The sequence below is a fragment of the Neovison vison genome, chromosome 10 (genome assembly GCF_020171115.1).
Source record: "Neovison vison isolate M4711 chromosome 10, ASM_NN_V1, whole genome shotgun sequence".
Classification (NCBI taxonomy): domain Eukaryota; kingdom Metazoa; phylum Chordata; class Mammalia; order Carnivora; family Mustelidae; genus Neogale; species Neogale vison.
The window spans coordinates 3,953,930-4,096,961 of NC_058100.1; the positions used below are offsets into that span (position 1 = coordinate 3,953,930).

The 143,032-nt window shown below is 50.1% G+C and overlaps 2 protein-coding genes, 2 long non-coding RNA genes and 1 other non-coding gene across 6 annotated transcripts; 3 read left to right on the top strand and 2 right to left on the bottom strand.

Moving 5' to 3' along the window:
• Positions 1-21,238: 21,238 nt before the first annotated feature.
• Positions 21,239-42,875, bottom strand: LOC122918332. Its single transcript, XR_006386585.1, has 5 exons — positions 42,834-42,875; positions 40,955-41,133; positions 40,448-40,584; positions 23,300-23,571; positions 21,239-21,688 (listed from the first exon to the last, which is right to left on the bottom strand). It is a non-coding gene; the product is annotated as an uncharacterized LOC122918332 (long non-coding RNA).
• Positions 40,835-40,908, bottom strand: TRNAR-UCU. Its single transcript has one exon. It is a non-coding gene; the product is annotated as a tRNA-Arg (tRNA).
• Positions 41,314-48,345, top strand: LOC122918333. Its single transcript, XR_006386586.1, has 2 exons — positions 41,314-41,572; positions 44,469-48,345. It is a non-coding gene; the product is annotated as an uncharacterized LOC122918333 (long non-coding RNA).
• A 15,394-nt stretch (positions 48,346-63,739) lies between these two features.
• CADM3 (cell adhesion molecule 3) lies at positions 63,740-92,690 on the top strand. Of its 2 annotated transcripts, none has more exons than XM_044266656.1 (9): positions 63,740-63,838; positions 83,054-83,194; positions 83,693-83,845; positions 84,492-84,629; positions 84,954-85,124; positions 87,266-87,356; positions 87,775-87,944; positions 90,409-90,534; positions 91,644-92,690. In XM_044266656.1, the coding sequence occupies exons 1-9, from the start codon at positions 63,757-63,759 to the stop codon at positions 91,760-91,762; spliced, it is 1,191 nt and encodes a 396-aa protein (XP_044122591.1). In that variant the 5' UTR covers positions 63,740-63,756; the 3' UTR covers positions 91,763-92,690. The 2 variants fall into 2 exon arrangements, with proteins under 2 accessions (XP_044122591.1, XP_044122590.1); XM_044266655.1 differs by lacking the exon at positions 63,740-63,838 and adding an exon at positions 80,951-81,086.
• Positions 92,691-93,582: 892 nt separating this feature from the next.
• ACKR1 (atypical chemokine receptor 1 (Duffy blood group)) lies at positions 93,583-96,821 on the top strand. The gene is made up of 2 exons (XM_044266657.1): positions 93,583-95,397; positions 95,800-96,821. Exons 1-2 carry the CDS (start codon positions 95,374-95,376, stop codon positions 96,769-96,771), a joined length of 996 nt encoding a protein of 331 aa, XP_044122592.1. The 5' UTR covers positions 93,583-95,373; the 3' UTR covers positions 96,772-96,821.
• Positions 96,822-143,032: the final 46,211 nt, after the last annotated feature.

A 143,032-nucleotide genomic window follows, 5' to 3' on the forward strand; every position in this document is an offset into this window, starting at 1 on the left:
CCCGCTCACCTGGCTGGGGCAACTGCACGCCCCCTGACTCCAGAGACCCCGGAAGATGGGGTGAGGCCCACCGCCCCTTACGTCCACCTTCGCCCTTTGCCCGGTCTGCCCCGTCCCCGGGCGCTTTCGGGGGCTCCCGAGCGCACCCTCCCAGAGCGACCCCGCAGGCCAATCTCGTCTGTTTCTTGGGGGGCAACCTGAGACAACACTCAGCCCCCACACCGGGCGTGTGACAAACGCTGCCCCTTTCTGTGGAGCCCAGGGGCCCCGGGGAAGGTCTTTATCAGAAGGGCACCTGCCTGAGGTAGAAAGAACTCGTGAACCGGAAGTCAGGCAAGGAGCCCTGCCCCTGCCTTGCCCCACCGGAGGGGGCCCTGGCCTCACGTTTCAGCACTTTGTGCCCCTTGAGCCCCCTGACCTCCAGGCGTCTCATCTCTAGCGTGGTTAGATATTCTCTATGCGCACTCTAGGCGGAGTCCAAAACTTCATCTTAAATCTTCCTAATGAAACCTCTGTCTTTCCTACAAGGTCGTATGAAGGTTACTTTGGTTTCGTTTTTGCCCTGAGCTGAGCATCTGATGCTCTCCGGTGTGACACGGGTCTGGGGTCTTTCCGCCAGCGTCAGCATCGGATGTGGGTAAGGCGTGGAGCGGCTCGAGGAAACCTCTGAGCCAGCGAGTCTTGATCCCCTTCTGGGGTAAAGCTCTCTTTTCAGGGGATGCTGAAGAAGTTCACTAGGAAACGCTCTGCCCAACCACGTGAGCCGGAAGGGTCTTGGCCACAAAGACTCCAGCTCTTCTGGGGCAACTTCCCACCGACCTTCCTTCCCTGAGCTGCTTCTTCAAATGGAAACGCAGCTGGAACGGTCGGAAGACGAATCAGCTGAGTGAGAAATTTCAGTCCGAAGCCTTACAGAACTCCGCTCGTGAGGTCTCTTCTGCCCTAGGAGAGCAGGGGGAAAAAAAAAAAAAAAAACAACTCAGGAAAAGATAAAGTAATGTAAGTAATATAGTTGAAAAAATTTGCGAGATAAATTTTCCTCACAAGCATGGAGGACAGGACTTCAATGGGATGATAACCACGCGTGCTTGGAAGGCCCCTGAAAGCAGCGGGGCTGAGTCAGTGCACAGTGACACACGTGCCACACGGGCCTGGGGGACCCTGTCTTTCCATTTTCATTTTATAGGTTGGGTTCCTTCCCGTGTGCCCTCTGGGGAAGGAGAGGAGGAACCCCCGTGATCCCTGAAGACTCACAAGTCGCGGGACCACCTTGTATGTTTGAGAGCAGACAGCGTGTCGCCGAGGACAATGAACAACGCTGCACCCATGGAAGATACCGGCGTCACGTGTGTCCTCCTCATCTCTGTCGTGGGAGCAGCCTGGAGGATAGCGTGAATCAAGGCAACCAGCTCAAGGGTTTCCTCTCTGGGTACCTTTTTCACTCGGGAGGGCTGCAAGGCAAATGAAGTGTTACCACATGCCGTGTGTGTGTGTGTGTGTGTGTGTGTGTGTGTGAGTTCTCATCAAAATGCCTGCAATTTCCAAACCAAAAGAAGTGTCTTTGTCCCTCTCCATTGGAAAACCCGTCGTAAAGGGGTGGATATCTAAACCCATCTCATCTACAAAGACGTTCTGTCACGAAGGGGGCTTCAAGGGCACACGGGACACAGAGAACAAGAGGCGAATGGTGTCCTTGGAGTTTCTCAAGGTAACGGGGGCAGAGGAGACAAAGAGGGTGTTTTGTCCAAAGACACACACCCTCTCAAGAGAGCCTTGTTTCTGCTCACAAACGAAGGAAGGACACGACCGACATGAAGTCCTTAGATTTGCCGGGACCTTACGGTGACTTAAAGATGCCGGAAAAGACAGAGCAAGCGTCCTAACGCAGCAACGCCCTTGCCGGCACATCACCGAGGAAGAACGTGAGTGAACTCCGACCTAACGTAAGTGACAACTCATCCTAACCCAAGCTCAACGGTAAAACCTGAAAACGCGACCTGCAGAACTGGGAGTCCAGCCACCAAACGGTCATTGAAGAGGAACGTGACACAGGGACCCGTGTCCTGTGTGGTCGGAAAACAGGAAGTCACTCGGTGCCGTACACAAGATGGCCTACGTTCCAGGCATATATATGCTGCAAGCGCTTGACGGCACGTAGTAGTCTCCACCCTAACTGGGCAGAAATTAAACTCTACGAACATGCCCCACCATTACACAGATTAGCAACTCGCCAGCCCCACAGCATCAGACGGAACAGGCCGAGGTTCTCTTCTGCGGGGCGGGGGTGGGGAGCACGTGGGGTCTGGGGACACAGACAGCCGATGTGGGGAAGCTGAGAGGGAGAAGGGGCATCCTCCTGACTTTTTGGGGTTTCTCCAGGCCCAGCCACAGCCCTGCGGTTGGGAACAATTCTGGTGTCTGTCGTTCAGCCAGAGAAACGAAGGGTGAGGGGGGTAGGTTACCTGCCCAAGGTCACAAGGACATAGTAGACGAGTCAGAATTTGATTCCAGGAAGTTTTTCTCCAGAGCCTAAAATCTTAACCAAATACCAATCTGTTTCTGCATAAATAAAAAAAATACGACAGAGATGCTCACACACACACACACACACACACACACCCCTCCGTGACATTTACAAATAGAGAAAGTACTGGCGGCAGCACGCGTAACTCCCACGGCCTGCGGGTTCCCTCAGCTCTCCTCCCTGGCTCTGCGAATAGTCAAAGACATCTGGAATTCCTGCAGGCTGGAGGAGGGATGTAGCCAGGCACGTGCGATGCAGGGGGGAAAACTGGATTTAATCTCTACAACAGATTCAGTTAATCTCTACAACAGATAACCTAGAAAAATATATATATATTGATACTGATTAGTGCCTCTGCAGGTGCTTGGAAATGTGCACATCTAGAATTCTGATTTGTAGATAGAATTCAGCCTAGAGAAACACTCTATGTGTGTGGTGGGGGGTACCAGGATTCTGTTGTGATCTAGCTGTTGATCATTCCTTCAGAGCCACGGAGAACCCTGGGCAGGTGTCTTGAAAACCCAGAGACGGAAGTGGACGCTTACGGATATTTTGGTCGACACCACAGAGAACTCAGATAACCTAAAAGCACCAGAAAATTCATACACCAAAAATTGACAGAATTAGTTTTCATCAAGTTAAGTTATGGAACAGAAAAAAAAAATGTATCCGTGCATATTTGACCAGGAAGAACTGTGTTAATCGTACGTTGCGTATTTCCATATGAAATAAAAAGGAAATGATACCCATAAATCCATTTCAATCGATTGAAAACCGAGGAGAGAAAGACAAAATCATAACACTTTTAGGTGAAAACGTAAAACAAGAGCTTCACGTCCGTGGAGGGGTACAGGATCCAGGATGGAAACCAGAGGGAAAGAAGTTGATAAATTATATTACATTATAATAGAGACCCCCGTTAATTAAAATAAATCAGAGAAAGTGTAAAGAACATGCCAGACACGGGGAGAAGGTGCGTGCAGACCCATAACTGAATGACCATCCGTGTGCAGAACACACGGAGCGGTAAGTCTGCGAGGCGGACGAAAGCCCGCAGCAGACAAACGAGCCACGGTCGGGGGTGGCCCTCGGCACAGACGAACACGGCAGAGGCCGCTGACACTCCTCCCGGGGCATCCAGGAAATGCGCGCAGCAACCGCGGTGAGACCGAGCTTCACGATCCGCAGGGAAGCACGTGCAGGTCTGACCCATCCAAACCCTGGCGGGCGTGAGGCCAAACAGGAAATCCTACCCCTGCAGGCAGAAGCCTGGGGGGGGGGCACAGTGTTCGGAGCGGAATGTGGCGTTACCTGTAAACAGCAGGTTTTTTTTTTTTCCCCCAATTTATTTATTTTCAGAAAAACAATATTCATTATTTTTTCACCACACCCAGTGCTCCATGCAAGCCGTGCCCTCTATAATACCCACCACCTGGTACCCCAACCTCCAGCAGTTTTTGAGACACGATTGACCTACGAGTGTAACGTCCACCACGATGATTGAACATCTGTATGCATCGTGAGAGGATCACCAGGGTAAACCCAGCTAACGTTCACCCACACCCAGAGTCACAGTCCTTTCCCCAGTGACGAGAACGTTTCAGACCTACTCTCTTCGCTGTGACACGGCATTGTCACCTGCAGTCACTGTGCGGGACGCCACATCCTCAGAATGTTTTTATCTTACACGTGTGTACCTTCTGACCCCCTTTGCCCGAGTCCCCCAGCCCGACTCCCCGCCCAGCAACCATAAACCTGACCTCTGCTGGTGTGAGTTTGACTTTTTCTCAGTTCCACCTGGAAGTGAGGGCACGTAGTATTTGTCTTTCTTTGACTTGGCACAATGCTTTCCAGGTACATCTCGGAGAGAACGCCCTCTCGTGCGGCTGGACGACACCACTGCAGATACACTGCGTCTCCGTCTGCCGATGGACACTGGCGTCGTTTTCCTGTCTCAGCTACGGTGAGCAAAGCCGCAGCGAGCGCAGGGGTGCCCGGACCTGCCCAGGACAGTGATTTTGTTTCCTTCGGAGTTATACCCAGAAGCAGAATCGCTGGTTCGGGTGTGGTTCTATTTTTAATTTTTTGAGGAACCTCCCTACTGTTTCCACAGTGGCTGCGCCAGTCTGCATTCCTGCCAACAGTGCGTAAGGGTTCTCCTTCCTCCGTGTCCCTGCCAACACCTGTTATTTCTTGTCTTCTTGAGGATGGTCCTTCTAACAGGGGTGAGGTGATATCTTACCATGGTTTTAATTTGCATTTTCCTAATAGTGTGATGTTGAGCATCTGTCCGTGTACCTGTTGGCTACCTGAGTATCTTCTTAGGAAAAGTCTCAGTTCAGGTTCTTTGCCCATTTTGAAATTGGAGAATTTGTGGGGGGTTTTGCTATTGAGTTGTATATGAACTTCTTATTTATTTTGGATATTAACCCTTATCAGATGTGCAGTTTACAAATCCACACTGCTTACTAATTTTACAGATACACCTATCCTGGGCCGCCTGGGTGGCTCAGTCGTTAAGCGTCTGCCTTCGGCTCAGGTCATGATCCCAGGGTCCCGGGATTGAGCCCCGAATTGGGCTCCCTGCTGGCTGGGAAGCCTGCTTCTCCCTCTTCCACTCCCGGACCTGCTGGTGTTCCCTCTCTAACTGTGTCACTCTGCCAAATAAATAACTAAAATCTTAAAATATATATAAACACCTATCCTATGACACAGCACTCCAAGTCCTAGAGGATTTTTAGAAGCAGTTTGTTAAAGTGGAAAAAAAAAAAAAATTAACCAACTCCCAAGTGAACAGATAAATTGTGGGATATTCATAGATTCGTGTACTGGGGTGTCACACAACTGAACTGTGGCAACAGTCCTGATAATAACACAAATCCGTCTTACCGAGCTGCAGAAGAATCGCACAATATGATTCAATTTATTTGACACATAAAAGTGAACGTATCAAATAATAAACTGCTTGTTGATGCAAAACTTGAAAGAAAAGGAGAAAGATAAAGACCCACAAAGTTCAGGATTGTAGTTATTTCAGGGGAGCGAGAAGCGGCTGGGGCTGGAGAGCAGCGGGGAGTTCCAGAAATGACAGGAATGCTGTATTTTGTGCGTTGGGAGACTGGTGTGAAGGAATCCCTTCTGCTGTGTCATACTATTTGCATCTGAAACAGGGGCTGTGTTTATCTACGCTGTATTTAATAATTTTGAAGAGTCAAATGTTCTCAATGTTTTTTTTAAGTCTTGGCAGCTAGGCACAGCACAAAACTCTTCTGCAACTGTTTATAAAGATTTTCATTTTTAAAATTATTTTTTCCAAAGTTCAGGATTTTGTTCCACCTTTCTGTTTCATATGTTCAACTTATTTTCAGCCAGTTGTTCCTGTTCTAGGCGTCGATGCGAGCAAAAAAAGTAAAACAAGGAATATGAAAATACCTATTTTACTTTTCCTTTCATTAAGCTCATGCTGTTTTCTTTTTGTTGTTGCTACAAAAGCAATGGAAATCATGACTGAAAACCAGAAAATGTAGCCAAACAAATGCAGAAAAAAGGCAACACTCATACTCCACCGTCTAGAGAGACAGGATCCCCGACCCTTCTGGGATGAGCCTTTCAGACCACTTTCCTCACTGGCTACGAGTCAGTGTAGTTAAAGGAAGAGAAGTGTTTTGTGGCACATGTTTTATAACCTCACATAATACGATCTACCACAATATAATCTCACATAATCTAATTCGAAGTGTAGACACATCTGCGTTGTCCACTCTCTTTCTCCTCTGCATCCTAAGGGACTCCATCTTCTCCCCAGGGCGGGACGCGCCAGAGTCAGGATGGAGAGTAGTTTGCGCCGTTAGTGTGGACGCGAGTCAGCCCACAGCGCTTGCCTGGGTTCTGTTTTGACTCACTGGATAGGGATGCAGCTGAGCCTCAGGCTCTGGGCTCCGTCTGTGCCCAGGGCAGGAGAAGCAGGACAAGGGAGCTCAGCCGAGTCTGCAGCCCTCTGTTCACACCAGCGCTCCCTCTGCTGTCTCTGTCTTCTCCCAAGCTCCGTGCTCTAGAAGACTCTCCAGTCTAAACAAGGGGAGGCGATGCTTCTCACCTCTTCTCACCCTTGTTTATTTCCTACGTCACAGCCTGTATTGAAAGGAACCTAGGGCGCCTGGGCGGCTCAGTGGGTTAAAGCCTCTGCCTTCAGATCGGGTCATGATCTCAGAGTCCTGGGATCAAGCCCCGCATCGGGCTCTCTTCGCGATAGCGAGCCTGCTTCCTCTCTCTCTCTGCCTGCCTCTCTGAGTATTTGTGATCTCTGCCTGTCAAATAAATAAATAAAATCTTAAAAAAAAAAAAAGAAAGAAAGGAGCCTAGTTCGTCTAATAGCCCAAGTGTCTGTAACGTGAGCTCTCTAAGTACCACACTTGACTTGAGGTGGAAAGACCCACTCTTGAAGCATCATCATGGATGCCTGGAAATCCGCAGTGGTCAGAAACACTTAAAATTTTAATAACCTAACTGGCAACACTGTACATTGTATACTAGCAAGAATTCCCCAAGGAGGAGGTAAGAACACTGAAAAGAAAACATCGCAGCCTGGATTTGTCCTTTGTACTGATGAGTATAGAAGTTTCTGTTCAAGTCAAGGCCACCCCGGTGATAGGAGGAGCCAGCCAGAGAAGGGACTGTGGACAGTATGGACTTGGACCAGGGTTTCACACATTAAATCTCAACGAAACTGGAGCCATCACATCACACCCGTGCATTTTCATAAAATCTCCCGGGTACCATAAACCAGACTGTAACTCATCTCGGTGGAACAGGTCTTGGCTCTAAGAAGGGTCTACCACCAAAGGAGAAGGTGCTGGTTCCTGGAATTCGGTGCACCGCCCCTGCTGTGCACCCACAGTGTCACTGCACGCTGGGGACACCCCCTTTAGCTCGTCACCCAAGACGTCTCACTTGGGACTCAAGGCTGGCGCGCCAGTGCAGGGACAGGAGCAGGGTCCGTACAACGTCAACATACCTGCACATCCTCAGGCACCATCGCTGGCCTTCGGGCGTATGGCGGAGCCTCTCTGAGTCTTACCGGAAAAGAAAGACGTCGCATCCACCTTGCAGGAATGTTGTAAAGAGGAACAGGTCAACGTGCCACCATCACCCAGCCCCCCAGGCTAGCTCAGTGGTTGCTGGCTGGGCCATGCATGGAAAGCCAGCGAAGAATCACCTAGGATTTAACAAATCAATTTTGCCATTTATTTTCACTGCGAGCATTTTATGGATTCCGAAGCTGTTAATCCATCACTTCCTTTTCCAGCTTTCAGAGACATCTTGAAGTTATTGCTTTGCTGGGCAGCCGTTCCACATTTTGCGTCATGCCCGTGGCCTTCCGGCTCTCCCGTGAGGGGTGAGCACAACCAGAACAGCAGGTGGTACTTTCAGGGAGACACATGCAGGGCTCCTCGCTGAGGTCAGAGCCGGAGCCGGCCACCAGGAAGGCTGGGAGCCTCGGGATGGACGCAGCCATGAGCGCACCGGCCATATACGGGGACTGTGGGTGACTCCTCTCCTGGAAGGGGCTGGCCTGGCCTTTACTGACATAAGCAGAGATCTCATCCTTTAACCTATTCTGTGCTTATGATCTGGGTTACCTCCCAGACATTTGGTTCCTCTGATATTTAAGGCGACTCTAAGACACAGAAAATCTGAAATTGCAATAAAGACCTCAGGCCTCTCTTTCACGTTAGAGGAAGATGAATCCTTGAACTGCAGGGTATAGAAAGGTCATAATTCCCCCCAAATCTTCGGTAACTCCCTAAGTCCTGTAATGGTGTCATCTCTGAGCTCTGGCACTGCTTAACGGCCGATGGACCCGCATTTTAGGATCTTCACTATGCATCCTACTTCGTGCTTTATAAAGTCCTTCTACCCACATGTTTTATGTAATTTTGAAAACCAAATGAAATAAGTAACATTTCCCAAAACTTCATCAGTAAGAAACCAAAGGCTTTAATTCCAAGGTGAATTTTTTTCCCTCCAAACTGTGTGCCACCCCATGCCTTAGTCATTCAGCCCCTGTCCTGCCAGTCTGGACACGAAACCACCGAGTTTGGGAAGCTCACCCCACAGGCGCACACACGATGCCACAGCCCACGGCACACCTGCGGTAGGAAAGATGAGCACGGTGAAGGCGAACTACTGATTGTCAAGGCAACACAGCGAGAGCAGAGCCTCAGTGCTGGCGTTCAAACCCGTTCCTGCATTTCACTGACTCAGCACAGTGACCGCAAGCAAGGCACATGTCCCAGGTTTTAACTTCCTTATCTGTAAAGTGGAGAGAATGTGGAACTCGAGGGTCGTGTAAATTAATGTGCATAAGTCGCTTGGATGGACACTCGTCATAGGGATCAAATCTTGTTCGCTCACATCACTAAGAGGTAGTAGTCCATGCCCGGCGGGGAGAGCCTTCATTTTTCTTATTTTGGAGACCTTCAGACAACTCATGAACACGCATTTTAAAGAATGCGCCATACAGTTCAGAGCAGAGGCAGAAGCAGCATTTCTGTCAGGAACTCCCCTTCTGGAGCCTCGCACATCTGCACGCCTTCTGCATGCACGGTAGAAACTTCAGTCTCTTGAGCTCCTTAGCACAGACCCCCAAGCCCTGTGAAGCAGAATTTCTTCACAGTTAGCCTCCATCTCAGCCCTGTAGGGATCAGTCCGTAAGAGTCACACTGTCTACAGTTTTCCTGGGAACCTGTGCGGGAACTGGGACAGAAGAGGGACCATAGTCCCTGGCCTCGCAGAGCCCGTGTGCCCTCCAACAGCCATGCCCCCACCACACGTGGCTCTTTAAATTTAAAACTGAGTAACACCAAATAAAAGCAAATGTTCTATCGGTTCCATTGGCCACACTGCAGGAGCTGGGCAGATCTCTCCTCTCATCTGCCCTGTTGGCTGCAGAGGAGACAAGAACTTCCTCCCCAAGTGCAGGTTGGAAGCAGGGAAGGGAATTCTAGGGGGAGCGAGTTCCCTCTCTTTAGTGTCTTACCAATCCTCTCCCTCTCCCAAGTTCACCCACACCAACTCAAGGGGGATGTGCAGGGCTTTTGGCGGAAATCAAAGGACTGATTCCAGAGCCTCATTAAGCAAAGGCTCTGGCCTGCAATCTAATCTGGCTATTACCTCCACCCCAGATGGCTAAGAGATAATCCAATCTCCCTGGAATTCTCTTGTATGTTAAGCAGAGCTAGTAAGGAAAACCCACATAGTTCTTTATTAGTTTTATGACATTGTTTACATTTCTCCAAGCATGATGTGGGACCTGTGTATTTCAGGACATTGGACGTTAATGCTAAAGATGAAGACAGGAATTATGGGCTGAATGTCTGAGGATCCAGAAAACTCAGGAGAAGAGGGTCATCAGAACACTCAGGAATGGGGCAAATGGGGCCAAGCCAAAATGGCAGGGGGCCGCTCCCAGAAACCAGAGCGGTCTGGCGTCACGGGCATGGACCTGGCCTTCAGAGCCCCCTGCACAGCAGCCAACAGCCACAAGGCACTCTGGGCACTCAGAACGTACCAGAGAGGGTCTGAATTTTACACTGTATTTAATTTGAATTTAAAAACTCATACTCGGGGGTGCCTGGGTGGCTCTGTTGTTAAGCGTCTGCCTTCGGCTCAGATCATGATCCCAGGGTTCTGGGATTGAGTCCTGCATCGGGCTCCCTGCTGGGTGGGAAGTCTGCTTCTCCCTCTCCCACTCCCCTGCTGTGTTCCCCCCTCACTGTCTCTCTCTGTCAAATAAATAAAATCTTTAAAAAAAAAACTCATACAGTTCAGTTACTAGAAAACTTTAGATATGGTTGAAATAATTTTGAGTATGGAAATCTGCTTTTTCAACTCTATGCATTTAATGAAATCTCAATATAGATTAAGTATTTCCGATTAAAATTTAGAATCCAAATTGAGATGTGCTCAAAGAATAAAATGCACACCGCACTTAGAAGACTTACTACCAAACTGTGAACTATTATATTAATAATTTTTATAAGGTTGCATATTGAAGAATTCAAGTTTTGATATATTAGGTTACAACTGAACACATCTTTAAAATTCACTTCATTTGTTTCTTTTTACATTTGTTTTTTATTGAACTATAGCTGATGCCCAATGCTACATTAGTCTCGGGTTTACAACATAGTGATTGCACACCTCTGCACCTCTGTACCTTATGGTCTTCTCATCACGAACGTAGCTGCCGTCTGTCCCAAGACGATGGCATTACAGTACCATTATTGACTATGTTCTCTATGCTGTGCCTTTCATCCCTAGGAATTACTCATTCCATAACTAGAAGCCTGTACCTCCCACTCCCCTTCACCTGTTTTGTCCCTCTTCCCACTCCCCCACCGCTGGGGTAACCACCAGTTTGCCCTTTGTATTGATGGGTTTGTTTCTGCCTTTGTTTTTGCTTTTTAGGTTCCACATATAAGTGAAATCATATTTGTCTTTTGTATTTGTCATATCATATTTGTCTTTCTCCATCTGACTTACTTCACATAGCATAATACCCTCAAGATTACATGGATGTTTCTTTTCACTTTTTTTTTAAAGATTTAATTTATTTATTTGACACAGAAAGAGATCACAAGTAAATAGAGCAGCATGCAGAGAGAGAGGGGGAAACAAGCTCCCTGTTGAGCAGAGAGCCTGATTTGGGATTTGATCCCAAGACCCTGAGATAAGGACCTGAGCAGAAGGCAGACGCTTAACCCACTGAGCCACCCAGGCGCCCCATCTTTTCACTTTTTAATGTAACTACTGGAAGATTAAAAACCACATGGGGCTTATATTTCTATTGGACAGCACTTTTCTGGAGCACTTTTCTGGGCCACGTGGGTTCAAATTCCCTTTCTTCCAATCTCTAACTGTGAGATGGGCTCAAATGTGCTTTTAGGGCCTTTGCGGACATGGGCAAATAATAATGTCTGCTATGGAGAGCTGATGTGAGATGTAAGTGAATTACCCACGCACTTAGAATAGTTCACAACACGCAGTGTGCTTAGTACAAGGTAACGATTATCACTATTTCTGTGTGTACAGTTGTCTTGGTTGTAAGAGTAGAGGGACACTGGGAGAGGACTGTGAAATATCATAAGAAAGAGATTTTTTTTTCTGTTTCTTATGAAAGCCTTTCATGAAGTGTCCAGTTGGATCTGGATGGAAAATGCCCCTGGCCTTGCTCCTTTAGTGTCCATTCAGCTGTGTCTTGGGACAGGGATGGCATCCTGTCATGTGCTGTGGGTCACGACATTCTGTCTCCTGCATGCTTTCCACAAAGACCCCAGAAGGCACGACTAATGAAAGGGTGTCCTGATGTAATTAGAAAGGGACATCAGACATAGTGAAGCACTAAACCAGGCATCAGAAGTCACTTTGCCACTTAAACACTCTGCTTAAACATAACTAGCCATATATCTTGCAGGAAGTCATTATTCTCTCTGGGTTATGGTTCCTCATAAACTGAAGAGGGATAATACAACGTGCTATTATAAGGATTAAATAAGACAGTGGGATTGGAGAGCTCCATAAACCACATAGCGTGATGCCAACATTGATACTTTTTTACTTTTAGAACCATTTCTGCTGGTTTAGCCTATCTTTTAGATAAAATAAAGAGATGCTTCTGTGGGATTATTTCAGGGATTCTAAACACTTGCCTCTTTTCCAGGTTTCCCTTAAACTGGTCTGTGACAAAATGGTCAAGTCCAATGCTGTAAAATGTTCCAGTACTCCTCTGGGAAATAAAAATAAAAAAGATATGCAGTTGAGGGAAACACTAGGAAGCCATCACCAGCTAGTAACCCCTCGGATCTTTACAGCTAGACAGTCACCTGGCAGGTCTTTGGGGAAAATAGAACTTGAGTTTTCATTCATTCTTTCATGCATTCATTCAACAAGTGTTTACCGAGGTTTACTGTGGGAGGCGTTCGGGGGCTTTTCTGATACACGAGGGAACAGAAACAAGGCCTACGGCTCGCTGAGAAGGTAAAATTTAAGCAAAGACTCGAAGGAATTGATTATGCAGATAAGCCATGGAAGAGTGTTCCAGAAATAGAAACAGCTCCTGCGAAGACGCTGGGGGCAGGAGCACAGCCATGGGCTCAAGAACAGTGGGGGGCTGAGGACGGCTACAGCAAGCGAGAAGGGAAATAATAGGACAGAGAAATAACATCGGAGGGGGTGGGGGCGGGGGATGGAGGGCCTTAGAGGAGGAAGAGACATACGCATTGTCCAAACTGGACCCACTTCAGAGTAAAAATGGGGCATTAATAATTATGTTGGGACAATAGCCACAAACCAGGCAAACCGGGACAATGGGTGACCCTACGGAACAAACCTCTGGCTTTTACTTTAAAGCAAATGGGAAGTCACATGCAGAGCAACATCTCCCTGTTCTCAGAAACCATTCCAGTGTCAGAAGGGTCCTTGGGAAGGGTACGTGCAGACCTTGTGCCAAGTTCCTGGAGGCATGGGCGGGACAGATTCTGGCTCCGCAGAGCAAGTGCCCACAGGACCACCAACGTCCCAGAAGAGAGTCCTCTTCTGTCCTTTGGAAAAGGAGCAGGATGGGTTGGCCGTGGGCAGACGCAGGGAGGCTTGGCCGATAGCTCGCTCAGTGAGCTCCACGCTGCTGCCCTTTGCTCCACTCAAACAGCTTCCTTAATGCGACAAATATTGTTTTTTTCATTATTGATTTATTTTGCTGTGCACTCACCAATGGCAATACGGTTCAGAATATATTTTAGTGGGAGAAACAAAAAAAAATGCGTCAGGTGACAAGAAAATCAATGAAAAGAAATAAATGAAATAAAATGACTGAACTCATAAATTAAACTCAGGTCATTGGAGCTGCCGCTCCTCTGAGTTCCCGTCCACTTACCTCAGAGAGACCTCCGGATACTCTCAGCTGCTGGAGAGCCCCACGGCCAAGGAGGAAGGGGAGTCCATCACAGAAGCTGTGAAGAAGAGAGAATTTCCAGACCCCGTCGTGTGTGTTATCCCAGGCGGTCATGACCTTGCTGAGTCACGGGACACAGCTGTGCAGTGACCGGCCCACAGAACAGAGGCCTCGGCGGTGACAGGACAAGACAGCTTCAGTCTCTTCCTGAGGTCTGAGCAGGTGGCTGAGACCAAGACCGTGGCCTTTCCTCCACAGGAAGGAGGCCTTCTCCAGTGAAGGCTTTGGGAACAAGAGTCTGAGCTGCCAAAAACATTCAGGCACAAAACGCCCCAACACTACAATCTTCCGGACCCTTCCATTGTGCCCTCGGTACCAGGGTCTACGGGCCTCAAGTATCATTAAAACCAACAACAACAACAACAACTATGCAAAGCTCCTGACACAGCTGTCCCCCACTTTCCGGTGAAAGAGAAAGACCCCAGCGCACAGCCCTTACACCACCAGCAGCCCTTTGCCGGGTGTGGGCGCCTCCCTGAAACACTCGCTGACAGCAGTCTGAAGCCCCAGTGGACCCCACCACCCCCGTCACCTACAGGCAAAACGTGTGGAAGACATTTTTTCCCTCCCCCAATTCCTGCCCCGTCAGGTTCCAGAAGTGGGGTCTGCACCACACCGGAGACTGAAGTCAGACCCTTCCCTGCATGTGGGTCGAAGTTTTAGTGGCCAAGGTGTCACCCATTTTCGTCCTCCTCCTTTGCCCGTACGCTCAGGACTTACCGTGTCTGGAAGGCAAGGGGAGACTGCGGGGCAAGGGTGAGGGCACCGGGCCCTGGCAGCTCCCATCCCGTGTGTGGGGATCACACACTTTCTCCCTAATGCACACAGGTCGGGGGGAGCCCATCAGCCTCCAACCACACCCCTCGCTGGACGCCTTCCTGGGACCCAGCGGTCAGTGTCTGTAATAAACACACATCTGAAACCAGTGCCGTGTTATATGTCCGTCACAGCTCAGTTTTAAAAATTACAGAATCAGGCAGGGGCGCCTGGGTGGCTCAGTGGGTTACGCATCTACCTTTGTCTTGGGTCATGATCCCAGGGCCCTGGGACTGAGCCCCACATCAGGCTCTCTGCTCAGCAGACAGTCTGCTTCTCCCTCTCTCTGTCTCTCTGTCTTTCTCTGTCCCTCTCATATAAATAAATAAAATCTTTAAAAAAAAATAAAGTCAGTAGGACAAGACTCAGTTAGAAGAAGGTGCACTTGCTGACACTAGCTCAGAACGTGTCATATTTTGGAACTAGACAGAGGTGACAGCTGTACATTATGGATATACAACATGCTGTAGAATTACTCACTTTAAAATGGTTAATTTTAGAGTCTGTGAATTTCACCCCGATTTACAAACGAGAAACAACTTGTTGCTAGATATTCAGACAAAAAGGCTGCCTCAGGAAACAACTTGCTTGAACTTTAAGAAAATGGCGTGTCGCCACAGACGCAGCAGACAGGGTTCGAGGGAGATGTATGACTGTCGGTCCTAGGAAAGAATTTTAAAAAGAAGGATGCGAACCTAGACCGGAAAGTAGAATATGAAAACAAATAGTAACACCAAGTCCAGAGGTGTCAGTCCCTCCCCTACACATAACTGAACTCGCGGACGGAGGGTGTCAGAGTGGATTGCGACGTAACACAGCTCTGGGGCTGTTTGCCAAAACACACACTCAATGCACGAAAGCACCAAACCGTCGGGAGGCAAAGATGGAGAGGAGATACTTCTGCCCCATGTCAACCGGAAACAGCCAGTCTGGCCACGGTAACGTCAGCCGCAGAAGACGCTGAGGCAAACAGCGTCATTCAAGAGAGTTTCTGCGGCTGATTCAAGCTACCAAAGCCATGCAACCCTTCTCAACACGGACGCGTGTGACGAAGGAGACTCGGGGTCCACACGGCAAGTGACGGACTTGCAGGCATGATCTGATAAATCGCCGTGACCGTGGGAGCCACAGCAGGCTGCTCGCCGTAAATCAGACCTCAAGCAGCCACCAACATGCCGCCGAGAGAGAAGAGTCAAACGGCACGATTAAAACTTCCATCCGAGGGCACGATTAGAAAGATTTATTATATTTTCCATAAGGCTTTAAAGATGTCTTAGCAAGTTTTAAAGGGAAGTAATCACATGACATGAATTTGTTCCTCAAAGTCTGGGAATTCAGCTGTGACTGTGTGCAAAAGGGGGTCCGATCTCAAATGGGCTGAAGTAAAATTTCTGCCATCAAACAGACTACAAAAAATGGAAATGAAAATGTGGAATAGAAAGCATTTAAAAAGACATCCTTCTCGGGCTCCTGGCTCAACAGGGAGTCTGCTTGTCCTGGGCCCCTCCCCTCCTGTTTGCGTTCTCTCTCTCTCTCTCTCTCAAATAAATAAAACCTTCAAAACAATATAAAAAAACAAAAGGACATTCTTCTTGCCTATCTGAGTTTGTGGAGTGGGAGTTCATCTGCGAGGCACTTCTTTCTTAATTACAGGAATACTGTAGAACGCAGTTTTGTGCTCGGATGTCAACCTGATAATAATTTTGTCACACCGTTGTTCTTGCCTTTTCCCTGGGAACTGCTCCCCGGCTCTTAAGCTTCCCCCTCCTTCAGCCAGAAATCAAAAGCCTCCGAAAACAAATGCGTGTCAATAAGACACCCGCCGACCAGCACCCCCAGAGAAATCAGAATTCCTTTTAGACTCCATCTGGGTCAACCTCCTGCGCAACATATCCTAACTCCCACCTCAGCCAAATGCATTTCCGTTGTTAAGGTCCCCGTTGTGGTAAAATAAAAGGTGACATCTACCCCCTCCCCGTCCCCTGAAGGTTTAAATTCAGACAACCCACGGCCTTTCCTTTTCTGGAATAGCGTCAGTAGCTGCTCTTCCTCCCACGGCAGAAACCGGTAACTAATGTTCTGATCAGCAACTGGCTCCCCAGAGCTTCTTCCAGAAAACTCCACCCAGGCCTTACCTGGCTTGGCCCTGGCTCCTCAACAGACTAGTCCTTGAGCCAAAGGCTTCGGGGGGACTGTTTGTCCAGGTGGAAAGACATGCTCGGCTAAGCTCTGCGTTTATTAGCAATGGGACATGATAAAAAGAAGGTTTTGAAAGACAAGGACAAGGCGCTGCCTGCTTGCTTCTACTTGCAAACTGGGCCGGCTCCTGTGGGGTCACTGGGTGCTGAGCCCCAGAAGAAAGGGTCTGCTTATGGCAGGGCTGTAGAGCCCCTCCTTCAAGTTCTTAGCCTTCTGTTCCCTTTTTCACTCAAGCCTGAACTGCTTTTCTCCTAACCACTTGAGACTCAGCCAAAGACGTTTCAGGTGCAGGGAAACGAAAGCAAAGAGCTCTTGCTTCATCTCCTCTCCCTGGTGTCAAGGGGGTTCGTGCTTAGGGTTAGTGGTTTTCAAAGTGTGGTCCCTGGGCCAGCAAGGTCAGCGTCACCTGGAAACTTAGTAGACACAGAACACCCAGATCTAATAAATCTAAAGTTCTTGGTCCCCAGCAAGCTGTCGCCGTGGGTAAAGTTCTGAAACCACCGCTCAGAACATGCCTCTTGGGTTAGGTTTATTCCTAGGTGTCTTATGGTTTGGGTGCAATTGTAAATGGGGTCGATGCCTTAATTTCTCCTTCTTCTGTCTTGCTGTTGGTGTATAGAGATGCAACTGCTTTCGGAGAATTGATTTTATATCCTGACACATCACTGAACTCCTGTATGAGTTCTAGCAGTTTTGGGGTGAAATCTTTTGGGTTTTCCACATAAAGTATCATATCTGCAAAGAGTGAGAGTTTGACTTCTTCCTTGTTGATTTAGATGCTTTTTTTTTTTTTTTTGGTCTGATCGCTGAGGCTAGGACTTCCAGTACTGTGCAGAATAGCCGGGGTGATAGTGGACTGTTCTTGTAGCTCTTATATTTCTGCTGGACATCAGCCTGGTCAGCTACTGACTTGAATTTGCTGTTTCTAATACGGTCTGTCCAATCATCTTGTACCTTGTGTTTGAGCTGACACCATGCTGAACATTACCATATGCAGAACCCACCTCTGGGGTGGGGGTGCTTCCAGGAGAATCTAGGCATGACTTTACGTGCCCCTGCCTCGGGGCTGGGAGAGTATCTCTATCTCCTAGTGGACCTGCCTACGCCAGCTCGAAGACCTCGGCGTCGGACCAGCGTGGTAACTGGTGTTACCAGCCGCCTCACTGCCCCGTTTCTCTGGTGGGGTTTGCCAGCTCACTCGCTGCTCTGCCTGGCTACGAGGGTAACCATGACTGCAGCCTGGACCTCACTCGAAGCTCCAAGAATGTATCAGCACAGAGAGATCCAAACAGGATCGTCTGAGGCACACAAAGCCGTACTGAGATTGAAAATTCTTGTCTACACATCCCAGAACAGGGATAACCCCGTTCTTCTGGTTGCAAGACGGAAACCCCAGTGTCATGACGGGCGCAGTCTCATCTGGGAGCAGCTCGGCTGCTGGTCTGAGACCCTCCCCCATCCTGGCTGCACACGTAGTTGTCACCCGGAATCAGGGAGGATGCGTGGGGAGGCTGCCGTGGCGGCAGGCAGGGCCGTGACAATGGTCATGTAGCAGACAGCACCTGGAGGTCAGCTGTGCTCACTGCTCCGGGACAGAACTGCTTCCTTGCACTGCACGAAGCAAACTCCGGCATCTTCTCTCTCCGCCCCTTCTCCCCGCCTCCCCCATACATATGGATCTATAACATAGATTAACCCTTCCCATGGGTTAGGTCGTACACAATACATGCTGCAGTTTATACGGATTATGTGCGATCACATGACACATGATTTTGAGCTTGTATTGATGTTAAACTTAAATTTCTTTGCTTCTGTATTTTCTCTTTTCTCATATAATGAAAACCTTGAGCAATGCACCTGATGGTCTGCAGATCTGTCTCTTGCTTCAACAGTGTTTGGATGGAACAGACCCAAGGATGCCCCTTACCAGCCTCCGACCATCTCCGACCTTTCTGCCAGTCCTAACCTTCAGAGCCCTCTCCTTGGCCACCCTCTGTCTCCAGGGCCAGCCAACACCCTATTTTGAGCTTTGCTCCTTATTAATGATCAACTGTGAGCTCCCAGATTTGACAGAATTATTCCACAGACGTTGAAGCCTCTGTCCACTCCTGACCACCCTCCATCTGTGGGCCTCCTACACCGGCCTCTCTCTGAGCTTCTGTTTCCACCAGGAGGGTGTGGAGCGGGAGGGTGCCGGCCATTTCTGCAAGCCCACTGAGAAGTGTGAGGCTGCTGAGTGTCCCTCAAAGACGCAAATCCCTCGCCGCAGCCACACCCCCTTGGCACGCTTGCACACAAGCCACCCTAAGAGGAGTGGGGTGAAACCTCCCTGATCTAGAGGAGGAGCCTGACCAGACCGGTGTGGATCCGTATGGCTCAGGTTCTGCCCACGCAGGCCCCATCTCTGTGCCTTCTCTAGCCACTTCCCAGACGAGGACTGAAATTCACCGAGATGGCGCGTGACTTCCTGACTGGCCTCTGCCGCCTGCCTGGCCCCTAGGCGGAGCTGGGCAAGCATCTCTGCAGAAGGCTCATCCCCAAGGGTGACTAGGAGCCTCTGGAGCCCAGCAGCCTCCGAGGGGTCCCCCGGCTTCCCTCTGGTGCCAAGGTTTGTGCCTGAGTTTCTCCCTACGGCCGTGAGGCAGCTTTTTAACTCCCCTGAGCCCTTTCCCAAGCTGTGGGCAAAATGGAAACAATAAAGCTTTTTTCAGGAAAAAAAAAATGTGTGTATATATGAAAAGAAAATATTGCATTCTAATATCACCAACAGCTTTTACTTATTTGGTTTATTCTACAACACACATACAATAATCTCAAAATTATAACATCTACAATGAAACAACTCATTTCCCTGAGTCCTTTTTATACTTAGAAAACATGCCCCCAAAAGATGTTCGGAGTCCTGTGTGCAAAAGACACTTGAAATCACTCCTTTTCCGAGGCAGTCACATGTTACCTACCATACAGGCCACCCAGCCAGCTTGCTGCAGCCTCTAGGAGCCTGGCTCGCAGGAACTCACGGGAGCCTGGAGGACCAGGCACATACGGTCTGTCTTGCACAAGGAGCCGTGGGCCGCTTGCCAGTCCCCTTTCTAAAGACCCATGGTATTGTCACAGCTGTTGTTCTGTCATTTGTTCCTAGACTTAATGTCGGCTGCCACAGAGCCGTGGAAACTCGAGGTAGTCCATACCCCTACACCAACTTCAAAATCTCCCCCACTGTTATAACTCTTTAATAACTGAATATTTGCCTACATTGAGAATGATAACCACAAGAAATCTGGTTGACATCCATCACACAGTTACAAATATTTTTTCTCGTGATGAAAACTTTGTAGAGTTAATCTCTGAGCACTTTCCCTTCTGCTGGAGTCCGTACCTGGTGTGCCTTGTTAGAGTTCTTGAGCCAGACCTCCAGGCTTGGACGTGCATGTGTGTAATGGCCAGCAGGGTGGGGCCAGGATTCCAGGGAAGACGGGGGGAATCCATGGAGAGAAGGGGCAGAGCTGCCCGCGGGAGAAAAGCCTTGCGCCTGACCGTGCTGCTGGAAGGGAAAGCCTAGGTACGCCTGGCATGACGCACAGACTGGTCGAGTCACCATGTCGCATACCCAAAGCTGGCGTAGCGCACCGTGTCAGCTGTGTTCACATGGAGGCAAGAGTCCGAGGGCGCAATCAGCTGTGTTCCCTTCCAACAAAAGCCCAAAAAGGAGGAAATGCATTTAACCCACAACAGAAAAACAATAGCGACGGCCGATTGTGACTGAGCCGTTACCGTTAGAATGATACACATCTATTAGCTCGTTCAATCCCTCTGGCAACTCTCTGTGGTAGGTCATACCATTATTCCCATGAGTGATGGGGAAACTGAGGTAATTTGCCCCAAGTCCCAGAGACAGTAAGTGGCAGCGTCAGGCTTCCAACCAGAGTCCCGTCAGAATCCAGCTCATCACGCTCTGTCCCCAGGAACCACGTGTTTGGGGACGGAAAAGTTAAAGGCTGATTCAAGACGGATGGGATTCCCTAGTTCCCCTAGGAACGAGCATTAGGAGCTGCGGAGGGAGCCCTCACACCCCATTCCCCGTTCCGGTTAAGCCGCTTAATCACTCACGGGACTGGGGAGGGATTTCCTTGCTTAGAAACCAGGCTTACCAAACTCGGCTGCTCAAGGGACAGACGCCCTGAGTACAAACTACTTGACACTGTGAGTACCCGTGAACACACGCCCCTAAGTGGGAAAATTATGGGATCTCAGGGACTAGTCTGGGGTGCTTTTGTAAGAGCCTATTTTTGTTTGGTTTTCTTTCCTAGGTTTTTATTAATTAGCCGAGTATGGGTGACTTTAGCTTTCGGCTTCTCTTCTATCCAAGTATTTAAACCTGGGCTCTGGGCACCGAGCACGATCTTAGGTGGGAACAATGGTCTGGTCTTCCGGGGTCAACCTGATAAACCAGGTAACGACCATAGGGTGCTCCACCGACAGATCCTACATTTCAAGGGCACACTGCCAAATAGAACATAAGAAATGCAGAAGAAACAAACCCCCTAGGTGTAAAGTGGTGGCAAACACTTTTCCGCTAGGCTCGCAACATGGAGTCCCATCAAGGGAACTGATGGACTTTCCCGCCACCCAGAACAGGAGCTTAGACCAGGTGCCCACCAACATCCGTCCCTGGTCCCCATCCAACTCCTGGGCTGTGGCCATGCTGCCCAGTCATGTAGAGGGAAAGAAGTGAACGGGTGAAGAAAAGACTTCATGAGTGAAACAATCATTGTTCTGTTCCCTCTGCTCTTTGTTTCTGCCATTATTCATCTGACGACACGCCAGCGGGGAGGGTAGAAAGGATCCGGAGAGAGGAGGGAGAGGACAAGCTCAACAGAAACGTCTAGTTGATCCCACATACAGAGAACAGAACAGTCTGAGAAGGTTTGAGAAGATCAGAGACCATATTAATCCATGTCCCAATAGCTGATGCCCCAGAATACCCCAAATCCCACTGGAACACCGACTTGTTGCTCACATTCCAGTCCCGTGAAAGTGTCCTCAACCGGGCAGCTCTCCTTCAAGCAGTGACCCGGATGCCCTGTTTCCTTCCATCTGGGGACCATTTCATCTTCAAGACTTGGTGTCATCAATAACTAGTAAGCAGCAGACAAGAAAAAGAAAGCAGACAAAAGGCTTTTGAATCACGTCGGCTGTAAGAGACACACATCAATCCACTCACGTGCCTTGGCATCCAGCCCCATCCAGACACAAGGCAGCCCTTGGAAGGGGAGCGTGAATTTTTGGTGGAAACTTATCAGTCTGCATCATCATAGCTTCAAGAGGCTTTGTCAAGAGCTGTTCTAAGAATATGTGTTTGGGGAAACACAGCCCCAAGAAGGAAGTCAAAGGAGGAAAGGTCACCAGCTGTCATCTCTCAAACACCCTACACCTGGGCAGAACAAACCAGCCTCCATCACAATTGTGCAGCCCGGTGCCCAAGACCTTTGCTCTCTTCCTGAATGCCTTGTTCCCACCCAGTGTTCTTCTGACAGGCATCTGCTGCTTTCGTGGTGACCCCAAGCTCTCCCGACCCCTCCGGGGCAACTCTGCTGCTTTCCCTGAAGACACGGCCAGGGGACCAGCTAATCAGGAGCGAGGATGCCCACGAGTGAATCAGGTCCCGTCCTTGATACATTTGGTTTTAATGTTTCTTATTTTCATAACCTGAGGACTCTAGAGACTTCAGATCCCTGGAAATGATTTAACCACATTGTCACAGTCCAATTCTGCAGAAATCTGACAGGCAGTTTGTCCCTGGGAAACCCATCCATCCCAGGACACAGCCGGCGGTGTACCAGGAAGGTCAGCCAACTACTGAAACACTAATAAGTAAGAATAAAATCCTGAAACTAATAATATCCCTGCCATAATCATAGTTCTTAATACTCTACAAAGTGCTTTTGTGCCCATGTGCAAATCCAAACAGTGGAATGAAATAGAAAAAAACAAACAACAACAACAACCCTATTATCTCCATCTCACCGACGAGGAAACAGACTCAGCTGAGCTAACCGGCTGGCGGCCTCGGCTGGGAAGGAGCCGGCTAAAGACCAAAGCCAAGATACTTCAGATCTCAGTTCAGGGCTCTTCCGGAATTCTGGGGAAATGGGTCTTTCTTGGGATGGCCCCTGTTTCTAGGGTATTTAAAAATCTGTCTTTCAAATTATCTTCTAGTGAGGGGTAGCCCGTTCCCCTGTGTTCCCACTTGGCTTAGCATGGGAGCGTCCTTCCTCCTTTGCTCCTGGGCACCTGTTACCTCTCAGCTCCTGCTTGGATTTTCCCCCTTCTCTGCCTTGAACAATTTCTGATGATCTGGGCGTGAAGATGGCTTGTGTTTTGATGAGAGTTACACGGCTGGTATTCCTGCATTTACTTCGCGATCCACAGCTCCTGCTGTCTCCTACCCACCGCGGCCTTCGGACGCCCCACAGCAACGATTCCTTCCCTCCCCCCGGCCCTCCCTCTCTCTCTTTGGTCCTGAGACTGATGGAAAGAGCATAAACCAGCCGGAGAGCGGCAGGAAGGGGAGTGAAGGGCCGTGACGGGACATGGTTGAAAGAGGACGGGACGGCAGCTGCGCCCACAGAAGGGAGCGAATTCCCGCTCATGTCCCCACGCAAATCCGGTCGCCCACAGCAGGGCGCGCGTCTGCCGGCTTCGGAGAGAGACTCTGCCTCGCTCCCTCCGCTTCGCCGGAATCTCACCTGTGCTCCGGACGCTCGGAGCTTCCTCTCCCTTCCCTCGTCCGTTCTGTTCTCCAGAAACTGCTTCCCGAGTCGTCACGCTGGATCCGCTCTCTCTGCTCACGGCTCCTCTCAGAAGTGACGCATTCAGATTCCCGCGGCGCCTCCTCTGATATCCCGGGGCTCTCGAGTGGAGGGTGTCCTCATAGGGCTGGGGTTGGCAAGCGACAGGCCCCGTCAGCCTGTGGCCCAGCTTTGTAGGGATCCCACGCTACGAACGGTGTCTGTAGTTTCTACAGGATTGTAAATCCACACAAAGGTTTATGTTCCACAGGACAGACGGGCCCACAAAACCTGAAACATTTCCTACCTGACCCTCGGCCGAAAACACGGCCAGCCCCTGTTCTAGACCCTGCAAAGCCTCAGGAGTCTTATCTATTGCCATTCTCAGAAAACTTGATAGATTCTCTCCCCAGTTTGAAAGCAGAGGATCCAGGTTCCAGCAACCAGCTGCCAGAGGAACTGAAGCCAAAGGCCCCCGTATTTGCCTTCCCGGGCATGACCATCATGAGAAGAGTTTAGGATTCTTTCCACTCCATCGTCCTGTCTTGGGGTTGGTCATAGAGAACAACGCCTCAGACCATGGCCTGGACATTCCCGACGCCCACAGGGTCCGCTGGAGAATGAGGTGAAGTGGCCCCAGCGTGGGAGGCAGCAGGACGGTGTGCGGGGGGAAGGGCTGAGCCACTTCTCCTCCTGGTTCACCCCATGTGGCGACTGGACATCCCAAGCCTACAAGAAGGAGACAAATGTTCCTATTTTCCCTACATTTGAGTGATATGGCCTCGCTCTGGCCCTGCCCCGTCAGCAGGCTGAGGTGTTCTCAGACAAGTGAAGGGCCTGGGAGGCTGTGACGGCCGCGTCCCCAGGGACCGGGACACCGGCACGCTGGGTGTGCTGTCAAGTCTGACTGCTTCTCGGAGACAATCGTCGGAGACAGGGGCAGGGGAGTGTGTGCGTTTGCACGTCCCAGGAAAGCCTCCACTAAGAGCCCCGAGCATTAGGAGGGGGATATGATCTCGGCCAGCAAAACAGGGCGTGAGCAAAATAACACACGACCCCCAAGACACCGAAGCCAGCCTGAGAGCCAAGACCGACCGGACGGAGGCACACGGGAGCGGCAGGCTAACCCCGCAGGCAGTGCGCGCCGACCTCGGAGACAGACACAAAGACCAGGAGCATAACAAGGTCAGGGAGAAGGACCCTGCGGGGTCCGGAACGCGGCTCTTACTAGCACGGACGGGGCCTCATGGTGATTTTCACTGTTACACAAGGGGTTACGGGAAGAGCTACTTTTTCGTCTAACGCCCTTGTTGAGGCCACAGGGCGACGAAGGACCAGACGACAGAAGAGCGGGGGCAGATTCCACCGGTGAAATTAGACAATGGGGAGGCACTGCTTTGGCCACCTCCAAACAAGTCCTCGTCCCCCCCACCCGAACCTCTGTTTTCTCATCCCCGAAGTTAGCACGGTCCCCACTCTTCCCGGGTCTTGTGAAGATTAGACTCTTTCTCTGACGTGACTGGCTCAGGGCTGAGCCTCCAGGGAAAAGGAGGGTGCGCAGGGGCCCGGCCCGGCGTTCCAGGAAACGCGGTGGCCCGAGCGCCAGGACGGCGTGACTTCCGTCAGTGATCCCACACTTCTGTGTCCGTTCGGGATAAGAGACTCTCGCAGCAGCCCCACAAGGACTATGGAGGCCCCAGCTGCAGAATCCCTCCACTCTGGTCCAGGAGTTACGGCCAAATGTGGGCCACTCAGCTTCCTCCCACCCAGGGCCCGACAGGCCTTCCAGACTCCCCAGCGCCCTCTGCCTTTTCTGCCTCTGACCTCTCACACCTCCTGCTTTCAGACATTCTCAGCCTCCGGGTTGCCTCCAAACACCCCCACGTGGTCAGAGATACTCCTGTCTGAGAACGGGAGTTAGTGAAGGAAGAAACGGCAGGAGGAAGATGTGCGGCCAGAGCTCTCTGGCCTGCCGTGTCCCCCATTTCCTGCAGTGCAGCAGTCTCCGTGACGTGACCGGGCGGGAGCTCTGCCTCCACATTTGCAAAGTCTCTGGGATTATCAGTAATGGAATTGCGATCCAAAATTGGGAGAATCGCTGTAAAAGCAATGACACACGTGCCGGTAACAGGAGCCTAGCCTACGACGGAGCAATCTCACTCCCGAGCGTGGAATCTGCGCAGTCTACCCCTGGAGATACAAGACTATCCCAGCAGCACTGCTTATAAACGAGAAAGCGTGGAAACAGACCACGTGTCCACCAAAGGCAGGGTATGTTAGTGAATTGGGGTATCTTCCTGCCATGGAGCCGTGTGCATCGATGAAAGCAAGTTAACTGTTTTGCCTCTAAAAGCCAGGATAAATCTCAGAAAACATAATCACTAGCGAACCGAGAGAACGTATCTCCATGTATAAGAAGTTTAAAAATAAGCAGAACCAGGAAACAGCATTTCGGGATCGCTACGTTTGAGGTCTAACCATGCAGAAAGCTAAGGGGATGGGTGAGGGTTGTGCACGGGGGCTGAGGGCAAAAACCCACGAGCGGTCCAGGGAACGGGCAGTGGTGTCATTCCCTGCCGACGAGCTGGGACTTGAGTATTTTATGATTGAAATCACATGTTTTCAACGGTGTCTGTATTTTATAGTCGTCATTGGGTAGGAATAATTTATTTCACAATGACGAATGAATGGAGCCCAGATGAGCACGGGCCCCTTGGGCAGGCCCCACTCTCGTGCACGCTGTCCTGTGTCCAGCAAGGGCACCGGAGCAGCCTCCAGAGTCGTGGCGACTGGACTAAGTCTGCGGAGGGTGGAAACGAGGGTCACTTTCTGTGCGGCAGGTGGCGAAACTGGGCCTTTGCCTCACGCACCTCCATCTGCCTCCACGCACCTCCGTCCCTCTTCTTCTCTACGATGCTTGCAGGTGGTCCTTCTCCAACAGCCGTCTCCTCCGAACCTTCGAGAAGCCCCTCTGTCAGCCCTGGTGCATTCTTCTCCCACTTCACAAGGCCCACCGCCCTGCCGGCTGTTGCCCGCAAAGTACGATATGCTGCCCCAGGCGCCGACACAGAATTTTAAATCTCATCAAAAAAAAAAAAAAAAAAAAAAGCAAAAACAAAACAAAACAAAAAACGTAACAACAAACAGCAACAAAAAACCCAAATAGAAACTACCACAACCAACAACTTTCAGAAAACAAAAAGCACAGGTGAACAGGAATCCAGTCGTGGCCAAAAGCAGCAGAAATCCAAGACGGGCTGACAGACGGGCGTTGATGATCTCTAACCAGCGAGTTAGCGTCACGGGGAGAATGGACGCTCCCTCGGGGAAGGACGTCACCTCATTGCTCGGTGAGAAAGTAGAACCGCTGGGTGCACAGTCCGCCCCCCCCACCTAAAACCCACTTCCGAAGCCTCTCTTCTTCCAGATCTCCCCAGATCAGTGCACGGCCACCCGTTACCTGCCCCCTGTTTTGTCGTCGGCGCCCGTGATCTGATCACACACATCGGCAAATCTAAATCAACGCTTATCTTTAGAACACCTCAGACCTACAACCTTGTGTCTTTCCTGCCATTACTCCCCGGACGGTACCGTCCCCTCCACTGTGATGCTCCTGCTGTGCCTCCCCTCCCCGCAGTACACCCTGGACAGGGACCAGCCCAGGTCCCTGCACAGCCCCGTGCGCCTCCCGGGGAGGGCAGGGGGTGGGGCCAGCCCTTTCCTCTGTCCCAAGCCGCCACTGGAAGATTCCCCAGTTTCCTCCCATGTCACCCACTGACCAAGACGTCGAGTTCCTCTTCACCAAAGTAAGGCCACCGTCCTCTCTTACTTATTCCCGTCACGACGAACTCATTCAAAGGGCAGCCACTCTGCTTCCTGCTTCCGGCGGCTTCCCCTCCATCTGGTCAGTCTCTGCGACTGGCACCCTGGCCTCGCGAGGGTCGGGACCCTGTGCGTCATGTTTCTCATCACTCTCCCAGCTCCCGGCACCGTGACCTGCATCGAAGAGCTGCTCCATGTGGCCACAAGCGAGAGAAGGACAGACTCATCCTAAGCCCACAATAAAATGACATCAGTCTCGAAGAAGTCACCCCATCTCCGGTGTTAGTCACGGTGTGGGGGGGGACAGAAATAAAGGACGAGCAATCCCTCACAGACAGAGCCATGGCAGGAGCACTGGCGATGTGATGGCAGCAGGGGCCCCGGTCCCCAGGGCGGGGGTGGGGAGGGAAGTCAAGAAAGGCCCCAGGGAGGAGCGCATTCCCTGAGGGCAAGTCCGCTTCCTGAACCTGCAGGACGAGCTCACCCGAGAGGGCACGGCTCCAGCACCACAAATGCACAGGGAAAGCAGAACCTCTGCAACCAGAGCTGGGACCCGCCATCCAGGAACCTTCCGGAACTGTGTGTTAACGAGAGGCTCCTAGAGCAGCCGTGTTGAAGGTGCACTTTTAAAAAAAGAAAATTATTTATTTGTCAGAGAGAAAGGGAGAGAGAGAAAGAGCACAAGCAGGGGGAGAGGCAGGCAGAGGGAGAAGCAGGCTCCACACAGAGCAAGGAGCCCAGTGCGGGACTCGATCCCAGGACCCTGGGACCATGACCTTAGCCAAAGGCAGAAGCTTCACCAACTGAGCCACCCAGGTGTTCCAGTTGAAAGTGTTCTATCAAAACCTTTATAACTGGGGGGGTTGGGGAGGAGGCAGGTAAGGAGAGAGTGACAGTCAGACCCTGAGTGTAATCACCAGTTTCTAAGATCTGCGGATTCGCAGGTGCCGTTTCTGAATTATACTCCATTAAAAAGATGTTTCCACACCAAGAACTTGGAATTTTGCTTTAAAACACAAAAGTTATAATTAGAAGGACCTTGAGAAATAATCTTGTTCACCCTTCATTTTATAATTGAGGAGAGTAAGACCAATATATTGAGATGATACGTGCAATCAAGGCAGTTGTGATGGTTAATTTTATGGGTCAACTTGACTGAGTCACGGGGGCCCGGACAGTTAGTCTAACACCGTTCTGCTGTGTGAACGGGTGGGCTGAGTCAAGCAGACTGCCCTCCCCAGTGTGGCTGAGCCTCCGCCGGTCAGTCCAAGGTCTCCGTGGAATTAAAGGCAGAATAAGGCAGAAGTATTCTCTGCCCGGCTGTCTTTGAGTCGAGACATCAGTGTCCTGCCTTTTGAACGAGTACTTGGACTGGAACTTACATCACTGAGTCCCGATTCTCAGACCTTCGGACTCAGACTAGAATTATACAATCGGCTCTCCCTGGTCTGAATGCAGCCTCCGTCGTGTGGGAGCCAATTCCTTAAAATAAATCTCCTTCCTCCCCTCTCTGTCCCCTCCCCTCTCCTCCTCCTCTCTTCTTTCTGTCTCTGTCTTTGTCTCTCTCTCTCTCTCTCACTCACACACACACACACACACACCGTTACACACACACACACACACACACACACACACACACACACCCCGTTGGCTCTATCTTTCTGGACAATCTACAGTGATGAAAGGCACCCCAGGACAATCACCGTGCCCGGCCTCAGCACCTCCTCCAGCCGCCCCCCGTCCTGGAGCTGGCTTTCACTCCACACCCTCAGCAGCCTCCTCCACGCTGGCCCTGCCACCGGCCCGTGGGCTCTGTGTCCGCACGGCTGCGGCTGGCCTGTCCAGACTCCTGCCTTCTCCATCCTTGACTTTTCCATCTCTCTCAACCGTCTCTTTAATTCTGCTGCAACCGGTTTCTTTTCTTCCTGTGAAACCCTACAGCCCAAACCCCATGCTCTGAGCATAACCTTGTATGAAGACAGCCGCTTCACGGACTCCTCCCAGGGTCCGGTCTGCAGGGACCGTGTCCATTCACCCTGTCATTCCCCGTCTGACTTCACTTCCCCGCACATCTGGCTTCAGGTTCACGGCTTCTCGAGAAAACCACGCTCGCCAACATCCTAAACCCGGTCGGTCTCTGCCTTCCTTGGCACTCACGGCCCGCCCCAGACTAACTCAGCCGTGTCCGTGGTCGGCCCAGGCGGCTCATTGCCAGCAGAGGAGCTCATAGGACTCGACTACGCACATGACAGCCGACTTGCTCTGCACAAACACTCAGCCGGCTCCAGACGCCAACAACCATTGCTGCAGGGTCACTCTCCGCAGAAACGCGATCCTTCCCCGTCTGAGTTCGCGCTCAGAAAAGGACGCGTGTTCCTCCCTCCCGGGAGATACGGCACCCCTTAGGCAGGGCTCCCTCAGTTTTCTAGTTGCAGCAGGACACACAGGCTGTGCCCAGGCCTTCCAACCCGTGGACGTGACCTTATTTGGAAAATGCATCTTTGCAGGTGAGATGAAGTTAAGGATCTCGAGATGAGACGGTCCTGGGTTTCGGGTGCGTCTTCGATCCTGTGGCAGGTGTCGTCCCAGGAAAGGGGCAGAGAGGTTTGGGATGCAGAGAAGCCAGCCGCACGAAGACAGAGGCAGACAGTGGAGGTGTGCAGCCCTGCGTCGGAGAACCCCCTTCTTGAGATCTTGCTGGCCCGTTAACTGTAGACTTCCAGCCTCCCAAACTGCGGGAGAATAAGTCCCTGGGGTTTGTAAGCTACCCGCATTGGGGTAACCTGTGACGGCATCTCTAGGAGACTAGTAACACCCACCATCTTGACACCTGCACCCCCCCCCCCAGAGGGTCACAGGGTGGGGCTGGACATCTCCTACTTCAGCCTCCAGCTGGGCTGTGGATGCCGTGACAGGATCTCGGGGTTAGTGTCGCGAGTCTCAAGACAGATGCCTGGGGAGGAGTCCCAGCTCCACCGCTTCCCTCAAGGCCTTGGTTCCTCCCAGTATCCAACTGTGCCTCAGTTTCCCCAACTCAAAAACTGGGTCCTAACAGCAGCACCTCTCTGAGAGGGTCTGTATAAAAGAGACAATGCTCTCAGAACAGTTCCTGCATCCGGATGGGCACGACAACAGTTTGATTAACTCTGGCTGCCTCCTTAGGGACTGCACTCCCTACGGACGACCCCCGCTGGACCCCTTGGCCTTCCGTTCTCTGTGTGATAACTTCCATGAGTAGTGAGACACTCACAGTTACCCCATTTCCAAAAACAGAACATCCCTCCCTCATCGCCCCTGCCCCTTGCCTCCCATTCCAAAGGGGGAGATGAACTTACTCAACCCGCTGTCTCCACTTCCTCCCCTCCACGCACTGTGAACTCCCAGAAGCCCCCGGTCACTCCACCAGGACCCCACCTGACAAGGCCACCCACTACTAAATCCCAGAGAAAGCATCAGGCCCTCTCAGGAACGTGTACGCTCTGTTGTCTGCACCCTTTCCAGAAGCTTCTCCCAATCGGCTCCACCCTGGCCCTCCTGGTTCTCTCCCCTTCTGACTGTCTGACTTGCTGGCTTCCTTCTCCTCTAACAAGTCATCAGACGGCGGGGCCTCGGGGCTCCTTCCTGGCTGCTCTTCCTTGCTCACTCGCCTTCTGGGAGCTGCTGACCACAGCCAAAACATCAATTCACTCCCTAGAGGACGGTGACTCCAAACTTGTATCTCTGGCCCAGATTTCTCACCAGGGCACCAGGCTCCTTCCTCCAGACGCTCCCTGACATATCTGCCTCCACATGTTGATGTCTCAAACTCAGCACGTGCAAAGGGGAAACACTCATCCCCTGGCCATTTGGTGAATCTACTTCTCATTCCGTACTCCCTGTCTCGGTAAATGAAACCCGCATTCTTCCCCCTGCTCAAGACAGAAAGCTAAACTCCTCTCCTTCCCGTACCTCCTACAACCAATTTCCAACAAGTCGCTCCCCTGCAACCTCTCTCAGATCCATTCACTTGTCTCCAGCTCCCCTCCCCTAGCAGAAGACAAGGCCCCATCGCGCATACGTTTGTACCCATGTCCAGCCTGTTTCCCCCTCAGTCCTGCTCCAAACTTCAACAAGAGTGACCTTTCTAACATATAAGAACCTTCCCAACATATAGATCTGAGTGTGAGCAGCACCTTCCTTACATATACACACTGAGAATCTACCTGGTATTTGCTCCTAAAATAAAGTCTTGGAATAAAGTCCAGGGGTACTGGCCAGGGTGGGCAACATGGGTAAAGGTGGTCAAAAGGTGACAAATTTCCAGTTATAAAATAAATAAATCCTGGGGGTGAAATACACAGTGTGCTGAGTATAGTCAATAATATTGCACCGTATATTTAAAAGTTGCTAAAAGAATGGCAGTTTCAAAAAAGAAGTTTTTAAAAACTTCTTAAAAATTCTCATCACAAGAAAAAAACAAACAAACAAACAAACCTGGGGCGCCTGGGTGGTTCAGTGGGTTAAAGCCTTTGCGTTCAGCTCAGGTCATGATCTCAGGGTCCTGGGATCGAGCCCCACATCCCGGCGCTCTGCTCAGCAGGGAGCCTGCTTCCCCCTCTCTCTCTGCCTGCCTCTCTGCCTATTTGTGATCTCTGTCTGTCAAATACATAAATAAACAATCTTTTAAAAAATAAAAAATTATAACTATGTGTGGGGATGGATATTGCCTAGACTTATTGTTTAAAAAAAAAAAAGTCCAAACACCTTGAAAAAGCTTCTCAGCTTGTCCATGATCTGGCTCTCACCATTAGGCTTCTGCCCCACAACCCTCCTGGCATCATTCTGTTCTCCCCTTCCGTCATGGTCAACACCCCTTCTTCCAGGAAGGCCTCCATAACTCTAGCTCCCAGGCACTGCGCGCAACGTTCTCCGGACTTCCCCGGCCAGGGACCTCACCGGGAGGCTTCTGGGATGAGCTCATCACTGTCTCCCACACTCTACAGAAAGTCCCGCCAAGACTAGTGGAGCCGGTCCCGCTCCCTGAGCCCCCGGGGGCTTCCCACCTGACACCGAGTCGCCCCGCAGGAGGCCGCCGGGGCAGCGAACGGAGGCGCGCTCCTTGGGGAGCGGTCGGGCGCGGGTCCGAACCCCCGCGAATCACGGCTGAGTCTGTATGGGTAAAATGACCGTAATTAAGAGTCAGTGACCGGACTGAAGGAGCGGACGCCCTCTCCTTCAGTCCGGCCACTGAGTCTTAAGCGCGAGGGACTTCGGAGGACGGGGACGGGGTCACCGCAGAAAACCTGGACCCCGAGGGCAGTGTCGTGTGACCTGGACATCTCGCAGAGAAAACTCTGACGGACACGCTGCTCTGGGCAAGTCGGACTATGAAAAGGTCACTCGTGGCAGAGCACAGGGTCCTAAAGGGTCGCCCTGGAAACCCGGAGGGACCCCGTGAAGGGTCCACGAGGAAGAGGGTTTGGGCTGGGCGTGCCGGGGACGGCGTCGGGACTGACCGCTGCTGAGACCCGCCGGCCCGGCCCGGACCAGCCGGTTTCCATAGCAACCGCGCCTCCCCGCGGTCCCGACGGCAGCTCCGGCTCCTGCGGCTGCGGGAGAGTCGGACGCGATCTCCTCCTCCCGGCGGGCGCCGCGGGGCTGGCGGATGCGCGGACGGGGCGCCGGGGGCTCTGGCGAGACCAGTCAGGACCGAGTCAGGGAAGAGCGCGCGGCCGTGTCCCCGCCCGAACGCGCAGCCGAGCAAGTGGGACTCACGGCGCGGGGGAGCGGGGGAAGCCGCAGGCAAGAAGGGGCCTTTCCCCGGAGGAAGCGTCGTCGGGTCGCGCGGCCGCGCTGTGGCACGGGCGGTCCGGCAGGTGGCGCCGCGCAACCACCAGTGGAGACCCGGGTCGCGCCGCCCCAGTCCCACCTGCGCGCGCAGAACCGGGATCGCCTCCGCCGTGGGGTCTGCGCCGCTGCCCGCACACTCGGGGCTGCGGGAGCCGTGTCCTCCGCAACGCGCGCGCGCGCGCACGGACAGACACGCGCGCACACACGCGCGCACGCACAGACACACACGCGCGCACAGACACACACACGCAGACGCTCCCCGCCAGGAGAGCGAACACTGGACCGGCCGCGGCGCACACACGCCCGATGTGTGCCACCGGAGCCTGTTCCTCGGGGCCAGTCCAACTCCCGCAAACGGGCCTTGAGACCGGCCGGGAAGGGGTCCACGGGTCTCCGCACCGACTAACCCCGCGTCCCGGGCTCCCTTCGAACGCCCCGCGCCTCCTCCTTCCACCTGCTCGGAGCCTAACTGAAAGGGAGGCGGCGGCGGCCTCGGAGGGCGGGAGGAGCCGGTGTCTCTCCTCTGTCCTCTCCCCACGTCAGCGTGCAAACCGGCCCCGCGCACACCTGCACTGCGCGCTGTCCACACCGCAGCGAGAAAGGAGTGCCCGCCGGCTTCCCCCAAAGCCTCCGCAGGCCGGCAGTCTCCTCCGTCCACCTTCTCACACCCTCCCAGACCCTGGCTATCACCTGGCCTCCCTTCTCTCTCTCTCCATCTCTCCGGAATGTTCTGACTCCCCTTCCCGATGACCTCCTTCCCCGGGGAATTCAAGGAGCGCTCTGCCACTAGAACACAAACTCAGTGGGATGGCCACGAGCCGATCACCGTCCAGACGGAGCGACGGCTCTGGGAGGGTTCACGACACCATCCCACCTGGTGTATTTATGTGTGAAAGTGTCCATAATTGAACGTTTAAAGGTAAGAAAACAAGAAAGGCCTTTCTTCTTGTTTGGTGCCCCCCCGCCTTTGCCTTCGGGCTCACCAGCTTCTCAGCCAAACTTCTGAGAGTTGCTTCAACCTGCCGACCTCCCTCCCGGCTGCCTTCTGCTTCCCCTCCAGTTCCTTGCTCTGACGCTCCGCAGACGCCCAGACGGCGCCCACCACCAACTTCCATGCCACTTAACCTAACGGTGGCTCGGGCTATGACCATTCTGGACATGCCAGGAACATGTGGCACCCACCATGGCCCCCCGTGGACACTCCCTGGGCTTTGGGAGTGGGGCGGTTCTGGTCCCCAACCTACCCCTCCTGTGTGACTTCTCTCTCTCTCCTCCGTGCTGGAGTTGCCTGACCTCCTCCCTGATCCCTCTCACTCCGCACATTCTGCCAGGTAACCTCACGCAAACATCTGTCCCCACACGCAGAGGACTCCCCAGATCAGATCACCACCCAGGCCCAGCTCCCAACCCCCCACACACCCTACATCTCTGGGAAATCTCCAAAGCACCTGAAAATGGGAAGCCCAAAGCTGGGCTCACCGTTTCCTGCCCTGTCCCTGCTCTTCTCACAGTGGTCCTTATCTTGGTCAGTGGGACACGAGCCAGAAATCGTGGAGCCGTCCTGGGCAAGTCCTTCCTCTTTCTACCATTTCCATTCTGTCACCAAATCCTGCATATTTCAGCTCCCACACATCCCTCGAACCCACTTCTCCACTTTGTCTCCACCACCACCCCCACAGCCCCCACCGCCACCTTTCCCCAAGCCGTGCCACGCCCCAGCTGTGGCCATTCCGCTCCAGCATCTACCCAGGCACCTTCTACGCTGTTCTCTGAGCTGCAGCGGGATCATCTTCCTAAAATGCAAATCTAACCACGCAGTCTTTGGCTTAAAATCTCCAGTGACTTCCCTTCGTTTCTCAGAAAAGGACAAAACGCGCTACAGTTCCTACGCAGCCCTGTGGGGTCAGCCCCCTGAGTCCCTCTCCGACTCCGCTCCCCTCCACCTTCTGCCTCCCTCTCCCCGGTGGGACCACCCTTGCTTCCCGTCCTCTGCCCTCTCTGCCACCGGGACACCTCGAGTTCCCTGTTCCTCCGCCTAGGAAGATCCTTTCTTCACTCTGGGCCTTGCCATTTCCCAGTGATTGTTCAGACTCAGCTCCAGCGCCGCTGCCTGGAAGAAGCTCCCTGCCTCCCTGAAGAGCTCAGTGCGCCGGCCTCGGGCCTGCCTGCCCCATGGATGGCCCCTTCACTCACAGCCCCAATTTTATTGTGATCATCTGTGACATCTGCTCATCAGTGTGTCCCAGGACCTAATTCAATGCTTGGCACGTAGTAGGCACTAAATAAATGTTTGCTGAATGAGTAATGAATTCATGGGCATTCCCGGCCAGGTTTCCAGCCCCTTACCCTGTCTCCAGAGTATCTACCCCTTCAGCTCTGAGTGGGTGCTCTGGGGTCGCAGGCTTATTTTTCACAGGAATGTATTTCTTGTCTTTGTCACTCGGCTAAGCCAGGCAGCCATATGTGCAGCACACCACGTGCCAGGCTTATCATCAGATTCAAGGCCAGCTCATTATTTCTGTACTTAAAAAAGTGCAGCTATAAGGAAATAGAACCCCAAATTTGTACTAGAATGTAGCATAAAGGAATGTAAGCCTTCAAGAAAATGCTGTGCTTGGCAAAAGTCACTTTGCCTTTGCTCCGGACATCTGGGGGTCAGCAATCCTTCTCCTCTGCTGTCAGGAGCAGGCTTGCGTATACAGACTCTGAAAACATTGTTAGAAGTTTGTGCACCATTAAAAAAGAAAAAAAAGTTTGGGATTCCTTCAAAATAAATAGAATCGGTACTAAATTGTCTGCTATTCTGAATGCTGCCATTTCTCTCCCCCAAAGTGGTCTGTAGATGTAGCAGAAGAAAGAAGAGATTATGAGGGGCTGTTAGTGATTCCCGGGGAACACTCGTCCCGGACTTGGGATGGAGGAGGGTCTGTGGCAGGACACGCTCCCAGGAAGGGCCCTGGGCAGGAGCCAGGAGCCAGGAGCCACTCTCTGGGCTCCTCTCCACACACCATGGGGATGGACTGGCCTCATCCCCAGCTTTAAAGCCCTGTGCTCCTCACCAAAGAGGCTTCCCAGGGGCCTCTCCACAGGCCTGCCGAGGCTTGTTCCCCATCCCTGCACAGTCTCCAGGGTCAGCCCCAGAGAGAAAGGTGGGGTCCCCACAGCAACCGCAGGGAGAGGACGTGCCCTGGAAGGGTAACTCCGTGCCTGTCTACTCCCCCTGCTCTGCATGACAACCAGGCATTTCCAAGGGACAATGACATGCGGCCCATGGCCAAGTCCCCCACATCCTTACCACGGTCTCCAGGAAACCAGTCTGATGGCTGGAACACTGTCCACAAACAAAGGAAGCTGGTTTGTGTTCTTTCCCCTACTGGGTATCTTACAATCCAGACAGTTTGACATTCTACCTTATTTAATTCTGGGAATTACTTGGCTCATCTCTAGTTGAGGAAACCAGGCTCAAGTGGCCTCGTGGACCTCTGGGTCATACAGCCAGCAAACAGCAAGACCTCAGACTGAGTCCTGGGTCCTCTGTCCCCCGGCCGCCACTTCCTCCCCAAGCACCTGCTCCCAGGGTCGTCTCTCATGCACGTCCCACGTCCCACCACGGCTCGATCAAGGACCCCTCCTCGGGCTGCTCGGGGAACAGCGTCTCCATCCCAGAAGCAGACGGATCCAGCTTCCAGGGAGGACATGGCAAAGTTCACAGACATCCGGTTCCATTATAATTTATAGAAATTACTGAGGACGTAGACACTGAAATCCTGTCTGGGGGAGTCAGTTCCATTTGCTATGGCTTTTAAACACAGACAAAACGCACATCTTTGCTCGTAGGTGACAACCATTGTAATGGCAATAAATAAAAGTAATTAGTTCGCAGACAAAACGTAAGTGATCCATGCCAGCTCCACTCTGCCCAGATGATAAATCACTTTTCTGGGCGGATATCGTTACAAAAGCCTCGGCGGCCGGTGGTACCATCACACCACCTGGGAAACGCCGCGCCGCATCTCGCTGCTTCACCTGCGACATGCCCCGTCCCCGGCCACACTCTTCTTCACCCACAGCCCAAGTCAGCCTCGGACCATGTGAATGAGAAGCCATCGCTCCTCCGCTCAGACCTGCCGACGGTTTCCATGAACCTGAAGGAACGCCCGACCCACAAGCCTTAAGTCAGAGCTGGCTGGTGGGTCTCAAATTGCCCTGGGAAACCGTTTTGAAAATCTGGTGTAATTTCTGATTTGGTGAAGACTGGGCACCGCGACTCGCTGTACAGAAGAAGGGTCCCTGGGCCTGGCGCGTCTCCCGCAAGGGGCAGGTGCATCTCACATGATTCAGGCTTGCCTCCTGCGTGTACTTCCTTTGAATGACCTATTGAAAAGCGAGCTGTTGGTATCTGGGCCTCGAATCTCACTTGTTTTTACATATAAATACAGAGAGCTTTCTGCATGGTTGAAAATGTCCTAAAATATCCATGAATGCAAAATGCTGTGATCTTTGCCAGAAGATTGAATTTATTTGGATCACGAGTTTATTGACCGCGAGCTCCAGTCTGGAAAGTGACAACAGCATCCTGTGGGGTCTTTAAGTGGGGCAGAGGCACGCCCGCTCTGTCCTGCCCTCACACAGCCCCAGCCCGGCACTGAAGGGGACTCTTCAGGTCCACGACTGCTAGTATGCATACAGGTCAATTATTACAAACTTATTTCCTTTTACTTTTGTCTTATATTACAATGAGGATATTATGTTGATTTAATTTTGTGCACAGGAAGCTTACATGACCTAGGAATGTCACTGCTGGAAAGGAAAGGAGAAGCAAGCAAATCTGGCCTGACTTTACAAGGCCAAGTTGGGTGTGACAGGCCAACAGTATCACCTCTGTGACATGCCCCAGATTAATGTCTGACCTGGTCTCCCCATGCCTTCCTCTGCCCTGACCACACGGACTTTGGTGCTATCCTCCAAAGCCATCTAGCTGGTGCCCACCTTCCGGGTCTGATTGCTCCCTCTGGTTTCACTCATTCTTCACCCAAATATCTCCTCCTGTGACAGTCCTCCGTGATTGCTAGGCCTACTGGTCTACCTCTTCTCTTCAGTTAAGTTCCTCCCACGGGTACCTCTACCTAGGATGCTATCGTGATGATATCTGCCCATCTGTCCTTCATTTCAGCTACAGGAACACGCACCCGCTGCAGGAAGTGGGCGATGGTGTTGTGGACCCCGGGACGGAGGACATGGCAGGTGGCAGGAAGCAGGAGCCCAAGGAATATCTGTAAAGTGAATGAATGCCCGCATGAAGATACTGCCTGTGTTCCTGGTTCCTAGAAGCTACATTTCTTTCTCTCCCTTCTACATAATTTATAGCCAATCTAAGTCAGCATTAATTCTCTAAATATATCTATCAAATGCCTACCATATTTCAGACACCGAGAAAACAATAATAAATAAGGCACATCTTGCCCGCATACCTGGGAATTAATGACCAGCTCTAGCACGCTGAAGCATTTGAGTCCTCCACTGAAGTGACTTTATAGAAAAAAACCACCGATTTCTATTCTGCATTCTGAGTAACATGACAACACAGAAATTATGATCTTCATAAATCAGAAGTTACCGCTCATGTATTAAGAAGGAAGCTATTATCTCATATAAAGAAATTTTTACCAGTGTGAGAAATTTTGCCCCCAGGGCTTATGATATCCTTCTTCAAGTCCCCAGGACACCACTCTCAGAAACTGGCTGGTGTGTGAGTACGTGGAAACTTCTAGTTCCCCTTGAGTGACAGAACTAGCGGGGACCTCAACCTGCCTGGCTGAGACCCAGCTCCCAGCTAAGACACAGAGGGAGCGTCTCCTCTCTGAAGGACTCCACCAGCTGGAAAGATCAGTCCACCCTCTCTCCTGGGCAGCCCAGGGCTCAAGTTCAGAGAGGTTTTCTTAACCCAAGGTCTTCGAATTCCAAGGTCCCCAGTGGAAATGACTGGCTGAAAGCAGGTTTGGGGTGGTCTGTGGGCTTCAGTCCTCACTGGCGGCGAGCCACGCCTAGGAGCTGGCCATATTGTACCCTCATCAGACTTGTCAACAAATCGGAGTGCAGTGCCCGCAGGGACACACAGCCTCTCCCTGCTTCCCCAACCTCCCACCCCCACAATGTCATGTGGAGCCTTTATTCCTAGAAAGCTTCTAGAATTGAGCAAACCTTGGAACAGGCCACAATGAAATTGTACCCTTGTCCTGACCTTGAACGACCTCCCTACCTCTCCCTGCGAGCAGCCCTGTTCCAACAGGATGACAAAGAGGAACCAGAAGGAGGTAGTACACTGGCCACGGCTGAAGAAGGTGACCGGCTGCTTTGCCAAACGCCCTCCCCACCCCAGCCCACCCCACAAACACCGATTTTCCCTCTCAGGCCAGAGCTTAGAGCAAAAAAACACCTAGCATAGGCGGAGCTAACAATAAAAGAAAGACTCTGGAAGGGTCTGCCTGGAAATTTCTGGTCCACACTCGTATCCTCCAAAGGGCACATCCCCGAGGCTGGTGGGAGAGAGTTAATGTCTGAATTGATATTCTGCCCAAAGAACTCAGAAAGGGAAATCTTTATGGGCTCTTAACGGCAAATATTTTAGGTCCCTTTAAAGCACCGAAGTACTTCGAGAGAAGCTCAGGTGTTTCAGTTTGGTACAAAGGTCAGGTGTCCTAAAGGCAGAATACATCCCTCTCCCACCCAAGTGCTCCTCTCTTCCCTGTCAGTTCCCACCTCTTGGCAGGGTTTGGTGGAACCCTGTGTGGATTGGCCCCCTCACCCCACGCCAGCTTCCTAGAGCCTGAGGGCAAGCCTGTGTCCGCTGGATGCCCGTGCCCAGCCGCACATGGGAAAGATAGTGACTCCCCAGCAAAGGGAGGAGAGGTGTGTGTCTCAGGTTTCCTGGGTTCACCTGGGGTGGAGGTCACTTCCTGGCATGGGCAGCTCCCTCTAGCTAATAGGCTGGAGGCCACGATATGCAAGGGAGAGTGAGAGCCAGCCCAGCCCAGAATAGAAACCCAAGCTCCCAATCTTGCTGAATGTGGCCATTAGATGAGGCAAGGAGGGAGAGCAGAAGTGAATGCAGAACGAGAGAGGGGTGAGATGTCGTGATGGAAACGGAGAATTATGGAAATAACCCCCCCACCACCACCGTCCAAGCTTGCAAACAGGCAAAGCTACCGACTTTTTGCAGGAGCACGAGACCTTTGAGTTTCCTGGGACAAGTTTATCAGCACTGATCATCCCTGTGCTGCTGGGCAGCTTATCCCACTGAGACAAAGAGCAATGAGTACCTCTCACCTTGTAGATGAAAAATTGAGTGATGAGCATTCGCACAAAAAGCCCCAGGAGTGACAAAGATGGTGAATAAATTGTCCTTTGCATGACCCCATCCATCTCCTGACCGACCCTGATCAAGGTGGCCCTTACCTTAGAGGACAGCTGGACATTTCCTCATGGGCATGTGGGTCCGTCTGCCTTTTTTGTTCTCAGAGGAGAAGGAGGGAACCACCGTGGTCCCAGAACCCTTGGTCTGGCACCTGGGTCCCTGTGTGCCAGTGATCCTCCTAAGAAGCACAGGAATCAAAGGCTGTGTCAGTCCGGCTGCCAACATCTGAGCCTTCGCTAGACAATGAAAATCCATAAAAGAGGAACAGAGAAAGAATGAAGGGGGAGGGAAGGGAAAAGGAGAGGAGGTCCAGGATTTCTGGGGAAAGGGGTTTCCTTTCTCTTCCCCAGAACCTCCGGGGACAAATAAATACAATTATCAACCTAGCATGACAACACACAAAATAAAAGAGGCACCTGCCAGGTGACCATCTCTGCCGGGACTCGAACCCGGAACCTCTGGATTAGAAGTCCAGCGCGCTCGTCCATTGCGCCACAGAGACCTCACCACACACACAGCATCAGCACCAGAACTGAAAAAGCACATACCTTCTGCATCACCAGCCATCTCGGCATCCTGCTCCGAGCGGTGGGGGGGCAGGGACAGCTGGAAAATCTGGAGTGGAGATCCACCCGCCGGCTCCGTCAAAGCTTTTCTCAACACTGTGGGTTCTGGGTCCTCGGGGATCGGAGGAATGGGGCGGTAGTCATTTTCAGTCCCAGGAGCTCTGATGGGGTAGGATGGAGCTAGAGCCTTTGCTCCTTCCTCTCCATCCCTGAGGGAGGATGCAGCAAAGTCTCTCTATTCTCATGCTAATCAAGCAGAGCCTACCCAGCTCAGGGAGCCAAGGGAGCTGCTCTACCTCTCCACCCCTCTCCCTCACTGTGGTTTCATCCCAATCCCGCTACACTCAGATAGGGGCCGGGCAAAGCTGGGGGATTCAGGAAAGCCCTCCTTCCCGGAGACAAAGGAGCTGCTCCCGTAAAGAAGCCATGTGAACGGCAGTGGCGGCGCAGCCCGCAGGGAAGCTGGGCTCCCGGAGGCAGGTCCGGCTCTCAGCTGTAAGAGCTGCATCTGTCAAGCCCAGGAAGAGAGACCCAGAGTCCGATGTGATGTGCCTTCAGCATCTTCACTGGAATTATGGATGGGGAGGAGACAGAAGAGTGGTGAGTGTTTGTGGTGTGTGAGTGTGTGTGTGTGTGTGTGTGTGTGAGAGAGAGAGAGAGAGAGAGAGAACACACAGGGAGGAGGGAAAGAGTGGCGCTCCCTAATGAAATACAGGTGGTGCACACACGGCCCTCCGGGAACACCTACCTGCTCCCCCTCCCCCACCGTCCCTAGCTCCAAGGCTGCCATCCTTTCTTCCCGGGACTGCCTAATCTCAAGAGCAGGGTCTCTCAGCTGCCGGGTTGCACAGAGGCATCCCAGGAGAATCCAATGGGCCAGCCCTCCGCAACCATATGTAAAGACCTCCACACCCAGCCCAGGTCCAAGAAGACAGCTCCTCTTTTTAAAAGCCTCCTTGAGAAGATGCAATCCCTAATCCCTGCTGGTTGCGGTTTGGTTTTCACCATCCTGCTTCTCCGGAATGTCTAATCCAAGTCCTGCCTGCCCCACCTTCAGCCCTCTCTCTCCTGTTTGATTGCCAGATGCACCAGGGGACAACTGCCCTTTATGCTCCCAATGACAATGCATTGATTTAAAGACAGATTCAGTGTCCCAAGGTTACAATAAAAGCAGAGAACTGACTCGGGCTCCCCGCACCCCCTTCCCAGTAAGAGCTTCCTTGGCCCACCACCCGGGACACCGCCAGCTGACCCCAATCTCAACTCAAGACCCAACCTTCTAACCTGTGAGACTGGCTGATGGCCAAGGGAAGAGGAACGTAGCAACACAACGTGGTTAGACTGGAAGGTCTTGACGGGCCCTTAGAACTCTGAGACTCACGCTTCCCTGCCCATTCTGAATGAGATCTGGGCAAGAACAGGACCAGGATGCTTCAATCAGGTCAGGGGGTCAAGGAGATGACCAACGCCCAAGGGAAAGCAGCCACCCCAACCAAGCATGTCTTCCCCCTGGGACCCAGGGCCAGGAGCTCAGAATAGGGAAACTGATGTTGTATTGATACTAAACATAGAGCCATTCTTAATCCATGTACCCCAGACCACTTCAAGAGCCTGAAGCACAGAGACTTACACCGACCAGATATTACATTACTGGGGGGCAACTAGGAACAAGATGTCAGTCGAGGGACGAGTCAGGAGGTCCATGTGCCTATAAAGCCCACATACCAGCCAAGAGCCACATGGCTGCCAAACAGGTTCTCAGGACATGTCCCACCAGGCTCAGAGTGCTCTTAGATGTAGACATACCCCCTGCTCTTTATAAAGATGTTGTCCTCCATGCAAGACATCCATCTGTCCTGACCTTGCCCAAAACTTTGTTGCGTCTGAGGAGCTCACATGTCCTCCACACCCTGAATGAAGAGACCAGGTCCCCAGCGCGTTCCAAGAGCCTCACTCACGGCTTGCCATGCTCCACCTTGGCGCTGGGGATAGAACGATGAGGGAAAATAAGGACACGGTCCCAACCTCCAGGACACTGTGAGCAGATCCCAATGTAGGAACTACACTGAAGGACGTATGGGAGAGAAGAAAACCAATCTTACTGCCCACCAAATAAGGCATCAAGTTTCCAAGTGCCCACAAAGATCCCAACTCTCAAAGCAGAAAGATCCAGCTGAAATAGCCAGCTGTAGCCTACTGGCCTCAAACCCTGTGAAAATTACCTTCTCAGCCCACCACTTCCCCATTACAAAGTAGGGCCAATACCCGACACTATGGACACAGACGAGCCAAGCCTTCACGGTGCAGGAGTCATCATCCTCTTCCTGCCCCACGAGTTACAAGTGTTGGCTCTGCTGCCTGAGTCACCTCCTTCCTGAATAACCTTCCTTTCTCTTTCTCTCACCCTCACAGCACTCTCCCCATTCTAGCAAAAAACCTCTTTCAGGACCCCTTAGACTCATCATCTATATCAACAAAAATCCTCCAGACTCCCCGAGGGCAGAGATGTCTTCACTTCATCATCCACGAATCAGCGACAGCTTCTTGATAAGTGTGAATAATGTCTCTAAACTTGGTTTTTAATTTAAAAATAAGGAGGGAAATAATCAAAGGAAGTGGCAGCTTTAACGAGGCAGGATGGAGGGTAAGCCATTCCAAATGACTGAAGACAACACATCTTTTTCTTCTTTGAAACTAGGTGTGCCATTTCGGCTTATGCAAACCGAGTCGATTCCCCTTCCAAACATTTTTTGTGCTGATTTAATTCTCTGAAGATCTGTGACTCAAGCATGACTCATGCTCTCGCTGAATACCACTCTTTGACCCCACAGACAAACTGGTGATGCTCATGCATTATTTCATTCATAAAGTGTTGCTGGGATACATATGATAAATGCCAAAAAAATGTCTCCCATTGGCCCAGGAACAAATACAGTTAAATCCTACACGCTACTGTGGTCTTACTCACAGCTTCCCTGGGGGCCTGTCCCGACCAGCCCGAATTTTAAATGCTCAAGAATTTAGATGGAGTAACACCATGAGCCAGACATTTGGACAACACAGCCTTGGACAATCCGTGGTAGTCTCACCTTCCAGGGCCCGCCATGACCCAAACCTGATTCATTCACCTCCACTGTGGGCATTTAGAAGGGGCTTAGACAGGCCATCTCCTGTGTCCCCAACCACCATCAGTTTCATCCCTTCTTCTGCTCCTCCCGCCCCCTTCCCCTGCTGAGCACCTCTCAGCAAAGCTGAGAGCTCGGTGAAGTCAGGCCCACTCGGCACTGCTTGCAGATGTGTGGCTCAGAACTCCTGTCCCTCAGAGAAGGGCGGCATGGACATCCCTCCAAAACAAAGGTCCCTCCATTCTTTTCCAGACTTTTTGTCCTCATGGGGTCTTGCCCGGTGATCTGGTCTCTTTTTCTCATGCATTTTTTCTAACTATCATGACGAAGCATTTATGTTCCTAAAGCATTTTGTTTCCTTCCTTCCTCAGCTGAAGAACTGGCTGAAGATTGTTTATTCTCTCCTGGTCCCTTTTCCTATCCTCGAAGAGGGAAGAAGTGAGATGATCCAGGTAATCAGTGGATCTAGAGTCAAGCCAAAGGAGGACAGAGGAGGGCAAATTCTACCTAAATCGTCATATCCGACGTCCCAGGTCTAGCCCGGCACAATGGGTTACTCACAAGTCTGCCTGAAGTTAGACCGGGACCCAATCTGTCCTGACAATGGACCGCAACTCCAGGCACTAGCCAAGGTCACAACAGCGTCTACACAGAGGTCCACCCCCAAGGGAGCCTGAGGACGGCATCTTCCTGTTGACCTGCCTGTTCCTCCCCTCTCAGCCTCCTCCAGGAAACTGTCCAGAGAACTCTAGAGCCTGTGCTCCAAGGATGCACACTCTCTGTGGTCAAGAAGTACGAGGAAACCAGCAGCATGCAATGAAAGGAGAGGCAGTGGGCTAGCACGTCCCACCAGATCCTTCTGGAAATTTGGAGGGAGATATTCTCTCTGCTTTCCTCCAATTTCCCAGTGAGTGAGTTAATTCCTGGTGCTACCCCTCCAGCTCAACCCCCCACTTTTCCTCTCTAGAATGCAGGCTCTCTCTCTATGCCTGTAATCCTGACCCCAGGCCACCATCCTCGTGTGTGTCCAGTACCAGCTCCCCAGTCTGTCTTCTTCTTGGGCCTTGTCTCCCCCTCAATCTGCCCTTCTCCTGCAGAGCAGAGCATCACCTGTGCTCCGTCCTGACGTGGACGCCCTCCCTCTCATCTTACCTCTCCATGCTCCTGTCCATCTCCCCTCTCCTCAATTTCCACATGTCGTTGGCATTCCCTAATCCTTCCTCATGAGCTCTATCCTCTGACATGCCCAATTTCTTGGCCACTCCCATCCATTCTCATCTAGGGTCCATCTATTCCAAACACCACCATCCACATGCGGCGTTCCTCGTCTCAGGCACACTCAGGCCCACTCGGGCCACTGCTCCTGTCTCGGCCCCCAGTGCCCGTGGCCATAAGGCTGTCCGATCTCCCAGACCTCCCAGCCTCTCCATCCTGGCCTGCGATCTCTGGGTCTGCCACTTGCTCCAAAGTGTTGGCTTGTCCGTTCCTTCGCCATCAGGCCCATCTTCCTTTCCTCTGGATTCCATGCTCCAGATCTCTTTACTTCTCCCCCCAACCCGCCTTTCAGTCCAGATCTCTCCTGCTTCCCAAATCTTCCGTCCGTAGGACCCGTTCTTCTGAACCTCCTTCCACCCCATCCACACAGTCCACATTCCTGTCCAGAACGGCCCTTGCCTGGTCCACCTCCAGGCGCCCGTGAGCTTTCTGCTCTGATGGGCACCTGTGTCTTCTCTCCCTCCGTGCTGGGGCTCTGTGCAGCTTTAAAGCTGGGGCCTTACGGGGCCCTGCTGGTCCCCCAGCTCTGAGAGACCGTGGGGACGCCTGGCAATGAGGCTCCCCAGTCTTCACAGACATCACAGGGGCCCTGGTGCATAAAAGGGCAGAGGCTCTATCTAGGCCAGATACTCCAGGCCAGAGGCCAGAGAGTTGGAAGACAGACCCTTCGAGCATCAGTGACTCTGGTCACAGGCCCAGGGGCTCGAGAACCTCGGCTGTGCCTAATATTGGGCGTAAAAGGGATTTCTTTGTCCCTTAGCTGCCTCAGCTCCACTTCCCATTCAGCCTGGAAGAAGCCGAGAGGAGAACATCATCCGAAGACTCTGTAACAGCCGGAGAAGAACCACGTCCATCTTCTACAAGGCCTCGGTTTCCACAAAGCGTGACCAGGAGCATCTCCCTCCCAGGCACTAAGGCTGCCCTCACACAGGAGGCCTCCGTCTGACGAGTCAGAGGAAGGCCTGCACCATTGCCCTTCTCCAAGAACATCCAAGAGCCGGTCCTAGCCTCCGTGGGACTGGCCTTCCCGAGGCTCTCCCAGCGAGCACGCGGTCTGCACACTGGACACGGGCTCAGAGGACGGGGTTTTACTTTGAGTACCCAGCTAATCTCCAGGCTCAGATTCTCTTCCTCTCAAAGGAAGGAGAGCTGCATTTCCACGGTCCTCCCTCATCCGTCAAAGAGTCTAAGAAACAGCATTAACAGGAGGCATCGTGATGATAAAAGTCTTTCTAATTAATTAATTGATCCTTTAATTAATTAATTAATTCTTTTTAATTCTTCATCTCATCTGATCATCAGAACTCTCCTCGATTGTGGAAAGAGTGATGATCATCATCCTCGTTTTGCAAAAGGAAGGCCTTGACCGAGGACAGTTTGGGGCTTGCCAAAGTCCTCAGCAGGGAAGCAGTGGCCTGAGCAGAGCCTCTGGTGCTGCTCAGACCTCGACCCTCCGACCTCTCCCGCCACGGGCAGGTGTCCCCAGACGGTGTGCTCTGAGAGCCAGGCATCCTGTGACACTGGTCTGAGACCCTCCCCACAAGTCTCTCCTCTGCCCTTGTAATCGAGGGGTGGTGGCCCAAGGGCAGGGCCGGAGGAGGGTGGAGGGTAGGTCTGCAGGCCAAGCAGATCCAGGCTAAGCAGAGGGTGGCGGCTGGTGAGGGTGCGTAAGCCCCTGCCCCGTGGTCTCCCCGCAGCGATTCCTTGTCCCTTCAGTCACCAGAGGTCAAGCAGAGGAACCCACGTCCAGATAGACAAACTGCCTTCCTCCAGGTCGGCCGGTCACTCCCAGAGCTGTGCTCGGTCCTGGGCTTTCTGGGGGCTCCTTGAGGGCTCTTGGTACGCTGCTATGGGGTCAGACCGGTGGCGTCTCCACGCAGAATGCAGTGTGGGGAAGGGACGGGATGCTCAGTCTTCGGTCATCACTGAAAATGAGAAAACGGAAAGGATCAAGTGGCCTCGACTTGGAACCACTGAATGCCCAGAGCGGAAAGAGATTTTAAAATAATTTAAGTTTCATGTTTAACATTATGCATGAGTTGAATTTTTACCATCTGATCTTATTACTTTTATAAATTAAGAAAAAAACTAGTTTGAAGATGAAGTCGATAATGCTAAGTGCGTGAATATTTGCTCTTTATTTTGTATATTTCTGGAGTCTATAATTTTTATCAACCTCTCATCTGTAATTACATAGATTAGTAAACTCATGCCCATAGAAATTAAATTACTTACCCAATATTACAAAAATAGACTAACTGCTGTGGTCCGACCAGAAAAATACAGAATTTAAAGTCCGGATGGACCGAGGTTTGAACCCCAGCTCCGTCACTTACTGCCTGACAGTGAGTGCCTCAAGGAACCTTTCGGGGGCTCAGCTTGCCTATTTCTTTCAGAACTCACAGAAGCAAGAACGCCTGCCTTGTGGGCCCATCACAAGGCGTCAATGAGACAAAGAGGAGAAAACCCAGGCAGCCCCGTGCCTGGGTCTCTGTTTCTACAGAGGAGGTTCTTGCTCAGGTCGCTAATGGCTTCCTCACCATCAGATTCACAAGGATCCCGTCAACTTTCTGCAACATTTCACACCAAACCCACTTCGCTCTCCAGAACGTTCACTCCCCTGCTGTCCGTGGCGCACGGGCCTCTCCTATCTCTTGTCCCCTCCTTCTCTGGCCCCTTCCCAGCATCCCAAAGAGCAGCGGTTATCAGACCCCCAGTCAGAATGTCAGCAGCATTTCACATCATTAAATAGAAGAGACAAGAAATGGTAGCCAAGGTTAGGACAGGAGGAGGCAGAGCACAGTAGAACAGAAAACCGCAGAAGGCATCACCTTCTAATAAGACCCTGTATTATTTCCTGAAACGTTGTTCTAGTTAAACGTACAGGTCTTTGTGTAGACATATGTGTTCTCGGTTGTAAGAAAAAATAAATTGATTTCCTCTGTGGGTTGTGGTCAAACACACTGCCCTCAAGTGTGCGTGGCTTCTCTTATCTTCTATTTTCTCCCTAAATCATCTGAAAAGACACCTTAGCACAGATTACCCACTAGGAGCTGAGCGCGCCGCTCTGCCCACCTGACAGCTGGCCTGGTTTATCCAGCAACCTTGAAATAACCGCCCCTCTGTGACTCATGGGCATTTCAGCGATAAAATGTACAAATCCGAACTTATATTTCCCCGTAAATCTTCTTCTTTCCACGATCTACTGATTCATTTAATGGCATCGCCATCCACCCCTCATCTATTAGTTTATTTATTCTGCCAATCCGTGAACATGTTCTCCATGTCGAGAGACGCGCTGGGCACCGGGAACACAGAGATTCTGAGGAAGCCACCTCTGCCCTCCCCAAAGTCAGAGTCAGAGACAACAACCAAGCAGAATCACACGGGAGATACACGCAGGGTGAATGGTAATAGGGACTGTGGGCAGGCGAACCCCGATGAGGGTCTGGGGAGGTTTGCTGGAGCCACAGACATAAGCTGTAGAAAGCAGGGAGAGGTGTTCCCCGGAGCCAAAGAAAGGGTTGGGTCAGGAAGTGTACACATGCACGGGCGTGTGTGTGTGTGTGTGTGTGTGCATGCACGCACGCGTGTTGGGGAAACGGGCAGAACAGAGCTCTAAGAGAGGACAGCAGGATAGAGATAGGCCCCAAACCCTCTCTCTGTGTGAGAAACTACGAGAAATGGGGGGTCGCGAAGCCCAGAGTCCCGGCAGAGCGTGACAGCCCGCGGCTGGAAGAACAGATCAGGGAGACCTTCCCGTGTCATGTTCGGGGCCTTCGATGTTAATCCCACAGGAGATGCAGGGGCCGGGAAGGGTTTAAAGTCAGGTAGAACTGCGATCTGAGTATTTCAGAGAGATCGCTCCGGCTGCCGTGGGCTAGACCATTCCCAGAGGGCACGTGGGGTGGAGACTTCGGGCCCTCGCCAAGGTAAGACCTCACAGAGGTCCGCACGCCAGGCATAGAACCGGCTACACACAGTGGATTGAAGGGATGAGACTGATTTGACAGAAAAGAGCACGAGGGAGACAGGAGCGGCTGTCGGGTCACCCACGCGTGAAGCCTGGGGTCTGAGGCGACACCTTCCCTCAGTGGGTTCCCCGGTCACAGCAGCCCCAGAGCCCTGGGAGTTCTGCCTGTCTGGGACCCTCAGATCCAGCTGCCCCCGGCTCCTGGAATATTTTCATAACCGCTCGCTTGTCTATCTGCACCTGGCCCTTTCCGCATCCACCCTCTGCCGCACAGCCCATGGTGCCATGGTGGTTTTTCTGGAAGGAAAACCCGTAGCCTAGAGAAGAGTCCAATGGCGATCTAGAGTCGGACCCCCACCCCTCTTTTCAGGTGCCTTTACGATCATTCCCCACTCACGCCTGGCCTCATGTTGCACAATGCCCAGATACTCACAATCCCCTAAACACACACACACAAGCACTGTGCTGGCGATGCCTTGGTATGGGCCCTTTCCTCTTTCCAGAATGCCCTTCCCGTTCCCCGCTCCCACATCCGCCTGGTAACTGCTCCTCCTCTTTAAAGACTCAGGTCATTCCCCTCCTTTTCTGTACGATCTCCCCCAACACCCACACCAACCCCCGCAGACTGGAGCCCACCCAGCTTCACACCGCGACGGTCCCGTGCGGTCCCGTGCACACACGCCACTTGGAGCACGGGGCACACGGCGCTGCCCTCACTGTATGCGCGTCTGATCCTGCGGGACATGAAGCAGCAGGAGCCCCTTGTGCCTTGTCAGTCTGCACAGCGCCTGGCCAGTGGCAGTTACTCAGTAGATGTGTGCTGGGGGAAATATGGATAAACAATGGATAGACCAGGTCTCTGTCTCCCTAGCCTGGAGACTGTTCCAGAACGCCATGTGTGTCTATTTTTATAATGGAAATATGACACGGGAACCCTTAAAATGAGACCTGAGAAGTTAAGACTTTTTCTACCGTTCTGCCTCAAAGTGGTATCGAAACAATCAGCTCTGTCCAGGACTCCAGTTTCTGCGCCCCGTCCACCGAATGTGTGGTGTTAGTGTGGGCCCCAGAAGCCCACCCTCAACACAACTTAAACAGAACGAATCTCCCTCCGTCTGAAAGTACGACACCTCACGGAAAGATCCCACGGTTCAGCATCTTCCAGGTCCATCTCTCAGCCTGAGAGCGGCGTCTGCCTTTTCCCTCTCTCTCCTCCTACAACCACCTCCAAACAGAGCCCCTCCTTCCTGTTCCCAAGGTCACCACCCCAGCTCGGAACCTCCTGACTTCATCCCCGCATTTCTGTAATTACCTTTTAACAGATCTCCTTAGAATGAGCTTTTAAAATTGTTTTCTAATCACTCTACTCAGAAGCATGGGATCGCTGTAAAAATATTAAATATATCATATAAACGATTAGAGTTCCCCTCCCTTATGACTTACCCCTCCCTCCCACCCCAGAACTCCTAATTTTCCAGGATCAGAATCCTAGGAGCACTCCTCAAGTGCCCACGTGCCATGTACCATTCAAAGAACTTTAAATAGATTAATTTATTTCCTCACACTCTACAGCCCTAGGGGATATGATGATTATCATTATCTCTATTCTCCACACGGGGAGAATAAAAACTGAGAGGTTAAGCACCTTGTCCAAAGTCACACAGCCGTACGTAGCAGTTCGACTTAAACACACATTTACGTGGACATGAAATGTAACCGAGGCACATCTACTGTTCGAGGCTTCTTTCTTATTTTTCACAAAAAGGATAATAGCATGTGTACCTTCTTTGTATTTTCATTTAACAATACATCTTGGTTATCTTTCCAACTTGGTATATATAAATTCACCTCATTCTTTTTAACTGTTATGCGTTATTACAAAGTATGGATATAGTATAATTTATTTAACCAATTCTCTATTGATGGATATTTTGGTTCTTTGCCATTTTTCACTGCTGGAAACAATGACATGATTCACATCTACGCACATAAATTACGGCACTCGTGTGTGACTAGACGTATAGCACAGATTTGTGGAAACAGCACCACTGGTGTTTCAATTTTTAATTTTGATACATTCTGCCAAAATATCTCTAAGACGGCTGCCCCAATTTACATTTTCACTAACAATAAATGAAGGTGGCTATTTCCCCCAAACACTTGCCAACACTAGATGTGATCCATCATTTTAATTTTTAACAATCTGATGGGTCTTTGATGCTTTTTAAAAAATTGATGGATTTTGAAAGAGAGAGAGAGAGAGAGAGACACCACACAAGCAGGAGGGGCAGAGAGAGGAGAGACCATCTCAACCAGCCTCTGTGCTCAGTGTGGACCCCGGCATGGGGCTCAATCTCACGACCATGAGATCTTGACCTGAGCTGAAACAAATAGCGGGATGCTTAACCCAAGGTGATACCCAGGTGCCCCTAGGTCTTTGATACTTTTTAACAATCTCAGATCTCTTTGTTACTTTGACTCCTATTTCTCCAAATTCAAATGCCCTTGACCATGTTTTCAGATGTTTAATAGATAACTGTGTTTCTCCTGAGAATTCCTGCTCACATACTCTGTCTAATTTTCATCTGGACTGTTTGGCTTTTTATGTGATTTATTAGGTATTTTGCATGTTATCCAAGGAATACTTAGCTATATGTATTGTAAATAAATTGTCCCCTGGTTATAACTTACTTTTATTATCATTTTTTTAAATCTATAGTATCTATGTTTATATCATTAAAAAAAAAAAAACAAGCAGTAAAACTAGTCAATCCTTTCTTTCATGGATTCTGGGTTTTGTGTCTGGCTTAGGAAGGTCTTTGCCACTCTGAGGTTAAATATATTTTTCTACAGTGTTTAACGATTTCTTTTGGTTTGCTTTGTTTATAAAATTTAGTACTTCAGTCCAGCTGAAATTTATTTTTGCATTTGGTATGAGGGAGGTCTCAACATACCCCATGCCGGTTGGCAAATAGATCATCTATTATTCTGATACCATACATTAGACAGTCTAACCCTTACTCAGTGACTAGAAATAGTGTAGGATATAATGCATGATTCCTCACAGACTAAATCTCCATACCATTTTGTGGCCATGACCTCTTCTTTCCTGCTCCCTTGAATCGGTTATGTGTTCCTGGACAATACTTCAGAGTTCTCATTGCCGTAATTTTAAAGTAACTTAGGATAGCTGAAGCACCATATCTCTAATCTCCCCGACCGCATGTGTTAAAATATATATATGTGATCTATGGTTAGTCTTGACTTTCTTTTATAGGGGAATGTTAGGATCAACTGATCAAGTCCCATACAAATAAAATATTAGAGCCTAGGTGGTACAGTCCGTGAGGCATTTGACTCTTGACTCTCAAATACATAAATGAATGAATAAAATCTTCAAAAAACAAAAATAAATAAAATATTGGGATTTAGCATGGGATTGGCACTGAATTTAAAGATTGAGAGGGAGAGAGAATTAACACCATCGTGAATCTGACCGCTAATCTTTAAACACCGATTCAATCACATAATATTCTGCCATGAAATTTTTCTCACTGACATTGGGATAAAGATAAGACTCTGCAGGGGCACCTGGGTGGCTCAGTCGGTCAAGCACGTGACTCTTGGCTTCAGCTCAAGTCATGATCTCAGGGTTGCGAGACTGAGCCCTGAATCAGGCTTTTTGCTGGGTGTGAAACCTGCTTAAGAGTCTCTCTCCCTCTCTCCTTGCCCCTCTGCCTCTCCCACACTCTCTTAAAAAAAAACCAAAAAACAAAAAAAAAATCTGAAAACCTTTTCAGTGTCTAGTATCCAAGTCCTACCCTCTCAAATTTAGTTTAAAGCCACTTCACCAAGTGAATTTCCCTTTATTCTCATCCTCAAAGTTTTTCAAACAGAATAGTGTATTTACTGTATCCCAAATAACGCTTTGTCTCTCTTGCTAGGCAACCACGCCAGTAGGAGAGGTGGTAGCAGAGATCTGAAAATAAAGGCAAAAAGAGAGGATTTCTATGACTAAATAACCTATGGAGGGGCACCTGGGTGGCTCAGTTGGTTGAGCATCTGCCTTCGGCTCAGGTCATGATCTCAGGGTCCTGGGATCCAGCCCCGCATCGGGCTCTCTGCTCAGCAGGGAGGCTGCTTCTTCCTCTCTCTCTGCCTGCCTCTCTGCCTGCTTGTGATCTCTGTCTGTCAGATAAATAAATAAAATCTTTACAAAATTATAATCTACGGCAATATGCTGTTGTCTCAGTACTTACGGGTCAGGGAACTTTGTGCCCAACAAGCAACATCATGGGACTTTGAAACCCAAAGCGACCTCTCACCGTCTCTCCGGTGGCATCTCTCACGGATGAGATGCATATTACAAGGGATGAGGAATGTTTAGAAGAACTGATCTCATACTACCTGACCAGACAAGACCGAAATTAAACTGAACTCTGGATTCTGTGTGCGTTGGAGAGACGGAAGAGTCAGGAGCCAGTTGGCGAGGAAGCGGCTACAGCAGAGCGGCCACACGAGGGCAGCAGAGGACCGGGAATGGGGCGGGGTCAGGGCGGCCACACCGAGGGAGCAGAGAGCAGGCGGAATGGCTGTGCTCAAGGTAGGCGGCATCAAGGAGTTGGAACAGAATCTCTAGATCCAGGTAGCACTTTCTACTCAGACAAGAATCTGTGGTCCACCCAGGCAGCCGGAGACAATCCCTCCTACCTCTGCTCCAGGGCAAAGGGGCACAAAGAGAGGGACAACAGGTACTGAGCTCTTAGATAAGATCAGTATTTCCCATGAATATGAATGTCCTCCCTCTTCACCAGGAGACAGTGAGGACAGCGATGGTGAGGTCTCATGATTAACAAAGGAAAAGACTGATCTCAAAGGAGGAGGCTCAGTGGGTCCGTCTTCAAGCACAGGGGAGCCGAACTTCAAAACCCCCAGTTTCTCCCTCTCCGAACTGTGTCTTCAGTGAATCAGGAGAGGCTCCTCAAACTTGCTTAGGCTTCGTAGAACAGGACACAATCACTCGGCCCAACACTAGCCAGAGCTCCCATGAGTGGAGTGAAAACACCCCAAGCGTGCCCCCGTTTCTGGTTCAGCCACGGGAACAGCAGCAGCACTGGGCAGCCCCGCAGGTATGCACATGTGCGCCAACTAGTCCACGAGGAAGCCCTGGGGTGACAAATCTCATCAGGTATCACCTGGCAAAGGTTACCCTTAGCAGTAGCAAGCTCTGGAACTGTAGGGCTTACAAAGGTATTCAGACCAAAATGGACCATAACTGACCATGAGAGAGTTGAAATCAAGAACGGCCGAAAAATGGGGCACCTGGGTGGCTCAGACGGTGAAGCGTCTGCCTTCAGCTCAGGTCATAATCCCAGGGTCCTGGGATCGGCCCCACGTTGGAGTCCCTGCTCTGTGGAGAGCCTACTTCTCCCTCTGCCTCTGCCTGCCATTCCCCCTGCTTGTGCTCTCTCTCTCTCTCTAATAAATAAAATTTTTAAAAATAAATAAATAAAAGTGGTCATCCCTCCTGAAAAAAAATAAATAAATAAACAAAACAGCAGGAAAACATACAAGAGAGCCAGGAGGAGCATGAGTGCCTGTAATCCTCAGACAGGGCCTTCCTCACCCTCCAGGACCTGTTCTGAACCCAACCGTCTAAGTGAGGACGGTCAGAGACGAGGTTCCAAAGAGACAAGAATAGGCAGGAAGTCAGGAGTTAGGACACATTCACCTGACACCCGGGAGGTTGAGGGGCAAGTTCCCAACAGTCTCAGAGCCTGTGGAAGATGCTACATCGAACCTAGTGAAGAGAAAGAGACGTTTTCTTTCATGAACCAGAGGGAAACAGCTTACATGGCACATGATGAGTGAGAACGTTCTCTTTCGTGCATTTATGCAAACATTTAATAAGCACCTACTATGCGCCAGACATTGTTACGCACGATATCCTTCAGCTCCTGGCAACACTTCCGATCCAAGCTGACAGGGCTCCCCTGTCTCGTGGAGTTTCCCTCTACCGGGAAAAGCGGCACAGACCGCGAATACGCAAACCGGAGACACATGATTAAGATTGTAGCCGAAAATAAGAGGTGTTTGCAAGGCTGTGGGAAGGCCTCTGAGGGGAGACGACACTGAAGCTGAGATGTGCCAGCGAGAGCAGACTCCTGCAGAGCCGAGGGGAAGGTCCCGGCTCCGGAGGGCACAGCGGCGAGCACCAAGGCTTGCGTGGCTTAGACACGGACGCTCGAGGCAGGATCACAGGGTCACAGGGCGTCGGAGAGCTAAGAAAGGGCCAGAGTGCTCAGGGCTTTGTAGATAATAAACATTCGGCAATGGTTGCAGAGAAAAAGTCAAGAAAACTACTTACTGAGAAACTCGGTCATGTTTTGCTTTTCAAACTTAACGCAACTCCATTCTACCGAGCGACTTACACATGGGGTCCTCTCACGAGTCAGCGGGGTCTCTGTGAGGAGACGTGGGCTGAGATCTCGGTTCTGCCAGGTAATGTGTGACTCAAAGGAAGTTACCACATTTCCTGAGACTCTTTCTTCTCGTCTGGAAAATGGGAATATTCTACCTCCCACTCAATGAGAAGACGAAACAAATGAGAGAGCATCTGCACGGCGAGCCCTCCGCGAACGCTGGATGAATAAGTGAATGCAGGAATATCGGAACCTGAGCGTGAAGGAGAAGCTAAATACACATGTTCAGTCTCGGCAATGCCTGCTCTCCTCAGTCTGGAATGTTCCCTACCACCAGCAGAGAGCCCAGCGCCTCGGAGAGGGAGGCGGGGTCCCGGGCAGAAGCCAGTCTCCACGCTCTGTCTCCTACCCAGTCTGTCTTCTCTCTTTTCCCTTCAACTGGCTCAGCTCTTCTGAATCACCACTATCCCCACTGACTCCCACCTCTCCCCACCCCTAAAACATGAACTAACTCAGCTTTCCTTCCCCTCCAGCCTGCCCTGGAGATGACCCCCGGCGGGTTGCCCGGGAGACGGTCCGCGTACCAGGTGCCACTGAGCAACTGTCTGTTGACCAACCACCCCAGTTTGTCCAGCACTTTCCCAGTCTTAGCACTGAACGTTCTGGAAAGTGCCTCAGTCCCTGGGAAGCAGGACAGTTGGCCTTCGTACCTACCCCCTTCCTCGACACAACCCTTTCCTGTCTCCACAGCACTGTTGGGGGTGGGGGGATGCTGGGTAATACAGATGGCTGGGTCCTAAAGCTGGGCTCTGGGCATTATCTCTTCTCTGCCCACAGGATCAGACAAGCCCACACTCTGTGGGTCCTACTCAGTGTCGTGGTACCAGATCTGTGGTCCCCAGAAGGGTCAGTCTTCTGAATCAAATGATGGGCATCCTCCAGTCCATCCATCCACTACTGACAGAGCTATCGCTCTAAAATGCAAATCCGGCACTGACAGTTCCCTGCTTAAAACCCTCCAATGGCTCCTGGTCGGCAGAATCAGGAGCTATCTCTGGTATCAATGCCTTTCACAATCTAGCAACAACGGACCGTGCTGCTTCTTGCTTTCCTGCTTTTGTGTCCACTCTCCCCTCTCTTGTTAATGCCTTCATCCTTTTTATACCTGGTCGACTCCCAGTCCTTCCTAACGTTTCCCACAAACGTAATCCCTGTCTCTTCTGTGATTCTACGGGCCATATTTGGAATCGCATCACAGTATTTATCACACGGTGTAGCAATTATGTGCGTACATGTCTATTTTCCCTACTGGACTCTGAGCTCCTTAAAGGTTAGTTTCAGACTTGCTCATCTCAAGAGCCCCGCACCAGACACTGACATTTTGCTGTAGCATTTTTTAACATTCAGTCCTATCTTGTGATTCTAAAAAGCAAACCATTACTGCCAGACTAGTCTTAATTACCGAGTATTTTGAATCCCTGAATATTACCCTATCCCTGACTTTCGTGTATTTCCTCACAGATAAAATAAGACTCAAAACTGGGTTGGAAATTGGAGAGGGGTTAAGAACAGCCACTGATCATTTTATTTTGTAATTGGAAAAAATAAAACCTGAGGGTTTACAGATTTTTTTTTTTTTTATAGATTGCAACAAAACAGCTGGGTCTAAACACCCGATTTCAACTAGCATTGTGCACTGCCCATAAAAACTCCATAGCTACAGGTGAAAGAATGAAGGAATCATCAGAGAGTTCTATTCTTGGACATATGATCTCTTGTGTTCTTATATCCAAGCAAATATGTCCACCAGGTGTGAGTACAAAATGACAACACTCTTGCTTAATTTTGTTTGTATTAACAAATAGACCAGAATGCCATTGCTCAGGAATTTTCTAGAACTTCTCTTTGGGAACTGCCTTAAGAACCACCATGTTAGTCAACCAGTCATGTACTATTACCTCTCAGTCAAATCCTGTTTTTGTATTACCCAACGCGAACCACCACCTATCCATAACGCTTGGATCCTAAGGACATTCGGCTATGTTCAAAATTAAAAGCCATCCTCAAAGGATGAATATTTTCCACAACTGAAGATATGCAAAAGGATATAGCAAGCTCTCAAGTCAATTCCCAGAATGACAAAAATGGATCTTGAATAAGTAGTTGGAAATACGTACATGTATATTAGACATGTATAAGTATACATGTATAAGTACATGTATATTAGAATCATTCAACTTATTTTGGATACATTGTATCTACTTGAAGGCATATGTAGCGGCAGGGGATATGCCAGTGAAAGGTGCTTGGTTATATACATGTATGTACTTCTGGAGAAAAATGGTTCATCAAGCTTCTGTGTTTATAAATACGCTATTTCAGCTAAATACAGTAAAATTAACAGAATCTACTATTTTTCTGTTTCTACACTAAGCACTGGGAATACAAGATTTGTGAAATATCACGTCTGCCCTCAAAGAGCTCACAGTCAGTGAAGAGAAACACAGACAAATCCTTGTACCACCATGAAAGGATAACAGGGGAGTTTATACCCCCTTTAGTGGTAGCACCTAGCAAGGAGTGATCATCTCTGGCTAGAACACTTCACAGAGGCAGCAGCACCTAATCAAAGTTTGGCTAGATAAACACAAGCGCCAGTTTCATCAGGCTTAATGAGATGAGCAATCCAGGTATAGGAAATAGTATGTGCAAAGACACTGAGGCATGAAACAAAACAGTGTGTTTGGGAAATTACAAGCCATTTAATACTGCTGGAGCACAGAACGCAAGGAGAAGGAAGCCGAGATACTCGTTGGAGAGGCTGCAGATACCCAAGTAACTGAAAATGTGCATTTTTGTTTGCAGATGATTCTGTGTGTCTACTCTCTTTCCGAAAGACATCAATCACCCCGTTGCCGAAGAAATAGTGGCACACACATTTATTGCATGATTTTATATTTGCCTGAATTTATCACAAAAACCGTCCCGTCTCAGCTCGTATTTGTTCCGTCCCCGATGACTTGCACCTTGTGCTCATTCCCTTGCGTGTCCCGGTCATCCCGCTCAGTTTCCCCTTGCATGCCTCCTCCCGGATCGATCTGCATCCTCCTACAGGCTCTCGGGTCAGCCTCCTCTCTAATGTCAAGCAATGCCTCTTCCCTCCTGCAGAACAAAGCTCAAATGACCTCTTCTATCTAACAAGTCTGCGGGCTAAACCCAGGCACCGAACACGTAGGCTCTGGGGTAAGACGCATCTGGATCTGAAACCAGGTCTCTGTGCCCTTGGGCCAGTCGTTTGGCCGCTCCAGGCTTTTTCTCCACCTGAGGCTCAGACACGATCACACCTGTCTGTCCAGGAGGGGTAATGCACACTGTCGAGAAAGCTCGGGGGCACCAAAAGGAATACTAACGGGAAAGAACTTTGTGTAGCACCTGGCATATCGTTGGCCTTTAACAGTTACTGTTAATCATAAATTCAAATTGTCTTGCGATTCTCATGCTTACGTCATATATGGCAATATCATGGGCAGGGACTGACCTTGACTCTTTTTGCTGCTGTGATATGCTGTGGGAGGCAGCGTTGCTGGACAAATTCAACGCCAACAGAGTCCCTCTCCCCCCGAGGTGGAGGGTGGGCAGAATTTGATGAGTCTGGGAAGGAAAGGAGGCTTTTCTTCCAGAGCGTTTCTGTCTCTAGTTTAATTATTTCAACTTCACAAATACATTCATGTTTTCAAAGTGTCAATGAGATTTCTGGGCAGGGAGATTTGGGCTTTTTTTTTTTTTTTGGTTGGTGTATTTGCTTGGTTTCTATTTTGTGCCACAATTCACTAAGCAAACAGATAAAAACCCTAAATTAATAATACACTCCAGGGAAACTCAGTATTTTAGAAGTCATTCTAGTCAAATTTAGTTAGGATTTTAGGAGAGGGTTGATCAGAAAGTGTGTGTCGACAGAAAGAGGAATGAGCACAGGCTTTCAGCTCAAGCAGACCTAAATAGTAGATCTGGACCCACTATTGACAAATGACATAATCTCGTTAAGCCTTTGTTTCCTCATATTTGTAAGGCAGCTAATAATTCCAAGCACTTTCAGGTACTTTCTAGCTCCTCAATGAGATGCTCTGCACGTAAAGTACCCAGTGCCAAATGTGGCAAACATTGGGCTCGGTACCCGTGATCGTTTTTATTATATGTGTGTTGCTGTCCTAGTTGCTGGCTCATAGCAGGTTGGAATGAAGATGCTGGCTCGAATCGACAACTAAATTGGGGTTGGTATGAGGATTAATAGTTAGAGTCCGTAATAGATTAGGGTTAGGATTGAAATTAGAATTCAATTAAGGTTAGAATTAAAATGCATACAGAGGTGATTATTAAGGATGGGGTTAATTAAAACCGGATAATGGAAGAAGGAAGCAGTATGAGGAGTACTGGTTTAGTTGGGTGGAAAATTAAAGAGGAAAGCAATGTGGAAACTCACGTAGAATTCACTGATAAAGGGAAAGTCTTAGAGACGAGAAGGATTAGAGTCCAGAGCAGAACTGAGCCAAGGCTTCTGAGCTGTTTCCTACAGGTGCGGTCATCCCCTTATTGGATGAGTAATACCTAAGATTCACCCCTCGGCAGAGGCTCCCCCCATCGGGAGCAGGAGCAGCCAGCATGGGGAAAGGAATGCCCAGGGCCCACACAGCTGCGTCCAGCCCAGCACCGATGCCAACACATTCCACACCCCCAGCTCCCCAGGCTGTTGCTGAGTGGACAGGAGTAGCCAGGAGCCAAAACCCGCCTTCTCCCTACCCTCCTTCTACGCGTCTCCCCCTCCCCCAGCCTCCACTGTAACTACCAGCTCTTTAATCCCACAGACAACCTACTCCACACTTTGTGCAAGTCTCTTAGAAATGCATATTGTGTGTCACAGCATTTTAGAGTGAAAAGTAACCATAGAGATCACAACCCAACTTGGATACTTTTATTTTACCTATTTACATGATGGAGATAATCCTTGTAGGTCAGACTTGCTTTGCAAAGACTCTCTACTCCTAGTGAATGGGACTGAGGCGCTGGGTGTGCATGCATGTACAAAGGGCATTAGAATGATTATAGGCAAGGAGCTATTCCCAGTGGAGACATCCACATCCGCAGGAGAAACTACCCTTGCCCTCAGAGACATGCAGGAGTGAGCAATTCCTCAATCTGCACGCTGCTCCGAAGTACTGACGATAATTCTCCTTATTCCTCCTGCCCCCAGGGGACTATCTGCCTCCCTATCCAATGTGGGTAACCCCTTTACTGTGCACCTGTGTGATCATGGAAAGTCACTTAACTTCTTCTCGCCTCATCTTCCTCCCTTCAACAAGGGGCATTGATGAGGTAATCTGGAAGGTTGCTTACAACTCTAATACTATTTCATTCTGTAATTCTAAAAGCCAGTGTCTGCTTCCTATTCCCGGGGCCTAAAGTGCTGCCAGACCGATGCTGATGAGGCAGAAAAGGGAAAAGGAACCAGCAGGAAAAGAGCATCCCGGAGTCTCGTGTGCCAGCTCTTCAGAGTCCCTCCAAAACCGCTCTCCCCTCTCCTCCCACCCTGGGTCCTCCTCCCTCAAAGTTACAGCTGGGGGAGGGGGCGCGGCGGACCAGCAGTCCATAGCGAAGGAAGTGAGGACAGGCAGAAGGGGATCCCAGCAGAGCAGCAGATGGAAAAGATGAATAGTTAGAGGAGCTTGGGACCTAATCCCTCATCCTGCCTCCCGTCCCGCTCATCCCCTCCTGGTCCCACAATAGTCACCGGTCCTCTCTTAAGCCCACTCAGATGATCTCTAAGGCTTCTTCTACCTCCAAAGATAATACTCTTTACCCATCAAGACCTTTAACTGGGAAAGCCTGATCCTTCCCTTCTGAAGCCCCATTCTCTCTGAAAACACACCCACTCCTTTTCCTCTGGAGGACCACACTCAGCCCAGCCTGGCGCCACCACCATCAGAAAGCCCGAACTTCCCAACGGGCCTCTCCTCTCTCTTGCACGCTGGTCTGTACAGCCTTCAACCACACTCTGCCCCCCCCCCTCCATTTTAATCTCTCAGAGATTTTAAAATGTCAGGGAACCCCAGGGAGCAGAATGGTTTGGAGTCACTGAAATAGGGGAATGCAAGCAAGTCAGACAGCCCAAGGTGGCCAAAACATCTGCAACCAATTCCAAAAAACTACCCAGACACTCAGGAAACACGTAAGAGGTAAGAAGAGCTCTTCTCCCAGAGACCCCACACAGATTCTAGAAACAGAGGAACAGTGGGGCAGCATTCGGACCTCCTGAAGGGACTTGCCAGAGAACATTCACTGGCAACTCCATCAGTGACTAACATCGATAGAGAGCTTTCCCGATAGAAAACCTCCCCAATAGAGGAGGATAGAGAACCTCCCCGATCCTTGTCCTTGAACGACGAGGGGGCAGACAGTTGAGCCCATCACAGAGGGCTGAGAAAACCTGTCAGAAGGGGCAGAGATGACCCAAACATGAAGGATCCGCATGATGAGGCACAGTCCCTGTGCAGAAAGGGGACTGGCGTAGGGGTTAGAAGACATACTGCCCCACGTCCTAACCACCATTTGCGTTTTCTATTATTAACTGTCAGTGCGACCTGGAAACCCCGGAAAGGCAGTTAACCCCCATCACCTCAGTGGCACTTGTATAATGAGGGGTTCTGCCAAATGTTTTTAAAGAATCCTTACATAGCTCAAATTCCTTGTTTCAGAGAGTCTAAGATTTGGGGCTGTATACCTAAAACCGAAGCTTGAGCAAAACTGACCTCCAGGGATCCCTTTCTGAGATGTGCCAAGAGTCTTCCAGAAATGCACAGATCACACAGAACAGCAAACCCTAGGGACCTGGGGCCTTGGAACTAAAAGCAAGTGCAAAGGCCCTTCCCTTCTCACCAATCTTACATCTGGCCTCAGGGACAAGAGCCGCGTTCGCCACGGAGGCATGGCTCCGTAAAGAAGGCCGATCAGACCATTCACCCAAGAATCTTACTTACTAAAACTTGAGAAGAACGAGCTTCTCCGGAAGACTGAGAAAGAAGCAAAAATACTGGGGGGAAGCGCTGTTAGTGAAGGGAGGGTAGGCAGGACTAAGGTGAAACTACAGAGTTGCTCTGGATGCTGCTTGCTTGGGCAAGACTCTGGAGTGGGTTTTTAGAGGGGGAGTCATTACTTGAACGAGGGGTTGAGGGAAATGTGGATTCCCATGGCCTGGGGGTTTGCTGGAAGAAGCCTTTCAAGGGAAATTGCCTGGGGCCGCACATTGTTGCTGGACAGATAACTGGGGGCTCTTGGGTCAGAGGAGCTAGGGAGGTGTGCATTTAGGAGAATGGGCAGGGTAACTGGCTACCCGCGGGGAGATGTCGCTGGGCAACACTCCTGATAGCCCCCCCCCCCAGGCTCATGGGGTTCCCCAGTTGCCAAAAGAGGGAGGGCGGGGCCGAGGATCTCTGGCTAGTGGGCACGCCCTTGCCCAGGCCTGCAGTGGCCGCTCTCGCCAGCTGGCCCAAGGCCCTGCCAGGCTCCCCTCCCTCCACCCAAGCCTAAGAGGGGTGCGAGCCCGGTCCCACTGCTGAGCCAGCTCCCTCCCTCGGCTCCACACCCGCGCCCGGCTGGCGGAGCTCCCGGGGGAGAAGGTGGAAGGCACCACGAGGGCGCGGAGGGGGTGTGGGAGGCGGGGGGAGTGGGGAATGCGGCAGCCTGGCCCCCCCGCGACCAGCCCAACCCCCCGCCGCCCCCCCTCCACCTCCAACGGAATGGTTTGCTCCGAGCGCCCTATTTAATCCCCGCGACTGCAGCAGCGCCGGCTCCCTCCCGGTCCCCGCCTCGGCCCCGGGCTCCGAAGCGGCTCGGGGGCGCCCTGTCGGTCAGCGTCGTCGCCCACCCCCTGCCCAGCCCCAGCCCCCGGGGACCCAGGCTCGCCAGCGCGCAGCGGGGAGCCGGCCGGGACGCGCCATGGGGGGCCCCTCCGCCCTGCCCCTGCTGCTGCTCCTCGCCTGCTGCGGGGCGCCCGGTGGGGCCAACCTCTCCCAGGACGGTGAGTTTGGGTGGGGAGGGGGAGGCGCTGGGGTGGGGGGATGCCGGGGCGGGGGCTCCGATCGCAGCGGGGCGGGGGGCGCCTGTGGGCTTTGTCTAGAAGCGGGGTTCCAGTCGCCGCCGCCGCTGTACCCGGGTGGGTCTGCCCGGGCATCCGTGTCGGTGTGGGGCTGGGCTGTGCCGGCCGTGCACCTGTCGTACGCCTCGCTGTCTGCGTGTGCACCGGGCTCGCTCGGCTCGCAGCAGCCCGGGCTCTGGCTGTGCCGCTGTCCGTGTGCGTGTGTCTGGGTGTGCGCGTCTGTGTTGGTGTCTGCCTCTGCGTTTCTGTGTCAGTATCTGTGTGTATGTCTGTGTCAGTGTGTGTTGGGGGCGGAGTGAGATCTGTCGCCGGTTCAGTCAGGGCGTGTGTCGGGGGTTTGTGTATGTGTCTGGAAGGGTTGGATAGCCAGTGCAAACCCCCAAACTGCTGTATGCAAACATCACTCCCCCCCGCCCCGCCCGCCCCCACCAGCGGCGCAGCTCCGAGTGGGCAGGGAAGGGGGCCTGGGTGAGGCTGCCGAGGGGGGCGTGGGCAAGGAAGGGGGGGGCTTCTCCTTGGAGCAAAACAACAACACAGGGCGGGGGGCCCCAGGATGGCAGTATCCCTAGCGGTGGCAGCAGCTGAGAAAAGAAACCCAGACAGGAGCGGAGGAGGTGGGGGAAGGTTGGGCAAAAGGAAGGATCAAGATATTTGGGAAGGAGGATGCCCAGAAAACCCAAAGCTGTCCTGGGCTAAGCACTGATTTTGCCAGATTTGGGGGTGGGGTAGCTCGCCTGGTCCCCTTTGCCCCAGGTGGGAACTCAAACCCTCTTGGGTTTGTCAGGGAGGAGACAAGGAAGAGAGTGGGGGGAGCAGGGAGGCGGGGCCAGGGCGAGGGGACTTGGGGAAGAGCCCCTCCCGCCCCGGACCAGGCTATGTAGGTCAGCGCTGTGGGGGCCCCTCGGTTTTCTTAAAGGCTGCTAACGGTTCATGGGGTGGCAGGGCACAGTTTGTAGGGAGCCCAGGAAGGGAGCCGGGGCTCTGAGCCTCAGGTCCCCAGAGGAGGGAGGGCAGGCAGTAGAGGGACTAACTAACGGAATGCACCGCCTGGTCTTCTCCCCACCAGTCGGAGGAGGGCTGGGCTGCCTTGGGGGAGAGGGGACAGGACCTCTGCGGAGCAAAGGGATGTGGGGAGAGTGAGGGAGAGGGTGGTGGCTATGCCCGGACAGATGCCAAAGAAAAACAGAAAGAACCGCAGGGGAGGAGAAAGGGGAGGCGGCTCCTGGGCTATGGACCCAGTGGCCAGCAGGGATGGGCATAGGGCCAGGGCGGGGCGGGGGTGGAGAAGGGAGGGGTTGAAACTGGGGAGGATGATGTAAAGAATTTCATCTGAAGAAAACAGGCGGAGAGCCAGGGTGCTGGAGGAATAACTGCTCCGTCTCCCCTGACCTCCTCCCCCAGCCCTGTCTCCATCCCTGTGAAGGAGCTTCAGTTGGGATGAAGGCGCTGGGGATCCCCTCCCTGTAGCTGCCTGGCTGACTCCTTCCAGGCCGTCCCCATCAACACCCCAAAGGGAGTCCCCACCCCAGTCACCACAGAGACAGCAGCCCCTCCCCTCCGTGGAATCCCCCTTCCCCAGAGAGCTGCAGCCATGACCCTACTCACTGAGGAGGTGAGGAGAGTCCCAGGGGCCAGCTAGATGCAAGGCAAGGAGAGACTGCTGGTTGTACATCTCAGTAATGATTCTCTACTGAGCCTTGACTTTCAGCTACGGCCCCTGGATTTCTCATCCCCCTGGCTGCATTCAGCATAGGCAGTGTGACCCCAAACTGCACCTGTTCAGTAGTGGGGATGGATGGTCCCAGCCTGAGGCCCAGAGTCACCCCAGAAAGCTGGGAGCTCTTTAGCTCTAGGACATAAACATTGTAGATCAGGGTTACTCTGTATCTAGCCAAGTATTTCTTCACCAAACACAGTATTATATCTTGGCCCTTGATTCGGGAGCCCAGCATATCTTGGGTGTCGGGTTGAGAGGAAGAGAAACGCTCTGCCCTCACATTTATAAACACATCCCAGCAGTGCTGGAGGGAAAGAGTACGAGGCACTAACTTGGGAATGGAGAGTTTCTAGAGGAGAGGTCAGGAAGTCAGAGATGGGGAGGGAGGTCTGCTCCCAAGGAAGAGTCAGATGAAGCCTCATTTTCCTTGTAGGGTGTTATCTGTCTGGATAGTGGACATATGTCTGATGTGCAATGTCTTGGGACTTACTGGTGTACAAGACATACAGCCAGACACAGTCTTCACCTAAATTAATTCCACCTCTTAATTCCTGGACCTAAAAGGGCCAGCTCTGATGCAGGAGGGAGTAGTTCAGCTCTGAGGCTCATGGGTGGTGGTCTTGACGACCATTCTGACCAGGATCATGCAGAAGGTGGGTGCGGTACCCCTGACGTGACCTGGGTCCCCTGGCAGAGGGCAAGGCAGTGTATTGTCTCCCTGACAATGTTTGCCCAGAACGAGATGCGGAGAAAAGCATGAGCACAACATGCCCTAACACATGGAGACTTGAGTGGTCTCGGGTGTGTGGTGGAGTGGCTAGATCCACGCAGTGGGAGGGAGACAAACATCGGATGCTGCTGGGATACCGAGAGCCCCGGAGGAGAGCACATTCTGAGGGTTCATAAGGCTGAATAGGGACTGAGAGGCTGGAGAAGGGCGGGAAATACTATGGGAACCTGACCGTTCGTGCTGTAGCTGGAGGCCCAGGACCTGTTTGCCCATTCAGTTTGCCACCTGCCCCTTCCCTCTCACATTTCCCCACTAGTCCCAGCAGAAGCTGGCAACCCCAGGTTTGGTAGGTAGGAACCCCATGAACCTAATGTGTTCTACGGTGATCTCTGAGAAGCAGCTCAATATTCAACACCGTGACCAACCTTCCTCGGGCTCCTCCTTCTCCAGTCATTTCCGGAACCCCGGGAGCTGAGCGAGTGTAGAGCATGGGTGAACAGCCTGACTTTGCTTCAGCCTGTAGCAATTTAACCTTGCACCGCACTACCCCACACATGAATATCTTTCCCTTTCCAGTGACCTTCTGTCCACTGCCATCCATTCTTCAGCCCCCTGGCCAGGTGCCCAGTGTAGAGCTCATGCCCAATGTGCCGGAGAAGTCCAGAAAGCATTCACTCCAGAGCTGCCCACGGGTCTGCTTGGCAGACCTCTTCCATCCTGCTTCTTCCTCCCTGCAGCTGTAACCGTTCTGTCCCTGTTCCCATGCTCTCCCTAGTACAGCTGTAGCCCTTGGGAAGGATAGACATGCGTTTCCTGGCACTGAGAAGTTGAGGCCTTCAGGGAGAGGCTGGTGTGGCAGGGATCTATGAACTCCATGCAGAACCAGTCTATCTGATGAGGGCTCTAAGCCGTGGCATGTCCACTGGCCATCCAGAGTCCCACCAAGGGCTCTGCCCTGAGCTCTCTCTGGCACTAGGCAGCACTGCTGGTCAAAGGATTTTTTTCCAGGACTAGGACAGTGGTTTTCTCACTTTAAGTTTTGAAGATGTGAAATTCCTTTATCACATAAGAAAAACAGATCAAAGGAGAATTGTTCTTCTTGAAGGAGAGAAGATAGACCTGTGGCTCTTTCACCCTTCTTCCTAGCTCCCCCCTCCACTCCCAACAATCTTGACACCTGGGTGCTCTGCTACACCCAGCCTGAGGTCCTCTGCCCTCGCCTGACAGCAAGGAAGCCTGCCCACTGCCCTCAGATGCTCTCTGTCCTCTTCTTCCAACTGAGGAAGACGAGGTCCAAGTCTAATTTCAAGAGTGCCTTGCTGGAGACATTCCCTCCTCACTTGGAGAGTGACTCACAGTCCTGCAGCCATAAAATTTCACAGATGGCATCTTTTGGGTGTGCTGGTCACTTTGCAACAGCAGACTGAGTAGTTGTGCCATTGTTCTCTAGATCTTGAGATCTGACATTGGTACTCCTCACCGATAGTACTTCCTTATAGTCCACATACGATGCAGAAGGGGATCAAAAGCTGCTTGTCCTTAAGTCACATGCTAGGACCAATATTTTCACAGTTATCACTAAAGAGATAAATCCTCGGGGAGGATTGGCTGTGAGGCGTGACATTCTTTGTTGTTTCCTGCTTCAGTAAATTGCTCTATGATCCCTGCTCTGTCATCTGCTTCTCAGTAAGGGAATGTCACCTAAGGATGGTGACCTAGGATGCAGATTCTCCATGAAAGCAACTGGCGGCCTGGACTACCTCCTTACTTGACCAGTGAATGAAACATCCCCAAGGCATTAGAAAGTTTTGGTAATTATATCTCCCTCTCTCATTTTTCATGTTAAAATTTAACATTTCCTGTTTAACCACTGGCTATAGGCCCATATACTGGAACATTCTGTTTCCTGGATGAGGTCATGTCCTAGAGGTCTATGCATAAACTCTGAGAACAGCAATCCCCATGGGAATGCTTATAAGAGATAGAGAGAAACAAACCATCAGAAAAAGAGCCCGAAGAAACAATCCATCCCATAAAGATTCAGGTCCCTAAAAACTCAGTCAAACTAAGAAAAAAAAAAAAGCAACTATAAAATAGAGAAGAGTTAAGTCTCTGGGACCAAGGACCTGCCTCTTCCTCTAGGATCAGCAGTAGTAATGATTCCTTACAAGGTCAGAACCAGCTGGTTCTCAGAGTTCCTATAATCCAAGTAAAAACCCAATCCAATCCTGTTATAATGAGGAGATCCATCCCTTCTAGCACTGAGAAGCCAAGCCTTCAAGTGTCTCGAAGCTGCTGAGACTTTTGCAAAACAGAGGTTTAGCAAAGCTACATATTCTTCACTGCAGCAACAAGTACTGGAGAGAGAACTAGACTTGTCCCTTTACCAAAATTTATCTAAGTGTAAAGAGACTGACCAAATGTCCCAGCTATGTCATGAACACAAATGCCTTCTCAAGAGGCTTGATCCATTCCTCCTTCCCATGCATGATGAAGACTGGACTGTCCATGGCAATTTGGGGAAGGTTCAGGGCACCCTGACTCTGGCACATCTCACAGCCTATCTGATGGTAAGACACACTTTGGCATTCTCATGCCCTGGTGTCTCTGAGGGGACACAGGTCTGTGGCACTATTTCCCTCATTAGAGAATACTTTTATTCATAATTGACTGTGGAAAATGAAAACCCCCTCCACCACCACTAATACTCAGGTAATCATCATAATTACTAAGGCTCATGTTGACAAACTCAGTCTGGTGGTGGTCCTCACTTTTATTTTCATTTTATTTTATTTCTTTTCAGTGTTCCAAAATTCATTGTTTATGCACCACACCCTGGTCCTCACTTTTTGTATGATCTTGGAGATATATATACATATATATATGTATATATATATATATGAATGACAGGTTCGAACAAAATATTTCAGGAGGGCTTTTAGAGCAAGTGATGGGTATAGCACGATCCTAACAGAAGTCCTGATGTCTGTGGTTTCAGTCTGACTTCTGGCCAGCTGGATGCCTTAACCCATGATCCTTGTTCCCTCTGCTTTTTGAGGAAGGAACTGGAGCTCTGAGCTCTCCATGGTGCTAGCCCCCACAGCCGCTACAGGCTCTCTTTGCTGCTCTCCGTGGTCCTGCCCTCCCTCCAGACTTCCCAATTTCCACCTTTCCTAAGGTGCATCTCCTTGCCCTCACCACAAACACATATGATCTTGGCTATGATCCCTCACCAGCTCCACCAGGAAGAGGAGACCAAACCTTGAGATATACATATGAAAGGTGCTCACGACCACCTAAACAACTGTAGGAAGGGTACAGAAAGAGCAAGTGACCTGAGCTTGAGAAGAAGAACTGTTTGAAATGCTCAGGAGACGAGGGCCTACAGTGACCTCAGATGGCCTTGGAAGAACTGGATGGTTTGCCACATGCGGAGTCATAAATGAAAAACAGAACTACAAGTAGTCCTGTTTTAGATTAAGACAGTATTGTTCATACACAGTAGTACCACATCTGCCCTGTAAGCGTGGAACACGTAAATGTGCCCACCTCAGTTTGCTAAGTACACCCCTCCTGACGCCACCCTGAGCCTGATGACCAACTCAAACTGTCCTGTCACAGTGCTTATATTCTCTTTTCCCTCAGCCTTAGCAGTGAATACAAAGATCATACATAACGATGAGTTATCTGAATAGATAAGGGAGGAATTTAAGATACGAGAGGCACCAAAACAAATACCAAAACCCTGACTCACATCCCCCATCTTTACAACCATCTTATCCCACAGGCCAAGTCCTTGGCCAAATCTCAAGAGGTACGTCTTTAAACTGGACTCTGCTACTCTTTGGGGGTATCTGCCAATACTGATGACGTCATATGCAGCTAGGAGCAGAGAATGCTCAGCCCCTGCCAGTCTGAGACTAGACAGCCTGTTCTTACCATTATGTTGGAACCACACAAGCTTATCGTCCCCTACATGCTGATTTCCCCATATCAATTTCTCAGTAATAGTTCCTCTAAGAGTTAACACTGGTGAATGACCTACAACAGCATCTAGTTGGGGAGGCAAGCTTCCAGGATGAATTTCCAGGGCCCCTCTTCCATCTCCTCATGTGAAACAAGGAGAAACTTCATTCCTCAAGGACAGGTAATGGAAGTGATTTATCTCCATGAGTGAGCCTTCAGGAAGACAGAAGTTGGGTTACAGTAACAGCTGGAGTATCTCCTATCTACTCATCTCTCTGAGCCCCCTGTCCTCATGGGCAGCGGACATGTTTCAGAAAGGATTCTAATGCAGAGCTTCCAATATTTTTTTTTTTCAAAATGTGTATCATTCTTCTGCGCTGAGTTCCTCCCTCTGGGATTCCTTAAACCTCTCTCTCCCTGTCTCCTAGAGATCTCCAGGAGAATGATAAGAAAGCTAAACAACAAAAAGAACTTAAATGTAGTCTTCTCTAAGGATTTATTTTTCCTTACCCTAGCTAGACCTGCACTAATTGTGTATTGATTGCTAATTATAAGCACCTTTGGTTCATTTACTTCCAGTTCAGGGTCAGGAAGGTCAGATGCATCACCTTGCCCTAAGGGAAAAAAGGAACAAGAAATGAAGGCTGCTCTCTCGGCCATTCATTTCTAAGCTAACCACTATTTAGCTCTGCACTTCCTTCATATAATCCCAGATATTAGCTAGGCAGAGTGGGGAACCAGTACTTCCAATACCAGATTTCATTGTGAATATGCAAATCCTGGCTTCCTACACTTATTTGTCTTCTTCTGTTGCCCCGATTCTTTGCTTCCAATCCTGATTCTAGAATTCCAGCCAAAGCCTCATGATAAAAAGCTTCAGAGAGTGAACTGGTTTCTAGAGTGTCTGACTAAAATACCTGGTACTTCTTAGAAACCCAGCAAGACTCTCATAATTACACTGATGACAAGTAACTTGAGACTTAGCATGGCTTAGGTCAACCTCCGAAGAGCCTAGAGCCAAGTTCTTTCCTTATTATGAAACAAGGGGCCAATTTTGCCATCTGCTCCTAACCAGTTGTCCCTCAGCAAATGCAAAAATGACAGTAGGACAATTGTATTCATTCTTACTAACTCTTACTCTAATTCCTAAGGCTGAAGTCTCTCCAAGCACATATTATGTGTTTTCTCCTCTGATCTCTATTCTATCATCTCAATCAAATATAAAAACCACCACTACTAAGCCTGTGGGCCTCACATATTCTCATTTATCCTCAATTACTGCTTCATGCCAACCCTCTTCTGGTTTCCAAGCCCTGGAGTCCAGTGTCAGTGACAGATGGCCTGAGCCTCAGCCCTTGGGAGGAGAGAGGATTCTGTCCCTCTCCTGGGGAGCTTGAGCAGAAGAGAGAGCCTAAATTCTGCTTTGGGGAGAATCTCTGAGTTTAAGCCATATGGTTTTCTGGAAGTAAGGGGCTCTGACTAATAATGGGCTGCAGAAAAGGGCTCTGTATCTGGGTCATAAAAAAAAAGCTGTGTTTGTTTCAGAAAAAAATAAAAACAGAGATATACATAGTGAAAACTCTAGCGTGTGATGTGTGTTGAGGGACACATGTTGAATGAGAGAAAGAGGATAACTCGGTTGGAATATATGTACATCATGGAGAACAAAAACTGAGTATATACCCTCCTCAGAGAAGGAACTCCATGAAGGTTTAAGAAAAGAACAGGAGATCTGTGAGGCCCTGTTGTGGGGACCATGAAGTCTGTAGCATGGAAGAATATGTCTGTTTCACAGAAAGTCTCAGCTGCCCCCGGAAAGACCAAGTCAGGCTAATTGGACAATGTGCCACCCTCAGGAAAACACATTTTTTTTACGTGAAAAAAGTGAAAGGAAGAGATGAATCTGTTAGGACTGAGGGAGGGGGCCTGGAGCAGTGTGGGTGTGCACAGCTGAACATATCCGTCTTCATGGAATTCTCCTCGAGGCTGCCCTGAACCCCCCGGCCACACCTGACTCTCGTGACGCAGGAGGGAAACAGTAAAACCAGAAGCAGCAGAGATGAACTGCTTGACTTCAAACAAGCGAAACTCTTCCCAGCATTGTTATCCCCCACACCAAGCCAGTGGGCTGAGGTATCTAAAGTAGGACTTCAGCGCCAAGGAGAGTACGAGAGCCTGCTGAGGAGGGAGGCCGTCCGTGCGCCCAAGCAGCCTGAGGCTCCGCAGCCCAGACAGGGTCCCTCAGGGAACCCGCTCTTTCCCTCTCGCCCGTGCCCCCGGCTACCTTACCCATCCCCAGTCACTCCTTTTCAGCAAACATTCTGTCCAGGAATCTGGTGGAATTCCGCTTTCGTGTACTCCCCCCTGCCTCTGTTAGGTGTCCTTTCCCATGTATGTTCCAAGACGGGAGATTTTTCCCTAGTTCTATGCCACACGTGTGAAAGCAGAAAGGTAAATTTAGGGGAGGGGCATGAAGTGCCTGCCGCTGGTTCAGGGGGACATCTCAGAGTTCAGACAAAGCCCGGCTTCCTGACTCCCGCATCAGCCTGCAGACCCCGGGTCCCACCTGTCCTGATTTCTGCGTGCGTAAGCGTGTGTAGGAGGGGAATGAGGAGGTGGGGTAAATGGACGCTCCCAAAATGGCTCAGAGCTACTCTCAAGGGAGTGATGTCATGCCCAGCCTTGCAGGCTTACCTGAGCAACAACGGGTGAGACAGCCCCCTGCACAGACCCGGGCCGCTCTCCCAGCAGCTCCTCCCGAGGCGTCCTCTTTGTTCTGCCTCATCCCCTCCCAGCCTCTTAGTCCGCAACACTAGATGCTTGTCCCCAGGACATAGCCCGGTCCTGCGAGGAAAGACCTCAGCCTGGGGAGGGGCTCTTTGGGGATCAGATCCCTTCCTCTCTGCTTCCCAAATGCAATTCTTGCTACAAGACAGTACTGGCTACAGAGGGGCTTGTTTCTGTTGGGGGCCAGCCCGGGGCTCCCTCCCAGTGCTAATGCACCGAGAACACTGACTCAATAGCAAATCAAAGCAACAGCTGTCCCCACCTCCTTCTCCGCCACCCACTTCCCAGTCTTTGCTCCTCGGAATCTTAACTAAGTCTCTGAGGGGCCCCCTCAGCCTACCACAAGCCCACTTCTGCCTCCAGATTTTTCTCTCTCCTGAGCTCAAGAATAGGACATGCTCCTCTGCTTTTTCCTCTCTCGTAGCTGTCTCCCTCCTCACGGCCAGCCCTGCATCCTGCCACTCTCCACCGCCAGAGGCCAGCGCACGTGTGTGCGCACACAGCCTGTCCTCAGTCAGCCTTTTCACAGCTAAGGGCAGGGAAGTGCCTTCCGCCCCTTGGTGTCCTCTCTGGGGAGACGTGGAAGCAGCCAGTAAGGCCCTGAGTCTGTGAAGGTGCCATTCCTCACGGCTGCAGCTCACACCTCGTCTCATCCCACCTCTAACCTGCCTGGCGTTTAGGAGACTTCCCTGCTTTGAGGTCCAGGGTGGGGGACCTGCTACCATCCAGGGGGAGGGAGCAGAAAGGGTAGATGGCACAGAAAGTAAAATCACACCAGCTGGTAACTTCGCCTCTGAATCCCTTGGCCCACAGGACTGCAACCAAATGACAGTAACCACTGGGGACGGGCTTCTAACCATGGGTTCCACCGACTGCCTGTGTGACCTTGACCAAGGGCCTCAACCTCTCTGAGCCCTGGTTTTTCTTCTTTAAAATGAGATTTGCACTAGATGTTACTTTGGGTTTGCGTCACCTCTCAAAGTCTATGCTTCTAAGAATGATAGAGGAGAAAATGTTTTGGGGAGGATTAGGCATAACAGAAGGAAGAAAGGAATTACTGTTTGCTAAGAGGGGGTCAGAAAAGACATCGATTCCATCCTCTCTGTGAGAGAATCAAAAAGATTTTAGGATTAACTACCTCTGGCCATTAGGGGTCAGTAGAAAATGACCAGAGGAGTTTTAGGAAATATACAAAATGTGTTTATTCATGACATATTATAGTTTGGTACTTTTTTCTAACATTTGGATAAGACAAAACATTTGGAATAATGAAGTTTGCTTTGGGGGTTTGGGGGAGTTTTTTGGTTTTTTGTTTTTTTGTTTGGTTCTCTTTTTTTTAGTGGAAAGAGGGTTAACACACAGATAAGCTTTTCTTCTTAACCCCACCCTCACACCCACCACAGGCGAGCTAGCCAACGAACCCAAAGTTTCCCTCCTCCTCATTCAGCCTGGAAAAGCTTAGCCACACACCATTCCAAGCCCAGGAACAAAAGCCTTTCATTTTCAATGACCTGCTTAGGATGGAACCAAAAGGCATCTGCCAACGTTCAGTAATAAACCTGTTGGAGTCTGGACCAGCCCCTTCCAAACCTAAATCTCTTGGACTATCTACTAGTGTAGGATCCCTGGCTTTGCAGATCTGAACCTCTTGGCCACGCTTCAGCAGGCCACGGGGTAAATCAGCATAACAGGCACTTCTTCTAGTGAAGGTTCTCTTTCTCACTCTGTTTACCATCTATTTTCACTTATATCCTGCATGCCTCCTGGGACAGTACAGCAAGGCTGAGAGAGTTGTGCCTTCTGGGCCCAAGAGGCTGCTGGGAGCCAGAGGGAAAGGAGGTAAACAAGACTCCAGGAGGAAAAGCCAGACGGCAACAGAAAGAACAGAGGGAGGAAACAAGCAATGGGGTCTCAGTGGCCCTGCCACAGAGAGGGTGGAGGGGAGGCCGAGGTGACAGAAGCAGGCTGCTGGGGCGTGACTGAGCTCGAAAGTCCCACAGGAACCATGAGCTGGAGCATCCCTGAGCTCAGCCAGGTCACCCTTTAGGCGATCCTGCAGCCTGGGCGGGGACAGAGGCCGATCCCAGTGGAGCCACAGAGAGAGCAGGAAACATACCTGGAAAGACAGAAAATCCCAAATTGACAAAACTCCCACCTCTCATGACCCCAGCTTTTGTCTGACTGTACGATAGTACAGAGAGAAAGAAAGACGGATTGAGAGCTCGGGGGAGGGCAGAGTTCGAAAGGGACAGAAGGTGGAAGTAAGAGTTTTTCAACACTCAGGCCCTCAGTGCCCTAGACAAGAACCACCACAGTAACATCAGCAGAAGTAGCGTAATTCCCGGCAGCACACGAGGAAGTGTAAAAGTATGAAACAAATTCTTTTTCAATCAGGGTGCTGTGCTCTAAAGTCTCTCGGGTCAAAGGGACTCCCACCAGATCTCAGAGTTAGCATCTAAATCAGGACCCGCACAGGACTGGCCCACCTTCCTCCAGACACAGAATCGGACATTCACTGTTAAACGTGAGGCTCTGGGCACACAGCAAAGGTCCAGGGGCTGAGTTCTAAATCTGATTTTGCCAGACCCATTGTCTTCTGGGCGTGATCCACACGTACACAAGGATTCACGAGTAGCTCAGGTCAGGGAGGAACCCGAGAGAGATCCCCTGGCCGGGATGCCTCGCAAAGGGTGTGGGTAAATGAACCTAAAAGTGGGTCCCTTCAGTATTCTGGGCCACAGCCCCCAGTGTGTTTTTCCCTTGGAGATAACACTCCTCCACCCACCTGTCATGGTAGTCGTGAGGAATAACAAGTAGGCTGGGATGAAGAATATTTTTAACCATGGAGTTAGAAATGCTGACTCATCACATCCCCATCACCATCACCATCATCATCAACTCCTACTCAGGGAGCTGGTTTTCTCTAGTCAGGAAAGCGAAGCTCCGGACCCAGGTGTCTGCAAGGCCGGCAGTGGTGACCTGGGAGCGCTTCGTCCCTGTCCCCCCACCCCACCTGTGACCCTGTTCACGGGCCTTAGGGCAACGCACCATAGATTCCCAGAACAGAGTGGGCAGGGAAGACAAGAACAGAGCCATCGGGGCTCATACTGGCACATTCTCTTAGGCTTCCCTCCTAGCATCCCTCAGACAGGAGACATCCTACATTGCCATTCATTGGTGTCGCTCATTTATTTATTCAATAAATATTTATTGAGCGCTTACGCTTTGTGAGGACAAGTGTTATGAGTGAAAACCTGAGTCAGAGGTAGCACTGAGCTCCAAGGACATGCTGCTCAGTCCCCAGTTCCCACCTCTGCTACTCTTAATGTGAACAATGCATCAGAAGGACATGGGTGGGGGAAAAGGCTACTTTGTCCTTTAAAATGCCTGGAGTCCTAAAGATACTAGAACCCACGGGTAAATAAACCAGGAATTAAGAAACCCCCAAGGCAACTGAAGGCAAACAAGACACTCTTTTGGTTTTCAGCCCAGACACTGGAGTCCCATGAAAACGTGAGAGGATTCTGTTGGTTTTAACTACACGCATCTGCTGCTTGGTTAACAGAAAAGTCCCCCATTGTAAAGCTCTTGGGGGTAAATGAAGTATCCCCCAGAGGTATAGATGAAGCCACATGAAGAAATCCAATTAACAAGGAAATTCGGCGGGTGTAAGCCATCCCATCACCACACAAGCCCCTATTCCCAACTTGCTACATTGTCACATTGATCATTTTACAGACAAGCCTGTGAATGTTGTTTCATAGTCACCCCAGCCAACAATGCAGGAAGGAATCTTGACCCCTAGAACCCCTGTTCTCCCCCCTACACACACACACACACACACAGGGAGACAGTGCAGCAGAGATGTGCATGAAGTCTGGGCTCTGAGGTCAGAGGGGTCTAAGTTTGACGACTGTCCCATCCCAACATTTACTGGCTACGTCACGTGGATGAATTATTTAACTTTTCTGAGTCCTCACCAACTCATCCTTAACGTGCGCATGATAATACCTGTTCTGGATAATGATTATAGAGCACCTAACTTGGGCTTTGACGCACACAAGGTGATCAATAAATATTGATTCCCACCCTGTTGTAGCTCCTAGAGCTTCAGCCTCAGGATGGTCTACCCTCTCTTTTGTCCTATTGTTTCCTCCTCCTGTTTGGTTTGCTGGTCCCTCTCAAATGGCACAGGCTGAGCCTAGTTCTCACAACAGAAGATGCTCAGCATCTTGGATTCATTTATTAAATATGTATTTATTATGCCCCTCCCTTGTGCAGTGTGCTGCATTAGAGTCAATGCTGGATACGGAGATGAATCAGATATCAACCCCACCTGTGGAATCTTTATAGTTAGGAGGGAAGCCAAACTTCCTGTACCACACAGAGCAATGCACAGCTTAAGGAAAGTAGATCAAGTGTTGCAACTCAGAGAAACCAGAAGCTAGTTCCATCTGGGACAATTAAGGAAGACTTCTCGGAAGCAGTGCCACAGAGGGTAGGCTTTAAGCACTGGTGGGGCTTAGATGTATGAAGATGGGTGGAGGGCATTATCAGCAGGGTTATGGTAGGAGAGGGAATGTAGGCAGGAAAGCCAAGAGTTTATAGAAAACTCAGACTGGCATCATGTCTGGGATATCGGTAGGATAAAGGAAATACAAAGCTGGAAATCACAATGGCATCAGACTGCCCAGGATCTCGAAGGCCAGCCCAACATATCTGGGTATTATGTGCAGACCATGGGGTTCAGTGAAGGCTCAGAAGCAGAAAGACCATAAGGCCCATTTGAATACAATCTCTTCACTGCTTTTCCCTATGATTTCCCTATGATTTCTACCCCCACCCCACCCCCCACGACACACACACACAAGGGACTCTGTGGTCCAGACTGCACTGCCCTCCGGTGTCCCTGCCTGAGCAGAAGGTCAACTGTGTCCACTGCAGAAGTGTCCGATGCCACCCTTTCAGAGGGCTCCTGAGCTTTCTTGCAGTTGGAGTGCACAGAAGGAATCTACGCTGATGTCATAAATGAACAGCATGATCTGAACCCAAAATCACAAGGTCTTTGCAACCCCGGTCATAATTTCTGCTACTTATCCATGTTTCTGTTAATAGCATTATAATCTCTTGTCCACTGCTGGGGGCCATTCTGAATTTATCATTACAGGTGCACAATGTTATAAGAACAGTGAGGAAACTATCAGGCATGTTAACAGACAGTTCTCAAGAGAAGACATGAGATCATAAGTAGTTTTCAGAACTAGAGGGAGAAATAACACTGCAGCAGGGAAAAAAAAATACACACACACAGTTAATATGTTCACCGGCTTCTTAAAACGCTACAAACCAGACTGAGTTCCCTGGAAATCTACAGACAATATAGGCCATTTATTGGAGAGTATCCGTTTTAATTATCGGTTCCCTCATCTGCACCATTCAGTGTGGTTTGAATGGCCTACCTTCCCATGTCCCATATTCATCCTACAGAGGAGGAGAAAATGCCAACGAAAGCAAAAGCCGGGAGGAGGGGAGAGACGGAAGAAATAGAAACAGGGGGGAACACCAAGGGAAGGCAGCAAAAAGCACAGAGGAGAGAAGGAGCAGGAGAGTGGAGAGGAAATCTGCGCTGCCGTTGGGCAGATCCATCCGCTGTCTGACCGGGAGCACAGCCAGCACAGCACCAGGTGTGTCTGAGTGAATGACCAGAGCCAACTTAATGCACCAGGAACCCGATCTGCCCTAAGAGCTGAAGCTACGAAGCTGAATAAGGTCAGGCCTCTGCTCTTCACCAGCTCAGAGTTTAGATGGGGAAACTGATCAGCAAACAAGTGGACAGCAGCACAATGGGCAGGAATGCCGCACGGAAGCAAAAGGAGCCGCTGAAAAAGCTTTGAGAGCCCCCGGGAGAGAGAGAGAGAGCGGGTTCTTGAGAGCTGGGCTGTTTGTGTGCCTCTAGGTAAGCCACGGGACCTCTCTTAAACTCATCTCTAAAAAGCGATTGTTTGGCTGCCCGTCTCTCAAGGTCGTGTTGTCAGCCAGGGACCCGGTGGCTGAAGATCCGCCCTGCAAACTGAAAAGTCCTGTGCCAAAGTTTCAGAGGGCTATTCCCTCCGCTCACCTGAGCAAAGGCCTGTTCTGTGCCCACTGCACACAGCACCAGGACTGGGGGTGGGCACCTGAGCACCCACTCTTCTCTGGCTTCTCCCTGTCCCTCTAGCACCCCAACCTGCCTTTCCGCCCCCTCGGTCCAAGCACCCACAAATACACAACCTGGAGAAGAAGATGAAACACTCACCGGCATCAGGTTGCCTCCAGCCTTGAAGTCCTGGGAAGGCAGCGGGCAAGGGCCCGGCGCGGGCTGGGGTGGGGTGGGGGGCACTGCAGGGTCTGAAAGCCCCCCCCCCACCCCGGGCCACCTCTCCGGGCAGCCTCAGCCTTCTTGCCTCCCTTCACCAACACTTTGCCGCCTGCTTCTCTCCGCGGGGTGCAGGTGCTCCGCTGTCTCTACCGTCCTCCCCATTTGGGCATTGGTGCTTCTCCTCTTGGAGATGTTTTCTTGGGTCTCCTGGAGGGTGTGTGTCGGGGCCCGTGGAGGCCGCTGACCCTCGGAGGCGCGCTCGCAGGCTCTAGCCCTCTTTCTCCGCCTCTCCCCTTCCTTCCCCTGCTCCTCCCCCCCCACCTGCCCCTTCTCCCCTTCATTCGAATTCCGCAATGCCCCCCTCGTCCCGCTCCCTATCTTGAGGCCCACTTCTCGGTCTGGTCTCGCACCCCTGGCCCGCATCCCCGACCTGCCTAGCACCGCGGGGGCAGCGCTGGCCTGTCCGTTTCCCGCGCGCCCGCCGGTCGGCCCGCCAAGTTCCCGCGACTCCCGGCCCGGGACGCGCGGTGGCTCCGGACTCTGCTCGGCAGCCGATGACGTCACCGAGCCTTGCGCCCGTGATTGGCTGGTTCCGGGCCTGCGGCGGGAGACTTGGCCGACTCGCGGGGCGGCTTTCTTTGTCCCCCGCGCCTTCAGGTGGAGCCGGGGAGTCGGGCCCTGGGCGCCTGCGGCGTGTGTGCAGCGGGTGCAGGGGCCGCCGGGGAAGACTAGCGGTGACTCAGGCCCCGGGGTTGGCTGTGGCGGGCAAAGAGCGGAGCCAGGGGGAAAAAGCGGGCAGTGGCCCGGGCGCGGGCGAGGGTCCCAGCTGCGACCTAGCAGGTGGCCGCGGGGGCTCCCGGGCCTGCCCGCAGTCGTAGCGGCCTCAGCTGGAAAGCAGCGGAGCTCTGCACTTGGGATCAGGCTTGCATTTCCAGTCTTCGCTCTTCCGTTTGTATGACCTTGGGCAAGTCACTGCAGCCTGTTTCCACGCTGCAAAACGGGAACCAGCGCGTTTATTCCACAGGTCTACGAGAAGGGTTAAGAGTTAACTAAGAGTAATCTAATTGTTAGCTCTGTTGTTATTTTAGTAGATAATATGGTGTAGCTGAAAGGATCCTGGATAAGGAATGAAAAATCTTCCTTTATCTTTCCTTTACTGGGATGACCTTCACCAAAGTGACTTTTAACCTCTGTAGGCTCCATTGTCCTCATTTGTAAAGTGTGAGGACCGGACCAGAGGACCTTTAAGGTCTCTTCTGGCTCTGACGTTGTGCGACTGACTGGTAAAGCTTAGCATTCTCCTTTTATCCCGCCTTCGGAGGAAGAGCTCACTTCCTTCTTCGGGACTCTCCTTAAATCTCTCCTGGTTGTGAGACACCCACTTCTCTTAGGGATCCTGGCAAACCTTTTCACTAAGGGCCTGCCCTCTCCCCGCCCCCAACCACCCAAGTGTCCCAGACCATAGCAGCAAATAGGTAGGGCTCATCCTTGATGGAGATTCTCTCCCCAGGCTACAGGCAGGAGCAGGATTTGGAGCTGGGAACTCTGGCTCCACTCGGCGAGGCCGTCCGCTCCACAGTCTGGAGCAGCCCTGACATGCTGGCCAGTCAAGGTGAGAATCCAGGCCCCTCATCTCAATGTCCCTCGGTCCCCTCCACCATCCTCACACCATCTCCCACTCATGTTGCCTCTGCCCTGTGTATCACCCCCTCGTGACCACGCAGCTCCATCCGACATCTTAGTCCTTCGTTCCACACCACTGACTTCTCTCGCACCCACGCCTCTTCCCTACTCCAGTGTAGAGCCCTCTCTATCCCCTCCACCTCTTTCCCCCAAAGTAAAATGACTCCAGGAGGAGGGTATTACTCAGAATAAAGACGTTCTGGAAGACACAATCAAGGTAGAATTCTTCCAAGGGACCCACAGATAAGGGGATCGTTTGTCAAAACTTGGTATAGGGTGAGCGGTAAATGACAGGTTTCCCAAAACTTTCATTCAGATGCTTCAGGGATAAATCACGTCCCGGTTTACTCAGCCAGCTCCGTCTCTGGCTCACTAATCTTGAAGTCATCATTTGAATTTTCAAGCCAGGCAGTTACTTGAGGAACAGTCCCATGAAAAGGCCACTGCATTGAGAGTCGAAGAACAGGGGCGCGGTCCCCACGGGAGTCCCTGGTTAGCAGAACGATTGTAGGCCATCATTCATGTCCATGGCCTCATTGTCTACATCTGTAAAATGAGGGAATTGGATTCCATGATCCCTAAGTTCCCCCTCAGTTCTGTAATTATTCTAAACACCAAAACCAGCGGCCAGACTTTGTGCTCCCACGTGGAGACGGACACCCCGAAGCACCCGTGCTTCTTATCAAGCCCAACACATGCCGCCTTCTCTCCTTGGGGCCCCTTCTGTGCTAGGAGCATCCATTATGTATTTCTTGGAAACGGAGCTCTGGTGACCAAGGAGGAAAGGAATAACAGAGAGGGCAGGGGTAAGGTCAGTGCCAGGGGGAGAATGGGGACTGTTTAAAATTACTCAATTAGGGAATGCAGGAAGTAAGTTTCTTGGCTTCCGATTGAGAGAATAAAGCCGCTGCGCTAGCTTAGCCCCACCGGAGGGATGGTGAAGACGCTTCGGAACCAGCCGGAGGGTGTTGTGGATTTTAGTCCTGCGGAGGCCGCTGCTCTCAGGTCGCAGAAAGTCAGTCCCAGAGACGAGGGGCTGAGCATGGGGAGCAGAAGCCATGCTGTGGGGAACACGGAACAATGTCGAGGGGGAGGGCTCCCGGCCAGGCCAACTAGAGGCCCCTCCCTAGGATACCTTACCTGTCCTCTGTTTGTTTGTTTAATTTGCTTAAGAAGAGAGGGGTGAGAAAGTATTTCCTTCGCAAGGCAGGGAAAACTTGAATCCTTTAAAATAACAGGAGGGGGGTGACTTGGGTTGGTGTGTTCAGAGGACCGTTGTCCTGGTACCAAGAGAGTGTCAGCTGATGATGAAGGGAAGTTACTGTGGGAGGAAGTAAAGTCTGTGCCAGAATGTTTCAGCTTTTCTTTCTTCTTCTTCTTCTTTTTTTTTTTGAATCGTTTTGGTTCCTTATTCCACAGTTTTATCAGCTCCCTCTTATGTAAATGAACGTGGGACCCAAGGCTGGCTTGGCCTTCTCCTCACTTTTAGTTTGGGGATTACTTGTCTCTAGTGCCTCTCCCGTCCTTGCTGGCAGAGGCAGGCAGAGGCAGGGAGGCCGAGCGTACACTGACAGGTGCGTGTGTGTGCTTTCAAAGTGAACGGCAGCGCCTCTCAGGAGAGTTGCTTGTGCGGTGCTCTGTGTAGATTGGGACGCCTGTGTGCCCCTCCACTCAGCAAACACTCAACAAAGGACTGTTCTTCTGTGTGTGGCGAGCAGGAGGAAATAAGGTCCGTCTCCCCTTCCCCACCACCTCTGCTCCTTCTCCCACGGTGCCTTACGAGAACGCAGACGCGGGCGCCTTGGACCGTCTGGGTTAGATGAGGCGCGCTTTGCCTTAGAAGCGGGTGGAGGGGCCGGCCTGCCTCGGGATGCTGACGCTCTTGCGCTCCTGCAGACAGCCAGCCCTGGACGTCAGATGAGACCGTGGTGGCTGGAGGGACGGTGGTGCTCAAGTGCCAAGTGAAGGACCACGAGGACTCGTCTCTGCAGTGGTCCAACCCTGCCCAGCAGACTCTCTACTTTGGAGAGAAGAGAGGTACTGCCGCGGGTCTCCTCTCTCCAGGGGAGCTGTGGGCTAGGGCGGGGGTCCTAGGAGCCCAGGGCAGCATGTGCCTGGGGTGCGGAGGCTGGGCATCTGGAAGGTGTGCTGTTTGAGGAGGCAACAAGCCAGGGGCTCATCTGCACGCTCCAGAGAAACCATGGTTTTACAGCTCCGACCTGAGCCGTGCACCATCCTCCGGGGGCGACACCTCAAAGCAGCCCCAAGACTTAGCTGGTGTCGAGTGTTGCCCCAAGTACTTCACAAGGCACCCCCATGAGATTCAGGCCTACTTTTCTGAGCATCCCTGAGGCGACTGTGCCTGCCCAGTGGCTCAGGAATGTGAGGACGTAAAGAGGGCTCAAACTCAGGAGGAGTTTCCCCCGCCCCAAACCATGCTAGAGCCCTTCTTCCAAAGACGCTGGCCTGGGACTGGAAGATGACCATGAAAAGTGCCAGTAAAAGCCCTGCTTCCCGTTCTCCCAATGTCCCCAGCCCTTCGTGATAATCGGATCCAGCTGGTTAGATCCACTCCGCATGAGCTCAGCATCAGCATCAGCAACGTGGCCCTGGCGGACGAGGGCGAGTACACCTGCTCCATCTTCACCATGCCCGTGAGGACGGCCAAGTCTCTCGTCACTGTGCTCGGTGAGGTTCCCTAACCCCAGGGGCTCCGCAGCATGCCTCCTTGCAAACACAGTTCCTCGGTGAGCCCCCAAGGCAGTCAGAGGCCCAGCGAGTCTCTGAGCATTTGGGGAAACTTCAGTCTGTGCTTCCTTTGCAATGGAACAAAATGCAGAGAGTACTGGGTTCTGATCCTTTCTGCTCTACTTACTGTGTGCTCTGGGAGGATCCCTTACTCCCTCTGAGCCTGAATCTCCTAAACGATGATAAAAAAGATGCTGACATCTGTTCTGTGTACCTCCTAAGACTGTATGAGGGAAACACGAGAAGTCTTTGCAGTGTTGATTCTAAGGTCCAAGTATCCTCCTGCTGCTTATGTGCTCTCAGCCGGGTCCTGTGTTTCAGTTTCCTTCCTTGCTCTCCTGGGCTTCACATCCTTTCTGTAGCCAGCCAGTGGTGCTGTGGGGTGCTGGGCTACGTACTAGATCTTCTCTGTGGGTTCTTAGGGAGGAGATGGGAGAAAAAGATGCTTTCTCTAGTCTTCTACCCATTCTAACCCAAAGTAGGACTCACGCATCCTGAGTCCCTGAGAGGCCATCTCTGCAAGCAGAGCTGAGGTCACCTCATGGTGCCTCTCCTTCCTATCTTGGCCGTCCCCCCTCCATGGCAGGAATCCCACAGAAGCCCATCATTACTGGCTACAAGTCATCATTACGGGAAAAGGAGACAACCACCCTAAACTGTCAATCTTCTGGAAGCAAACCTGCAGCCCAGCTCACCTGGCGGAAGGGCGACCAAGAGCTCCACGGTAAGCTCTCCCTGCTGTGGGGCTCAGGGGGAGAGGGTAGGATGGGTGAGGAAGAGAGGGGTACACGTCTGTGTGTGTGCACATCAGCATGGTGTAGGAGGAGGAGGACAGGTGTTTTGTGCACACGTGTGTGTGTGTGTGTGTGTGTGTGTGTGTTAGGGCCCACATTCTCCCTGTGTGTACATCACCGTTTCACAACTTTCTAAGTCTGTCTAAGCGGAGACTCGCCATCTGTATGCCTGCCGTGGGCCCACACTGTCTGTATGTTAGGGCTCACTCTGTGTCCGTGTGTATGCGCGTGGACGTGTCTGTTCTGTACTCCAGGAGAACCAACCCGCGTTCAGGAAGACCCCAATGGTAAAACCTTCACCGTGAGCAGCTCAGTGACATTCCAGGTTTCCCGGGAGGACGACGGGGCGGACATCGTGTGCTCTGTGAACCATGAGTCTCTAAAGGGAGCTGACAGATCCACTTCCCAGCGCATTGAAGTTCTATGTATGTGGTGGGCTTGTGGGTGAAGGAGGGTCAGGTATGAAGTGGGGGCAGGGGACGAGAGTGCGCGTGCCTACACGCAGCACCTCACGCAGATGAGCGATGAGTCCACGGGTGACGGCACCAGGCTAAGGGGCGGCAAGCTTCTTGGGAGAGGGCCCAATAGCAAGTATTTGAGGCTTTGGGGGGGGTCACACGGTCTCTGTCTCAACAACTTAATTCTGCTGTTGCTGCAGGAAAATAGCCATAAACTGTATGTCAGCACATTAGTGTGGCTGTGTTCCCATAAAGCTTTATTTACAAAAACACACAGCTGGCAGGATTTGGCCCCAGGGCAAGTTTACCAAGTCCTGAGCTAGGCCAGGGATGTCCCGCTAGATCGTGAGCTCTGGCGGCGACCGTAGCAAGCCGGGAACTGGAAGACTCAGGGCTGGTCTCCCTTTCCCCCGGCCCCCACCGCTGGGGGCTGTGCCAGCTTAAGGAAATGGCTTCATCCAGTGAGCTGGACTCTTTCTTTCCTCTAAGAGAAGATGAACCTGGTGATCACTAAGGCTTCTTCCTAGACCAACACACTGCGATTTCAGGATCCCAGATCTTCCCTGTGGTCCTCATCGCCTGCCCCGGCCCCCAAAACCCGAGGGTTCTCGGGTGTCTGACCTACAATGACCACGTCACAGTCCCTACTCCAAGCCTTTCCAAGGGTCCTCATTTCTCTGTGGACTCTGCCTTGAGTATGGACATGAAACTTTCACCCTCTCGTGAGAAACTGGAAATTTTCTGAGTGCGGGAACCAAGAAAAAACAAAAAGTGCAAAGACAGAATACAGAGAATCATAAAACAATGCATTTCTTGTCCTGACTTCTCTAGAGGCTGGTCATTATCCTCCAATAACTCAACTGCTTAACCTCTTTTATGGGAGATCCAGGACTGACTCTGGTGCCCTTTCAAATCATTAGACCCCTTGCTGAAAGCTGGACGCGAGGCAGGTTTCCGGGGGTGCCCCTTTCCATTTGGCCGCAGACGGCCCGGATTCCTGTGAGTGGGACCGCCGCTGACTGGCTCTGCCTCTTTGACCAAAGCTTGCCCTCTCCCAGGGGCCGCTGCATGCTTCACTGATTAGCATGAGGGTCAAGGGGAAGATCCCGAGGAAAGAACTCAGCAGACTTCAGAGTTCTCAATCTCCCTAAGGTGTTTTTCTGCTGATTGGTCATGCGTGCGGGGCCCCCAGCCTTAGGGTCCTTCCCTCAGGCCCTGGTCCCCTCTCCCATGTCCGAACCCCACAGACTGCCCTGCCACATACTAGATCCTCTGGCGCTGGCTCTCGAGGCCCAGCGGTGATCAGCAGTCAGTCAACAAGCGCTAGACTCCAGACAAAGCACTAGAGGCTTCGATGGGGGTGGGGCCCCCATATTCTCACCTGGCCTGATTCTCTTTGTCCTGTTTGATTTGACAGAAACACGTTCATAAGCAGGTGGTTAAGGTTGGCTCTGTCCGCAGGGGAAGCTCGGCGCCTTTATCTGTTGTTCTAAACCAGCCTCTGGCTGTATTTGAGCAACCATCTGGCCCTAGCCTCCTAGCAGCCCTCTGGTGCCCGTGGCAGATGCCATCCTTTCTTCCCAGAGCACATCTCTGCAGCCTAAATATGACCCCCATCTCTTGTTGTTGGGAAACTCTTCCTTCACTTTTGCTCTGACCCCTGAAAATGATACTCGGCGCTCACAGGCTGCTCCCTAGGAGCAGAGGAGAGAGGGTGGGGAGACTGTGAGCTCAGGAAACGACCCAGGTCAAGTTCACTGGCTCCATCAGAAACGTGCATGAAGTCCCACTTCTGTGCCAGGCCCAGGTGAACCAGGGGCCTTTCTCGGCTCTCTGTTAGGACACCCCTTCGGTGTCCACCGCAGACAGAGCTTGAGAAATCCTACCTCTATGAGGTTGCAATGCAAATCCCGTGCACACTGAGTAGTAACCATGGAATTTGCTCGTGAGACATTGGGGCTGGAGGTCTGTGTCCCCAGCCCCGCCCACTCCTAAGACAGGTAGGAGTCGAAGCCTTAATGCACAACGGGGTGATGGAGGACTGTGGTCCTTGGTCTTCTCCTGGACGGTGTGGCAACGGTGCACTGACATCATTTCCTTCTCCACAGACACACCCACGGCGAAGATTAGGCCAGACCCCCCGCACCCTCGCGAGGGCCAGAAGCTGCTGCTCCACTGTGAGGGGCGTGGCAATCCCGTGTAAGAAGATCTGCTTCCGGGCCTGACACCTCCACACCTCAGACCCCATCTCCCCTTACAGTCTCCCCATCTCCCCCTGTTCTCAGCCTTTCGCTTTCCCTGACCCTGCCCTTCACCGTCCATCCCTGGACGGCATCTCCTGCAAAGCAGCAGAAGAGGGGCCCTCCCCGGCTGCCCCCGAGGTCCCCATGGGAACCACCAAGACACAGCCAGACACGAGTTAGGAAACCTCCCTCATCCTGGGGTCAAATCCCGAAGGGTCACCCGTCCCTTCAGCAGCTTGTGCCTGGGGCCCCTATAGCCCCTGAGCCTGGGTCAAACCGTCATTGACTTCCTCCGCCCAGATATTTTTTTGTTGTTCCTTTTAGCCCCCTGCCCTGCTCGCTCCCAAACACGTGTGATTCCTCTGCCTCTACAGCCCCCAGCAGTACCTGTGGGAGAAGGAAGGCAGTGTGCCTCCGCTGAAGATGACCCAGGAGAGCGCCCTCATCTTCCCCTTCCTCAACAAGAGTGACAGCGGGACGTACGGCTGCACGGCCACCAGCAACATGGGCAGCTACAAGGCGTACTACACGCTCAACGTGAACGGTGAGCCCTCCCGGCCCCCCCGGCCCTCCCCGGGCATCCTCCTCGCCTGTCTGCCCACCCCACGCTCTGCGACTTCCTCTCCTGAGAGCAGCCCTCGCTGTGCCTGGAGGGCAAGAGGGCCGGCCGTGGGAGTGTGGAGCCCGGGTTCTAGGTCTGCTCTGGAATGTGCAAGACGGAAGCCGCCCGCAGAATGGCGGGCTCCGGTGAGCCCTAGTGGTGCCCCTGACGCCATCCTCCTACCCCTCCTCTCCCCGGGCAGCAACAACTACTGCCTCTGTGTGGAGAGGCCCCAGAGTCTCGCCAGGGCCGGTGTGGGGGTTCCCCTCTCCAGGGGCCTGCGTCAAGGCTGCTATCCTGGTGACCAGCAGGGGACCCGTGGTGTCCCCGCCACTTCCTGGCTGCAGACAGGGTAGGGTGGGTTCAGGCAGAACACAGACGCCCGTTGGTAGGATGCTGAGACACTGGCCACTTTCCCCGATGCCTTATCTCCCAGAGACACCAGCGATGCTTCTTCTCTGAAATTCTTCCCACAGCTGTGACCACAGAACCTCAGGAGCAGTGACAGGCTGGCACAGAGGTCCCCTTATTGGAGAGCGGGCAGAACTTTTGAAGATCCTAGTGGCAGCGGGTCCTGTCAGAAAACCTTACAAGCTCAGAATAGGGGAAATGCATTGTCGGGGGAACACTAGAGGCTCCCTTACCGGAAATGCCCGTTCAGTCAGTGAGGTGACAGATAAGAGACCTGAGACCTGGGGACCGGGACCGGGGTGTTTGTGCAGATGGGGTGATTCTGACGCCAGGGTCAGAACGCAGCACGTGGGAGCTGCCTCAGCACCACAGACAACGCTGGCGTAGGATGCCAGCGGCGAGGACCAGCGTCAGCCCCCCGAGCTCCCCCGGCCGATTCTGAGGGTGACTGCCAGGGCGGTGAGAGAGAGTCCTGGCCCCTGCGGTTGGTGGTTGGTGTCCCGCCGGCCCCTCCCCCATGGTCCCGTCTCACTGTGACCGCGACCAGTGCTGACACCCGGTGGTGGGAGGAGGCTCTGCAGCTCCTTCCCCGGGACTCCCTCCCGAGCAGCCCTGACCCTACCAACAGGGAAGGGAAAACAGGGAGTTCCAGCAGAGACAGGGATCTGCAACTGAAGACCCCAGAGGTCATTTTGGCCATGGGAAGCTCTGTTTTTCTGAGGGATTTCCCTTTCCATAGCCTCTGGAACAACTATCCAGGATGATGATGATGATGATGATTTCTTTTAATGTGAGACTGTGTGCACCTACTGCCTGGGAGAAAGGGGCGACGTCCCTCTGCTCCTTCCCACTCGACACCTTCACACCCACCCCACCGTATCATGGAGCCCCTAGGCCCAACCTCTCTCTCCCTCCCCAGCAGAGCATAAAAAATCAGAACATAAATGTTTTCTTTTCCAATTAGGCGTAGACAGTCAAGGAACGAAAAAGCTGGCCCAGTCAAGCTCGAGGAGACGTGAGGCAGGAAAGACAAAATATATAAGGAGTCGGTGAGGCATCAAGACTCAAGCTGACTCTGTAGGGAAACAGTGGCCTTCCCGTGGGTGGGACAGGTACACCTAGGGCTCATGTAATTTTGGACCCATCAGAACTGGGTCCCGGGCCTGGGCGCTGTCTCCTCGGGTATTTGGGACTTGGACGAGGCTGGTGCCGTCCTCGTCGTGCCTGGCCCAGTGTGCACTCTGAGGATCTACCCCCTCCCCCACCCTGCCGTAGATGCTGCCGTGGAAGGGAGATGGCGGAGACATTGACCATCATGGGAAGAAGCTCAGGGTGTGGGTGGGGGAGGGGCATCCATGAAGAAAGTCCTTGCCTTTCCCACCAGCCTCTGGAGGCTGGGATGTGACGCTGGAGTCCGAGGCCTCCCGGTGGAGGCATGCTGGAGGGCTGCGATGTAGCTGGACCCCAGAACGGCTCTTCACACGGTGACCTCAGTGCACGGCCTTCTGGAGGCGCCGTCAGAACTCCCCTTCGCAGCTTCATCGGTGTCTCACTGTCTGGGCTTGGGGCAACGAGGAATAGGCTGGGGGCCCCCTAGAGAGGCCAGCTCTGAAGGGCAAGCAGTCAGGAGAGAGAGAGAGAAGGACCAGTCTGACCCCCCGAAAGTAAAAGCAAGAGCAAGAACAAGAGACGACATGGGCGTTAACGGGATGAATTTGACCAGAGCTTCCGCGCCAGAAACACAGCTGAAAGGGTTGAGCGTGAGCAGATCTGTCAACGTATTCACGAATACACAATTTTTAAGGAGAATTACTGCATTCCAGACGAGGGGTAAGAAAGAAGGGTGCAAAACCAGGCATGTCCCCTTTGCTGTTCGATCCGGTCCACTCAGCGGATGTCAGCCCACGTCCTGTGCCGTGTCAGACGGCCCACGGCCGGGCCAGAGATGCGCTCAGACAAGGCTCTTCCAGGTCTGACTGTGCGCTCCCCCCCGCAGACCCCAGCCCGGTACCCTCGTCCTCCAGCACCTACCACGCCATCATCGGCGGGATCGTGGCGTTCATCGTCTTCCTGCTGCTGATTCTGCTCATCTTCCTGGGCCACTACTTGATCAGGCACAAAGGTCAGAGGCAGTGGGGAGCCGGGGCGGGGCGGGGGGGGGCGGGTAGGGAGGCAGCAGGGAGCTGGCTGCCCGACCTCCTCTGGGGACTCCACTGGCCCTTGGAGGGCGAGAGGAAGAAAGAAGACGGCCAGCCCTGTGATGACTGAGCACCACACCCCGCAGCAGAGCCCCATCACTTGGTGATTCTCCAAGTCAAACGGACCCTCCATCTCAGTCCGCGCCGCAGCCCCCCCCCCCCGGCCCCCGCCCTGCCGCTCTGCCCCCAGGGTCTCCTCCTCTGAGAGGAGACCTGCGGACTCTGCCGGTCCCATCTCTCTGCACTGGCTTCCTTTCTCAGCTCTCCATCCTTCCATCCCACAGCATCTCTGCTCCTCTCCCGTTTCCACGCCTGCCCACTCCTCGGACTTTCCCCTCTGTGCTACTCCAGCCAGCAGCCCCGCTGCACGGCTGACCCAGACCTCAGCTACCTGTTCACGGCTGACCTGCAGTTTCCCTGTCCCCACCTAGGGTGTGCATGTGTGCACACACATGGAGGCACATATGTGCACACACATACACAGACGGGAGCACACGTGCACAGAGGTCCATGCCGGTACTACACGTACAGGTGCACACACACCCACGCACACGTACCCACAGGTACACACAGATATACACGCACCTATTGGCACACACCTGTACGCTCATACACACCCGCACGCACGTACCCACACATGTGCACACGCATGCGTGCACACCCAGCTGTGCACAGGCACACTCGTGCAGACTTGCGGGTGCATAGGCGCATGCATACACCCACACACACGTACACACATGCATACACGCATGCACACATGCATAGATGTACACGCAGGTTTTTTTCTTGTTTTATGAATGAGATTCTAGTTAAGGGCAGCATTCAGTCGCTGTCCATGGGTGTGGTCGGGTGATGGGTGTTGGCAGCAGGATGCAAACTGGCTCAGGTGGGGAGGTAGAGAACTCCAGGCCGGAGAAATGTTGCAGGGGCGGGGGGGGGGGCAGGGCGCCGGCAGGGCAGGGGTTGGGGGTGGGCTTTGGAGGAGTGGAAACTGCTCCTGCAACTGACGGGAGGGGTCTCTCGGTCTCTGCAGGAACCTACCTGACACACGAGGCCAAAGGCTCTGATGACGCCCCAGATGCAGACACGGCCATCATCAACGCAGAAGGCGGGCAGTCGGGCGGGGATGACAAGAAGGAATATTTCATCTAGAGGCGCCCGGACACCCCCTGCACCCCAGGGGCCCCACGGGGACTGCTGGGGCCATCACCAACCTGGACTTGTACAGAGCGACCCCAGGGCCGCCCCTCCCGCTTGCTCCCCAGCCCCCCCCACCCCCCTGTACAGAATGTCTGCTTTGGGTGCGGTTTTGTACTCGGTTTGGAATGGGGAGGGAGGAGGGCGGGGGGGAGGGAGGGTTACCCTCAGCCCTTTCCGTGGCTTCTCTGCGTTTGGGTTATTATTATTTTTATAACAATCCCAAATCAAATCCGTCTCCAGGCTGGAGGGCCAGGGGCCCTGGGTGAGGAAAGCAAAACCCTGGAGTGTAGGAGGAGAGCGAAGGCGGAGGGGTAAGGATAGGGAGCCAAGGGGGCTGGTGTGGGGGCCCTCCCCGCAGCTCTCCATCCTCCTCGCTTCATAGCCTCCTGGGGGAATGCGGAAGGGGTGAGCAGAACCTGGAGGGGCTGGGGGGGGGCTTTTCCTCTGCTAGTCACGCACCTCAAGTTACAGACAGGGAAGCGGGCCGCCCAGTCACCCCTCCTCCTCCATGACAGGAAAGGGGTGAATGGGGTTCCCTAGGAGGTATGAGCCAGCAGGTGGAAGGCAGCTATGCAGGGACGCAGGGCTCCCACATGGGAAGGACACAGGTCCCTGCCAGGAAGGGGTAGTTCTGCAGGGGGAGGCTGGCAGAGAGGGGCCCGTACCCCTCGCACCCGATGTCGCGTGAAGCCCGGCCCCAGGGGCGAGCGCTCTAGCAGCTGTGGGAGAGGCGCTGCTCCGGGCCCCTGGCTCTGACCCGAGCCCTGACTGTCGCACGGCAACCGCTGCTCCCGTCTTGTTCGGCCTGCCCTGCCCCTTCCCGCTCCCTCAGCAGCCAGGCAGACATAACAACAAAAATACTAAAAGGAGCTTCAGTGCACTGAGCTGTGTCCTGCCCAAACGAGGGGAGTGATGTGAGCTCCGTGAGCGTGTGGTTCTCGTGTGTGTGCACCTGTGTGTGTGCACGCGTGTGGAGGAAGGGCGGAGGGAGCGCCCAGGCGCGTGGGGGCTGCGGGACGCTTTGCAAAGGGGGGCTTCAGGCAGGGCGGGCTCTGAGTCGGGCTGTGCACCTCACCTGGGCTGTGGCTCCGTCCCCGTGTGTCCCAGGTTGCCCTCGGTGCCCATCTGTCATGGAGAAACAGTCCCAAGGTGTGTTTTGCTCAGTTGTCCATCTCATCTGTCCCGAAAACAGAGCATTCAAACCCTGCCTCAGTTTCCCTTCCCAGAGCCACAGAGTCAGGGCCACAGCCTTTGCTATGCACCCCTCAGGCCTCTCCCCGGCACTGACCCTGGAAGGACCACTGTCCCTTCTTCCCCCCCATAGTCTGACCCCGGGTGGCGAGGGCCGGAGAGAACCTCTGTCTCCTTCCCATCTCCACCCCCGCTTTTGATTTTCTGTCTTCCTGCCCTGCCGCTGTGGAGATGAGGTCGCTGGCCCTCCCTGTCCGGCGGGGCCCCACTCACTCCCTCCAGCGCGTCTTCCCTGCTGCAGCCGGCAGGCCTGTCCACCCCCCTCAGATCAGGTAATATCCTCGGGATTCTTCCAGCCGCTGGTTAGGGCCCTTGGGCAGCGGGCACCACCCCCCACCCCCAGCCAGGGCCTCCCCCCTCACAGCAGCCAGGCAGCCTAGGGCCCCAGGCCTGTCGGCTCCCTGTCTCCCAGCACCCGCTTTTGGGAAAATGACCTTTCCTCTTTGAGCTGAACCACTCTGTCCATATTACACAGAAGCCATATTTGTACGGGGGCGGGGGGGCGGGGCTGTTGTGCTGTGTGTGTCTGTCTGTGGGTGGGGGAGGGGAGCAGGGAGGGGGTCGTGTATCTTTATAATCTTTCTAACTCTCCTGTGCTAATCTCCGAGGGGCCACCCTCAATATATCTGGATTATCCGTGTCGTCCGGCTGCCTCCTTCTTGCGGCTCTTGCTCCAGGCGGGGTGTGTGCGCGTGAGGGGGTTTCTGCTGGTGTCCCCTGCGCCTGGACCCCCCCCAGGGGTGGCCCCCTCTCCCAAGGGCATCCCTGCGCGGAGACAGCAGAGCTCTCCAAGGGAGAGCAGGCTGTTCACCCCGTCCCGCAGGGTCCTTGATTTCTCGCGTGGTTGGGGAGGGGTGTCTGCCTGCTCCCCGCCGCCCCCCACCGGGTCCCGGAGAAGGACACAGTGACCGCAGAGATGCCGCTGGCCCCACAGCAGGACAGACCCTCCCCAGGGCTACTGTCTAGCCGCGCTCACGCTCACGTTGAACCTGAAACCAGAGCCGTCATCCTGGGAAGAAAGGGGTTGGCGATCCCTGTAAGGCACCCACCTTTGTGTCTCGGCTCCCCTATCTGACTCCATGCACCCCTACCTGAATGCAAAAGGGCTTCCTGGTGAGATTGAGTTGAAACACCCCAGGCTTTCCTGGAATGAGATAGTGTCCCCTAACCAGCTCCTGAGACCCCGTGACTCACCCTACCCAAAGTCCCTGCTGTTTCCCCACCCAAGGAAAGGCAGGGAAAGAGCAGAGACGGTGCAGAAGCCCTGGAGGGGTGAGGCTGCCGGGCAGAGGTGTGGGTTCTGGGGCCTGCAGGTGCAGAGTAAATGCTTTCACTCTGCCAGCCGGAGAGAAACAGAAGCCCCCCCCCCCCGTAAGGAACCGCACACATCACCCAGAGGCCCGCCAGTGAGGCCGTTCGGAGCCTTTCTGTCCCCCAACACAAATATGATCGAGAGCGCCCCATGGGCGACAGTCCCATTGTAGAATGTGCTGCCCCATTGTCCCCCAGAGCCTGCTTTAACTCGTCAGACAGCGCGTCACGCTTGGTATGGAGAATGCGTCTGCGGCGCCCGTAGGTGGCTAGACCAACGCCCAGCGGCTCCCTGAAGCAGCTTCCTCGCACAGCCTTGACCGCTGGCCCCCAGCCCTTCCTGCCCTCACGCTGAAGCACCCAACACCCACCTACCGCCCAGCCCTCGGCTGTGTGCTCGCGACACACGACACACACAGAGACGGCATGCGCAGCACAGGGCTATCCACGGGGGCCGGTCCGACCTCAGGCACCACTCACAACCCCTCCCTCGAATGTCCCCCTGGAGCTGTCTTTCTTTGGATCCAGTTCAAGGGGGTGGAGACGCGGTGAGAGTCATCAGCTGCCCCTTCCCTCGGCCTTCCCAGCAGGTTTCTTATCTCTGTCTCACAAGTCACCCCTGGCCCCTCTTCCTTCCTGGTGCTCGAAGACTCCATCCCCGCTGGAAACCCCCCTGGCTTCTCAGCCCCCCTTTCCACCTTCGGGAAAACACCCGCTATCTGCCGGCCATCTTTTTCCTTTCCTGAGTGCAGGTCCCCACCAGTGAAATCCAACCTCAAAACAGGAAGCCCCGGGCGATTGCCCCTTCTGGGCCTGAGCTTGAGGAGGCCATGGGTGTGGGGCGAAGGCTTCCTGAATGCCCGGCTCCCCCCCACGGCCTATCCCCTGGCCCTGCCCAGAACTGATGGCCTTCATTAGCCCCTGGCACTTATCTTGGAGCCGCAGCCACCCACGGGACGTTCCCAGCCCTTCTCTCTGCCTGCCCTTAGCCCAGCAGCGCCATGGGGAACTGTCTGCAGCACCAGGTGAGTGTGGGGTTGGGCCCACAGCCCCCCATCTCTTTCCCCCACCACCTCTTTCTGTCTGCCCCAGGGCCTTTGCACCTCTTTCCTTCTCCCCTCGTCTCTTACCCTTCCCTCTGTTTCCTTCTCCTCCTTCTTACTCTGGTCTCCGGGGTCCCTCATCCATCCAAGTCCCTGGCGCCCTGACCCTGACCTTGTCCGGCTCTCGCAGCCTGTCCGTTCCCGTCCCCTGCTCTTCCTCCCAGGCTCCGAGGCTCCTGTGCCATCCTTTCTTGCTGTCCCCACTGCATCCCCTCCTCCAGGCTGGCCTCCGCTCCATCTCCCCCTCCCGCTCCCTTTATTCCCAGGGACTCTGGAGTGGGGTAAACAGATGATCTGACTGTCCCCTCTGGGGCTGTCCTCCAGGTGGCGAATGAGGACTCTACTAAGTTCACCTTTGAAGATGATATTTGGGATGACTTTAATGATTCCTATGGCCTGAACTATAGCTACAGCAACGTGGACGCCGCTGCCCCCTGCCGCTCCTGCAGCCTGTTGGACGACTCCTCCTTGCCCTTCTTCATCCTGACCAGCATCCTGGGCATCCTGGCCGGGGGAGCCGTCCTCTTCGCCCTCCTCAGACCTCTCTTCCACTGGCAGGTGTGCCCCGAACGGCCTTTCCTAGTACAGCTGGCCGTGGGCAGCACTCTCTTCAGCATTGCGGTGCCCTTCCTGGCTCCAGGGCTTAAAGGGCTCCAGGGCACCCCTCTGTGCCACCTGGCCCACATGGTCTGGTACGGCTCAGCCTTTGCCCAGGCTCTGCTGATAGGGTGCCATGCCTGCCTGGGCCCCAAAATGGACACAGGTTATGTCCCCAACCTCACCCTGAGGCTTGGTGTGGGACTCTGGGGAATGGCTGTCCTGCTGGGGCTGCCGGTCACCCTGGCCAGTGACACTTCTCATGGATTCTGCTCCCTGACATTCAGCAAGAGCCACTGGGTTCTGCCACTGTCGCATGCCATTGCCTGCTGCGCCATCTTCACCTTGCTGCCGCTGGGTTTGCTGGGAGCCAAGGCAATAATGAAAATACGGGGCAGGGGGCAGTGTCCCTGGGCCAATGTCCTGTGGGCCTGGTTTGTGTTCTGGTGGCCTCATGGGGTAGCTGTGGGCTTGGACTTCCTCGTGAGGTCCAAGGCCTTGGTCCTGTGGACATGTCTGGCCCAGCAGGCTCTGGACTTGCTACAGCACCTGGCGGAGGCCCTGGCCATTCTGCACTGTGTGGCCACACCCCTGCTCCTGGCCCTGTCCTACCACCAGACCGCACGCGCCGCCCCTCCCCCCCTGCCCCTGCCTCTGAGACGGCCTTCTCATCTGGACACCCAGAGAGGAAAGTCCTAGCTCTCTTCCCGCCTGTCCACCTGAATTAAAGTCTACGCTGCTTTAATGAAGCTCTGGTTTCTTATTTTATCCGGGGACGTAGAGGAGAGGAAGGAGAATGGAGAGAAAGGCGTTTCAGGCCAGACCGCGCTGCTGGCGTCTGTTTCTCTAGCCGGCCTGGGGAGAAAGTGAATGACATACAAACTTCCTCAGGGTGCAGAGATGTTCTCCAGAGGTATGAGGTTATCGCCGTCTCAAAGGGGAGGAGATTCGCCTGAGTATGAGGGGAGCAGGGCGCCTGAGAAACCAGAAGAGATGAAGGAGGAACAGAAACTGCTCGGGAAAGCAAATGAAACAGGACTAAAAACTGGAGAGCGAAAACCAGAGAAGAGAGAAGAGCCGAGAGCATGCCCCCCCCCCCGCCGTCTGACTTGTCCAGCCTTCCTCTCGGACTACCGTCTCCCCGACAGCTGTTGGCTTTGCTTAGAGATCAGGCAGAGAAGCATCCCAGGGGGCCTCACTTTGTCCAGGGAACATATCAAGATAATTCCAAAAGCCACTTCTTAGGAATCATCTCCCCGAGGTTTGTTTCTCTGCAGGACACTAATCCCTGTGTGTGTGTGTGTGTGCGTGTGTGTGTAAGTGTGTGCATCTGTGTGTCTCCATCTGTTGGAACCTACATCCTTGCTGGGTGCAAGCACGAAATAGCACCGGTCCACGTGGGGCTGCCTCTCCATCGCTGTCCGCACCACACACCTGTGTGCCCTCTCTCAGACCCTCCCTCCTCTGGGCTCCTCCTTCTATCCTTGTTTTCCGAATGTGGAATCAGGATTAATGACTCACTCCCTTACCCAAATGGGTTTTCTTTCCCCTGGCTTCTATGCCGAGCCTTCTCTGTGTGTTTGTGTGGGATGCATACAGGGAACTAAAAACCAAGAAGTCAAGGGGGTTGAGGCACTTTGAGGGGAGGGGCCTGATCTGACTGGTCTTCTGCTTAGAATCCTCTGGATTTTTCCCCCTTTTCCCCCTTTCAGCTCCTGAAACGGGTCTTTCCTTCTACCTTTCACACCACAGCCTCATGCCCTGCCCATAGTCATAGTCCTGGAGGGTTTTTCTCCAAGTCTGGGTAGTGGTTGGAAGGACAGTGGATAAGCCCTCTCCGTAAGGGCAAGAACTTCGGCTGCCACCCACAAACTCGCCCTCTGCCCAAGAGGCCACGCCCCCAAGATGCCTCCAACCCAAGCGAAAGCTGGGGAGACTTGAAGGGAACCTTCCCTCTGTCTGAATCCCGACACGGCCTTCCCGTGTTGTAAAGATGTGCTCTAGCCTGGCTTCCCCTGCACCGGCTCTGCTCGGCTCTGGGCTTGGAGACCACTGCGAGAGCGCAGGAGAGGCCCAGGCCCGAGCCAGAGCATCCTCGGGAATTTTCCCGGGTGGGTGCGTGACCAAGCCTCCGAATCCCCCCCGCCCGTCTCTTAGCAACCGTCAGGGTAGCGGCTGATTGGTGCATCCTAAATCGAAAGGCGGGACTTAGGGCCCGAGAAGCTACAGGAGGCGTTCCTTCTGAGACAGGAAAGAGAGAAGGAAAATGAAGAAAAAAGAGAGAATTTACAAACCTAAATTATGCTAAGGCCTCCAACCACAGTTCTCGAAGGCGGCACAGGGATTTCTCTCTCAGCCGCTTTCCAGAGAGGACTTCTCGGAACCCGCCAGCCCCTCCCCCTCTCCATCCTACCTGACATCCCCCCACAACCCCCTCCTCCAACGACACCGGACGCCCCCACCCCCGCTCAGGGCCCTGCCTAAGAGGCTGACCTAGCTGAGGGGAAGCGCAGGGTGGTCTCCGTCCCAACCTTTCCAGGGTCAACCTGATGCTCAGCGGGCTGTACCCTGGCCTCCGGCCTCCGGGGCGCTGTGTAACCCGGCCCGGCCCCAGCCCCGGCGACCCCAGCCCGGGAGACATAAACTGCGCCTGCAGGATCTCGCTGGAAAGAAGCCCAGAGAGCCCCTATCACATCCCTCACCAAGCCAAGGACGAGGCACAAGCCCGCGGCTGATAAGAGGTCCGCGAGGCTGGGGAGGGAGGTCTGGGGAGGGCCTCCCCACACTTATCTCCCGCCCATCCCACCCCTGCCCTGCCGCTTTACCCCAGTCCTTCCCCGCGACCCTTTCCTGAACGGTCTCCTGCACTGCGATGCTTCTTCTGTGAGTCTCATCCCAAACTCGGTTGTTTCTTCAAGGCTTTCGTGGGGTCCTCCCGAACCCAGGCTGTCACCCCAAGCCACTAACCCACCCACCACCTGCCACCAGCTTCCCCAAAACTGGTCCGAACCTGGCATCTTTCCAACAACCCCTCAGGAACCCAGCTCCTGTTTCCTGAGAACCCTTCAGAATTTCATCTTAGGGTTGGCAGGGACGTTCCCTGTGTCTGAGTTAGGGGGCCTCCGGGCGAGGGGAACAACTCTTTCCCACAGAGAAGAGCAGCGGCAGGCCGGCATGGGGCGCTCGCTAGGCTCTGGGGAAAGTCCACCTGCACTCCTGGAGCGAGACTTATTCCTTTGGGGGAAGACGGAAGATCACAGTGACACCCACAGGTCATTTATTCCAGGCCCGGGGCCCCTCCCAGAGGTTGTAGGAAACAGATACCTGTGCTCACACCCTTTTTCCCACTCCCATGTCCTAACCCCACAGCCCCATCATCATCTTCCCCCAGAGGTGGCCCTCTGGGGAATTCTGATTGAGAACTTCGCTGGGATTTCAAATCCAATTCATCGCCAGCTCTAATTGCCAGGGATTTGCATGAAAACCATCGTATGCTGTCTAATTATTCTGACAAGAGCAGCCCGCCGTCTGGGCACAAGGAGAATCGCAGCTTTAATTAACAATAATGCACCTTGTAGACGAATGTGACTGTTTAGGTTAATTAACAAGTCCAAGTCCTTCCAGATCGAATCCGCACATCTTCTGGGTGATTTGGGCAGGTGGGACGTGGGCCAGGGGACGGGCCTGATTGAGAAATGAGTTCAGCAGAGGTGGGCGTCAGCTTTCTCCTCCCCTGTGACTACTGGTTGGTTGCAGGATCTCCAGAAAGCCCCTTGAAAAACTGGTTCAGGGGAATTGGGGGGGGGCACAGCTGTAGGGGATTTCAGCCATCTTGATGTTACACTTAGATTTAGGACATCTTTGAGACACAGTTGTATAAACGAGAGGAAGAAGTCCTTGCATTTCCTCAGATGTGCCTAATTCACGGTCCAGGTGTTTGGGAACCAGGTTTTCAGCATTAGAACCCCATCTACCCAACACTGCCAAGTCTCTCTGCTTTTCCTTGTACCACATTTTGGGAGCACTGAAAGTCGCCTACTCCCAAGATTCCCAGATGATGTTCCAAGTCCCAGCTTTGTCCCCCTCCAGGCTAATGGTTTGAACCTTTTTCCGGCGTCATTCCCTAGGTTCTGGAAGAATGATACACTGTCTATGGCTGCAAACGGCCTCTTTCTGAAGGACCTGAGACTGCTTTTCTCCCTCAAAGTCGGGTATTACTAATGCTTGGGGAAGGGGAAAGCCTAGGTCTCTTGGAAAATCCAGTGAAAGTGATGAATCTCTTTTTAGGAAAATAGAATATTACACCCACAATTTGGCATGGAATTCTTCCCCACAGCCCTTGGAGTTAAACTCAACACAGGAATTTCCGTGATCAGACAGTGGCTTCATCGCCCCCTTGCTCAGGAAGCTTGAGGCCCAGGGACCTAAAGTACTTTCTGTTCTCTGAATGGGCAAGTCCCGTTTCTACTCTGGGCTTTGCACTTGGCATCCCTTCTGCCAGGAACGCTCTTCCCTGTGCATTTTCTGTGACTGGCTCCTTCTCATCCTCCAGATCTGAATGCAAATATCACCTCTCCCAAGACTCACCTTTCCTGACATCCAATGAGAGAGAGCCCCCACCTACCCGGCCCTGTTACTCTCCACCAGCTCACCGGGATGTTTCCAGCATGGTGTGTATCTCACTCTGAAATTGTCTCCTTTCTTCATTGTTTGTGGCCAGTTTCTTGCTCCTCTGCACCCCCCACCCCCAAAACAACAAGTGTCAGGAATGTGGGAAATTTTCTCTTTTGTGACTAGAAGTCAGAGCTCAGGAAGTAGGTGCTAAATATGTGAATTAATTAACTTCATACAGATAAAGTGTGGTGCTCCAACCTGGAGGGCGTACAGGCCCCTGGGACTGAGGACTAAGTAAGCACAGGATTCCCCCAGAACAAAGGTCAGGACATGGCGCTCCTCCTCCCGAAGGCCTCCAGGGCATCTCTCCCAGCCCTAAATCATCCATGGGCTGAAGAGACTGGAGGACCATCAGCACCAGATTTCTGGCCTGGGTGGATGGAGGAGAGTGGGCGGATGGGGTAAGTGGGGGATGGCCATCGAGGGGGGCACTTGTACGTAAGTGATGAATCACTGAATTCTGCTCCTGAAACCAGCACCACACTCTGTGTGAACGAACTTGAATTCAAATAACGTCTCAGAAGAAAAAAAAATAAAAGATTTCTGGCCTTAGAACCTGTTTTCTGTGTCCACGAGGGCCAGCGGCAGCCAGGGGACTCTGGACTCTCCACAGGCCCCAAGCCCAGGTCGAAGGAGCGAGGCTCACTTTCCTCTGGGACAGTACAGCTCTGGGGGGGGGGGGGAGGAGGCGGGGGAGCTGGAAGGCTTGTCACTCTTCATCTTTACTTGAGGGAAAGTGAGTCCCCAGGGACGTCCCGAGTTCACGGAGACAGTCTTCTAGTGGCTCAGAATCCAATTTGGAGTCCAGCAGCCTTCTCAGATTTGATCACACTCAGGGAGGGAGCCCACACTCTGCATGGACCTACGCGATGCTCTGGCCTCCCTGCTGCTGGTTTTTTATCCTTCCTTCTCCTCCGCTTCAGTTCCAGCTCAGCCTTGGCCCCCACTGCCCATTGCCACTGCCCCCTCCAGACCTCTGGGCTCCGGCTCCTTCTCCAGCCTTCTGGAACCCATCCCCACGCACCGTGGCCGATTCATTCTCTCTGCGGTGCTGGGCCCTAGGTCAAGTTAACCCTTTAAGGCAATTAGGGGTATGTAACACATTTCATTTAAAGGATGTACTGAGTGACTCCTAAAGTCAGCACACTGGGAGAGGTCCCAGAAGACACAAAAAGAACCCAGACACAATTCTAGACATCGACATCTCCCTGAACCCACCTGGTCCCTCCCTGTCCTCCTCCTTCTTAGGTTCTCAGGACTTCTCAGCTCTCTCCTTAATAACCTTTCACGAATTTGGGTCCCAGGACACATGGACACCCCGCAAGATCCTTGGTCACCTTGATGGCTCAGTCCCCGTCCTGGCTTCTATTTCACACCCACAGACCCTTAGCCAATCACAAAGCCCTGCATGAGCGGGTGGTCCTGCCTCCCTGGGGTGGCCGGGAACATTCTTTCTGTACAGACACAGAGAAGATGCAAGAAGCTACAAGAAAGTTGGGCGCCTGGGTGGCTCAGTGGGTTAAAGCCTCTGCTTTCGGCTCAGGTAGTGATCCCAGGGTCCTGGGATCGAGGCCCGCATCGGGCTCTCTGCTCTGCAGGGAGCCTGCTTCCTCCTCTCTCTTTGCCTGCCTCTCTGCTACTTGTGATCTCTGTCTGTCAAATAAATAAATAAAAATCTTTAAAAAAAAAAAAAAAAGAAGCTACAAGAAAGGGGGGGGGCTGTTTTCCCTTCACACTCTTCCAAGGGGGGTGTGGTGGATTATGAAAGTCAGCACAATGAGGGCAATTACCCAGAGGAGAGGGAAAGGGTGGGGAGCTTCGGGGAAGAAAGCCCTTTACAAATTAGTCGGTCCCTTTCCGTCTGTGACCTGAGGAAGAGATGAGGACGAGGTGGACTGTCTCTGCCAGCACCCTGCAGCCTCCAGAAGCACGCCCCTGTTTCTCCTCTGTGGCCACTCCCTGAGTCTCCAGGACAGCGCTGCTCCCGCCACGTTCTGGGCTGACTGACAAGGAGAAATCCATGGAAATCTCCGGGAGCCCAGAGTCGGAGGGACACCCACTGGGATAGCAAGAATCGCAGAAATTAAATACGAGTTAATAGAAATTAAGGCAAAACCTGTGTTTTTTTAAAAAAAAATCAATTGCACCAAAACAAAATGGAAGAAACCTGGCTCAACAGACGTTCTTATTAAAAAAAAAAAAAAAACAAAAAACCACCACCACCAGCTTAGAGGTTTCACTTGGCCACAGGCTAAAGATGATTCAGTAGTGTGTGCGGCAGCCAAAAAGCTAATGCAGACTCAAGCTGAAATAAGGGATGAGGCAGGGCGAGCCACCGCTCCTTCCTGCCCTGCCCTGGCCAGTTTTGGAACCAAGAACTCAGCTCTGGGGCCCACACTAATGAATTAGAGCTCTTTAAAGGGGAGTGGCCGAAATGACAGACCCCCCCACCCCCCACAGAAGGGCTGAAGGAGCAGGGGAGGTGGGTGAGGCCCTGACTCTGGGTGGATGTAGAAAACACACAGCTATCTTCATGTCACTGAGTGGCGGTGCTGTGAAGGGAACATTAGAGAAAAGTCCGCTGTAGCTTAGAACTAGGGACCCTGGGTCGGGGGGAAGTAACAGATTGGTTTTGACTGAACGTTAAGAAAGTCTTTCTGCAATTGGAATACAGATGACAGGGATGGGCTGTGGCATTCTTGTTACTATAAAAAATACATGCACACGGACTCACTCACGACAGTCCTCCACGCACGCACACACACACACACACGGAGCTCCGCACTGCTCTGTGCTCTTGTTTTACTGTGGCAAACACATCTGAGGTCGGCCTGGCCCTTGAGGACTTTAGAGACAAATGTGAGCGGCAGAGATTAGACACTAAACACACAGATAACTTGCACGTGCTTCTAAATGCTGTTCCAGGAGAACAGAACTGGTATCTTGCAAGAGAATAAGAGGACAGATCTGATTTGAGTTATGAGCTCACAGTTACAGAAAGGACTCAAGCTGAGGCTGAACAGTAACAAATCATCAGACACAGCGGAGGGATCTCCCATGCACGGGGACCCAGCCAGGGCTAGTCCAACTGCTTTCCCCCAAATTGGCAGTGCATCCGAATCGCCTGGGGAGAGGCTTTCAATAGTCCTTGACTCAATTCAAGATGTTCTGAATCAGAATATTTGGGGCCAGAAGACTCTGAAACCCCTGGGATGATACGTTAAATGAAAGAGCTAGTAATTCTTTGATTCCGGTGTCTGGGTCCCACTTGTGATGATTTTAATCTCTTTGCTTGGATCCTTGAATTAAAGTCCTCTGGTTCAGAGCTAGGATACTTTGGTCTCTTCCAAACCGGGTCTGTAGAACAATGAAGGATTCTTAGCCAGATAAGCACCTGACCTGAATCTTTCCAAGAGGTGGGGACCATTCCAGGCACCAACTGCTGCAAAAACCCGGAGCTGGTGCCTGGGGTCCCTCTAGTGGCCAGAAGTGGTCACTTCGGTCCCTCTTCTCTCCAGACCCAGGTTTAGCCAGAAATTACTAGTTGATATGGGCCATGAGAGGACAAAGGAAGGGAAAGCAGAGAAGCCAAAATACGTATTTTTAGAAAGCTCTCAATAGAATTAGCATTAAGAAATGGAGGTGTTAGAATGAAGGCACCGCTGACCGATTACATCCACCTGCCCCTTGTTGCCAAGCCTGGGATGATCCTAACCTAGACCCCCTCCACTAACCGGAGTGCACCCCTCCGCGGGATGCCCAGCCACTAGCCAGGGACTCCAAGTCGTCTCTGTGCCCTGGGAAGGTACACAGTGTGTGAGGACGAGGTGCTTGGCCAAGCGCTGGGCTGAGATGGGACGGCCAGGTCCAGGCGTTCTGAGCCCGTCACTTGGCTCTCCAGGCTTCCGTCTGCCCACTTGAGAAAAAGCAGATGCTGATGCCAGTCCTGATGCCAGTCCTGCCGCGCTCCCAGATCTGACCTGGAGATTAAATGAACTGACAGACGTGGAAGCTGTCAAACGAGTTCCAGCTCGGAGGAAATACACCACCATTAGTATTAAGGAAGAGTCTGCTCTACAGGGAACTGGGAAAGCGTCCACTGCCTTCGGGGCCGCTCACTCCCCCAGCCCATCAGCTCCGCCAGAAGGAGCTGGACTGCTGGATGCTCTCCACCTCCGCTCCTGGGTCTCCACTTGGCCCGGGGACCGAAAGGCTAACACACTGTGCCGAGACAGCCAAACAAGAAACTCCGAGGAAACGTTCCTTTAAAACAGAGGCCGGCCCCGCAAGGGCGACAATGCGGCTGTTGTAGGCATTTTCCGGGCATTTGGGCAGGCTTTGGCTGCATTACAGTATTATTTAGGGCAGAGCATAAAATGTTCTTGGACTGCCAAAAAGCAGCGATACTTCCTCCATGCTGTTTATGATACTGAGCCCTGCCCCAGGGACCCCAACGTGACCACGCCCCAGCTCCTCGCACATGGTCGCCTGTGGTTTCTGTCCCTTGGAACACGGGTCCTTTGGAGGCTCCTTGTTGTGGGAGAACCAGTCCGCTCGGGAGACGCTGAGCTGCCCTCAGCAATCTGGCAGTGGATTAATGGCACATGTTCTATGCCTTTGCCACTCAAAATATGGGCTGCGGATCCCAGCATTGGCAGGACTCAGAGCTTGGAGGACATACAGAGTCCCAGGCCCGGCCCCAGACCATGGCTGAGTCAGAATCCGCCCTCTCACAGGATGCCGGGCAACTCGGGCAATTCGTTTGAGGGTGAGGAGCACGGCACGCTTCGGGGGGCGGTCACCCCCGAGCCCTCACACCCCTCCCCCAGCGGGTGAAGGCCTGGCTCCTGGGACATTTCCCTTCTTCAGTCTCCTTGCCCTCCAGACTGGACTTCAAAGTTCAGACCTTTCCATGCACTGGGGACAGGCTCTGCACACGCTTAGTTCCCACAGTTTAGAAAAAGTGAGAAAAGAAAAAACAAAACAAAACCCACAAAAACACTTTCTCGTTCCTTCCCCGGTCCCCTCATTCCCAGAAGTAGAGACGACTGTCTCATCTTCCCCCACAGGGCACAGGTCGGAGGGCGGGGTGATGGAGAACCGACCATCCGGCCTTTCTGTCGTTCCCATGATCGTGTTCGGGCTGGGAGGGACGCCGGGAAGGCAACTGTGGGAAATGGTCAGCCGACCAGGGAGGCAGTGAGTGTAGGCACAGGCAGGACAGAGCATCTAGGGGCCCCGAGGCACTGGCCGCGAGCCGCAGGAAGGAAAGCATCCCTTCCTCGAGGTAGCGAAGACCACAGAGCGTCGCACGGAACACAGGGTCTCCCACCAGGCCACGCAGTCAGGGCGCAGGCAGGTGGGCGGGCTCACACGTGCCTGTGTGTACAGCCACACACGGTCTTCGGCTTCGGACCCCGAGTCTGGGCACCTTGTCCTCTAGCAGAGGCCAAGCTTTGCTGCGTCTGGTGGCACAGAGCCGACGCCAGCAGGCGGGTCTCTGGGCAGCAGGAGGCCGCCTCGCCCTGTGATGGGAGCACTGGGTGGGGCGGGGGGAAGGCCTGGTGGATCCCTCAGACGCCTGCCCTTAGCCTTCCGCCTCTCACGGGCCAACACCACCTCTCACCCACGGTTCCCCTTTTAACACAGAATCCCTCTAAGCCGGGCCATGAATTAAAGCCCGGACCATACGTGCAAGTTCATGTATTAGAAATGCTGCTGCAAGGAGGCCAAGGGCCACAGAAGAGAACCAAGCAGCCGAGGCCGATCAGGAACCAAAGGGAAGAAGCAGCAGAGATGCGGACCCCAGGCTCGTCCTTCCCGGCCTCGCAGTTGGGCCGAGGAGCAGCTCTGGTTCACAGGGCGGGATGTGGGCACAGATCCACCTTCTCTGGGGCCCGCGGGGGAACGAGCGTTTCTAGCCTCTTGATGGGCTTCTCGGGCCGGCCATAACCCGTCCTGAGACCACGCCCCCTGCAGCAAGAAAGATTCTGAAAACACACGCACCGTTCCACCGGGAGGCACCGGCTCCCCACCATCCTCGAGGAAAGCCCGGCCTCAGCCTGGCACAGACAGCCCTCCCTTCCTTCCTCGAACCCGCCTTGCCAGTCACGCGAAGTTCCAGACACCATGTGGGACGAGCTGCTCCCCAAAGGAAGCCGCCTTCCGTCAGGCCCTGCGCCTCTGCGTGGGGCTGTTCCCCTGGACTGCGCCCTCTCGACAGCCCCTCCCCCTTTGGCCAACGCCTCTCTTGTCCTCCAAGTCCGCCTCAGGTGTCCCCTTACCTGCGGCCATCCTCTGTGCGCCCAAAGCATTCTGGGATCTTAGCACCCCGGGTTATTTCTCCTCTGTCCTTGGGTGCCCCCTCCCCCCCCAGGTTAGATGTCTGAAGGACAGAGTCTATGGCTTCCTTGTCTTTCCATTGCTAGAACCTTGCCCAGGGCTGGACACAAAGCATGCATTTTCAGTGTCTGTTGTATATACTGATGCATGTATGCAGGACAGAGGTCAAGTACCAAAAGGGAAAAATGGGACCCTTAAATCAGAAATTATGCGATTTGTCGATGCAGAAATTGTTAGGACCCAGAAGAATCGGAGATTTGAACCCAGGCCTGTGTTGCCGGCTGACTTTCAAGCGTGCTCCCTTCTCGCTTGCATCCAAGCTGCTGGTGAGTCACATCCGCACGGCCCTGTTGCTCTATTTTCCATCACAGATCCCAGACATTCAGATCCGAGCTTCTGGGAGGGACCTAGAAGCAAATCGGGCTCAGCCTTCTTGTTTTCCAGCCCTCGGCTGAGCCTCAGGGGTGTGGAGGTTTCCCTGGTCCTTGTGATCCTCCCATCATGCCATAGCGGCATCACAGACAGCCGGGGTGGGATGGGAGGGGCTGGCGATGAGGAAGGGGCCAGGGAACAGAAGGCCCGCTGCTCCCGCTCCTCCGCTTCTCCTGGCCAGATCAGGCTGATTCAAAACCAGAGACGTGACGTATATGGGGTGGGAGCCTACCCAGGGGCCCTGCCCCCTCCCCAAAGGGCTGAACAGAGCATCTGTTTCTCCAGCCACGCCCACCGCCCAGGGGAGAACTGGACAGAATCCACCACTTGGAGCCCACTTCCTTCTGGCCTCACCACAAGGGGCCACAACCAGATGGAGAAAATAGTTAAGGGTCTCACATTTGCATACATTTGCATGCGTTTGCATATCCGCACAAGAACATGCGGTTCATTCTCAGGCAGTTTTCAAGTGGATGTGACTATTGCCACCAGGTTGTCATGGGTTGATTCTGCTCTTCTCACCCGCCGCCCACAGGCCCTGAGCCCCGACACTGGATGCCTGTGTGTGGTGGGGTGGGGAGAACAGGGCTGAAGGCAAGCAGCAGCGCCCAGGGGAGGGTGGCGGGGGAGGGGCGGCAGGCGAGGGCAGCCCGTGAGCCTCGGAAGAAGCAAGAAGCGGCTGGATCATACCTGCCCTGCTCACATGCAGGGAATCTGCAGGGAACAGCCTCGCAGCTTGGACTCTGGGCAAGGGGCTCTCTCTCCCCTGTGGCCCTGGCAGTGCAGTACCTCGGCCCCTTGGGCACGCGGGACAGTGGCCCAGGATGTGCACTGTGTGCACAGAAGCTGGGAAGCCAGGCACCAAGCTGTCCATCCCCCAGAATCTTACATTCTCCCCCTTCTCAACCACCCTTCATACTGTTTGGCTCACACTGCGTCATTCCCAACCATTTTTAATGGTGCCAAGGCTCGAAAAGGCCCAGAGGGGAGCCCGTTTGGTCTTCCAGGTTGTAGAACAGTTGGCAGGCCTGGCCGGGTGGTTGGAGAACGCAAGAAAGAAAGGGCAGGCTGGGTCCTCGCTGTTCTCCCTGGCACCGAGAGGCATCTGAGAAGCAAAAAAACATCAGGACTTTCCTTGTTTGGGTTGTTAAGTCAGAGAAAAGACGGTCTCTGCTGATGATTCCTGTGAGTTTGAAGATTCAGCATATAAATTAAACAAGAGTACAATTTTACCAATTGCAGAGATGCATCACTCTCCTACACAAATTTGCTGACCAAACCGTTAACAAGTGTCTTTTGGGTGTCTTCTGTAAATCCGGAGCTGACTGGCCGACCGCAGCCGGCACGGCACACATGCTGCTGATTTTGTCGACTGAGTAGACATAGTGGGTTGACTATGACCATGAAATGCAGAAATAAAAAACATATGGACCTTGCCATCCTGGAGCTCGGGGTCTCCAAAAACACTTGAAATATCATATGAGTATTTAATAATCAAAGGGCTGTAGTATGGTCCTTGAAAGCAAAGGCACTGAAGACCGAGACCAGAGCTGGATTCCCAGCCATGTGACCAGGGACGAGCCCCGGACATCTCAGGGTCTCAGTTTCTACCAGAAGTGTGCAAGCAAGCATCCCTTCCAGGGGTTCCCAGAAGACTACACTGGCCTAGCATGTGAAGGGCTCGGCACCGTGCTTGGCACGGAGTCTATGGTCAAGAAGTTGGATGCAACAGGAGAAAGCCGTAATTAAGCACCCAAATGAGTGATTTGGAGTTGGTCAATTTTTAGAATTAGAAAGAACCTTAAAAACCCTCTAATCCAGGGCACCTGGGTGGCTCAGTGGGTTAAGGCCTCTGCCTTCAGCTCAGGTCATGATCCCAGGGTCCTGGGATCGAGCCCCACGTTGGGCTCTCTGCTCACCGGATAGCCTGCTTCCCCCTCTCTCTCTGCCTGCCTCTCTGCCTGCTTGTGATCTCTGTCTGTTGAATAAATAAATAAATAATATTAAAAAAAAAAAAAACAACAAACCCTCTAATCCAATGTTTCCCAAATACTGGTCTGTGGATTCTTGCCAGTTTGTGACAAATCTTTTCTCAGTCTCCAGCATGATGTAAAAACAAAAGACGATGTAGTAGTAAGTTGTTCTTTCTTGGGCCTTGAATTTTCTTCTTCTTCTTCTTCTTTTTAAAGATTTTATTTATTTATTTGAAGGAGAGACAGGGAGAATGAGCGTGGGGAGGGGCAGAGGGAGAGGGACCAGCAGACTCCCCGCTGAGAACAGGGCTGGCTGTGGGGCTCAATCCCAGGACCCTGAGATCACGGCCTGAGCTGAAATCAGACACGTAACCTAATGAGCCACCCAGGTGCCCTGAGTTTTCTTTCTTTTAATGGGCGGATGCAAGGCAGCGGGCAGGATGGTGACTCCCAAATCAGTCCTCCGTTTGGGATGATGCTGGTGGTGTTCTCTTGAGGGAGTGTGACTCTAGCAGGCCAGACTGGAAGCAGTCACCAGTCCCTCTGCCCCACGTGAACACTCCTGGCATCAGGTGCTGTCTCTGCTGGGATGTCCTGCCCCTGCAGAGCACAGACGGGCCCCCCCCACCCCGACACAGGGAAGTCCTCTTTTCCACCACTGCCCTCCAGGCACCAGAACCCGTGGTTAACTCCATTCCAGGTCTGCAAGCATGTTGACCCCCTCCTCCAAACCTGCGTTCAGTAAGCTAGGAGCATCTACTATGGAACCGTAGTGTGGGGACCGACACAATGACGCGTGTGGCAGCACTCTGGAAAGGGTGACATGCCTTGTGACTGTCACGTGCGTTGTGACGGGGGAGCCCCGTGGCCACCGGGAGGACTTGGTACAGCACCCACCCTTCACCGTCAGCTTTATTCCCCTGGGCACAGGTGGCATGGGGGTGAATGCTCCCTGCCAGACGTCACACGCAGAACTGAGCCCCGTCCAGTCAACCACAGGGACTAAAACAAGACAGCGGCAGCAGGGGGCGTCTTCAGGATGGCGAGTCCCAAGACGGTCACTCCTTCGCCCCTCCCACCCAGGGCTCCCGTTTCCTTTCTGGCCAGCTAGCAGAATCCCCAGGACAGCTATGATTTTGGAGCAACGAGAAGCTGTTTTCTTTTGCCATAGGCTTCAATATCACAGCATGGGCTACTCTACCTGCTCCCACTTAAAACTCTTCGCTTTGGACAAAAGGGCAACACAAGAAGCATTTCAGGGGAGCCTCTCAAAGCTGTACAAAGCGACTGCTTTGCCGAAGACCGAGGCATTCGGCCCTTTCACCTACTTCTAGTGCGCTGAGAAGCACTGTCCAGAGTGTGCGTCCTGGAGGCAGCTCGCCAGGTTCACCTCCCAGCTCTGCTCAGTGTTGGTGTTTGACCTTGGGCCAGTGACTTAACCACTTTGTTCCTTAGATTACTCATCCGTGGGAACAAGATAAAATGTGCACCTACTTCATCACGTTCTCCTGAGGAAACCGTGAGTTAATATATGTGAAGTGCTGAGAATGGTACCAGGCACCCAGCAAATCGTCAGTAAATACAGGGCATTAATGTTCTTCCTCGGCTTGCAGGACTATGTGAACTTGCGGATTTGCTAGGAGTTCCACTTTCCTAACATCTTTTGTGCAGGTCTTTATTCAATCTGAGCTCATCAAAGAGCTCTTTATGAAGCCCCGTGGGTTTTGTTAGCTGCCTTCTCTTTTTAGCAGGATGACTCATGATTATTTTATTTGGATTTCATGTCTCAGAAGTGCCCATCCCATTAAAGAATGGAGTTCCATTACTATTTTGCATCGTGGGTCACAAGATCATAATCCTTCACTCTGAACTTTTTGAAATCGGCTCTCCTGGTGTCTGGGGTACACTGATCTGAATATTTTAATTAACTTATTCATACATTGCCCGTTTCCCAAAAGGAATGGAGGAGGCCGCCATGTTTTATTAGAAGAGGGCACACTATCCTTTATTATTCGTTTTTGGAAATGCCAGTCCCTTGCCTACAACAGGCACATCATGACCCAGGTCTTCTTTGATGGTCATAATTAAGTCCTGAGTACCTGTTCCCCGTCATTGCTTTCTCTACCTACAGAGAGATTAAGTTGTCAGCAGGGCAAGGCAAGAATTCATCAGATGTTCTGCATGAGACTTCCAGCAGATGTCCTGCTAGTTGAAGTCCCTCATCACCACTAGATCTTGCCTCTCTGCCAATTTTTGCGATTCGGAGAAAGGAGATAGAGTGATATCCATGTGCCAACGGCCCATACGCCTGCCTCATCTCCGTAAGAATGAAAGTTCCCGAAAGACTCCCTTTTCTAACGGACCTGTGCATCCCTTAGACTCTGCTACATGTCTTTATTTGTTTAAAATAAATTCTCATCTAGACTTGAGGATGTTTCCTTGACGTGCAGCTGATTTGAAAGGAGCATCTGTGAGCGTCCCTTTGGTATCTGACTCTGTGCGGGGGTCCGAGTACTTACCAGCCTTCCGCAAAGTGGTGACCTCCTCCAGAACCTGGAGAGAAGGGAGAGCACGTGGGCTCCTGCTGGACTTAGGAGAAGCCCCCAACTCATGCTGAGTCATCACAGCTGGCCAGTCCGCTCATCTGAGCTATTAGTTGTTGGTTAGCTAAATATATTTCTGTGTCTTCCATCTGCATAGTAATTCTTGGTGTCTCATCTACCCCCTCATCTCAGGAAAGGATCGTTATTTATGGTAGTAATAATTAACGTTGCATTGGATGTAAGACCCTTGAGGACATAGGTCAGCGCTTGCACGAATCCCAGATATCAGAGGAGAGCATGAAATCCAACAAAACAAGAACCGTCACGTCTTGAGCATCTACTGTGTCGGGCACTGCTGTTGGGATAAAGATCACGAAGGTGAATAAAGCACAGCTCGTGCTCTCCGAGACTCGGGCGTGCTGGAGACAGGAGTATGAGCAGACCTCACAGTGTGCTGCCATGAGGGCAGGACCAGAGCTGTCTCTCGCCCTGTTACGGGGCACGGAGGAGAGGCATGACGCCCGGCCAGAGGAAGAGGGCAAGTCTGCTGGTTAGAGTGGCTTCTGGTCAGTGCTAATGCCCAACAAAGCCTTCAAACTCAGCAAAATGTGCTAACGTAAACAAGTGTCATCAACTTCTCTTTAATTAGAGAAATACCATTGTGGCACAAAACTAACCACTTCTTTTCCTCATTGGGAAAACGATCAATCTTTGGGTTTAAAGGCTAGACAGTAGAAACTGCCCAGTAGCTGTGGATGGCCCAGGCCAGAACCTCCTTAATAGGCTTTTAGGTAAACGCTTGGGCCCTAAGGGACCAACGCTCCTACTGTGTAAGGAGGATGGAGTCCGTACTTGCTGGAGGAGATGTGGAAAAGGGGACGGCCTGAGGGAGACATGAGAGAGAGAGAGAGAGAGACGTGTCAGGACCCTGAGATCCTGAGAAAGCAGAGCAAGGATACGGAGCCAGGAATGGCCAGGGATGAGTGACAAACGTGCAGGCTGCCTAGAAATAGCACCTCGCAGAGGACAATTCCAGCAGGGCCTGCTTGGGACTGTCCTCCTGAAGGCCAGTGAGCCAGACCACACCGGAGGCCTGACAGTTCTTGTCTGGGGACTCAGAATCCCTGCGTGCGATCTGGCGTCTGCCTCGGAAACACCACCCAGAATTTTTCAGCCAGCGCAACAGATCCATAACATGGCAGATTCCCTGATTTGACTCCCCTGCGTATACCCCTGGTGACCGAATGAGGTGATGGGAGAATTACATGGAATTTTCTTCTTTCACCACTGCTGGGGTAAGGGGCTCAAGCGCTGTGTTCAGGGGATGGGCTGAGGCAAGCTGGAGGCAGAGCAAAAGGGACACCAACGGCAGACTGGGACTGGCCAGGGGAGGGGAGGCGCTCCGGGCACAGGGGAGAACACGGGGCATCGTGGTCTGAGCACCGTGTGACAAGTGGGTCATGCCCCAGTAGCACCAGGGGCACCAGAGGGCCAGGCGGGACGTGATGGGGAGGAAGGGAAGAGTTGATCCTGGAGAGGTTTGCAGAATAACTTAGGCTGCATGTGTTTATCCAGGAGCCAACAAGACTCATAGAGAGATTCTAAGCAGAAAAATGAGATGATCTGGTTTGTATTTTAGAAGTTGTGGATACGTCACTTTGGAGGTTGTACAGGAAGCTGGTAAATCGGCCGGAGGAGGAAGAGGCAGCCTGAACGGGGAGGGGTGGGAGAGAGGAAGCGGATCTGAGGACCGTCGGGGCGGAGGAACCAGCAGGACGTGCTTGCAACATGGGGCGGTGGAGGCCGTGGCCGGTCAAGGGGGACGCCAGGGTCTGCAGCGGCGTGGAAAGGCATTTTCACCAGAACCTGCCCTGTGATGGGAGTTGGATCAATGTTAACGGCAAACGCAGCCCCCTGGGGCGACGGTGGCCTTTTCTGTTATGGGCAGCGACTGGGACCGAAGTGAGCACTTCGCGGGGAGTCGAGGGACCCGATTCCGGCTTCAGGCCCTCGCCCGTGAGATGAGAAAGTCACACCACAGCCTCCGTAAAACGGGAGGGTTTGGCCGGATAAGTTCTGAAGTCCTTTCCATCTTTGGCTTCTCCGGTAAAATACCGTGGATGAATATTGGGAACAGAGTGTAATTTATGACAAAGTTTCCATAGGTAAATGTAATCCAAATTTCAAACAACTCACTTAAAATTAATTTTTGGAAGACGCTTCTAACTCCAGTACCCTCTTCCATCACTTCCTTTCCCCCCTCAGGTATAATTTCTTCATGAATCGAAGCCTTGACCCTCCAAAAAGTTTTAGAGACGATGACCTATGCTTTGGATCCCTCTGTAATTTGGGGTGCAGTGCCAGGAACCTTCCCACCACTCCCAATTTCCTTGAGCTGAATAAAACCAGGTCTCTCCGCAGGGCCTGATTCTGACCTCAAGGACGTCACCACTTCAAGCGCAGCGGTCGGTCGTCCGCCCACGCGATCAGCAAACGCCTGATGGCACGCGGGGAGGGACCCAGAGAGTCAGACACCAACAGTTCCCTCTGGGAGTGAGCAGTGCAGGGGAGGGGGGGACGGGAGTGCGGGCTTCCCCACCGTGTGCAGGGAAGTGCGTGATGCCACACGCAAGGGCACCGATGAGGTGACAATGGGAGAACAGTCAGTTCCGGTGGAAAGGTAGGACACCGGTGTGTGCCCCAGTCCCACAGCTGAGCAGTCCGTAGCCCGGCTGGCAGGTTCACAAGACTGCTGTGATGCAGATGAACAAGATAGTGATGGGACACTGGGATGCCCCGGCTGCCCTGGGGGCAGATTCTGCAGGAGTGAAGCTCATTAGAAGAGTTAGCAGCCAAAGTCCAGGCAGGGGTTCGCAGGGGAAGCCCCGTGTGTAGAGAGCTCACCACAGGAAACCAGCTTGCCTGGGGACCACACTCACTAGTAGACACTTAGAAGTTTTGTGACTTTTGGCGATTAGTTTGACTTGCCTTCTCCTCTAGCTGTGGCATCTGAAGGGTCATCGGGAATGCCTGTTCCGTCCTGTGAAGGTCGATGGACAGGATGGTCACAGTGAACGTTGTAGCTCATGATCACTGAATATTTGCCACGTGCCGTGTGGATGTCCAGAGCACTTCAATGTATTAATTTATTTAATACTCACAGTGACACATAAAGGGGGTCCTCTTATATTCCCTTTTGTAGCGGTTACACCACAGAGCCACCAAGATCCTGCAGCTAAGGTGTGGTGAAGGTATCAAATCCAGGCAATTTGCCTCCTGAGCGCACACTGTTTGATCCTTATGTCCTATTAACTTCTCGTCGAGCATGAGGGCACTTTGCGAGCTGTAGACGACAGTCAGTGGGAGCCGTCACATTGTTCCAACGCAGTAAGCTAACCAGTCCAGAGTAAAAAGAAGTAGGAACACAGTTAAATAGGAAAAGATGCACATTACATAAATCTTCAGCATTAGAACGAGTCCTCTTAGACTAGCTTCTTGGTGGGTCGCTCTGCTCAGGAGGTAAAATTAAAAATGATATGAATTTCTTCAAACTCTTAACCCTTGAAAATCACATAGAGCTGATCTAGCTTAGCCTTTTCATCAAGTATTTCAAGATAGACCCAGGAACTTAAGTGACTTGACTAAGGTCCCACAGTCGGCAAAGCAGAGAACACAGAACCATTTGGTGATTGTCAAGTTCAGAAGTAAAATAGTGGGACGCTTCCCTGAATTAATGCTGTTACGTGTCTCAGGATTGGTGATGGAGACCCTTTTGTCAAGGTGAATTTCTCAACCACTGAATTACAGAATTGCTTCTCCAGGTCAATGCTGGAGGCATACACTCTTCACGTGGAGTCCTGCTTGTAAAAGATGATGTGGGGTAGAACCCGACTGCTCTCTTAGTATTAGATTACTTGATTATGACACAGGGAGTCTACAGGTTGACCTTCTTTGGCATTGACAGCACTTAAAGTGGCGACTGTCTCCAAGTGTATGACAAGAAGCTTTACCCACGTGGATGGCTTGTTGTTTTCCTGTCACAGTCATTCCAGGTGTTGTCCTGTGTCTGGGACCAAGGAAGCGTGGCCTCTTCCAAGCTTCTGCTGTGAGTGTTCTTCTCTTTGGAGGCGAGGGAGACTGTCTTTCCTGACCAGGTTCCAAGGCCCCCCAGCTTCGGTTTCTGTTACGTGAGCGAAGCCAATCTGAGGAACTAATTTAAGCTGTGTTCTGACTGATAACTGCTTTCCGTGTAATTCCGACGTGTCCCTTGACAGAGAGTCCCATAAAAGGATGGTAGGGCCCCAGGACCCCAGGAGAGATGGGACAGAGTGTGGGGCAGAACGTGAGGCAGAGGTTGTAAAATAAAACAATCCATGAAAACTACTAATAAAAACATAAGCAAAGCTGATCCTTATGAAGTACTTGATCTGTGGATTGTGAATGGGATTTCCTTCAATGCCCTTTGAGAGAATCAGTTAAAGATCATGTTTTTTTTTTTTTCCTGGCTTTATTTTCTGTTTTTAGGGTACCTTTAGATGAAACCTGGACACAGGACTGGATGGCATAAGGACTCTGAGTTTTCTATATATCATATTCTATTTTCTCAAGGAGTTTGAGTTTGGGAGAAAGGAGAATTTCATCTTGGGGTGGGCCAGGGTGAACACAGTCTTAAATCTTTCTTACAGAAGCCTCAAGTTCAGAAGCCATGTTTTAGTTAATTAAGTAACGAAAGAATCAACTCTTTTTAACGGAATTACAGCACATTTTCCGGATACCATGCCCTGAGAAGGATTTATTCAGAGACAGACCGAGCCCCTTTATGCAGCTCTCGGGGCTCCCGCCAGGGAATGCTACAGACCAAGGAGCATGGTTTTGCCCTGAGTGTCTGGGCTGGGGGAAGGGGGTGCTTTCCACACAAACAGCAGAGTCGAGGGCATGAGAACTGCTTGCAGGCTCCGGCCCGCAGCTCTGATTTAGTCAGGACATAACCCTTTGGCTATGCTCAGGACCCAGGGGTTCAAGATGTTGGCACAGAAACAGGTGGCATCCGTCTGGGCTGGAGAGAGCACACGATCTTTCATGAACATGTGATAAAGCAGGTGCCCGGGGCAGCCCCTAAACAGCAGGCTCTGTGGCCGGGGTGGCCACTGAGCCCGTCTCCACCACCACCACATGTGGGGAAAGGGACGGCTTCTCCAAACATCAAGTACCGGAACCCACATCCTTTCCCCTTCACTTCTGCTCCGCCCCTCCCCCACAGCTGTTTCAGAGGACAAGGACGTTTTACCACAATCCACACAGCTCTCAGAATACAAACTGTATCTGGGTGAATACTTTTTAAAAACAGTTTTACTCCTTCAGTTCGGCATTTGCTGCCACACAGAGCTGGTCTCTTTGGTCATCTCCATCCTGCCTCCCACTGTTAGCTTTTTTTCTCCTTCCCAGCCCCCAACTCTAAATCCAGAGCTATTTTCTCTGTTTCCCTGGGTCACTGGGGAGGTGACATCTCTCCTCCCTTGTCTTGAGGTCCACATGTCATTCCGAAGCTGAAGCTGTCACCCTGGCCGATCCCAGCGTGGCGAGTCCATCATTTCTACCCCTGGATTTCCCTGGAAATCCTGATAAACAGCATGTGTGTGAGAAAGCGTACACTGTCTTGCAAGCAGGGTTTCAGCCACCTCCTGCCTAGACGAGAGAGATAACCATGCGAAGGGAAGGTGACCAATCTTCACGACATTTCCCTGGTCACATCGCACCTCCAGTGTTAATTACAGGGAACTGTTCTGTTAGGGAATGGGAATAGTGAGGGTCTGGGGCCACATAACGAATCCATTTAGAAATACATACTGAGACATCTATATTAATAACAACAGCAAAAGATATTTTCAAGTGTTTAGTGTGTACTAGTCATGGTTCCTAACACTTTCTATGGAATTTCTAATTTGACCTTAAAACCCTAAGAGCTATGAAAGGCAAATGTAAGAGTTATACTTTACTAAACCAACTAGGAAAACATCCAGGATCTCGTTGACGGAATAAGTGGGGAGACATGGTGGACAGAGTCATGGAGCCATGGAGAGAAAGGCTGCTGAGACATCATGGATCTAAGGTATCAGATCAAAGGCAACAGGTTTTTGTTTCTGTTTCAATGTTTGTTCGAAGCCTGAGCAAGAGGAGGATGGAAAGTTTAGGTTTTAGAGTCAGTGTTTCCAGGCTTTGAATGGTGCTTTGGTTGCCCACTACCTGTGTGATCTTGGGCAAAACACTCCAACTTTGTGAGCTGATATTTTGTAACCATGAGAATAACACACATCTCAGAGAAGTTAATTAAATGGTGGAGGAGATGGTAAGTGCTTCCATATATGGGAAAAAAAAACAGTAAGTCTTTGTTAGCCTCATTCACTCTTTTATTCAATGTCACAGGGATTTGAATGGGGAAGTTATATGGAAAATGCTACAGAGACGTACATAAAAGAAAAAAAAATCCAGAAGCCAGGTGGGAGGACAGTTGCGGAACACTTTGGAACACTTTGGTTATGAGTGCAAAAATTTAACCTGAATTAGATAAAGAAAAAAGACAAGAATAAAAGAATATAATTCAGCATCTACCCCCAAATCCCAGTGGGTAAGGCTGGATCCAGGGGCTCAAATGACATCAGCAGGTGTCTTTCCTTAATCTCTTGGCTCCTACTCTTCAGAGTTGTTTTTTTCCCCCCTCAGGCAGGCATTCTCTCATTTGTAGCAAAAAAAAAAAAAAAAGCTGATGGCATCTCTAGGCTAACATGGTCCTTAGTTCTTAAAATTTTGTAGCAGAGAAGTCTCCAAGATCATCTCAACCTCTGTAAATCCATGTCGCTGCAGGGCCTCTGTGTCCGTCTCTGGACTACTCATCATGTCAGGGTATGGAAAGCAGCTCTGATCAACTGACATGTATCACATGCCCAGCATGGTTGTGGGATCCCTCTACTCCCAAGACTGTCCTGAGTGGATAACCTAGGTTGGTTGGTCAGAAAATCCCATCCCCCTGAACATTGCCCAGAGTTGAGGAGGTACAGTTGCTAGAAAAGCAGAATTTTATTACCAAAGGAGAAGAAAAAGATGAAGGGAAAGAAATTACAGCCAACATACATAGCTGGGAAGGAGACTGACATTCAAGGTATATAAGGTTCTTGATGTTGCTGCTGACAGAGGAGGTAAAGCTGAGAGTTCCTCACCTCCAGTACTCTGTAAGAAGCTAAGCTAATTAGGTATGACCATTGGTCATGTCAGTAACACTTTTTGATTCTGGTAAAGGGATTCTGCCCTAGGTCCCACATTCCAGAGGGACTCATACTAAAAACATAGTCAAGAGCAAATTTATTTTAAAAAAACATAATAGTGCTTCGGTCCTGGGGATCCAGTGTCCAGCAATGGCCAAAGGACAGATAATTCTGACATCTGCTCTTGTAACGAACACTTTCACCCCCCTCAGAGGAGCACTTCTCCCATCTCTTGTCCTTTGTCTTCAAAATAAAAAGCAATTGTGTCTAAATACCGTTAAGTCGGTAGGTTGCCGCACTATGAAATGAATACTGTCTAGATGAAAAGAGGTCTGAATGGCGGCAGCTCTTAGGACAGAACAAAACAAATTAATTAACTTGTCACATTTGTGCTCTCGATAACATGAATGCAGCGAGTTCTTGGATAAAAGATGATCATTTCCCAATAGAGCCAACTGTCCATTCTCTGGCTTCTCTTTGCATTTCAATTTGTAGTTTCCACAGAGACTCACAAACCAGTGCAGGTTACACATGGCAGGTGAGGGATGTTCTGCAATGTTAAACAATTCACGTTCCTCTTAGTTTAGATTGTCACAGCCAACACAATACAGGAAAAGCATGGCATTGATTCTTTACATTTGCAAATAGAGACATCAAGTTCTAGAATTATGAATACCATTGTTATTTTTATTTATTATATTTTATAGAAGATTTTATTCATTCATTGAGAGAGAGCATGCATACAAGTAGGGAAGGGGCAGAGGGAGAGTGAGAGACAGAATCTCAGGCAGACTATGCTCAGTGCTTAGCCAGACATGGGGCTCGAACCCATGACCCTGAGACCACAACCTGAGCCAATATCAGGAGTTGGATGCTCAACCAACTGAGCCATCCTGGTGCCCCAGAATATCTTTATAAAGATATTCAATGTAATTCTAAAGATTTATTTATGTATTTATTTGAGAGCAAGCAAGAGAGAGAGAGAGCACGTGCATAACAGGGGGAGGGGCAAAGCGAGTGGGACAAGGAAACTCTCTGCTGAGCAGGGAGCCCGACATGGGGCTCGATCCCAGGACTCTGAGATGATGACCTGAATTAAAGTCAGATGCTTAACTGACTGAGCCACCAAGTGCCCTGATATTCAATATAATTCTAACAAAATTTCAAATATCGACTAAAACTTTCAGCTTTAAATAATTTTAATTAGTTTTATATTTATTAGTTATAATTCATACTCACTTTTTAGCATACTTAAACACTTTAGAAGAAAAATGACTTTCTTGAAAACAAATTTATTTTGTTTGTAAAATCTCTCACATTTACTTTAATTTGAATTTTTAATGAAAATATGTTCAAATTTAACATAGTTTAAAGGAAGACATTTTTACAAATTCTTAGGTCAATAAGTCAAGGATAGAAATAAAAATTTATAAATTTCAAGTGTCTGTCAATGGATGAATGGATAAAGGTGGGCAATGTTTGTGTACACACACACACACACACACACACAATGGAATATTTCCAGCCATGAGAAAAGGGAATCCTGCTATTTGAAACAACATGGATGAAATTTGAGAGCATTAGGCTAAGTGAAATAGGTCAGACAGAGAAAGATATATACCGTATGATATCACTTATATATGGAATAAAAATAAAAACTCAGAGAACAGTTTATTGGTTTCCTGGGGCTGGAAGTGGGGGAAATGGGGAGATATTGGTCAAAGAGTACAAACTTCTAGTTATAAGATGAATAAGTTCTGGGGATCTAATGTAATAATAGCTAATAATACTGTATTATATATTTGAAAGTTGCTAAGAGAGCAGATCTTAAATGTTCTCACCACAAAAAAAGAAATGGTAATCACCAGGCATGATGGATCCCATAGCAAAAACTATGGTGGTGATCATTTTGCAACATGTCAGTATCAAACCAATGTGTCGTACACCTGAAATTTATACAATGTTACATGTCTATTACATCTTAGTAAACCTAGAGGAAAAATAAATAAATAAACCTAAAGGAATAGAGGAAATTTTGGTCTAATTTTCAAAGAGCAAAAAAAAGAGGCTGAACTATTTAGACTGTAAACAATGAAGGTGAACCCATTTCTGATGTGTATGGCCAACGTAAGATTGGTGGTGATCATATTACAACTTCCAGTGAAAGGTTTCAACATTTACAAAAACAACATACATGAGTAAGAAAACTATCCTCATCAAATCTGCAACTGGAACAGGTGAAATGAAATGCCTACAACTCTCTGTCCCTCACCGAATGGAAATTGAATTACTAATACAAACAATGATAATGAAAAGGAGAATTACTCAAAGTTACAATTTGGAAACAGCAAATGTAATCTTGACCTGCCCATCTGAAGATGAAGAAAACCTCATTAGTGGAAGTGGCAAATTTCATAGCTGAGGAAAACTAACCCTCTTGCACTTTATTGGATGAAAGTCTTAGAAAATGGTCATTGTATTATTACGACATGATATTAATATTTTGCGCAAAATAGAATCCAATTCAAGTTAATGTGTCTATCACAGAATTTTGCTTTCTTTGGTGACATACAAATTGCATAATTTAATTTTGTCACTAGAAGACATGCACCCAATTGTGTCAAGAGAAATGACATTCTTTGGAACAAATAGAAGATTACATACAATACTCTCTGGATCAGAGATGAAATATCTTGATGAAATGCCTAGTAAATTGACCTTAAAACCCCTGTGGGATGTGTGGCAGGAATGTCACTAGTCATTGTTAGAATAATTACAGTGGGTCAAACAAGGTAAAGTATTGGGATAATTATGGGAAACAAAAGAAGATCCTAAAATAAATAGTAAATCAAAACCACAGTGAGATACCACCACCTCACACCAGTCAGCGTGGCTAAAATTAACAACTCTGGAAACAACAGATGTTGGCAAGGACGCAGAAATTAACAACTCTGGAAACAACAGATGTTGGTGAGGATGCGGAGAAAGGGGAACCCTCTTACACTGTTGGTGGGAATGCAAGCTGGTGCAGCCACTCTGGAAAACAGTATGCAGGCTCCTCAAAAAGCTAACAATAGAACTACACTATGCCCCAGCAATTGTAGCACTAGGGACTTATCCAAAGGATACAAACATAGTGCTCCAAAGGGGCACCTGCACTCCAATGTTTATAGCAGCAACGTCCACAATAGCCAAAATATGGAAAGAGCCCACCTGTCTATTGACAGATGAACGGATAAAGATGGGATGTATATAAATATACAATAGAATATTACTCAGCCACCAAAAAGAATGAAATCTTGCCATTCACAATGATGGGATAGAACTAGAGAATGCTATGCTAAGCGAGACAAGTCACTCGGAGAAAGGCAAATACTGTATGACCCCACTCCTATGTGCAATTTTTTTTAAAAGTCAAAACATTTTAATTTCTTCATGACATTACAGAATATTATCATAAGAGGTAAACAATAAGTCATAAGTAAAAATTTAAAATAAAGATATTGTGAATGTTTATACTTTTTGGAGAGAAAGGAAATGAAGAGAGATATTGTGTACATTTATACATAAAAGACACACATTTTTTGAACTAATATTATTTTCCACAAAACCCCTTTCATTGGGTCCAAGTAGTTATTGTAATTCTCAAGGGTTATACTGCCTCAATAAATATTTACTAAAGTACCCTTTTTTTCTTTAAAGAGAAGTAAATCCTATGTGCAATTTAGGAAACAAAACAGATGAGCACAGGGGAAGGCAAGGAAAAAGAAATAAGATGAAAATAGAGAGGTAGACAAACCATAAGGGATGCTTAGCTCTAGGAAACAAACTGAGGGTTGCTGGAGAGGAGGTGGGTGGGGGAAGGAGTAACTGGGTGATGGGCACTAAGGAGGGCACCAGATGTAATGAGTGCCGGGTGTCAAATGCAACTGATGAACCGCTAAACTCTATCCCTCAAGCTAATGATACAGTGTATGTTAACTAAATTGAGTTTAAATAAAGAATTTGGGGGCACCTGGCTGTCTCAGTCAGTCAAATGGCTGTCTTTGGCTCAGGTCATGATCCTGGGTCCTGGGATTGAGTTCCGCATCGAACTCCCCGCTCAGTGGGAGCCTGCATCCCCCCTCCCTCTGCCATCTCCCCTTGCTGGTGGGCTCTCTCCCTCTCTCTGACAAGTAAATAAATAAATCTTTAAAAAAAATGAAGCGTTAAAAAAAGGATTTTAAAAAAATAGTAAATCTTGATCTTCTGCAAAAGATAAAATTAAGTTTAATTTCTGTTCTACACAGTTATTTAAGAAATATTGCTTGCTGTTAATAATGTTAGCAGAAGCTTATGAACATCAACTAAGAAATACAATAAATTAATTACTTAATGAAAAGTAATAAAAAGTAATTTTTAAAGAGTAAAGAAACACTTCTTAACATTTTAGAGAAAATGTTTTTTTAAGTCAAAAGAACCTGCATATGTGAAATATGTCCTAAAACTGACATTACATAAAAAATTCTGGTCTTAGTTTCTTTTCTTTTTTTTTTCTCCTAGTCTTAGTTTCTCTATAGACTTTTAAGTCCATTAGATAATGGTATGGTCTCAACTAAAGAGAGATAACTAGATATCACTATTTTTTAAAAACATTATTTATTTATTTAGTTGAGAGAGAGAGCACACAGTTGGAGAGGGAGAGAAAGCAGCAGACACCCGGCTGAGCAGGGAGCCTGATGCAGGGCTTGATCCCAGGACCGTGGGATCACGACCTGATCCAAAGGTAGATGCTTAACTGCCTGAGCCACCCAGGGGTCCCGATTGTTTTTATTTTTTAATAATATTCAAGCATTGGCCTTTTCTTTTCTTAGAGAAAAGAAAATGGGGAGAGGAAGAGGGAGAGAGAAAATCTTAAGAAGGGTCCATGCCTGGCACAGAACCTGATACAGGACTTGATCTCAAGACCCTGAGATCATGACCTGAGCAGAGATGGAGAGTCCGATGCTGAACCAACTGAGCCACTCAGCCGCCTCTGTAGCACTGACATTTTTGAAAGAACTAAGTGATACCGTATCGATCAGGACATTGCTCTAAAAGAGCAAAAAAAAAAAAAAAAAAGTTGCAAGTGAGGAAGTGGTGATGCAACATGGGGGCTTAAGTGGGTAGGGGAGGCAAGTGATAATAATTTAAAGGATGGAATCGAAACATTTGGTAACCTCCTCTGTAGTAATTTATTATATTTGACCCCACCACAATATCCAAGCATAATACATAACACGTAGAGTTCATTTCCAGTAAATATTGCTTTACATATTTTTGTGTCGGTTCCAGTGGCTACTGCCTCAGAGAAGCAAATTTTTTACAGATGGAAATTACTGAAACCTATCTCTGAACCACAACAACTCAACGAAAATGATCTAATTTGGCGTCGCTTTTAACAAGACAACTGGAACATGGAAATATTGATAAAAGAACAAAATTAGTGACTTTTCTGAAATGAGGGCAAGAAAAATAAGTTTCTTGAAACAAGTGTATATTTTATGAATTCCGTGTCTATCTGTCAGCTTTATCCTTATTTTTAGTTCTGATACCATGAAGATCTGCCAGTCTAGGTGAAAGTTTAAGATATCTTATCTGCCGTTTTTCCCACTTGATTTGTAAGACACTAGATAGATCACCAGGGCCTCCCTCTGCTCGTCCTCATTCTCAGCTCACACATCAGGTGCTCACAGACAGGATAACCAGGTTCTGAGCTGGGGTGATCCCTGCTTTAAAAAAGTCTTCTCAACTGCTATTTGATCATTTACGGAAAGTGCGATGCCTGCCCTGTCATGTCTCTGACGTCTCGGAGGTTTCCATTCTCACATTTACCTCTGGTCTCCGGGGCACTGGTTCAGTCTCTAGCGGCTTCGTGTCTGCAGCCCGTGCCCCCCACACGTGCTCACCTTCCCGTGGAATCCCCTTTAGGTCCGCTTCCAGATCTCACGTGCGATGCGTATGAGGCTTTGCTATTGAAGTTCAGGACGGTGGGGAAGACACCAGGGATCAGAAGTCACTGCAGAATGCACAATTACGGGTGAATGCTGGTAATCCCTGCGCTAAAGGCTATGCTGGCCACCCTCCCAAAAAAAGTGCTCAAGTATGCGGTGCATGTTGAGACTTGACTCCCTCTCCCTCCTGTCCTCCCATTTTTCCTCAGCCATTTCTCCCACATCCACATCCCCTGCTAGGAACTCTGAACTCTTTTCCTACAGAAAGCAGAACAAAGTTCGCGCTAATCTTCACTCTAAAACTTAGTTCCCGCCTGGGTGGCTCAGTGGGTTGGGCCGCTGCCTTCGGCTCGGGTCATGATCTCAGGGTCCTGGGATCGAGTCCCGCATCGGGCTCTCTGCTCAGCGGGGAGCTTGCTTCCTCCTCTCTCTCTCTGCCTGCCTCTCTGCCTACTTGTGATCTCTCTGTCAAATAAATAAATAAAATATTTAAAAAAAAAAAAAAAAACTTAGTTCCAGGCTCACATGTGTTGTACCCAAACCCATTAAGGTGCTTGGCAAAGGGTCCATCTACTACATCAGGGCACAAAAGACCAGCAGTCCCTGAGATTATTTCTAACAAAATCCATCACCTTCCTAAAGACTGCTGTTGTTTAAAATAAGAGTATTCTTTCTTTTCTTCTCTTTTCTTCTTTTTTTTTTTTTTTCACCAGAACTGGTTTCATAGAAGCACAAGGAGGTATGCCTGTAGCAAGCTCATGGCTGCTTCCGGTGGATGTTGTATTCACTCAGAACCACACAGTCATTAGACTGATAGCACAGTTCTATCTTGAGTGAAGCCTCCTTGCACAGAAGAAAGAACAAGGTCAAAATGTAGGTATCACCATGGAGCTTTCAGGGGTCAGTCCAAATAAGGGGTTGCCCCCAGACGAGGCCCCTTACTTACCTGTCGGGATGCTGGTCTGGCCATGGGACCCTCATTGCTTCCCAGGGACCCGTTAGAGGTTAGGACTTGGGACAGGGGGAAGCTAACTGCCTCAATCTACCATGTGGTTCTTCACGAAGGAACACCTACTTGCTGGTGGACAAGAACATCTTGGGGAACATTAGATCCCTCACCCCCACTATCCATATCATCTTTAGAAAAGGCAAGAATTAGCTACTTTGGCTTCCTCCTACCCCTTCCATCATCAAAAAGACTCTTATGTGAACTCATATTAAAATCCTTTTTTATTCTTGGTGTAGAGAAGTTTCCACATTTTCCCCCCTAAAATATCCTGATTGCTTCCCACCCTCAGAAACCTGAAGTCAGGGGCTATGCAGTAGTCCCTATGGGAGCTCAGAATGGCACCAGGTTGTGGGCCCAAAACCCACCACTCTGAGGATGGTTGACAGGACCCCAGAAGTGGGTGTGCTGGAGTGAACACAGCATTGAGAGGTTGGCCCCCTCCCAGGGTCCATGTACAAAGATGGGAGCCTCGCCTTTCTACTTCCTAAATACTGCTCCTTCCCTTCTGTTCACTTCTTTCTCATCACACCCATCATCTCTTCCTCAGATCATTGGAAAATCTCAGTAACTAGTTTCTTTGTGTCAAGTCTTGGTTGGCTTTTTCCAACTAACAGCTAACAGAATGGTATTTTGGTATCTGTTTCCAGCTAACAGAATGGTATTTCCAAAATGCCAATTGGACTACGTCATTTTCATGGATGAAAGTCACCAGTGTCTCCCCTTCAGGGGCATTAAGGATAAAGTTCATACTCACTGACCTGATTAAAATGTCTTAGTAATCTGACCCTGCTTATCTTTAAGACACTATCTTTTTATATTTCCACCCCATACTCCCCTGTTCCCCATCCCATCCTCTACACTGCAGTCACACTAAATGGCTATCTGTTTCCCAAACACAATGGTATTTCCCTAGGTCTTCATACACACTGTCCTCTTTGCCTGTAATAAAGACTCATGCCAATAACCTGGCTGATCAATTCCCCCCTCTTTATTTACTTCTCACTTTGGGTGACACTTCCTACAAGAAGTGCTTCTTGACCCCCATACCTCCATGAAGCCCTCCTTCTATGGACTCCCATCACATACCCAGTTTCCCTATCATACTATTCACGTGCTAAATGAACAGCTTCCTTGTCTTTCTTTCTGGGATGCATGTTCTCCTTATTATTTACAAAGCCTTGCAGAGTGCCTGGCACACAGATAGTGCTCAGTAGGTCTTCCTTCACTCAGTCAATCAGTGACACACATGGACAAGAGTAGGAGGAAGGGCCATCACCCAGAAGGTAGAAAGAGTTGGGGAAGCAGATGTGTAGGACCTGTCCCCACATGGATGACTTTTCTAGGCCCTGGAATGAATGCATTTATTGTTGTATCTTGAGCTAGTGATGAACGACGTGCCAGTCACTTGTGGGGTCTGGTTGTTTGGCTGTTTTGTCCTCTCCTTACTCTCCCATCTATCCTGACAATAAGTCTCTATTAACACGAGTGACCTGAGCATATTTCTGTTATGAAAGTCTGATGAAGCCTCACTAACACCAAAATCAAAGAAAAGTAAGCAACCCCCATACTACCCTAAACACTTAATTCAGCATTTCCTATATGCTTGATAGATCTTTAGGGCAGCACAACTAAGAGTATAATAGTTGCATGAAAGATTGTTCCTCACATAAAAGAGCTTACAGTTGAAGAGACAGTTCATCATCTAAAATTAAATGTTACTAGGTAGTATTCAATTAAGTCCAAATTGAGATAAAAAGACAGCAAAAAAGGGATGTAAACTCAGATGAAGGTGAGTTCAGTGCAACGTGAAGTCTCCACAGAATGCTTCAAGGAAGAGTTAACATAAGACAAAACTCCAAAATAATTGTATTATTTGTGTAGACCTACTATTTCCACCTGGAGTTCAGGATGAGCATAAACCAGGCTGTACTGACCTAGAGAGGGTTCCCTTACAAAAATCAAAAAAGAAAAAACAAAAACAAAATCCGATCTTTAAAATTAGATTAGATGCTTTTCAGTTCCAGCATGTGAAGAACTTTGAAGTTACTCCCATTCTTACAACAACAACAAAATAAGAGACAAACAAAATTGACAAATTTTCATGGATATCTCAAAATACGGAAGTTGCAGAGGGAACTGTCCTTGCCAGACTGGACACATGGGTGAATCTAGAGAGAGCCCCAGACACATCTGCTTCCTGCTGGAGAAGCCGCTGGAGCCATTCGCTGGAACACTTACAAGATGACTTTGATGAATTGCTTTAGGCTGAGTGTGGAGTGTGAGAGTGAGAAATACCTGGGGGATATTGCCTTAAGGGGCCCCTCATATTTCATGGGTCTCACCTCCAGATGTCCCATAGGGCTCTCATGGTGAAGAGCTAAGAGAAAACCACAGAGCTCTGGCAGAGGCAGGGGAAGAATAACTGTAGTGAAGTCCAAAGTGAATATCCTCCAGAAAAAGACCTCTTCTCACAGGGTGAAGAGCCTTATCCCATCTGGGGAAGAACACTGCTCTCACTCCACCATTCTAGATGGCTCTCACACCTAGGAGTGGGGAGGGAGGATAAGGTACACTCATGAAGTCACATCTCACAGACATAGACCAATTAAAAGACTGAAAATTGATCATAAAATTACAGAATGCACCCTTGCCCCGTACCTTACCACCACATCAGTAGGACTCCTGCATAATAACCATGGTTCACAGTTGGAGGATTTATAAGAGGAGAGAATCCCCAAGTCAATAGAGAAGACAGAAACAAGGATCCCAGAAGAATTTGAAGTCTCTGGTACCTACAGATACAGCAAATATTAAACATAGCCCAACTCCTTGCCAGATTAACATAAAGCCTCACCTTAAATTCCCATTTGCCTCAGTTTTTATTCTAATACATGATGTCCAACTTTCAACAATACTTACAAAGTATGCTATAAAACAAGAAAGAAATCTGAAAGACAAAGACTGAAGAAGCAAACAGCAGAAAAGAACATCCAGAAACTGTGGGACAATTTCAAAAAGTTTAATTGGAATAACAGAAGAAGAAGAAGAGACAGAAGAAATATTTGAAATTAGAATAAAGAAAATTTTCCAAAATTCATGATAAACAAACCACAGCAGATTTATTAAGATCAGTGAACACCAAACAAAATGAATATCAAAACGTCTATAACCAGACATATCATTTGAACCGGAGAAAACCAAAGACAAAGACAAAATCTTAAAAAATATATATAAAGGGGGAAAAAAAAGTACCTTATCTATAGGGGAACACTGATCAGAATTTCTCATCAGAAACCATGCAAGCAAGAATAAAGTGAAATATTTAAAGCTTTGAAAGAAAATACTTACTTAGAATTCTGTATTCAGAAAATTCTCTTCAAAGATGAAGAAGATATACCTTTTCAAACAAATGAAAACTTTAGGAACCCATTGCTAAGAGATTGGCCTTGACAATAATTTTAAAAGAAGTTTTTCAGGCATAAGAAAGATGATATAGTTCAGGACTGGGATCTACATAAAGAGAAGAAGAGCATCAGAGGAGGAACAAATAAAGCTAAAATAAAATCCTTAGTTTATTCTTTTTAAGTGATCTAAAAAATAACTGTTTAAAGTAATAATAGTCACATGTATTGGGTGATTATAGTAAATAGAAAACTGAAATAAATGACTCAAAATCATAAGATGGGAAAGGGACATTGAGAACACTTGGTTATGGGGTACTATACTACACATGGAGCAATATAATGTTATCTGCTGGTGGGCTTCGACTGGGTAAAAATGTATATGCAAACTCTACTGGCAAATTCTCTTTTTAAATATTTTTAATAAATTTTATTTATTTATTTGAGAGAGAATGTGTACACGTGGTGGGAGGGGCAGAGGAGAAGATCGCAAGCAGACTCCATGCTGAGCACAGAACTTGAAGTGGGGTTTGATATCACCACCCTGAGATTAGAACTGAGCTGAAATCAAGAGTTGGGCATTAACTGACTGAAGAATCCAGCTGCCCCTCTTTTTAATGTTTGTTTTTAAAGAAACATAATTAAAAAAAAAAAGAAACATAATTGACATGCTAAGAAAGGAGATAAAATAGAATCACATAAAATATTCAATTAAAATAAGAATCTAGAAATACAGGGGGAAAATAGAAAAAAAAACACATGCAGTGAGTAGAAAATAGATATGAACATGGTAGATGTGAGCTTCACTTTATCATTCATCACTTTAATTGTGAATGGTCTAAATACACCAATGAAAAGACAGAGATTGTGTTTCAATATTGCTAAGACACCAATTCTTCCCACCCTACTCTACAGATTCATCTCAGTCCCAGTCAAAATTCCAGCAAGGTATTTTGTAGCAAAATAACTTTTGACAAAGGAGCAAAGGTAAATCAAAAGAGAGAGGATAGTCTTTTCAACAAATGGTGCTGGGAATATTGGATGTCCATAATGACAAAATGAACATAGGCCAACATGTTGTATCTTTCATCAAAAGTAATTGAAAGGGGATCATGATGCTAATGTAAAATGCAAAACTATAAAACTTCTAGGATAAAACTGACATGACTTTGGATTTGGTGATAGGTTTATAGATACAACACCAGAAGCACAATTATTGAAAGAAAATATTGATAAATTGGATTTTATTAAAATTAGAACTATTCTTTGAAAGGCTTTATTAAGAGAATGGAGTAAAGTCATAGACTGGGAGAAAATACTTGTGAAGCACATATCTGATAAAGAAATTATTGCAAAATACAGAAGAATACTTAAAAATGATTAAAAAAATCCAATTACAAAATGGACAAATATCTGAACATATCCTTTACCAAAGGAGATAGAACGTAACTCCCCATTTGTTAAGTACAGGTGATGCTTGGTGACTTTCCTGCAAAGACTGGTATATGTCATGACAGAGAGAAGGGAACCTTTGCTGTGGAGAAACCTGACAAACACTACTGCATCCCCGTGGTCAAGGTCAACATCAGCAGTCATAATGTGTGCCTCTGACATTATGTGATGAGAAGGGCACTTTTCCTCTGCAGTCCTCCTCTCCACAACTCACAACTCCAGTCAAAACATGAGAAAACCATCAGACAAATCCAATATGAGAGAGAGTTTGCAAAATACATGACAAATGGTCTTCGCAACTGTCAAGGTCACCAAAAGGAAGAATAAGAAAATGTCATAACCAAGAGGAACCTAAGCAGATGTGACGACTAAATACCACGAGGTGGTTTGTATGGGATCCTGGAAAAGAAACATCACAGTAGGTAAAATCCAGGGAAACCTGAATGAAGTATGGCCTTTGTGTTAATAACAATGTATTGCCATTGGCTCATCAGCTGTGACAAATGTACCTCACCAATATAAGATGTTAATTATAGGACAAACTGGATTCAGGGTATGTGGAAACTCTTTTCACATCTTTTATATTTGGTAAATATAAAACTCTCCCCAAATTCTTAAATTACTGGGGGGAAAAATAGAAAAACCAGAGTGGCATTGAGGTTGAGAATTCATTAGGGTAAAATTCACCATAGCACTAAGCCCATAAGATTAACTTTGTGGTGTGCTTATCACTGGGAAATTTCCAGGTGCTCAGGGCCTGGCATTCTTGTTGAGAGGTGGAAACATCAAGCGTCTACGTAGCCAAACCTGTGGATAAGATCAAGCCATGTGAGGATCATCTTGGACAACTGTCTCTGGAAATACCTATCTAATTGAAAATCTCGTAATTGTCGATATTGTGGTCCTGATTTTCTCAGAAATCTCTGCACAGGACCCTTGACGTTTGGCTAGTGTCTCTCAGCTATGCTGAGCAAAATATGGGGGAGAGACATGACCAGAAAAGAATGGTCTCAGCCAACGTTGCCCAACCCCCCGTGCTCCCCAATCCAAGAAGAAACCGTCTCTTGATCCTTTATATTTGGAGTCACTCCCAGCAAACCTCAACGCATCAGTGAAGTGAAGTTCTGGATCCTTTAGCCATTCCCCCCCCCCCCCATTCCCTACCTTCCAAAGCTCTTGCTGGATATGACAGCAAGGTAATTATATTAGTTTTCTAAATCTGTTGTAATAAATTATCACAATCTTGGTAGCTTAAAGCACCAGAGAGGATCCTCCCACATTTGTGGGGGCCAGGAGTCCAAAATCAAGGTGCCTTCAATGCCACTCCCATAGGAGAGTCCTTTGTGGTCCTAGGTACTCCTTGATTTGTGGCAGCATAAATCTAATCTCACCTTTGTCTTCATATGGCCTTCTATGCCTATGTCTTCTCCTTTTCTGTCTCTTGCAAGGATATTTGTCTTCAGATTTAGAGCCTGTCTTAATGCAGGATAAATCTTATTCTGAGATCCATACCTTAATTGTATCTGCAAAAACCTTTATTCCAAGTAAGGCATATTCTGAAGTTCTGCATGGACATATCTTTGGGGTGAACACAATTCAACCCCTTATAGTAATCTTCGCAAGCTCTGGCTCTGACCTAGTATCTAAAGATTTTGCCTGGTGGAGACCAAAACATTCTTTCCTCTATCTTAAGTGTCCTAAAAAAAAAATTGTATTTTTACCTTCTATAAGGTAGTATAGGTTAACCACATGTCAACTTTCACTGCTTGTGTTCAAATTACTTCAATTAACTTTGGTAGCACTGGTTTGGAAGACTTCGATGTCTTTTTTTTTTTTTTTTTTTTCAATGAGAACATGAGTTATTTAAGAAACCATTCACTTGGGGGGAAAAGAAAACTTTAAAAATATGCAGGTCCAGGAAGATATACTAAAATGGACCCTTTCTTATTATGCTGAGCAAAATAAGCCAATCAGAGAAAGACAATTATCGTATGATCTCTCTGATATGAGGGATTTGAGAGGCAGGGCAGGGAAAAGGGTCATGATGGGGAAGGGAGTGAAAAAAAATGAAACATGATGTGACTGGAGAGGGAGACAAACCATAAAAGACTCTTAATCTCAGGAAACAAACTGAGGGTTGCTGGGAGGTGCGGTGGGGAGGGATAGGGTGGCTGGATTGTGGATATTGGGGAGGGTATGTGCTACAGTGAGTGCTGTGAACTGTGTAAAACTGATGATTCACGGACCTGTACCCCTGAAGCAAATAACATATTATATGTTAATAAAATAAAATGGACCTTCTCTAGAGGTAATAAACTTAAGATCCTAATCTGATAACTACGCTGTGTTGTAAGACCAGCACTTAACATCAATTTATAAGCAAGTTATCTATGGTATAGTCTCCTGATAAGTATTAACTAATGCCTTCCTCTTCTAAGCATGCTATTGATGTTACATTCTTCTGGCAATTCTTCAGATAAGCATGCTCTATTATACTACCCATACTTAGTATCTTACTCTTTTGATCAATATAAATAAAGAGAAGGGGACTCCCACTGAAATAAAACCAGTCAGCTCACACAATTGAAGCTGCTTCATCTTAACTACAGACCTGCATGGGGTTGGGGGGAATTTTTTTTAATCAGCATTTTCTATGGATTTTGTTCTAACAGATAGGAAGCCATCCGTGGTGTGTTTGTCGGGCTATACCAACCCCATTTTGAATAGTTCTTGATCCTTATTCCACCCACCAACCCCCAAAGCCAATAAACTCACTTAAAATGAAAACAACTGGGTGGGAGTGTCTGGATAACCCAGAGAAGTAGTTATCTCTAAGGTCTGGATAACTCTGTCCGTGGGAGTCAGTGGCAACAGGCCTCACTGATTAGGACTTAATTAGGAAGAAGAATCAGGAAGACCCTGAAGAATGATGAATGAATGAATATGAATATTCTGGAGAGTGAATATTCTGTCTGGAAAGAGGAGAAAGTCATTTTGAGGATAATCAAGAAGAATTCTTCGGAAGGGAAAAAAAACAAGATGTTGTGAATGACAGTGGAAACCAGTGCATCAGATATAGTCAGTAAATCATAGCTACCATCAAAAGAAACAATGAAACAAAACAGATGAACATAGAGGAAAGAAAAGAGAGAGAAAGAGAAGGAGGCAAACCATAAGAGAGACTCTTGAAGATAGAGAATGAACCAAAGTTTGCTGGAGGGGAGGTGGGTGGGTGGGGGATGGGCTAGATGGACGATGGGTATTAAAGAGAACACTGGTGATGAGCCCCGGGAACTTTATGAAAGTTATGAATCACTAAATTCTATTTCTTTTTTTTTTTAAAAAGATTTTATTTATTTATTTGACAGACAGAGATCACAAGTAATCAGAGAGGCAGGCAGAGAGAGAGGGGGAAGCAGGCTCCCCGGCTGAGCAGAGAGCCCGATGTGGGGCTCGATCCCAAGACCCTGGGATCTGACCTGAGCCGAAGGCAGAGGCTTTAACCCACTGAGCTACCCAGGTGCCCCTAAATTCTATTTCTGAAACCAATATTACACTAACTAGAATTTAAATAAAAATTTGAGACATGAAGAAAAAAAAAAAGCATTTGTTGATGAGAGAATAGACCACCTACCCAAAGCAAAATAAAACAAAACAAAAATGAGTATCTTTTTTTTTTTTTCAAAAATGTGTATCTTGTAAGGAAGAGAATTTGAAGGATTCAGTTGTAAAAGACTGGTCAGCATTTAACAGATAGTGGTTTGAATGGTTGGTATGTAAAGAAATTAATAAGTGACTTATTAGCCCAGAGTCACATAACACCACCGTGAAGCTAGTGCATGAACCCACAGCCCTAAACATGGTATTCCTTCCACTGCCCACTCTGTTTCTTCATTCTCTAGGTACATTTCTTTCACAACAGGACAACCAATTGGAGGCATACATGGGTTAAGGATTACAAACTTCCCCTTCCACGCATGGTCATTGGTCTCCCAAAGCCCCAGTGCCCCAGGGAAGGTAATCTCAAAATTCACTAAATATATTATGGATGCCAAGTGTTTGCTAATTGTTTCATATACATAGTAATCCCAGATATCAGGGGCAACGTGTCCTTTGACATACACATATAATTGCTTAAAATTGATTCAAATCTACCATTCTATGTCTGATGGGAAGTCCAAAACCCTCTTAAAATTTTGGCAAATTCACAAGGATTTTTAATTTTATGCTTGCACTTAGTTCTATTTTCTTGATCCCATTTCTGCCTTGCCCTTACTTCTTATGGGCTCTTTGTCTTTTCTTGATCTTGCACCTACAAACAAAAGAAATCCAGCCCATTTCTCTAACTGGCCACAAACTAGCAGTCAGCCAGATACCTGTTCTTGTAGCAGAGCTAACAGAAGGAGGGGATGGAGCCCGATTACATTGTATGATTACATTGTATGTAGCACCGCAGGGCAAACTGTGTCAATGTTCATATCTGATCATTCTTTCAGTTCTTTAACAATTCCCACTCCTTACAATCTCTCACAGCACATCCTTCTATAGGTCACCATCTAAATCATATTCCTGGGGCGCCTGCATGGCTCAGTGGGTTGGGCTTCTACCTTTGGCTCAGGTCATGGTCTGGGGACCCTGGGATTGGCCCCCGCATTGGGCTCTCTGCTCAGCAGGGAGCCTGCTTCCTCCTCTCTCTGCTGACTTGTGATCTCTCTCTCTCTCTCTGGCAGATAAATAAATAAATAATTTTCAAAAATTTAAATCATATTCCTCACCCTCTCCTCTGCCTTCTCTACTGTTTCCAGGGAGCCACCAAAATTCAGGTCATTTCTTATAAATCTCTCTGCTTCTGTGTCCCCCCCCCCCGCCCCAGCCCCAAGCAATCTCCTGGGCTGTCCGAGAGAAGAGAAAGTGGAAGCTCAGCACTGGATACAAATGGTCTAAAAAGGCATTTTGCTACTGAAAAGACAGTATGCTCCGGAGAGAAGGCACAAGTGGCTGAAGAAAGAAATTGTTTTAAATGGCAGTTTTTTAGCACTATTATGTTTTATTTGGTGTATATCACACCACAAAATTCTGAAGAAAGAGTCCTGAGATGAGATCTTAACACCAAGATTTTTCCTGTCAAATAAAATAGGCGGCCAGAACTTGACCTCGGTTCTCCGTGGGACATTGAACAAGGGGAGGGTTCAGGCTCTGAATACACGAAAAAGAATGTTTATTTTCTGTGCAAATGAGGCAGAAGCTTGGGTTTCATTAACTTCTCTGTAAATTCACCCTTGAGCCTAAGCAGAACCTTAGTGTTATGAGCTCAATCAGGTACATAAACTTAATCATAATAGAAATCAGACTTCCTCTAAACTAGCTTGATATAAGGCACCCAGGTGCCCTATTATACGTATAGAAAACCATTGTGTATGCAACCTTGACATTCATGAATTTAAAATAAAAATTAAAAACTGACATTGTTGAAATACTACTTAACAATATTAGTGCAAGCTTCCTCTCCATACTGACCTTGGTTTTTAAATCTTTAGTGAACAATCTTCTAGAAAAATAACTTAAGTAATCTTTTACTTAAAAAAATAATCAATAATTATTATACTCTTATTAAATGCTAGGCACTGAGTTAGAAACTTATTTCATACATTATCACATTTAATCTTTAAAATAACTCTTTGAAGTATGTACTATTTTTATTTTCCATTTTGTGGATAAGAATAGTGAAGTTGATAGAATTTTTTTTTTCAATGACATAGAGACCAGATCAATACTCACACAGAGGCTCTGTCATGGCAGAGGTCAAATGCTGACCATTACACATACTGTCCTTTGAATAAGAGGAAACTCAGTTTCTCCCAGAGAAATCCACTTCATCTCTAATACGTGTGTGTGTGTGTGTGTGTGTGTGTGTGTGAGAGAGAGAGAGAGAGATCTGTTTCCAACAGACTTTGTCCAATCAAATGAGGCTATAAAGAATAAGGCTAGCTCTGTTCCAGTGTTACCCCAAAGGCTTTTCTCCCAAGGGCAATCCTTTCTCAGTGCTTTGTAAACTCCTCTCTAGAATGTCAGCTCCACGAATGTTATCTTGTTCTCTGTTGTATCCTTGATGCCTAGAACAGTGTTTTACTCTGAGACCCTGAAAAGGGCACCTGAAGAATACAAAGACAGTCTCTTCAATAAATGGTGCTGGGAAAGCTGGACAGCTATATATAGAAGAATGAAACTCGACCATTCTCTTACACCGTACACAAAGATAAACTCAAAATGGATAATAGACCTCAATGTGAGACAGGAATCCATCAGAATCTTAGAGAAGAACATAGGCAGTAATCTCTTCGATATCAGCCACAGCAACTTCTTTCAAGATACGTCTCCAAAGGCAAAGGAAACAAAAGCGAAAATAAACTTCTGGGACTTCATCAAAATCAAAAGCTTCTGCACAGCAAAGGAAACAGTCAAAAAAACAAAGAGGCAACCCACGGAATGGGAGAAGATATTTGCAAATGACAGTACAGACAAAAGGTTGATATCCAGGATCTATAATGAACTCCTCAAACTCAACACACACGAAACAGGCAAACATATCAAAAAATGGGCAGAAGATATGAACAGACACTTCTCCAATCAAGACATACAAATGGCCATCAGACACATGAAAAAATGCTCATCATCATTAACCCTCAGGTAGATTCAAAATAAAACCACATTGAGATATCACCTTACACCAGTTAGAATGGCCAAAATTAACAAAACAGGAAACAACATGTGTTGGAGAGGATGTGGAGAAAGGGGAACCCTCTTACACTGCTGGTGGGAATGCAAGTTGGTGCAGCCTCTTTGGAGAACAGTGTGGAGATTCCTCAAGAAATTAAAAATAGAGCTTCCTTATGACCCTGCCATTGCACTCCTGGGTATTTACCCCAAAGACACAGATGTCGTGAAAAGAAGGGCCATCTGTACCCCAATGTTTATAGCAGCAATGGCCATGGTCGCCAAACTATGGAAAGAACCAAGATGCCGTTCAACGGATGAATGGATAAGGAAGATGTGGTCCATATACACTATGGAGTATTATGCCTCCATCAGAAAGGATGAATACCCAACTTTTGTAGCAACATGGACGGGACTGGAAGAGATTATGCTGAGTGAAATAAGTCAAGCAGAAAGAGTCAATTATCATATGGTTTCACTTATTTGTGGAGCATAACAAGTAGCATGGAGGACAAGAGGTGTTAGAGAGGAGAAGGGAGTTGGGGTAAATTGGAAGGGGAGGTGAACCACGAGAGACTATGGACTCTGAAAAACAATCTGAGGGGTTTTAAGTGGCGGGGTGGGGGGGTGGAAGGTACCAGGTGGTGGGTATTATAGAGGGCACGGATTGCATGGAGCACTGGGTGTGGTGAAAAAATAATGAATACTGTTTTTCTGAAAATAAATAAATTGAAAAAAAAATTAACATTTGAAAATCCAAGTGAAAAGTATATGGGGCATGAGGACCAAAATAGAGAACACTGAAATACACTGGAGAGCCCAGTTGATTTTCAATAAGGGTACAAGATCACTCAATGGGGAAAGGACAATCTTTATACCACATGGTGCTGGGAAAATTGGACATGCCTGAGCAAAAGAGTGAAGATGGACTCTAACTCTACACCAAATTCAAACCTTAATTCAAAATGAATTAAAGACCTAATGTAAGAGCTGAAACTATAAAACATTTAGAAGACACAGGGAAAATCTTTATAATATTGGATTTGGCAATGATTTGCTTAGATATGCATCAAAGGCATAGACAACAAAAGAAAAAATATATAAATTGAACTTCATTGAAATCAAAACTTTTAGGGGAAATGGGGTGCTCAGTCTAGTTAAGTGTCTGACTTTAGCTTGGGTCATGGTCTTGGAGTCCTGGGATAGAGTCCTGCATCAGGCTCTCTTCTTAGTGGGGAGTCTGCTTATCTCTCTCCCTCTGCCCCCCTGCCACTATTCATTCCTTCTCTCTCTCAAATAAATAAATATCTTTTTAAAAATTAAAAACTTTTGGGCATCAAAGGACACTATCAAAAAAGTGAAGAAACAACCCACAGAATGGGAGAACATATTTGCAAATCATGTATCTGATAGGGGATTGATATTCAGAACATATAAAGAATTTCTAAACTTAAAAAAGGGCAAGTCATATTCATAACTGGGTGAAGAATTTGAGGACATGTCTCCAAAGAAGATAAACAAATGGCCAATATAAGTACACAAAAAGATGCTCAACGTTGCTAGTAACATTTAGGAAGATGCAAATCAATTTTGAAACAGCTCACACCAACTAGGATGGCTATTAATAATTTTTTTAAATGGAAAATAACAAGTGTTGGTGAGGATGTGGAGAAATTGGAGCCCTTGTTTATTGATGGTGGGAATGTAAAATGTTCCAGCAACTGTAGAAGACAGTTCAGTGGTTCCTCACAAAGTTCAACATAGAATTATTGAATGATCCTGAAATTCCACTCTTAAGCATATATGCAAAAGATTGAAAACAGAAACCAACACAGATACTATACCAATGGTCATAACATAGTCAATAGCCAAAAGGGGGAAACAACTCAAATGTCCATCAACAGGCAAATGGATAAACAAAAAAAAAAAAAGTGTATAATACAATGGAATATTGCTTATCCTTAAAAAGAAGTGAAATTCTGATCCATGCTGCAACATGGATAAACCTTTAAAACATTGTGCCAAGTGAAGCAAGCCAGACACAAAAGGACTCATATTATATGATTGCACTATAGAGCTAGAAAGCAAAGAGAGGTTATCGGGGCTGGGTAGGAGGGGAAAATAGAGAGTTCTTGTTTAATGGGAACAGAGTTTCTGTTTGGAATGATGAAAAGACTGGAAATGCATAGTGATGAGAGGATTACACAATATTGTGAGCGTACTTAATACCTCTGAGGTACATCTAAAAATGGTCATGATGGTAAATTTTATACTAGGCATATTTTGCCACAATAATTTTTTAAGTATATGGAAAAAATTTTGTACTATTCCTGCAGATTTTCTGTGGGTCCAATATTATGTCAAAATAAAAAGTTATGGGAATAAAAAGGAACCCTCATAGGGAAGCTCTATTTTTAATTTCTTGAGGAATCTCCACACTGTTCTCCAAAGAGGCTGCACCAACTTGCATTCCCACCAACAGTGTAAGAGGGTTCCCCTTTCTCCACATCCTCTCCAACACATGTTGTTTCCTGTTTTGTTAATTTTGGCCATTCTAACTGGTGTAAGGTGATATCTCAATGTGGTTTTAATTTGAATCTACCTGAGGGCTAATGATGATGAGCATTTTTTCATGTGTCTGATAGCCATTTGTATGTCTTGATTGGAGAAGTGTCTGTTCATATCTTCTGCCCATTTTTTGATGTGTTTGTCTGTTTCGTGTGGGTTGAGTTTGAGGAGTTCATTATAGATCCTGGATATCAACCTTTTGTCTGTACTGTCATTTGCAAATATCTTCTCCCATTCCGTGGGTTGCCTCTTTGTTTTTTTGACTGTTTCCTTTGCTGTGCAGAAGCTTTTGATTTTGATGAAGTCCCAGAAGTTTATTTTCGCTTTTGTTTCCTTTGCCTTTGGAGACGTATCTTGAAAGAAGTTGCTGTGGCTGATATCGAAGAGATTACTGCCTATGTTCTCCTCTAAGATTCTGATGGATTCCTGTCTCACGTTGAGGTCTTTTATCCACTTTGAGTTGATCTTTGTGTACGGTGTAAGAGAATGGTCGAGTTTCATTCTTCTACATATAGCTGTCCAGTTTTCCCAGCACCATTTATTGAAGAGACTGTCTTTTTTCCACTGTATATTTTTTCCTGTTTTGTCAAAGATTAATTGACCATAGAGTTGAGGGTCCATATCAGGGCTCTCTACTCTGTTCCACTGGTCTATGTGTCTGTTTTTATGCCAGTACCATGCTGTCTTGGTGATCACAGCTTTGTAATAAAGCTTGAAATCAGGTAAGGTGATGCCGCCAGCTTTATTTTTGTTTTTCAACATTTCCTTAGCGATTCGGGGTCTCTTCTGATTCCATACAATTTTTAGGATTATTTGCTCCAGCTCTTTGAAGAATGCCGGTAGAATTTTGATCGGAATGGCATTAAAAGTATAGATTGCTCTAGGCAGTACAGACATTTTAACAATGTTTATTCTTCCGATCCAAGAGCATGGAATGGTCTTCCATCTTTTTGTGTCTTCTTCAATTTCTTTCATGAGTGTTCTATAGTTCCTCAAGTACAGATCCTTTACCTCTTTAGTTAGGTTTATTCCAAGGTATCTTATGGTTCTTGGTGCTATAGTAAATGGAATCGATTCTCTAATTTCCCTTTCTGTATTTTCATTGTTAGTGTATAAGAAAGCCACTGATTTCTGCACATTGACTTTGTATCCTGCCACGTTGCTGAATTGCGGTATGAGTTCTAGTAGTTTGGGGGTGGAGTCTTTTGGGTTTTCCATATAAAGAATCATATCTGCGAAGAGAGAGAGTTTGACTTCATTACCAATTTGGATACCTTTTATTTCTCTCTGTTGTCTGATTGCTGTTGCTAGGACTTCTAATACTATGTTGAACAAGAGTGGTGAAAGTGGGCATCCTTGTCTTGTTCCTGATCTCAATGGGAAGGCTGGGTATTTACCCCAAAGATACAGATGTCGTGAAAAGAAGGGCCATCTGTACCCCAATGTTTATAGCAGCAATGGTCACAGTCGCCAAACTATGGAAAGAACCAAGATGCCGTTCAACGGATGAATGGATAAGGAAGATGTGGTCCATATACACTATGGAGTATTATGCCTCCATCAGAAAGGATGAATACCCAACTTTTGTAGCAACATGGACGGGACTGGAAGAGATTATGCTGAGTGAAATAAGTCAAGCAGAGAAAGTCAATTATCATATGGTTTCACTTATTTGTGGAGCATAACAAATAGCATGGAGGACAAGGGGCGTTAGAGAGGAGTAGGGAATTTGGGTAAATTGGAAGGGGAGGTGAACCATGAGAGACTATGGACTCTGAAAAACAGTCTGAGGGGTTTGAAGTGGCGGGGGGGTAGGAGGTTGGGGTACCAGGTGGTGGGTATTATAGAGGGCACGGCTTGCATGGAGCACTGGGTGTGGTGAAAAAATAATGAATACTGATTTTCTGAAAATAAATAAATTGGGGGAAAAAAAAAAGGAACCCTCAGAACCTGCCAGTTTAGGATGATGTAATCACAATAGGTGGTACGTATTTTCACTCAGAAGAGCATGCAGTCCTAAAGGACTAATCCCTAATCTCCCCATCAAAGGGCCAGCTGTATGAAATCTGCCCCCTAAGGAATCCTGCTCCTGTTTCAGCATGATCTTTCTCTCCACCCAACTGAGTGTCTTTCTTACTTGGGGTTTCTCTCCTACTCAGGACTTCCACAGTGCCAGAGGTTGACTCCAGATGGTATAAATCGACTAAGGCCAGGGAATCTCAGAGTAGCCTGACAATACCCTCTTTTTGTCCAGTTGATAGACTATGCTCCCCAATTTTATGTGGATATAGAAGAGCTTATTGCCTTGGTCCAGGTACTGTAGGTCAACAGAACTTAGCCACAGGTGAGGTTGGTGTGGAGGATTTCTCTAGAATCAGGACATGTAAACAAGATAAGAGATGAAATAAAAATTGTCCTACCAACTCCCTGTGGACATGTTCTATTTCCACATAGATCTTGATGGAATTTACACAGGACTTCGAAATATAGCTTAAATTATTTATATATGATAGATGAATTAAAGATCTCATAAGTTCAGTTGTTCCCCTAACTCACGGGTTTGGTTCCATCAACTCAGTTCTGCGGGGGGAGGGAGGGGGATGTTGATGCTGAGAGTAATG

Bases quoted from the DNA above. Each gene is read 5' to 3' on its own strand.
- CADM3 (XM_044266655.1), top strand. From the start codon at position 80,966: ATGGAGATTCTCTCCCCAGGCTACAGGCAGGAGCAGGATTTGGAGCTG. The intron at 81,087-83,053 runs GTGAGAATCCAG...GCGCTCCTGCAG, and splicing joins TGACATGCTGGCCAGTCAAG to ACAGCCAGCCCTGGACGTCA. The intron at 85,125-87,265 runs GTATGTGGTGGG...CCTTCTCCACAG, and splicing joins CCAGCGCATTGAAGTTCTAT to ACACACCCACGGCGAAGATT.
- ACKR1 (XM_044266657.1), top strand. From the start codon at position 95,374: ATGGGGAACTGTCTGCAGCACCAG. The intron at 95,398-95,799 runs GTGAGTGTGGGG...GCTGTCCTCCAG, and splicing joins GGAACTGTCTGCAGCACCAG to GTGGCGAATGAGGACTCTAC.